Raw genomic sequence first — 114,689 nt, 5'->3', positions numbered from 1 at the left:
ACAGTGCTGACACTAAACAGATATGAACCGTCCTCTCCCCAGCCAGTGTGTGGGCACGAAGTGTTATTCTTCAGTGGGGATATAACGACACTCACTGCATCACTGTTAGCCGGGGAGACGAGCCATGTGGGCTGGTCCAATAGATAACAGCACGAGTGAGTACAGTGGGAGACAGATCTGCTCCTGTGTGTTGCTATGTCGGGCGGGATATGTTTCTTTCTCACAACATCGTGCCTAACATAACATGAGTGAGCTCAGTACTGACTTTTTCCAGCTAGCACAGCCTGCAGCTGAATTAGGCTGCGCGCCGTCTGCTTCCCTAACTGAAGGAAGCGAGGCAGGGGCACCAGCTGAGTGAGTACTTTCTGCATTATGCAGCCTCTGTGACCAGCTGGCCGCTATCATCACAGCATTGTGGAGGGCCGGAGGGGGGGGGAATTTAGCTCTTTCGTGGAAGATGTAACAGCAGAACACATGAACATGACCAGTGAACTCTGCCAGCACATCCGGGGGAAGGGGCTGTTAAACTTAGCCTGCGCCGATGTGACACTCTCGCCCACTGACAGTCATTTCAGTGCCGCAGACTCTCCCCATGTGCAGAGCTTCTGTAGGGGTCTGTTGGTGCTTTGCGTCCTGGCAAGGGCCACTTTGTGGTTGCAGGAGGGCCGGTGCTGCAGTGTCTCTGACGAGATGGTCTTGGAGTGGGCTGACACAGTAGGGGCTGATGGTGTCCCGATCCTGCACCAGTGGAGGTAGTGGTTTCGTGCTCGCTGACCAGCCAGCTGCATGAGAAGTCAGGAGGGCTGTGAGGGTGTCTTCCAATGGGGGCACACCGGCACAACCTGTCTCCGTGTGGCTCTGCACTCTCAGGAAGGAAATCAGTCCTGCGACTGGTGACTTTGTTTTCAGTGGCTCCTTCCCAGACGCTTCGACACACTGCCAAATGTCTGAGAGAGGAGGCAAAACAAAGCCTGGTTGAGCCAGATGAGCAAGGCTGTAAAAGCCTTAACATGGCTAGCTAACCGGTTTGGGTAGGATAGAGGGGGCAGTGTGAGCCTTACACTCTCCACTGCCATAGCCATAACCTCTGGGAAATCACTGTAAACTGAAGTCGGTGGTGGATTTCCGAAGGTCAGCGATATTGCAGACAAAGACGAGAGCATGACGTCATCATCCATCTGCAAAGCCGATGGGACAGTCTCAGCCGAGGTGTCCGGCAGCAGCAGTGGGGTACCAGACAAAGCAGGGCACTCATCGTCACTGTAATCTTGAGCTCTTGGTCACTCTTGTTGCAGCGGAGGGAGACATCACACAGCCAGAAATGGTTTCGCTGTTGCCAGAATTGAAACGGAGGAGGTCCTCGGAGAAGGATGTGAGCAGCAGTGAGACACTGACTTTCATACTGTGTGAGGCACACGTAATCGGTAGGTGCATCCTTATTTGCCAGCTACATACATGCAAATTTCAGTGGGCGATTGTGTGCATGTGATTGGAGGAGAGTATAGAGTCCAGTAGAGGATTGAGCCTGTGTGAGATAGAACTACTGCTGGTACTGCAGCAGCAGGATTTATTTTTTTCTGTTCAAATGTTAATCCACCGAAATCAGACAAAGGAAAACTTGACCTTCCCTGCAACAGAGGACCACCAGCTGCTTTTTCAGTGGCCATCACATCACCTTTTGAACAAATAGGGACTGCTAGTGCTAGCAAAACTTCAAGCTGTCCTGACTGGGCCCTTAAAGTGGTCCATGTAGCCTCCTTATGACCCTGTTTAGGAAGATCTACTTCATAATGTTCTGCAATTTTCAGCAACTGGTCTTAAGTACACTTATCCAATAATTCCACACATGGACACTGTACAAAATCCTCCACAGTAGCCATCCTTTCAACAGGACCAAACCAGATAATAACTCTTTAACCAATGGAGGCAAAAGAACCAACTAAATCTGATACCAAGTAACCACACTACTACCATCATGCTCAACCCAGACAGACCTGTTATGGCACGCAGCCATCAAACTACCATTCAATCACCATGAATAAGCCAGGCTAAACACAAAACCCTTACCATTTGAACCTGGTGTACAGACATTTTAAGGTCTTTAAACCTCTGGAGTACCTTTCCCCTGGCTAACTACTTATCCAACACAACCTTCCCTGTCTCAACCCTAGTCTTTGTGTATGCCACGACAAGTGTTTTAAACACAAAACCCAATGACTCGGTAAAGTCCCAGCACTGCTGTTACTCATTTAGACGGCCATGGACATGTACCCAAGACATAATGTCTAATCGTGTTATGCATAAAAACAATAAATTAAAATAACAAATCAACAAGCCCCCATGGGGACAATGTTCCTTATTCCTATTGGGAAAGGTAACTCCAAAGGTAACCATCCTCTATGCCTCACAGGAACAAACTGTTTAGTTAACCACAGACTTCAAAAAGAGCCTGGCTTTCCCACCCTGGGACACTCAAATTCCCTAACAACCAACACTCCAGCTACTACAACTGACAACCAATGCCCAATACTAGATATCTATAATTGCTGAAAACCCAACTTTAAACCACTCACATAACCATCTCAAGAGTTGAAATGAGGTTTGAAATAGAAGGCAACAAAACCAACATTAACTTGTCCAAGAAATACCATACTAGAGGTCCACAAAACTTACTCAAGGAAGACGAGAAAATGAAAAACAAACTTGATCTTGGATGAGCCTCCATTTGTTACAAGTTGGCTCCTTCTTGTAATGTAATGGATGCGTGTATCATGAGGTGTGTGTGTGTGTGTGTGTGTGTGTGTGTGTGTGTGTGTGTGTGTGTGTGTGTGTAAAAGTTAAGAATCAAAAAATAGTGAAAATGTGGAGAGCTGGAGTGCCCATGGTGTGGCATGGTGAGAGTTTCAAAGCATCTTAAATACAGGTGAGCCAGGTTGTACAGGCTGTTTTTTCTGATAAATAGAGTGAAAAATAAATCATGTAAGTAATACACTGTATGCTGTCAAAATAGTTTTATAAACTCTTTATTGTTTTAATTAAAAGCAAAAGTTGAGCTGTTTATCTTAAGTAATGCATCATCTTATTAATGGCTGTTCCCATTTGTAACTTTTCTTTTGCATCTTCAGTCTAGATCACATCCCATCTTGTCTTGTCTTGTCAGATTGTATGTGTGTTCTTCTAATATAAGGGATATCAGAAATTATTTTCTCTTGAAATACTAGCCTTTCTATTAGTCTGCATCAGTATAAAACAGTTTTTTTATTCATCTTGATGAGCTCATATTGAACTTTTTAATGATAGGGCTGGAAATTTCAAGTAACAACCTCAAGAAAATTGCACTAACCAAATTCAGAGGGTTGTCTTAAAATACAAGGTCTCTGTGCAGTGTCATTCGGTGTCTTTCTTCACTGTCATGTGATGAAGCAAAAAAAAAAAAAGGTTTGTAGATTTTAGGGAATTGTGTGTACAGTTGGACTTTTTGTGTTTTACGGCTGTCTTATCTATGAGAAATGTAAATTTGCTCTATATGTTGCCTGTTGGACCTCCATCCAAAGTGCCTCTCTCTGTGACTCCATTTGAGCTCTGAAAAGGTGCTAGAGTGCATTCTTGTGGCCAGATGAGGGAGTGCACTAAAACAGCTCATCAGTGGCAGCTCCTTCACCTAGAATAAACTGTATTTAAAGGGACATAGTCACAAAAATATTCAGTTCAATAGTGTGAATGACAGTTTTAGGAAGTGTTATTACCACAGTATTTCTTCAGTTTCCCCTTTAAAGTGCATAGGTGCTCTTACTACTCTGACAAAACCTCCAACCTAAAAGAAATGCATCGACTGTCATGTGATCAAGTGCTGTACAGTATTTAATAGTGAATTCTTTCTTTTGTTTATTCATGACGTAATTGATAGCTTTTACCAACATCACTCAGAAAACAGAAGCTCTGTAAGATAATCACCCACTCTAAATGATTGTAATTTGAGTTGAACATTACTAATTGGTGTCACTAAATGTAAAGATTTTCATTAGCCTTTGTGTAATTACCCATTTTGAATGATCTGGCCTCTTTTTTTATTGACATGTAGCACAATACATGAGAATCCTGAATATCAACCTAATAGATCTTATTAGCCATGTCCTCCAGACCAAGGTGAATTAATCAAAGCAGACTTGATTTATATACCCCACCCCTTCCTTTCTTCCTCCACCTCTTTTCCTCTCTCTCTCTTTTTCTTGCACTCTCTCACACTGAGGCAGCAGGGGATTCATTTGTCTTGCTGATTAATGATGAGAACCATATCCTCCACAACACCAGTAAATTAAAAGAGATTGGGGACAGAGAGAAAGAACATCAAGGTCCATTCATCCCAATCAAATTTCACAGTAGGTCCAATTCATCCTAAGCTTTATTTGTATTGTCTTCTATACAAACATAAGAAAGAGCCAGTCATTCACTTTCTCCTCCCAGTCCCTCTCTGGCAGTCTGGGGATTTCAACTGGCAACTTTCCAGGTGCATGCTCATTTTTCCAGCCTTCAGGGCACAACCATACTCATTGCTTCACTGCTATGAAAGCAGCATGTCTGTTTCAGATGGTAATTGTTCATCAGCTGCAGCCACAGTGGCTCAGTGGTTAGCACTGCTGCCTCTATGTGTCTGGTTCGATGTCCTCCCAGGCTAAAGAAATACATGTAAGGTCACTGGAGACTAGATTGCAAAACATACAAAACATATTCGCTGTTGCAATTTGTTCATATATGAATGTAACTTCTAGCAGACGGTTGGTTTAGCAGGTAGATCAGCCTACCATGGTTGCCATCTCAGTTTAGCATGCTAACATTTTCCAACAAACATGAAATTGTGCTTTATTCTAACTTTAACTGGTCGACTTGAGAGGGGGGACCAAAAAAAAATACTGCGATAGTGCCTTCTAAGATGCCCACACAGTATGATAAAGTGCCCTCTAAGGTGCCTGTACAAAGGAGAAAACATACCAAAGTTCTGTAATGACTGTGTAGTTATGGGTAAATCAGGATGAAACGTCCTGTAGAGCGCCTCTATATGTGACAATCTGGAATAAAGTGCCTTCATGGGTGCCCTTTCAGTGGAGGAAAATATGATAGTGCCCTACAAAGGAGAGAACATACCAAAGTTCTGTAATGACTGTGTAGTTATGGGTAAATCAGGACGAAATGCCCTGTAGAGCACCTCTGTATGTGACAATCTGCAATGAAGTGCCTTCATGGGTGCCCTTTCAGTGGAGGAAAATATGATAGTGCCATGTAAATGAAGAGGATGTAATGCAGTGCCCTATGATGCTGTTGTAATCACGTAAGCTGGAAGTTGTCTGGGTGCCCTTCTAGTGAACAAAAAAAAAAGGAAATACTGAAGTGCAGAGTTGGGTGCCCTCTCTATAAAAAAGCTGGCCTATAGGGAGCACTGTATGGGAAAAAAATATTGTGAAGTGTGGGCCCATTGAGTGTATCAGGTGCCCTTTATATTTTTTCGCCCATGCCCTGAGACAGCCTGAGTCTGCCACTGTAACCTCTATCTGAATTTAAGTATCCTCTCTCCAGCTTATAGGCAACAGTAACATTGTCTAAAACAGAAAATCAGTCAGGTCAATCAATTTTAATAAACATTCCATAAAAGAAATCTGTTGAGATTTTCAGGTTGTGAATTTAGTAAGACAATATAATGTCCACCAGCTGCCAGAAACAAAAATGTGTATAATGTGTTTTCATACAAAATATGGTATATTTTCAGAATAAGATACAATACTAAAGCTACCTAGAAGTCTTTGATAGGGAACCATGACAGTATCAACATTGTGGTATAATTTGTAAATACAACATGTTCTTATACATCTAGCATTAGACAGTCTTGACATCTATGCTGTGTTCTGCAACCATGATTATGGACATGATGTAGGTCAAAGTTGCAAATATAGGAAATTACATTTCCTGGAACACAATAGAAGAGTGGCTCACAAACATTCTTTGACAATAAACCTGCCTAGATTATCAGCTGCTACCCAAAAAAATCAAGCATTGCTGGCACATATTACATATATCATATTTAGCACCGACTGTATGCACATTATCCATATTAATACATAATAACAGAATTTTTGTAAGCAGTCAGTTATTATCAACTGTTTATAATCTGTTTTTGTTGTCATTGATACCATTTCTTTTAATAGTGACGTTTCCAAACAGCTTTTATATCCTGTCATTTTCTGCTGCATCACATTACTGTAGCTGTTGCAACAAACCATTTCCCCACATGAGGAATCGATAGCTTTTCATCTTATCGCATTTGTTGGAGGTACCAACTGCTTGACTATCAGCAGGACAGTGCAGAGTGTGGAAGGTATTTGTACATTGGGCAGGGACTCAATCAGGCCCTAAATTTTTCAATTATCCCCACAGCGTTTGGCAGCTTCCCAAAGGACATGAGACATCCCAAGTGACTGACGTCCAGAGGAAATAGAGAGGAGTTCTGAGAAGCACTCAGGTCACATCTCCCTAATTAATGCCACTTTCCTCTGCTGTTTTAAAATCAACTGTAGTTTCCATCTTTTTTTGTCTGTGATGCTTTCATTTATACCCTCTGTTTTATCTGCTACTGCCTTCAAAGTCACTCAGACCTCATGTTGGATAAAAAGACAAGAAGTTACACGGAGGAGTTGACAGTTTGAAAATGTGTACCTCTGCTAGGGGAAGCAGCAAGAATGAGTATTAGATGGTCTGTGAGGTTAGTAACCAGCTGACATTCACCGATCATTATCTCTGTCAGAACTACGCAGTAATTAAGAAAGGCAGGGATGTGAAAAATATTAAATCAGTAGCAAACAGACTCAAACACTCGTGAACAACCTTTGGAACAACCTTAGCACAAAGGCTTCCAGCAAACAGTCATTTGAGGGCATGTGCAAACAATTTGACACCATCATGCGGAGGAAGTAGAGTTAACTTTGAAAATAAGTGTTCAGAGCAGGCTGAAGCCCTGGCTTTTGACTTTCAGGCAGCATTTTTATATACATTCACCTTGAGTTTTGGAACTTTAACTTTGTTTAACATAGACATCCAACATCAAAACAGTATACAAATAACAGAAAATAACAAAAATCATGGTATATCCCCTTTATAACATTTTTAAACAAGAGTAGGGTACAGCCATGCTATAGGGACTCCAGTACTTTGCACTGTGCTAACATCAGCATGCTTACATGCTCACAATGATATTTACCTTAAGCAGGTATAATGTTTAGCATGTTCACTGTCTTAGTAAAGTCTAGCTGAGGCCAAATGGGAATATCATTAGTTTTGCAGGTATTTATTCATAAACCAATGTATTGGCCTAGAGGAAAAGTCAGGGGACCAACTGGACCAAATTTCATGGCAATCCATCCATTGGTTGTCATTTCACTCAAAGTCACAAATGTCAACATCATGGTGGCACTAGAGTAAAGGTCAGGGCATCAACAAAGTCATCAGGATTCAACCACTAGTCACCATGGATATCTGTACCAAATTTCATGGCAATCCATCCAGTAGTTGTGAAGACATTTTCCAAAAGGCCAACCTGCTGGTGCCGGAAGAAACATCAGGGGATCACCAAAGTCTACTGACTGATTCATCCTCTGAGGATCAATAATGAGTGTGCCAAATTTTGTGCCAATCAGTCCCATTAGTTGTTGAAATACTGTATTTCAGTTTTGAACAACCGACAGACCTACATTGCCACCCATAGAGAGGTGCAACTTACATGGCAAGAAATTGTATTAATTCATTCATTTACTGATTCATTGTATTCCAAAAAAATCCAGACATTAGAATGGCTCAATAAATCTTGAAGGACCACTCAGCAAATTTAATCTGTCTGTATTTGTCATATTATAATATTCATGACCCTCTAACAGTCACAGGCCAACCAGTAGCAAAAAGCCACAAAAACGTTATTTATTTTCTTTATCAAATAAAGCAGCTTTGATACCGGGAATGTGACTTGACCCGTGACAGTAGCAACAGATGAAGGGATAGTGGCAGTTTGAGTTTTGAATACATTTAGTAGCACTCTCAGTCAATAAACGCCTAAATGCATTTTAAATCCACTGATAATATGAAAACTGGATAAAAATCTGTAACATTTTCCTGCATATGTCAACTTTGAAATCAAAACATCATCTCTCTGGATACTTACAATATCTTTTTGTCTCTTTATTTTGTTTTTTTGACCCACATTTTTATCCATTTTGGCAGTATACTATTCAGTATTTTTTCTTTAATGCTAGCTACTTTGTCCTCTTATTGCTAGTTTTGGACTCTTGTATACTTCATACGTTTGTTGTTTAGATGTTGATTTGACCTCATCCAGCCTCTATTTTTTTTTTTTTTTTTGGTGGAAGTAATCAGCAAGATTTCAAGGAGGAAAAATGAAACATTTTATTTCAACAGCTTTGAATAAGAAGACTGCCCTCTCAGTTATGGCCTTAGGAAGTCCTCCTAGTGTGAAGGGCATCTCTGCTGCACTTCCTGCTAACCCAGAGTCATTGTGAGAACGCAACACAAAGTCATAGTCCTCGTCACATTTTCTGAAAATGCCAGTTTGGTCTTAGAGTTAGATTTCCCAAAAGTGAGAACAGTGCACCAAGAAATATATGAAGTAAAATGTTCAACTTCTAACTAGGAAGCAATAAACATCTAGTTTGCATAATACTTATCCAGTGTTTTCTAGTGTTGCAGACATGTTGAACAGAGTATACACCTGCATTTACACCTTGCAGTGGCCTTTTAATTATCTTGAGAGTAACTAATTGGAAATCATCAGTTTTTACAACTGAGGCCAATCAGATCATGACCTACTAGAAGCACCTGCCCTCTGATTGGCTTAGACAATTTTAATTTTAACTAATCAAACAGTATATGGGTTTTTTTGTGTGTATTTACATTTTTTTTTTTTTTTTTATGTACGCATTTCTTTGTTTGTTCCTAATTTGCTGAAACAATCATACCAGGTGTGATGACATACAGTACATTAGATACATCACCCACTATCCCTGCATGTGATGCCAACTTCCACATCAACAGCTTGCTCCATCTCTGAGTCAGTGTGAGTTTCCATCCCTGAGTCACTCAGCTCACACTGATAACACATCATCTTCCACAAATGTGTGTGACCACTTACTTTCTGTGGAGCTGATAATTGTGTGTGGGCATAAGATGTGTGTGGTCTGCACAAGTCTTGTAATGTATTCCTACCCCCAACCACATCATGACATGTTGCTTACTTTATAAAAACCTGGTCTATTTGTACTAATCTGCAGTGAGTATATACAAATATCTCACCACAATGTGTCTATGCTAACATATTTTTCTGGTAAAGTTATTTTTTGATGACTCTGTCCTTTGAAATTAGGAACTTTTACTCATTTAAGGGCCAGTTACCCTAAAGCAAACACTAGCCAGCCTTATAATTAGGGGTGTGCCTGAATACAAATACGTTATTCGGCAAAGCACAAATAGTGGGGGTTTTTTTTACGAATATTTGTTTCATACAAATATTTTAAAAATTATTTGTTTTCGGGAAGAAAAAAAAACATATTAAATACCAACGCACAGGTCGGTTACATCACTATCTCAGTCTCTGTCCTCTGCTCCACTGTTACGTTTATCAGCAGGTCTCAACAAGGGGAGTCACATCCACCTGCTATATGACACACATTTCCTAATTTGGACATCACTCCCGGAGTTGGGGATGTTCCCCAGGGATAAAGCTGAACTACTGTCACAAATGAAGTGCTCCGAAGGGAAAACTTCATGAACACTTATTGTAACACTTTAATTTTCTAAAATTAAAAGCGTAATAAAAACAAAAACAGGATTTTTAAACCTCTTTCCACTTTTATTCAAATACAAATACAAATAATTTTGTTGCCTCAACAAATACAGATACAAATACAAATACTGGGATCTCTGCACATCCCTACTTATAATAGCGAGCAGGCACGCTGCAGCCACAGGTGTTAAGGTGATGTGGCGCCCGCACTTTCACAGAAACAAGATTCCATCCCCCCACTTTTTCCTGACGTGGCCACTGATGAAACGAAACTGAGTTCCCCATACATGAAAACTCATTGGTCAAGTTAGATTGATTGAATGCCCATCCACCCAGTCACAGCCATTTGACCAGCCCACCAGGTCAGGGAAGAGTAAACAGTTGAAGGTACAGTTATGTGCGCGCATTCAGAAACGGTTCCTCTGTTACTCGCCACTAGCTGTGATAACAGATTAGAGAATAACAGCTCAGCTCAGCTAACATTAGTTACTGAACATAAAATTCAAATTCAAGTCAGGTGGCAAAGTTGGTTTGTAAAGTCACTTCTATTGTGGTTTTTAAATGATCATAGACAAAGGTGAGCAAGGTGAAACATTGTCTGTCTTATGATAATGTCTTGCCTGTCTTATGGTAAAGTTTTAACAAACAAATTAATTTTTATTAGCATGCCTATCACTAATCGTGAGTTAAGCTAAGTGCTAATTAGCCACCATGCTAGGTGGACTTTGGCAAGACTTTTGTACAAGTTACTCTGTGTCCAGAATGTAAACTCACAGGGTTTATGCTGTTTTAAACTAAATGCCAAAGGAATATGTTGCTTTAGATGGCATAGTTTTACTCCTTATTTTAGGGAGTAATGTATGTTTTGCATTTAATATAAGATACTGTGAGTTATAGTTTGTATTGTGTATTAAAGCATACAGTAATGGTAATTATTGAGTTTAAAAAGGGCTCAGATGGTTGTAGCTGTTGCAGAGCTAGAGGCTCACTCTCTGCACTCACTAGCCTTAAATCACCTGCTTATGTGATTTTCTCATTAGCTTTGAGTTGGACTTTAGATGAAGAGGGACAGCTTGTTCCCTGTAGCTGTTGGAGAGGAACTGACGCCTGCTGATAGACAACCACCTGGACAACTTTTGGTTTTTCATTTCCTAATTAAATACAGTTAAAGGACCCCTTTGGATTGGAAGACACCCTTTTTTCCCAGTTGAAGACTGTCTCAGCTCTACTAGCACATGGACTCAGAAAGGACTCTTTAAGTTTAAAGGCAACATAATACATTTCCAGGTTGAACCTGTAATTGTTAATGTTCTTTAACCAGTTATTTGAAGATATTGATTTTTTACCAAACCAGGGTTCAATTTGTTTTGCATTTATATGTATCCATTTCATTTTAATGGAAGTATAAGTTTCCTTTAATCTCATGTCTATAAGGTATGTAAGGAAGTAGGATAAGGATACTGTGATTACCCAAAGTATAATAAGGATAGCTATGCTCTAGTAAAGCAATTCATACAAATAACTGGATATAGGTAGTAAACTGCTACCAGACCCTAAATAAATTCTCCTGGGTTGTTACAGTTGTATGGTCTCAGTAATTAGTTTATAGTAAGCTGAAGCAGTGGTTACAATCATAGTAGTAAAAAAATGTATAAATGTAGAAACGCATGGCATTTATTTTGATTTGGCATGTTGTGGAGAGTGGAACGGGGGCCAAAGGCTGGGGGTTGCAATGCTCATGTCTCACCCCTAGAACCCCCACACTTTCAAAGTCGATGTTGAATCACCTAACCGTTTAGCCAATCAAAAGTTTCTGAGAAGATTGGAAGAGGGCAAATTTAGCTAATAGTTTTTACTTCTGTCAATCATGACAGTGATTAAAGTGACCGAACATAGTGACAAAACACTATCAGTTTGGGAAGAAGTTCTCACAGTAAAGGAGTACTTAAATTTATTTATGTGTATACCCTTATTTGCATTCTTGCCGAGAGAAGTGTCCTTTAAGATAGATGAAATGGCCTTTCCTTTCCACTGCACTGCATTATCCTCAGTGTCAATCTAATTCCTGTTTCTGCTCCTGTCTCCTGTACTCCATCCTTTAAAGATGATATTGTGCTCATTTCATTACATTTTTTGGACATATCCTCTGCCGAGCAACTGGTGTCTGGCTCATGTTGCCACAGCAGTATACTAGCAATTCATACCAAGAGTAGAAATGTAAGGAGTGAAGGGAGTGAATCACTCATTATCAGATGTGTTCTCATTTGGTATCTGTTTCAAGCTTGCTATCACAGCCAGAAACACTAATAACGCAGATGATGGTGCAGCACTCAAAGCTCAGCGGTACAACAACAGGGTGTCAGGGTTGCAAGCTCTACAAACATTGGCTTCTTTCTACACACAGAAACACATACACCCCTCCACCACCGCCACTGCTGCCTCCAGCATGTGCTATTTTGCCAACTGCAACCCTGGGCAAGATAATAAGATGGCTAGCAGACATTTTGTCAATATTTCTGTCTTGGCTCAGAGTGCGCCTGGCGAGATGGTCTCACTAATGCAAAGCAGTTCATTAAAATCAGGCACAAAGCATCTATCAGGGGGGAGGGATGCTGCTAATCAGTGCCTGTGGTTAGTCCAGCAATATGTAAAATGGAGATGGTACACTTCTCAACTGTGATCTTGTCTGGGGAGCAGCAGAGTTGGTTGATGCTGAGGAGGCCGTGCAGATGATTGGTTTTCCAGAAGGATGCTTTGAGACTGTGCTCTTGGTCTGCCATCTGATTAACATACACAGCATTATTCATTTCATGAATATACAAGGAGACACAGAACAAATAAATACTGACATGCATCCAGGAGTTGATAAATATTAAATGGAGCACACATGGCTTCAGATTTTACCATTTCATAATTTGAACATTCATGCTGTGAGGCCCCTGGCCAAGGTCTAATCTTGGGTTTAAACAGGTTGAGCAGCCATGTGAGGAGATGAAAACTTCTTCACAAACATCATATTTATGCTTCAGTTAGGTGTCATGCATACTGGAATGCTGTTTCTGGTATAATCATTAGAGGTGTGCAGTGTTATTCTGACAATTTACACCTGGAGCACTGAAAGTCTTAGAGGTTCACTTGTAAGGTTTCCACCACATCAAAGGTCCAGAAGGGTTTCTGTATTAATGGGAGACATGACACCTTTGTAAAAAGGTGTTATGGGTAGGTGAAGACATTGGTATGAGTGTGCATTAGTGAGTTCTTTGCTATATAACTATTGTTGAAAATGTTTGATTTTACGATTATTCTGCTGGAGTTTTAATATCATAGTAGGTAGATATATAGTTTTGTTCAAAAACTATCCCAAACTATTGTTCATATTTGGTGTCGTAGTGGTGTTTTGTGTTTCATTGCAAATCAAAATGATCTCATACTTCCCTTGGGCAAAATGAACATGTATGTCTCAGTCCAGTCATCCTTAAATGCATGCTTTTCACTATCAACCTTTCTTTTTTTGTATCAGCTAGTTTTCTTAACGTTTTGACATTTTACTCATTCCACATCAGCTCACTAACTGTGGTGGCTGGCAGATGGCTGAATAATGACAGCTGAGGTGACATGATAGCGATGTGTTATTCAGAAGTGGTCGAGGTCAGGTTGCGGATAAATTTTGTTCCCTATTGGTTATGTCCTCCTATTTATTATGCATGGTTTATAAAGTACCATAGAACTGAATGACAGTGCCTCATTTGCTCCCAAATGTGACTCTTCTTCACATTTCATACAGGAATTCTAACACTTTAATGCTTATATTTTTATTGAGAAAAAAGCTCATCTTACATTTTTTATTATTTCTTTTGATAGTTGGGTCATGTAGCAACATGTAAATGTTTGCATCTGACTACCAGTACTGTTCTGCTTTCAGAGAAGCTGATCAAATGGGTCTAAAATGTCTTTTTTATGTAAATGAATTCCAGCTAATTGGGTGGCATATAAATTATTGTATAAATTCACTATAAGTTAATGGTCATTAAATGATGAAGTGTATGTACAGCTGAGGAGAATGGCATTAGTTTTGCAGGTATTGGACAAATTGATATTTAGGCCCGATGATAGCACTTGAGAAAAACTCACAAAAGTTATTATAATACATCCCTGAGGGGAACGTGAATGTCTGCACTAAATTTCATGGCAATTGTCGAGACATTTCACTCAGAGCCAAAAATGTTAACCTGCTTTTAGCACTAGAAGAGAGTTCAGGGGATCACCAAAGTGCGGGGAAGTCAGTGTGCTGACAACTTTTTCTTCTCCAAGGCAAACAATAAAAACTGTGTGTACAAATTCACTAAAACTCCTTATTAATAACTTACTGCTGTCTGTATACAAATATATAATTATGATAATAATAATAAACTTTATTTATACAGCACTTTTCAAAACAAAGTTCAAAGTGCTTTACATTGTTGCACCAGGATAAAAATATTTCAGGACTGAGGCAAGTATTATTTATTATTATCTTTAATTTTTTTGCAAGTCACATCAAGGAATTAAAATAACACAAAAATAAAATGGAGTAAAATGCAAAAAAGATACCACTGATCATGCAAGCCTCAGATTCTCGGGCAAGGAGTTCCAGAGCTGAGGGGCCCTGACTGCAAAAGCCCTGTCAAGGTGACAGCCAGCAGGAGCAGTTAGCAGAGCCCTGCCCAAGGATCCGAGGCTACGCTCTGCTCATAGGGGCAGTGATTCAGCAATGTAGCTGGGAACTGAACCATGAAGTGCTACAAATGTGATCAGTAAAATTTTAAAATCAATTCTGAAACTTACTGGTGACCAGTGAAGAGAGGCTAAGACAGGGCTGATGTGATCATGTCTTCTAGTATTTGTTAAAAGCTGAGCAGCTACGTTTTCTACCAGCTGAAGGTGTGAGATTGTTTTTTGGTTGAACCCTGAATACAATGAATTACAGTATTCTAAACGAGATGAAATAAAAGCATGGATGACCCTCTCGATATCAGTCTGAGAGAGAAAAGACCTGATTTTTGAGATGCTCCTTAATTGACAAAATGTGACATGATTGAACGTTTGTAATTTGTTTTTCAAATTAAAGGTCACGGTCTAATATTACACCCCAGACAGGGATCCAAGATGTTTCTGTAAAATAGGGATTTGACTTTGGGGGACTGAAGAGAATTATTTCTGGTTTGTTTTCGTTTACCTGGAGACAGTTTTGGGACATCCTGCACTTTATTTCTGCCAGACTTTGCTGGTTTTTAAAGGGAAATAAATTTATTTCATCTGCATAACAATGGTACCAGATTTTGTGTTTATGTAAGATATCTCCTAGTGGCAGCATATATGTATACAGAACAACCAAGGCCAAGGATGGAGCCTTGTGGAACACCACAGGTCAGAGGGACCACAAAAGAGAAGGCATTTCTCATGACTACTCGTGGGAAAAGTTATGTTTGATAAATAGGATTTAAACCAGTTTAGAGCAGTGTCCCTGATGCCAACCCACTTTTCAAGACAATTCAATAGGATAGAGTGATCCACAGTGTCAAATGCAGAGCTCAAATCAAGAATTGAAATCGATGACCAGCATCAACTGTAAGTAAAAGGTTCTTTGTCACTTTGAATAGTGCAGTTTCAGTGCTATGCTGTGCACAGAAACCTGAAATGTGTCAAAAATATCATAGTTACTCATAAAAGAAATCAACTCTAAGTGGACAATCTTCTCTAAAAAAATGATAAAAATGGTCATTTAGAAATGGTTCTAAAAATGTTTTAAATCGGTGGGGGCGAGGTTAGTTTTCTTGGATAGTGAGTGCACTTCTGTGTGCTTGAGATAGAAGGGAACACAGCCAGTAGGCAGAGAGCTATTTACAATGGATAAAATAGTGGGACCAACACTGTTAAAAACCTCTTTGGTAAATCTGGCAGGCATAAGATCTGATGGACTCGATGAAGGCTTTAATTTGGCCATTGTGTCCTTTAAAGTGCACACTGAAAGGTCCTCATCAAAGTTATTGAATAAGGCAGAGAGGTTGCAATGAGGAGAAGGATAAGGGTCACCAATGATATGACCAATCTTGAGTTGTATTTTGTTTATGAAGAGGGATAAAAAATTGCTCACAGATCATGGGGGTGGCTTCAGTTTGTTGGCTAGGAGGGATAATTACAGATTTGATGGTTTTGAAAAGAATTCTAGGGTTATTATGGTTTGTTGTAATGATGTTGTAGAAATAGGAGGATCTGACACAAAATTATGGATTTTTGTTAGGTAGACATTAGTTCTTTTATAATTTGATATGACACCACGAGGCTGTCCTTTTTCCATTTCCATTCAGCTTTTCTGCATTTTCTCTTTATTTCTCTGGTTTTATTTAGCCAAGGCGTGCTGCAAGTTGTTTTGACTTTCCGGATTTTTACAGGTGCTGTGGAGTCAAGTACAGCGTTACATGTATTGTTGAAGTTGTTTAATAATTCTTCTTATTCTCCTTATGAAATCTGTTAGCAGAGTTTGTATTGAGGAAACATGAGGAAACATAAGTAGCCACTGTGAGAGCAGGAGGTGGAAAGAAGGACTTTAAAATAAGAGCTTTGTGGTAAAGAGAGATGTTGTTAGGGTCTTGAAACATTGGGGGATTTCAAGAAGATAAATTTTCACCTGATACTTTCACAATTTTCATGTTATTTCAGAGTAAAATTAATATAAGATGTGAGACACTGTGCTCTTCTAAAAGGTCAGGAAACAAAATGAGTGCAATCTGAGTTCTCATTCAACTTTGTTATTATTTTTATTTTCAGCAGCAGGAGCAAAACACTAAGAAAAAATCTTAATGTTGATGAAGCAGTCATATGCTAGATTGTATGTTGCCAATGCTTTGTTCACTTTTGAAAATTGACCAACCCTGGTCTCCTGCTTCCATTGTGTGACAAGGGCTCCCTTCGAACTGTGACAAATTTGAACCGCGACAAGCTGTGTTAACTCTGTGTCTTATTTTTCAATCACATACTCTCCTCTTCTTCACCTCTCCAGTAGCTTGTTTTGTGTCTCATCTGTCTGTCGCACTCCTCATCTCCTCTGCTCTCTCCTCCTGTTCTCTTCCTTGCTCTCCTGTCCTGGCCATAAAAAGGAAGCAATCAGTATATGCCAACCAATATCTAACGAAATCTCCCCCTTTATAAATGTATGTTATACATAGCCTTAACCAATTATTTAAACAAACACCAACCAATATCAGATTATACAAAAGCAAACCATTAATGCACTATTCCATCCCATAGCAGACAAATACACATCAATGCACATTATTCCATATGGGCTGACAGTCACAGAACACAGCAACACCACTGGATGTCAGCTACAGGCCAATAGTCAATGCAGCAACAGATGCACATCAATCAGCATTCTACTGCTATTTATTATTCACTGCGGTGTAATCAGTGGATTATGTGCCCTTTCCATCTGATAACATCTTCAGGGCCTCAGCCCTTCCTCTGTTGCTCTTTCAAGTTCTCTCTTTCTCTCTGTCATATTGTATCCGTTAACATTGTTAACATCTCTGTATCTTTCCACTGCATACCACTCCTTTGTTATCTGTGGGTGTCTCTGCCCTTTTATGTCATATCTTTCTATCGGAAAAATCTTTATTCTTCTATTGTGCTGTATCTCCTCTCCTGGCTTTTGCACTGTTGTGTGCAAATATATTCTATTTTTTTCTGGGGAGGAAGCATCAGGCTGTCTTTATTTCAGTTAAGCAAATGTGTCAATCACTTTGTCATCATCAAGGCCTTCAACCAACTCTCTCTCAATTGAAAACACTGCCAGATCATTGAACCTCTTCTGGCCCATGGTGCACCTCAGTCAAGGATGTAGTCGGCAAAAAGCACAAAATGATCTCTCACAGCTGCAGCTACTGACTGGGATGGTAAGGGCCACCTGAAGGATCGCATTCAATGATGGGAAAATCATGGGATGAAAGAGCATGAACACACTCAGAATGTCTGTGATGGCTTCTAGCCCCTTCCTACTCAAAAAGCTTTTCGCCACCAAGACCTCCTCTGGGACTAGTTGGATGTTGTAATGCGAGGCTAGTTTCTCTAGGGACTGCCTGCACAGGAAGGTTTCAGAGGCTGGGTAACATGCTTGGATGCCAATCATGACCTCTCTCCCAACACTAGAAAAATGATTTTCCAGCTCATTGGTCATTTGATCGATGCAGGGTTAGAAAAGCCACTGCTTGAGATGTTCTGAATCATTGAATAGGTCTGAGCTGGACCCACAGGACACCTCCACAACAAAGTCTGCCATCCTATTCTGTTTCCTTCTCAGAGCAAGAGAGGGCCCCTGGATGTTGTTCCCCTCACATGTTATCTTTGTCATGGCACAGATGTCTTTAGCCACCGATGCAGTTCGCTGGCTGACCAAGGTGACCATGGACAGCACTTTTGTAGTGAACTGCCTGTGCCAAGTCGACAATTTCTTTCCGAAGAACCTTGTGAAAACCTTCAGTGATGTCAAGCAACTTTTTGAACACAACCAACAGGTAAACCACTGGGAGTTTGGATAATTTCAAATGCAGACTTAGTGCTGTTGATGCTTTGATCATCTGAAGAGATTTCAATTAACATGACCATCGGGGATTTGATATTTATACAAGCTCTCCCTGCTCAATGTAAAGCTCTTTCTGAATGGCAGCAAACTGGTCGTGGTTGACTATAGACACACTAAAAAATGAATAGAGGTTCTCAAGGAGATCAAAAAAATCACTGACTTCAGGAATGGCCTCACAGGTGTGGCACCTGTGGCACCAGGTTTAGGTCATGTTCATAGTAATGTACATAGACAGCTTCTAAATGTTTTTCCCAGAAACAAGCTTGCACCCCTTGAACATATCCACTCATCACTGCTGCGCTGTCATACATTTGGTCCACAACTTTCAGTTCAGCAATGTTGTCGGACATAAGAACCTGCTCGACTGCATGTGATCGCTTCTGCACCGTAGCCATCCAGTTGTTTCAAACAAAGGAAACTTTCCTTGATGTTACCTTCTGGTGGAACAAAACGCACACATACAACAAGGTGTTCTGTGTGCCCATCCTTGGCTTTGTCTGCCATTACAGCATACATCTTTGATTCCTTTACTTCTTGAATTATCTGCACCTCTGTGGAGCAACATCTGATTAATTCATTTTGAAAAGAAGGTGAGAGGTATGTAGTATTGGCAGTATGTAGTATTGTCGTAGTAGCAGGAAAGAGTCAAACTTTTGCAGCAGCTGCATACATTCAAGGACGTTCCCTTGGTTAGGGCAATCATCCATTTCACTGTGGACATGAAAAGAAATGCCCTGTTTGGCCAGAAAAGCGGCAACCGAAACAATGCAGCAGAGATACTCCCCTCTTTCACTGATCTCAGCTACACTAGCAGTTTGTAGCTGCTCAGCTATGTCACAATGGACTTTGCTTGCTTTATAGCTCATCCATGCCACCATGGAGGCTTTATGTAATGTAGTCTTTTCATGCTCCCTAAATGAATCCAGAGCCCTCTTCCAGTAGATCTAGCCAGAGGCTAGACCATCTTTGTTGTGAATACATTGCCACTTGCTGAACAGTCTGCAGCAGAAGCAGAAGGAGGAATTTTTGCTGACTGACTATTCTAGCCAGTTAACAACTCCTCTGAAAGGACCTCCTCTGAAGTACAAAATGTTTTGGAAGGAAACTGGATATCTTTTACCTGCTTTGGACTTGTGTCTGGGCTTCCTAAATCTGTATCATTAGAGCCCTCTCTTGTATTTCCTTGTCTCTCCTACCTGGCTCATCTGTGAAACAGCAGGAAACAACAAGTTTTAGCTCTGTACCCTTATCTACCCACAACAAAACTCACAACTCCATCAACTGTCTCATTTGCTCTATGTTTTATCTAGTTAACATAATTTTTCCTTTTGTTTTTACATATTTTACTACTCATTCTCTTTTTACACTGTATTTTTGTTTTATTGTCCTAAATTAGTCTACATTTGATTTATTTCACACATTATGCCATGTGTCCAATTTTATCATCACCTTGTCTTTTACGCCTTCCATTTCACTCGCTCTTCTTTAACTCCTATATGAAGTGTCTTGAGCTACATTTTATTTATTAAATGTGATTCGAATCAAGGTATTATCATTATTATTATTATTATTAATTGCTTGCACACACACACACACACACACACATTAACCTGACTGTGTAGTGTCTTCAAATATCCACTAGATGTCATTAATACACAATGAACAAGGAACATAACATGGTACTTTAACCTCCTTGAATGGCACACAAATGTGTAAGGGGAAATTACACAAAACCCAGATAGCATACGGAAGTGGGCCTTTTCAGGCAATGATGCAGCACTGCTGGCCTTCTTCTGGCCTTAAAATAGCAAATATAGCCCAAATATCCCAAATCAAATGTGGGCCTTTTCCGATAAAGATGTGGTGCTCTTAGGTATGTGTATTCTGGATGTGGGCCAGTTCTGGTTTATCTGGTTCGCTCTTGGTTGACATACGGCATTGCTATGGCTTGCTTGTGGCCTAGATCTGGGAAACAGGAGCGGACCACCCTAATGCCATCAGTCCACACGGTATGTGGGTCAGATGAAAGTGCCAAAAGTGGTGGGTGTGAGCCAGATCTGGGCCACAGCAATTTTTCTATCTGGGAACACACTCAAATAATGAGTCGGTTTTTTTTCTTCCTCTAAATAATTTAAAGTGACACTGACTGAGTAGACACATTTTTTTCCTGTAGGATGATGGAGTAATTGACTTTGTAAATAATATTAATATAATAATAATACTAATAATAATAGTAATAATTATCATAATCATAAGTGATTATAAGCAGCCTATCTTGCTGTCGGCGATGGAAGCATGTAATGACCTGTTGATAGCTAGACATTTCTGCTTGCTATTGAAAGTGAACCATGGTAGCCTGGTAGCTACCCGTCTGAGTGGAATACATGTTTCAATCACCAAATCACTTGCAGAGATATGGTTCAGGGGACACAAATTATGGTTTGAAGACTTATCAATTGGATTTTACAAAGGCAAAGTAAGGTCATCCCACTTTCTTTTAATGCTTAACCGATGTGTGCTGCTGCACACTGGTGTGCCTTGGGAGCCAGCCAAGTGTGCCTTGGAATTAGTCTTATTTATGATGATTTACATAGCTATGTGTAATCATATATAAAGGTGTGCCTTGGAAATACTTGTTTTCATAAATGGTGTGTGCCTTGTGACAAACCATCTGAGAACCACTGAGCTAGACTAGCTAGCCAGCTAAAGAGCCCTCTTCTTCATCAACCTGAGCTTGTAGATGAAGCACTCTCACGTCCTGAAAAAATGTGAGCATGCCAAGTAATGTGAAGTAGATCTGCTGCTTGACTGACGTGCAGAGGGTCCAAAACATACTTGCATTTTTGATCAACAATATCATATTATTTTCCAGGGCTTTAATGCTTGATCGAAATAACAGATAAATAGAACCAGAGCTATTTTATTATTATTATTATTATTATGAAAGCTTTTTTGTTTTTTGTTTTGTTTTTGGGATCTTGGGCTATTCATAAAGCATTCCAGGCTTTAGCCTTGAATGCCACTGGGGGTCAGACACATATAAGCTAGCCTCACAGAGGCAGAGACAATACTATCAAGAATAAAATCAGGGGACAGAACAATGTTCAGCATGTGTCCCTGTGTCCCTTCCAGAGCAAGATTAAAAGAATGCACAATGTCTATAAAATCTATAGTAAAAGAGGAACCTGGGAGGCAGCATACATGTAAGTTAAAATCACCTAAAATCAAGGCTCTGTCAAAGTGAGGCATAATAAAAGCTAAAAGATCAGAGAAATCCTGAATAAAACCAGTTAGATTTTGGGGGTCAGATTAAAACACAAATAGTGGGGCCTTGCTATTTCTCATAAAACTAAGTGATTCAAATGAGGAAAAGTTCACAAGTGAGTAAGGGGAACATTTAAAATTCTGTCTGTGAATCACAGCTAGTCCACTTCCATGATGTGAAATCCTAGGCTGCTGAAAATAATTAAAATCAGGAGGACACGCTTCATTCAGTGACACACAGTCACCTGGACTTAACCAAGTGTCAGTAAGTATACAAAGATCTAACTGCTTTGATACTATGAAATCATTGCAGAAAAATTATTCATTTGCCAGTGATCTGACATTCAACAACTCAAACACTACTGAGTTGGGAGATGGAGATGGAAAAGGACAGGCCAAGGAGACATGAGGTGAGGCAGCAAGGTTGACTGGGACCAGATTATTAGCATTCACTGTACGTCTAGTGGGGTCCTCTGTTACTGGGAGCGACAGGAATAGCCCTAACAGGGTGAAGTCACAATTGGAGACTATTACTAATGTTTGTAGAAAGCATTTGGGCCCCTAGTCTACTTGGGCACAAACCACCAGGACAGTAGTAGGCACAGTTCTGAACATATCCAAAGCTGTTGAAGTTGGACTATTCACACAGCCAAGTGTCCAGGGTTTACAGGCAAGTGAAAATCTCCGAACCTCACCAACAGAGATATGGTATGGGACCAGAGGAAACAACATTGCGTTTCAGCGCCACTAAAGACTGAGCAATTGTGCTGAATTGTTCCTTTATTAACTCAGTTCCTTCTTGAACATCGTTGATGCCAGCATGAACAACAACAGTACTCAACAGTACTATCAAGGTAAGGATCTGATCACAGTCGCTGACCACAATTAAAATATGTGTCTAACAATTAGATAAAGGTTCAAATCTGTAAAATCTGGTAAAAGTGCAGATAAACTCAGAATTAAGATGATAAGAACTAAGGCCAAACTGAGAGAAAAACCAGATTACAGTCTGTTTTTGGCGCAATAGAAGTGCAAAAAAAAGGTTTTGTTAGGTTTAGGTTTATAGTTTGGTTAGATGTATAGGTTTGTTATACATATGTGGATCCTTGTAAAATAGTTTATTTTCACATGCAGAGGGTATTGTTTCACATTATGTTTTGTCATGCTGGAGGATGTGACTAAAAACTAACAGTGGTAACTGTGCTCTCACTGTTTGGACATCACGTTATCTGTGCAAACACACACACTCTACACAAATATAAGCTGTGGCAGCTCGGAGCTGGCAGATAATCCAGCTGTTCCTCTGTTATTGATTTAGATAATCATGTCTCATTCTCTAAACATCCTTTGCTTTTCTTGCATCTGTTTTGGCATCTTCTCAATTAAGACACAAGAAAGAGGAAAGAAAGAAGACGAGAAAGACAAATTAGATGCAACAAAGTGTTTAATTTACCCAAACTTTGTATCAAATTAGTCTTACCAAGGGTAATTCTACATTATTATATTATATGATGAAATGAAATGATCCTACTTACAAGTGTTGTATGTGTATTCAAAGCCTGATGTATCTTCTACCTCTGTGCCACAGATTTCCATTTTTGTCTAAAAACTATTAAAAACATGTTTGTGAGCCACACCATTGCACTGGGTGACATGTTCCTTCATCACAAAGATTACGATCATGTTACTTTGTTTAATTTAACCATCATGTTTTCAGTCTGGTTGTAGTAGAGTAGAGTAGTTCTTGTAAAGCACTGTTAATGGAACTGCTTTACTGTGCATGTGCAGTGGCGTCTGCGAGATGCAGATAATTGTAGGTAGGATCAGTTCATTGTTGGTTTGGCTCTGCACATGAGATTTGTTGACAATAAGACAATGTAGAAAATATCCAGCTATATCCTGTAATACATGAATTGTATCCAGTATGGAGAAAAGACTAAAATATATAGGCCACAGGGAGAAAATATATATATCCTTGTATAGTATATCCTTTGAGTTCATTGGAATATAAAGTAGAGTCAGAATTTAATTGAGACCAAGACAAGTCTGAACCAAAGTAGATTTGAAAACGAGAAAGTTCTAAGACACCAGAAAAGTTTCATCCAAGACCGACCACAATCCTACAAACTCAGGAGAGAAACTAAAGGTAAAAGTATTTTCCGCACTTGTCTAGGTGACTTGTGTATGCATCACAGAGCCCAAAGTCTGAGGTTGTTACGTTTGAATCATTAAGTAAAGGGTGCGTGTTTGAAGCTCCTTGATATAATGATCCTTGGCAACTCTGAGAGTTCAAAGTAAATTGGTAAGGGTAAAAAAGGCTTTTCTGCCACTGAACAAAATAGAGAAATCAGCCAGCTATGTTTAATAGAATTTTCATCAGTGCTCAACCAGTCTCTCAAATGGGTTATCTAAGATAATGGCTGCATGGGTTCATTACCTCCTTGTCAAATTAAATTTCTTTTTCTCCTCAGGGCAGATTGGATAGTGATTACAGATCTAGCCAAAAGAAGGCTCCAACTTTCACTCTGTAAAACAGGGAAAGGGCCACAATGACAGCAAAATGAGTCTATTTCATTTTAGGACCTTTGTTGTAAGCTGACCCTGTTTCACATCACAAAGAGAGTAGGTGTTTAACATGGTAGCACTGTGGATTGTCTTTGTTTGCCTTTTTTTTCTCTCTTTGTGTGACTCTTGTGCCTTTTAAGTAAAGTGTCCGTTGTGAGAATGGAGGTGATGCATAAGGAAACAAGTGACATTTACTTAAATAAAACAAAATCAGCAGATGAGACATTGCTGGAGGACTTAATGGATTCTTATTTAGTTATTTTTAAAAAAAGGAAATTAAAATGTTAAATGGTGCACAGAGAACACAGAGACACTAAACTCAACAGAAAATATATCTGGAAAGTATAACTGTTATCAACCAGTCAGAAGAGTTATGGCTCAGTAATTTTAAATTATGTAATCTATAATTTAAGATTTCAATTAAGGCAGATTTGGCAACCCCTGTGGTTACTAATGGTAATGGTTAGTGCATTTTAAACAAGCAGCAACTACCATGGCTTGAAGCTAAAGCCAATGTGGAAGTACCTCAAAGTGCAATGCCACTGACAGCTGCTAGATGCTGCTCCAACTGACACTGACTCAAAAAGCGTCAACTTCTCTCTAGAAATACTAAGACAATAATTTCTTTCAACAAGTCATCATGGTCTCAGTCGCTAAATTCAGGCCCTTTAATAAGTGTGAAGGTGGTCATTTTAGAAATTATTGCTCCATCAATAGGATTTGAAGACTTTGATATAGCTTTGATGTCTGCCATGTGACCGCTGATTGACAGCTGTGATTGACAGTTGGTTCACCCGCTGCTCCCTCCTGCTCTGGGACTTGCACTGAGTCAGACTATTGTCGCAATATTTCACTAATTTAATGTTACTTGATTATGATACCTGCCCTGTTAGTGCAATTTAGGTAAAGTAGCTAACTGTAGCCCAGGTGTGCACCGCTCAGTGCTCCCGGTAAGCTAGTGTTCACTCCAAGGAGGTCTTAGAAGGTCTTGGCTCCAAACAAAAAAGAAAGCACCGACCATAAGCTATGTGAACCAGTGGGTGACGTCACACCTTGCTACATCCATCTTTATATACAGTCCATGCATAAAATGCACACATATACCAGCTTTTTATATCTGCACTGTGGATCAAGAGGACATCGCAGGGTTGGTGGTTCAATCTTCAGCTCCATATCCGCAGATCAAAGTGTCCGTAAGAAAGAACTGCAGTTTTCCTCAATGGTTAAACTAGTGCCTTGAATGGTACCATTATATATACTCAGCACGTGGGTGAATAAAAGGCACTTTAGGTAAAAGCACAATGCAGTCCATTTACCATTTACTTTGTGTGTGGGTACACAGTAGAGGCAGACTCCACCAGTAACATTGAAATGACTATTACGAGGCAATTAAGGTAAATGGCTATTACTGAAAAAATAGTAAAACTAGTAACTAGTAAAAAAAAAATAAAAAAGTAAAAGTATACTGTCTTTGCAGTTAGGATACAAGAAATCAACATACGTTTTATACAAACAGGAAATTATATAATGCTTTTTTTCCAAAAGTTTAGGTGTTCCTGGAGCTGTTCCTGGAGCTGTTTCACCATCATCCACAATTAGTTTGAATGTTTTCCAAATGTGACATTTGTAGGATAATAGTGTACATCAACAGCATGCTCATAAATCAGGTTTTTTTTTTTTATTATGCATACTGACTGTTATAAGTGTATGTTATTCTGTGTGAACACACCAAATACTCAAAACCTGCTGGAGTTAGTGTGTAGTAGTATGGCTTTGGGACACAGTTTATGAGTTTACAACCACACTGGTTTAAGACTCACAAGGTTTTGTCAAGCAGGTAGTTACAGTTTGCTTTGAGCAAAATGTTAATTTTACCATACTTTTTTTTTTCTTGCCACACTGATAATGTAACTAAAATCAGGGTTTAATTTATTAAAAATCTTAGGGAATTTCAAGTATTGCTACAGGATTCTGAGTTTTGAAATTAAATGTGCATAATAAACAAATTTGATACTACATTAAAGAGACCACAGTAAGTAGAAGATGTCATTTTGTGAGTGTGGACTACTGTATGGTAACATGGTTCTTTCACTTTCACTAAAATTTAAACAGGTATTTTGTTGGCAACACATACAAAAAGCAATAAAAAGACTGAAGTCTGAGGCATCTTCCTGTCAAAGGGAAAGGAAAAACTTTTTATTGTATCACAAGTTCAAATTAGAGTGAAAATAAAAGCCAATAAACATGTTTTGGCCACAGACTAGCCTTCAACAGTGGAGAAGTACAAAGCAAAATGAATGGAGTAGCTAACAAGCTCAAGAGAACCTCTCCAAAAAGCATTTTCTTTTACCCCTCTGTGAGGAAGAATTACATCAGGCTGTACCTCTCAGGATGTGCAGGATCTACAAATACACAGCTTCAAAGAGATGGAAGTGCCACCTGTGTGATGAGTGAACTTTAATCATCAAAGTGGAACGGTGGAGCATGTTGTGTCCAGAAGGCAATTTGCATTTAATGTGTTAGTTGTTTGATTCAACGGCATGTGGATATTTTGAGGAGCCAAATCTCATCACAGCAAATACTGGCTGTCTGAAGGGTTCACCAACTGATAATACTCTACAAAACATTCAGAAACACTGCAGAGATCTTACAGCACCTTCAAGTGGGGTCGCATTTAGTCCATTTGATGTGGTATTCATGATGTCATATACAGAAATGTGTCAGATCTGACATTTTTTTAAATGCGGGAGCCTGTGAAAATGATATTTTCGTAATAATTACTTTTGTCATTAAAACTTTTTTATTTCCAACTATGACATTAACCCATAAGAACCCATGGTGACACAGGTGTCACCAACCCTTTCAGTGTTCTGGAAAATTCCTTATACAGCTTTATCCTTGATTTTAACTCATGAAGTCCCTAAGTGACATCTACTGAACATCCTGGTGCAGTCATGTGACAATGTGTGAATCTGTGTACCCATGAAATCACTTCCAAAATGGCAGTGTGCCTGGTCAGCAAATGTGACAGAACTAGCTAATTTTAAATAGCTTGTTTTCAACCCATTTATCTATTCTGATGCTTTAAAAAGACGTCCTGTATTACATTTAATCTGTTCTGACCACATTTCCAGAACTAATTGATATAAAACAAGTTAGAGAAATATCGTTATGACATATATGTTACATTACAGACCTTTGACACTGAAGGTAGAATTGCAAAAAAAAAAAATCAGAAATGTGTTCCTTGTGGTGCATTTGGTCTGTTTTATATTCCCCATAATTTTCCTTTATGGAGAAATGGGTCCAGGTTCTTATGGGTTAAAATGCAGGAGACCTCAAACTATTCACCATTTTTGAGAAGGTGACGCCCATTTCAATTGTTGGTCACCTAGCAACAGTGATCTCAAAACTTAAACCACTTATGTCAAGTATATTGTGCTCTTGACTTCTCATGTTGAAAATACGAACCCACGAGTTTCATTTGGTGACAATACTGACAAAAACAAAATCCTGAATCTCCTCATTTTACTGTATTATAGCTGTCTGTCAGTGACCGTGACTAGTTTGAATTCCTCATGGCCTGAAACAGCAGACATCTCTTCATGGAAAGACAATAAAAAGATGTGCTTTTGGTTTAACAAAGTACATTAGTTTAATGTTTGTGTTATTTTTTAAATATTTTATGTCTGAACTTCCAGTCCAACAGGTGGTTAAAAACAGTTTCCTGCAATAGAAAGTATGGATTTTCACATGGTCCTCAATGAAAATAAATAACATGTCTGAAATAAGAATAACATGAATCAGGAAAGAAGAACAGAAATGGAGATGAGAAATGAAAAATTTGACTTAAAGTACTTTGCAATTTAGTCTTTTTTTCTCTTATTATCCTCACTATTATTTTTGTTATATTTCAGAATTTGAATATTCTTGCCTGTCATGGCAAGAAACTTCTTATCAGTAACTTGGGCATAACCATTACTGTTACTCTGCTGCCATTTTGTTTTGTTTTTTCTTTCTTTTTTCACCAGAAATAGATTGAGATACTTTATGTAAATTGAATTGAACAGGGTCATGGCTACAAAGGCCCAAGACCCTCAGTCAAGTACCAAATAGCACTACTAGTAATGGTTAGTTTAGTCAATTTACAGAAAAAATGAATTCTTTTTAAAAATTCGTATGTATTACTTTGATCATAAGAGTTTTTGTATATGAGGGGGGACCCGAAATTTCCTGGACACCACTGACAGTGCGGGATTTAGGGTGTAGTTTTCAGATTTTTCATTAAGTAGCATGTGTCTACAGTTTGATGAAACTAAAATTGGGCCTGAAAGGGAGAAGATTCACCACTATAGAAGAAGCCCAGGAAGACACAGGAGGTTCTGGACACTGTGACAAAAGAAGATTACGGGAAATGTTTCCAGGAATGGTGAAAAGCGCTGTATCGCATATCAAGGAGAGTACTTTGAAGGGGATTAGAAAGGTACCAGTAAAAGATTTATAATGACCCTCATATATAGATTTGACTTAATACGCTTCACACTGTTTTATAACATAGTTTTTCAACTTAGGGCTCAGAGAGGATATCAAGTCATTCCAGGTCTAAAGGTTAAAGTGTCACTGGTGTTACAGGTCTGTTTTTATCAAGGCAAGTCTAAAGTCATTAGATTTATGACTCAACTCTCACTCAAGTACAAGTCATGTGACCTCTTGTTCAGAGCCACCTCATGTGCAAAGCATTCATAATTCCTGGGCTTGTTTACCTGGTGTACAAAATCCTTGGGCTCCCAACAGTTTGTGGAATGAAACCCTGAGTTTCAAATATGTGCAGGAATATTATACATGCAGCATTAATTTGTTTTCTGACCAGAGAATAAACAGTTTAACATTTGCAATTATCAGTTCAATTTTCCATATAAAAAGTAAATTACAGAAAATTGTAAAAATTTAATACAACTTTCTAAAATTGTATTTTTCATTTGTCAGATCAATAAATAACTGAACAAGGCAGAGAGCTTGTTATTTTCCACAAAAGTTGGCAGACCAAACCACAGCTAAATCACCAGTTAATGTTGGATGACGGGGGCTCCAGTGTAGAGGTGGAAAATATAAATCCCTTTGTTTTGTTCAATTCAGGTCAAAGATTAGTGTTAATTGACTATGTAACAGTTCATAACTCTGTGATGTTTATTCAGTTTACGAGTGTCCCCAGTTCAGCTGCAAAATCAAAGGCCTAGAGAGCTGAAATGAAACCGAAACTTACAAATACCATCGTGAGTTAAATATCAAAGCTCGAGTTAAACATCAAGGCTCGACAACTGATCCAAGAGCGAGCTGAAGGGTCGCCGCTAGAGAAGACAGAGAGGACTGAACAGTGAAGAAGTTTTTATACAGCAGTGATTACAACTAAAATGGTGGGAAAATGACATTACAAGAGAGTTTTGGTGAAGGGAGCTGTATTTTTATGTATTCTCAAAAAAAAACCGTTGTTTGCCACAAATATTACAGTTAATACAGCTTTAAACCAAAGTCGTAAGATTATGAACTGCTTTCTGAACTTCTCATATGACGACAGAAAATTGCCATCCAATGTGCTTTTGTCACGTAAATCCACTCATGGTCATGGAAAATATGTTTGCAGCATTTACACAACATAATCTGCATTTCAGACTTAATTCTCATTTCATGAAATTTTATGAGCCTGTCTTATTTATGAGCAGATGCAGCCCCGGTCCCAAACTGACAAAACAGCAGCAGCTGTGTCCTACACCATCCAAAAACCAAAGAGGAGGTGAAGTGGTTCTCATGGCTGGCTGGCTTATACGCAGGACCAGGACGACCAAGATCCTGCCCGATTGAACGCAGGATTTTGAATTATCTTGTTTACAAGTGCAGTGTCTTCCGATCTCCTTGCCAATTAACTGTGAATGGTATGATGTGCATGTGTTGGCCTGGATCTCATACTTAGTGGTGCTGCTGAGAAAGTATGACTCTAATGTGTCAATATGAAATATGTGGATGTCAATTAGTTTGTGCTCAGCAGCACCCAGGTGTGCATGAGCAAAGACTATCAATATGAAACTGGGAGCTGCAGAAAAAGTGAGTGTAAGTAATCTTTCTGGGTAAAATTAAAGGATTGAAGTAAGGTTTATTATTATTAACTTTGGTCTTATTTTTGTACTTTGTTCATCGTTTCTGTCAGTTATGGTAACATTGTACTCATCAAAGTGATTGCTAAGATCTGGGAACAGTCCACGAGGCAAGAGGTCAGATGATCCGACATGTTGTATGCAAACCAACAATTTAGCCAGATTAGCTAAACAAGAAATGTCTGTAATAATTCCTCATTTTACTGCAAAGGTGTGTGCGTACACAACTGCGGCAGGTATGGCAGAAGGAAAGTCGGTTTACACTGTGACAGATGATGGAAACTATCTGATTGATGGAGTGACCACTCATCTTTCTTGCCTTGTTGCATTTCTTCTTAGCGTGGCTGCATTTCCAGATTTCAGCAGTTAACTTGGTGAGTGCAATGTTTTTTTTACTTATAGTAATTATGACAATTATATATTAATATAACTGGGACATTTTGTATTGACATCCATGGATTAGTGAGATGAAATCCTTACTTTGTATGATTGATTCCCTTTTTATTTTCCAAAATAGATTACAGTGTAATACTCATGGTGCCCAGAAGCAAATTGTTCCTGATGTACACAGAAAGATAGTCTGTTGATGTTTGATACAAACCTAAATTAAGAGCATATTTTCCGATGGAAAACAACTACAGTGTGAAGCCTTATGTGAAGCAGAATTTATCCAAAAGTCAAAGATGTCACTGTGTGACATTCAGATACATTAGTGTTAGCTATAGAAAAAAAGCCCATGCTTTTCATCGACATTCAACGAGATGCAGCCACATCTTTTAATAGAAAGGTTGCTATGTGACTTTAATTTATCTCACCAGCTTGTATTATGGACATCTTGGACAGAGAGCGGAGGGTTTCTGTAAATGGCTATTTCTTAGACTCTGTAGGTAAGGTTGTGCCCTTTCACCATTACTCTTTATTATCTACACTGACAGATGCAGGAGCACTCAGGAGGGCATCTTTTTGGTCACATTTTCTGTCACATTTCTTCGCTGCGTTGTTGTCCCTTCTCAGAGGTTCAGAATCAGACCACAAGAATGCTCTCAGTGATTTTATTTCTTGGTGTGACAACAACTACTTAGACTTAAATGTATCTTAAACCAAGGAACTGATTATCGATTTTAGACTGAACAGAGCTGCAGTCGATGAGTGCATCATACATAATGAAAGTGTGGACATTGTCACATCATACAAATATTTAGGTATTATTTTTGATGACCATCTTAAATTACATGTGAACACTGAGGCTATGGTGAAGCGGGGGCAACAGAGAATTCACCCTCTCCACAAACTAAATTCCTTTTCTGTCTGGCCCGTCAACCTTTGTCGTTTTTATCAATCTTTTGAGTCATCTGAGTTTTTCTTTTATCTGCTGGTTTGACAGCCTCACAGTAAAGGACAGACAAAATCTGTTCTAATATCATCGGACTGAAACAAAAAGACCTAAATTCTTTCTGCAACCAACAAATCCTCCAGAAAGCAACAAGTATTTTGGCTTCCTCTGGACATGTTCTTGCAAGTGGTGTCGTTATGTTTTACCTTGCAAAACTAACCGCTAGGGGTGTGCCCGAATACAAATACATTATTCGGCAAAGCACAAATGGTGGGTTTTATATGAATATTTATTTCATACAAATATTTTAAAAATTATTTGTTGGGGGTGTTCCCCAGAGATAAAGCTGAGCTACTGACACAAGCAAAGTGCTCTTAAAGACTCCCCCTAACCTGTTGTTCCCCTTCTCCTTTCCACAAAGTTAGGTTTTCTAAAAGATAGGCAATAAATGAAAAGTGCAAAGCAAGAATCACCTTTGAAGTTCCTCCTTACACGTTACACGGTGTGCTGTCTCTGTGTTATAGGTGTATAAATAGGTAGAGGTCTGTCTGCAACGAGGTGATGAGTAAAGTTTTAGCTCAGTAATCATAATAATTTTCTAAAATTAAAAGTGCAATAAAAACAAAAACAGGATTTTTAAGCCTCTTTCCACTTTTATTCAAATACAGATACAAATAATTTTTACTGACTCAACAAATACAAATACAAATACAGATACTGGGATCTCTGCACATCCCTACTAACCGCCATTCAAAATCATTTATCCCTTCTGCAATCTGACTTCTGCAATCTGACTTTTAAATGCTGATCTTTTATTGTGTTTATCAAGTTTTTTTATTAACATCATTTATATTTTTTATTTCCACATTTTAGCTCCTTGGTGTATGTGTTTGTTTGTATGTTGTTGTATATTATTGTTTTTTTTTTTCTGTGTACAAAAAGCTGCTTGTAACTAATTGCCCCTAGTGAAATTAATAAAGTTGTTTTGAGTTTGAAACAGGCAGCTTTACTGCTCTCCCTGTAGATAAAAGACTTTGTTTTCTGCCTGATTTTGGTGAGAATGAAGACGAACACCATTTTATGGAATAAGGGATAAACTATTTGTCCTTAATTTCTTATGAGATTGGATGTTTGATGAATGAATGATACAGTGGTACAGAAGGCAAAGTTCTTTGTTTGCATTATAATGTAAGAACTTTTGGTCTGTCTTACAACTCCATGTTGGCTATGCATTTGCATATGCATGACACGATAAGTAACCACCTATACACATATGCATTGTAACTCGAGAAGTGTGAATCAAAAAGGTCATATCAAGTCACATCAACCCAGTGACACAATAATAAAATATATGATGATTTAAAAAGATGAACAGTGGCTGCGTCTCCAGTTGCGACAAGTTTCTCCAGATTTTGATTACATCTCCCAAAGCGACACATCCACAATTGCTGCCTACTGAGGAGATGACGAGCAGCAGGTTATCTGGGGCTCAGCGTGAGGGTTGCCTCTCTGCAGATACCTTGATTGGTTGATGTGTTTCTGCACACAGAGGGAGATGCCTCCACAGACTCTTAGACAGCTCCTGCTCTATTCAAACACCAACTTTCTTCTAAAGTAGAGGCGGTTCCAGTCAAGCTTCCACAAACAATCTCTGTTGAAAGAACAGGGTTTCTGTATCCATACAGACAAGATTTTTAACAACTGTTGTATTCAGTATATGAATAAAACAGTATTCTAAATATTAAAGTACAAGCAGGAAATACCCACTGAAAAACAAATAGATCTTATAGATTATGTGTGGTTTCAACACTGACTATGCTATACCCATTTCATCTATTTTGCTATTTATTCAGGTGGATTGGTTTGGGATCATAATGGAATGGTGGCTTTTTCTATTTATTTTTCAGAGCTTAAAGGTTATACAAATCTTCTTTTATCATTTTATTTGCACAGACAAAAATTTTGTAGTTGAGTAATTTTTACATTTATGGTCATTAAATCACTTCAGACTCAACACATAAGGATACCAAATGTCAGGCATATTGCATGAACAGAGGGAGTCATATTTATGACATAAAACAGCTTACAGCTTTGTATCAAAAAACACAAAGTGTGGCCATCTGCTGTCCTTCCAGGACCAAAACCAGAGCAGCTGAGAAGAGTGTGACGCTAAAAGGGCAGCAGGCTTGTTGCATGTCATGCTAATGGAAGGACATCTTGACACTGCCAGTGGCAAGCTAACATCTCTCAAAGTTTGTGTAGAGGTGGCACCAAGCCATGTTAAAAAAAAAACTTTTCATTTAGTGCAGCAATGGAGGAAAAATGCATTAGAAGCCTTATGTTATGTCATTTTCTGTGAGTCTCTGAGAAAGTTTTGGTTTCTTCTGTACATTTTGTGACCATAACCTTGGTATTGTGTGTTTTCCGCTAAGTAAAGTACATATAATTGTAGAACCTTTGAAAATAATGACTCCACAAAATATGAATAAGTGAAAACACTGGATACATTCTGAAACCCATGTTAACAAACTAAAATAGCAGATAGAAAGGAGGCAAAAAAGAATATAAAGTGATGTCCAGAGCTATTGTGTGGAGAATCATGCTTACAATAGTTCTATTGTCAGTCACTTTTGCAACATTAGTTTTGCTTACCTCTCAATGACCTCTCAATCCATTAAAAATAAACATAAAACTGTCCCGAGTGTCTAAAGGTGCCTCTTCGAAAATGGGAATAAATTATAATGCCAGTTGGCATTAATCCTGACATTCTCCAAGGACGCAACTTTTGAAAGTGAATAGAAGATCAAAACCTTTTTATTTACAGGGCTTAAAGTTGATTGAGAGCCCTCTGTGGCAATTTAAGGGCTGTGGCTGGAGAGGAAGATTAATTTAAAATCTTTGGCAGTCCCTGGTGGTAATATATGCACGATAATGAAAATTGATCAGTAGGAAAATTGGCAATGGCTTCTATTTAAGAGTAAAGAATGAAACTGGAGGGGAAAAAACAACTAGATAAAGAAAGAAAGGAACAAGAGCAGAAAAACAAGACCCACTCTTAGAAACAATAATAAAATCACATCCTACAGAAAGGCCAAATGATTTAAAAGCCTCTTTATGTGGCCCATTGACATGTAGATATATAGAAAAAGTGCACCGCACTACTGGACAAAGCAGAGTGTACTCGCTCTTAATTAGGAGCATATGAAGATTATAAAACCAATGCCTGCCCTTATTATGGAAATGAGCCAATTGTCTTTGTATTATATTAAATGAGCTTATCTCCAGAGTTATCAATATAATATTCCTATACATTCCAACTATGTCCCATCACCTAATGCAGTGTACCAAATGCTGATGCTGCTATTTCTAGTCCCTTAGAGCACTGGCGACATCTTCTGGCTGGATGGGTGTTAGTTAAACAGCAGGATGTAAGCAGTTTGCCATCTCTCCCATTAAAATAAAAACTAAATTAAAATATCCACCCAAGATTACTGGCAGTGAAAGACTGGCAGGAGAGCATAAATGTTAATGATGGCAGAATCTCACAACTGAAATAGTCTAATAATACGGGCCTACTGGTTAACTGTATTGCATATTTGGGCAGCAAAAATAGTACTTTCAGTAATACATTTGTGCTGAACCAGTCATTACCAGTCATCCTCCACACCAATCATTTTAAGAATATTGCAAAAATATTTGTGCCTTGCTAATTTGCTGTAATACATCATTTACAGAACTCTGTTTTGATTAAGTATTGTGTTCTGTGAAGTTCAGCATTAATTGAGAATAGGTTAATTTCAAAATTTCGCTTTGCTATAATACATTATGTAATTGTTATGGTATGAAGCAAAGTTTATTGTGTAAATAATGCCAAAGATTAGTGTGACCTGTGACGTTATTTTCTGCTATGTCAATACATGTAGTTGAGAAGCAGACAATTTTAAATTCATATGTTTTTAAAGGGAGTTTAGTGTCATGGTCTCTGTACAAGTAAGAATGTCTGTTTGTATCTGTTTGTCCCACTGCAGTAGGTATTAAGACTTGCTGATTTGACTGGTCTGGACTGGTATGTACTTTTACTCAAGTACTGTACTTCACTACAATTTACAAGTACTTGTACTTTACTTGGGTATTTCCATTTGATGCTGCTTTATACTTCCACTCCACTACATTTCAGAGGGAAATATTGTACTTTCTACTCCACTACATTTATTTGACAGCTTTAGTTACTCTTCATATGAAGATTTGACACAATGGATAATATAACAAGCTTTTAAAATACAACACATTGTTGAAGATGAAACCAGTGGTTTCCAACCTTTTTGGCTTTTGACATCTTACAAAAAGCAGTGTGTAGTCGGGGTCACATTTCACATGTCTATGAGTTGTTAACAGCTCCACCAAATAGTGATTTTTCCCTCTAAACTTCTCACATGGTTTCATTTCAATAAATGTTCAAATTATCCAATATTTCAGCAAAAATCAAAGATTAGAGAAAAAGTCCAAAAACTGAAAACAGATTTGTGTATCAGAACTTTGTTTTTTCTTCTTTCCTCTCCCATTAATCATCTCACGACCCCTCAGATATATCTGCTGACCCTTTAGAGGGGCCCGACCCCTAGGTTTGGGAACCACTGGACTAAACTAGCTAACTGTATATAAAGTAGTTCAAACTAGCTCCACCTCCAGCAGCTACAACAGTAACATGCTGCTCTAACACTGATGATTCACTATTAATAATCTAATGATGTCATATATAATAATATATCAGTCAGAGGGACCAAACCACTACTTTTACTGCAATACTTTAACTACATCAAGCTCATAATACTTATGTACTTTTACTGCAATACTTTAACTACATCAAGCTGAGAATACTTATGTACTTTTACTGTGGTAGGATTTTTCATGCAGGACTTATTTGTAATGGAGTATTTTTTTTACATTTCTTTATTGGTACTTTTACTGAAGTGAAGGATCTGAATACTTCTGGCGCTGATTATGAAGCATCCATCTGGATATGTAGCAACATTTGGGGGCGTTTCAACAGCTGCACCCTCTATAGCCACAGTAACGCTGTTCCTCTAGCCCCATGATCAGATCCTCCAATTGGCCAATAGGATATCATAACAAACGTACCGTGATGAGAAACTACGCGCTCATTGGATGCGCTTTGTATGACATAACAGGTAAGTCAGCGCTGATTGGTTGCTCGCCTGCCTTTAGTTTAGTACAGATCCCTCCACTGTTGTTCCGGAAGGCGAACAACATACGAAAGGTAAAGTGCCTTTTAAAATTAGAGATAACTTTATGTGACTAATATGATGTTGCTCTCTAATATAACCTTGTAATGCAGCTTTTTGTGTCTGTTAATGCAACAAAATATGGACTTTTTTGCGACGTTGTTACACATAACGGTGTGTTAGAAAGTAACAGTTACATAAAAGTGTACACCTCATTTCCTACGTGTTTACGCAGAATTAATGAATTAAATGTATGGTTTGAAAAAAAAAAACCTTCAGATTATCTAATGTGCATACAAGATGTGTCACCTCATGTTTAATTTGATGTAATTATATTTAAAAAAAAAAAAATGCAGAAATCTAATGTAGCGTGATAGAAATCAGTCAGAATGTGGATCAGAGATCTGGGTCAGAGGTCCAGATCCAGAGGTCCAGTCAAGGTCCATCATCTCATTAATTTAAAAAAACAGCATACTTAAAACATACAATACACAAACCTCCATTCACTGTCTGGGGAAACAAAAAACGCAACATATGTTAAAGGAGGGTCACTACTCGTAGTCATATTGGATAGAGAAATCGTGAATATGAATGTTCAGAGTAATATGTAAATACTTTGTGTGTGTATGTGTCTATACATAACAACTACTATCAAATATTAACAACAAGAAAAAGACATGTTACTACTAAGAGTTTTATGATTGGCCTATTGAAAGTGTTAGGATTTTAGATATACAGTGATCAAAGTCCCCCAATGTTGTTTCCTAGCCGCCTCAGAAATTTTTGATCAGAAAAAACCCAAAAGAAGATATTAACTTTAATTTAACTATTAATTTTTATTTGGATTTTTGATAATGGTGAAAGGCAAATATGGACACCTTTTTATTTGGATTTATTGCTGGCCTATAACTATTGAAAGATACTGAGTTTAAAATACTGGAATCAGCTCATAAAATACCTGCAACATGCTGTCCCACTCTGAGGGCGTGTCAGTAGTTTATTATTTGATTATAAATTGTTGAATTGTAGTTGTTTTAAGGTTTGAAGTGTGAGACGTTGACCTTCATAGTGGATGTAAACTGCTTAATGCTGAGGCCAGCCGCGATACATATACCATATCAATGCCACTACTTTTTGCTGTTTGCAACCGATATTCGTATTGAATGTGAACAAAGACACACTTTACAGCAACACATCACTTCAAAAAAGGGCTGCAACTAACAATGATCTTCCTAATTGATTGATATATTGATTATTTTTTGATTAATCAATTAATCAGTCAATCTATAAAACGTCTGAAAACTTTAAAAAATGCCAGTCACAATTTAATGTCATCACATGTCTTGTTTTGTCTATCCGACAGTCCAAAACTCAGAAAGATTCAGTTTACTATAAAGTAAAAAAAAATGAAAAGAAGCAATTTATCACACATGAGATGCTTGAACCATCCAATGTTTGCTTAAAAAATGACTCAAAATGATTAATCAATAATCAAAATAGTTGCTGATTAATTTTTCTTTCAGTCAACTAATCGATTAATTATTGCAGCTCTACTTCAATGCTTATTAAAATTGTTAGAATGGAATAATAAAATATCCATAAAATATTAATTAAATGTTTTGTAAACTAATAATAATAAGAACAATGAATTGCACCTATTTCATAGAAGTTTCCAGTTTGCTCTGTCTCATGAAGCAGGAAAACCAGAAACAGCTCTTTTTACTGTAGTGGCAAAGGGGCTTCTGGGAAATGTAGTGTACATAGTATCTTTTTATAATGTGTCCTACTGTGATGTTCGAATGTCAGATTAGTTTCTCTCTCTGTCCGACACTCTACAGATTTAACCATGGATCTTGTGCTGAACGTTGCTGACTATTACGTCCTCACGCCATATGTGTACCCCGCGTCGTGGCCTGAGGACGGGGCACTGCGGCAGATTATCAGCCTGCTGGTGCTGACGAACCTCGGGGCTGCGGTCCTGTACTTGGGCCTGGGAGCCATCAGCTACTTCTTCATCTTCGACCACAATCTGATGAAACACCCGCACTTCTTAGAGGTATAAGGCCTATATCTTCTATCTTCTATTCTATGATCGCTGCAGTAATAAACTGTGTATCTATCTAAATGTTTATATTTCTTCTCTCCTATTTAGAATCAGGTTCAGAGGGAGATCAAATATGCGATGACCTCGTTGCCCTGGATCAGCATCCCCACAGTGGCCTTGTTTTTCGCTGAAGTTAGAGGATACAGCAAACTGTATGACAGGGTCGATGAATCTCCGCTGGGTGAGTTAAAGAATGTCCTCAGCAGCTCTCAGTTGCTCTGTCATGTTAGACTCTTGTCATGTGTCATCAGGCTTAGACCTGAACATGCAAATTTCTTAGTGGTGACATGGCATGTGTGCTTGCAGGTTGGCCTGGGCTCTTCTTGAGTATGATCTCCTTCCTGTTTTTCACTGACATGTGTATCTACTGGATTCATCGCTTCCTACATCATAAGCTTATTTATAAGGTGAGTTCAACCGTGGTTTTTCATTATAAGTCATGAGGTGGCTTTCTAATGCATTTTAACACTTCATTAATTTGATACAGTAATTGCTGAAAAATAGACATGGCTCTAAACCACTTATCTCCCAATACAATAGTATCAGTCTGATACTATTTTTCTCTCTTTTAATATCATAATATCTACAATAAGCTATTCCTAATGTGTAAAGGATCAGTTCACCCAATTTTCAAAAAGTATTTTCTCACAAACCTCCTTTTCCAGGTTTTCATTTCTGCAATTTCTTGTTTTCAGTGCTCAGCTGACATATTTGCCAATACCAATAAATCTGTATTAAAATAATAGCAGACAATAATATTAGCCCAGTTGATGTATCAGTGCTACTCTCCCCTATTTAACCCTGTTTTTGATGACATTAGCTTTACTTCCTCCTTGTTTGGGCCCCCACAAACACCACTGCTGTATGTGTAAAAATAATATTTATTGCAAAATCAACTATTTTTTTACCTTAAATGTTTTTTTTCTTTTCTTCCAAGATTATTAAAAACCCAAAATGTAGAAATGTGTTGAGGCAGTAAGACTTTCCTTCGCCACAAACAGGGCTTCCACATTTGAATAAAGCCAGTTTGAGTATATTTTGAGTAAATATTTCACATTTTACATGTTATTTTTTTCTATGTATGGACAAATACTGTATATATTTCTTTACTTTGCTGAAAAATTCCTCACAGACATATAAATCAACGGTTTGTTATCCTACATAGTTACTTATGTTTGATCTCAGTTAGACAATTACACCTCAATTAGAGGTAAAATTCTTATGAACAAACCAGTCTGAGTACCCAACCCTAAAGTAATCCAAATAGACTTTTTTGGGATTTGGGAGGGTTAATGCTGTTTAAAAAGTAGTGTCAAATCACAGATATAGAGCATATAAAATGTGTCATTTTCTGTTTTCTTTTTTTCTATTCACTTGTCTCCAACAGCTGTTTCACAAACCACACCACTTATGGAAGATCCCCACCCCCTTTGCCAGCCATGCCTTTCATCCAGTAGATGGCTTCATGCAGGGACTCCCATACCACATCTACCCCTTCCTCTTCCCCCTCCACAAGGTGCTCTACTTGGCCCTGTACATTTTCGTCAACATCTGGACTATTTCTATCCACGACGGCGACTACCGTGTCCCCAGCGGTCTGACAAGTGTCATCAATGGCTCAGCTCACCACACTGACCACCACCTCTTCTTCGACTTCAATTATGGCCAATACTTCACTCTGTGGGACCGCCTGGGAGGCTCCTACAGGCACCCGTCAGCTCTGATGGGGAAGGGTCCCCACGATCTGATCCGGAAACTTCAAGCAGAGGGAAAGTTAGGAGATGACAGAGTGAAGGCTAAAGGGCAAGTGAACAGACATGCTCAGAGATTAGTCACATGTAAGGAGGAGTAAAAGTAGGGGAAATTACCATTAATCAGCGCTTTCTGAAAGTGATCACTATTTTTGTAAAGACAATGTGAGACACCCATATTTAACTGGAAGACATATTGGAGAATAATTTGAGTTCCTGTTCTTGCCAAATAAGCCGTTGTGAGATTTAAAATTCTAGTGAAATAGGTACATGTAAAATGGCTGCCCCTGGATTGACATCACTGTAGGCAAGCTTTGGGATCACTACATTCTCTGACATACCAATCATGCCAATAGGCAAGGAGCAGATTATTATCAGGAGCTGGGTCTGTCGTCTGGCAGGGCTTGTTATTGAAGCAGGGAGTGATAAAGTGACCCCTTTTGCGTATGCCACAGAAGAGTTTAGAGGAAAAAGCTTTTTGAAAATCATGAAATGACAGAGCCAAGAGACATGAGGAGCAACAAAAGGCTGGAGCTACTTGAGCTTCTACACTGCACTACACTTCTACAGTGAAAGACTAACTTTGAATGGAAGTTTGGCTTTATGATCAAGAACAAGGTCTGGTTTCACAAGAAATGACCTTGACTTAAACTTAGATTCAACGTGTAGTTCATCATTGTAACTTAAGACTGAAACACATGGCAAACCAACAAGTGCTTGAAAGAAAAATGATGGTATTTTCCAACAGTTCTCATAATTATGGCCATTCTGACTAATGGCTATGGCTAACTTTGCACTTGACTCCTCAGTTACAAACATACAACTCAAGCAAAACTGCGTACAGTATATTGAAGCAAGCAGTACGGACCTCCTAAAGCTTTCCAAAATAAACTTAAATTTTACAGAAATAATTTCAGTTTAAATTCAACTGAAAGACAAGACAAAATTAGCCCCCTGGATTAGCTATAGCCTGCATAGGGTTTTACTTATGGGGCAACCAGCAGCAAGACTCAGTTGAGAAATACCAGAATTTTCCTTTAAGGTACTCCACTCTCTTCCCTTCTGCAGAATTTTTTTCCCTTCTTGTACAGTTTAGCAGTTACAAGTCCACTTTACCAGACAATGAACTGTGGCAATAGCAGCAATAATTTATTAGAAGTAGCTATCACAGTCAAGTGTTTAAATGATGTATAGTCAACACAATTGTCAAAGGTAATCAGAAAAGCTTTTAAAAGACATCAGAAATTGTTCCAACATATGGTGGGCAGGCTCATTGTTTTGAGGGATGTAAAGAAAGTTTTATGGGATAAACAATGGTGCCACAGTAATTTTTACCTTAGAAACACAGAGCTTCTGAGATATTACTGTAATAGGGCTGCTGACGTATTCATCTTAAAATTACTTTGTCTGTTCTCTATCATATCGGGACTATCTCTCCACTCCGTTACATATTCCATATATACGGCGATGATCCCCCTGCTGTCAAGGTACGTGGATACTTCTTTAAAACACACCAGGTGGCCCAGTCAAGCCCCACAGTTCACCTATAAAGCACCTGTGCTGGCGTGTAATCACTTATTGTTTGATCTCCACCTGTGTCAAGGTGTAGTGTGTGACAGTCTGTTTTCTGAAAGTGCGTGAGAAGTGAAGGACAGTGTGCGAGTTGCAGCTTGTCATCCGCTTACCTACATAAATTGTAGCTAGGCATCTGTCTACGGGCAGCCTCCCTGCCGCTTCAGGGAACGGGTGCTGGGTCTGCTTCCTCTGTAGCCAGCTGGGCCTCTTTTGTTTGTCTCCCTACGTCAGCTTTGCGTCTTGCGGGCTGATTTGAGTGGCTGCTATGTCCACATGTTTGGCCTCTGCGTCTTGTGGGGCCTTGACGTGGTTGGTGTGTGAATAGTGTACATTTGTAAATAGTTCGTTTGTCACATATCGGTGTTTTGGGCTTGTGGGCTGCACTGTCTCCTCACAGGGTGTCTTAAAGAGTTACCCTGTACATATGGAATATGTAACAGAGTGGAGAGATAGTCTCGATACGATAGAGAACGTTTGGTTATGTTGTAACCTTTGTTCTCTTAGTGAGAGACTATGTCTCCAGCTTGAGGCCGCTCGGAGACACGTTTCGATCAAACTATCAGTGATTACACGCCAGCACAGGTGCTTTATAGGTAAACTGTGGGGCGTGACCGGGCAAGCTGGTGCCTTAAAGAAGTATCCATGTACCTTGACAGCAGGGGGATCATCCCCGTACATATGCAATATGTAACGGAGTGGAGAGATAGTCTCTTACTCAGAGAACCAAGGTTACAATGTAACCAAACGTTCTCAAGCTGTTTCACTCACATTAGACTAGTCTAAAGCAAAACTTTACACTGGCTTATCTCAACAGACCAGTGATCCCCTAATGGCGTCAACTTGGTATGATGAGGCTACGAATCCTTTTTTTTTATATAAGAAAAGAATGAAGTTTCCTGTTTCCTTGGTTTCAGGTTCTGCAAGAGTTGTTCAGTAATACTGGTTATAAGGGACAGCTAGGATATGCTTCCTTAAATTACATTAATTTAAGTTACTGTAGTTTCAGTTTTTCTTAACCATTACACAAAATTATACACTGGATCATGCAAATAATGTAAGATAACATTTTTCACAGTTCATGTCTTCTCTGTCTCTTGAGGTGATTTCGAGGTGATTGCATCATCATTAGTATGAGAAGAAAACACCTTTGCTACTAATCAGAACACGCTGGTACAGAGTTGACATACTTTTTGGATATAAACGACTAATAAAAACAAAAATGCAGCTTATTCACTGTATTTCCACTTTCAAATGTCTCTGTGGTTTGGTTCTGTATTAATACAAAAAGGTCATTGTCACCTTGGAAAAAGCAGTTTGACAAAAAACAATTTTTTAATGTCTATTTACTAGCTTTTTCTGTATCTTTTGACCCCAACTCATGGTCTTTATCAGTGGATGGAGCTTGCTTGGTTACCATGGAGATGGATCTGTTTAAACTGAGCTTTGTAGCTGTTTTCATCTAAGCATTATTTATAACTTATAGTCTGGGTAGGCTTAAACCTTAACCACCAAAGTTCATTCTTCGTCTCGGAAATAATAGTTTGACATAACAGCTCCATCTCAAGGTACACTTACTAGCTTTTTCTTGAGCTTCATGCCATATGACATGATCTTTATCAGCAGAGGGAGCTTGTTTTGCATGATTAACTTTTAAGTTAACATGGATGAGAGGTCCTCAAAGTGCTATGGATGAAATCGTAACAGCTATTGAGTTTGCACGTCAACAGATCCATCTCTGTGACAACAGAGCAAGCTCTGTAACATGGTTGAAAGCTCCAGAAAAGGATTTTTTTGTTCAAACTAGAGCAATGTAGTTAAAAAATTGGTATGGTTTGTTTGTATACAACCAGACAATAACTTAAGATCACCCTTAATTATATTTTAATACATCCATTTATTATCTAGTACTGACTACATACTTTACAAACTACAACATTTCTTAAGCTTTGTAATGTGTAAAATTCAGGCAGCAGATAAAAGAACATTCAGATACAAAATTGACCTCCTGTTGCAAATGCTCATGAGTAAACCGAGTGTGTTGTAAGCAGGAAGAACATAACAGATTTGTACATTTTATGTGCAAAATTGCACATATGAAAAAAAACTGAACAACCAAAAGAGCAGCTGCTTGTTACAGCAGATAAGAAAACAGATGATACAAAAGATGAGGGGGTTTTGGGAGGCTGACCTAGAGAAAGCCATTCTACACATGCTCGTCTGGTGTCGTGCTCCCTGTCTGTGGGGACAGACAGTGTGCAGTGTTGTAATGTCAGTTATGATCATCTCAGCAGAAAAAGAAGGGCATCCAGAGGAAGGATCGCATGGCTGCCCCTGCTGCCAAGCCTGTCAGTAATCCCAGTGCTAGATGTTCTGCCACTGTATCATACGGGTCCCTTTGAACAACCACCTGGTGGGTACCTTAGAGAAAACACAGAGGAGAGACACATTTAATGTTCACGGTCAACTTGTTGGCTGATCCACGTTTGACAAATTACACAGGAGGAACTCAAAGTTGTCAACACTGAATACCAGAGGGCAGCAAAATGCTACTCTGAAACAGTCTCCTCCACCTTTGAGTCCTACATCAAATGTGGTGGACTGTACACTGAGTATAAACTGAAATTATAAAGTGGCTCCTGTGTTTTTATTAATCTATAAATCCTGTTATCCTGTCTTATAGAGGGATCCTGTGTCAAGATCTAGCTTCAATGTGCTTACATGACACATATTTGCATATTATAATACAATTACCACAAACCAATTAAACACAGCAAACCTGGGAACCAGGAAGTCGATAGGGGCCCAAAGCTAGACTTTGCCCCTAAATGGTCATGGTAATAGGGCCATGCCGCAAATCCATTACATAATACTTCTCAGGCAGTTAAACATTCACATACAGCAGATGAACATCATAAATAAGGTTCTAAAATGCAGTTTTGAAAATCTGTGTCATGCTGCACAATTTAAATTGTTGACAAAGATGCGTAATATTTACACCATCATCCAGGTTTTATTTCCACAAAGATGCCTTAAAGCATTTTAGATTTTTAAAAGTACAGTATTTTCTGGACATTTTGTACATTTGTTAGATATTACAGTTGAGTCCAGAGAAAAAACAAGAAGAGAGAAAGAGAAGGGGGGCATGACAAGTAACAAAGGTCCCCAGCTGGACTTGTAAACCTACTGTGAACATTATTGACTATAGGTCACCAGGCAGCTCAGAAATCCTCCAGATCTTGTTTCACACAAAACAGGTTGAAATGTCACACAGAAATGTTTTCAGTTGTTTTCATATGTACAAATCAGACTATAGTAGGCCTCTCACATTTAACTTGGACTGAATTGCTGCTATGGGGCTCATTTGCAGAGAAGGTTTATCAACTTGTTCCTGCCACAGGTGACTCAATACAAATAAATTAAACTATGATACAGATTACTATTATTGTTGTACCTTAGAATAGTAAAAAAAAAAAGGTTGCTCAATTTAGGATGAGCAGGCCAAGTGCCCCAAATCGACCACTCCCACAATCTAATTAAGCTACACATCCAGCAGGTGAGTTAAAAATGAGTGGAAAGAAAGAGGAATGTTTGTCAAACATGCCGCATAAGAAAATGTAAATGTGGTGGTCTGAGGAGGAAAAAAATTTTTTCCATTGCATTCGACTGGATTATTACATTATGCATGCCTGCATCGTCACATTATCAGTAAGGTATACTGGGAGATAACATAAGATCTGGCAGCAAGAGGCGAGGGGCCTACACACTTTCTCCCTCATTAATGTTCTATTAATTGCATTTCATTAATGTATTTATGCATGTAGCATCTGCCGTGGTGTCTTGGTTGTTGGTCATTGCCTATTTGTTTAATGGCATGAGTTTCTGCATATTTGATTAGCTCTAATACCATTGAGGTAGACGATTGTTGTATCCAGATTTTCTGTTGTTTGCAAAAGCTTTCAAAAAGTTTCCTTGTAATAGAACTGCCAGACTGTAGTCTACTCACTACCAGGGTTGTAGCCAGGAATTTGGAAATACTGATGTTATGAATAAGTCCAAGTTCCTCCGAAGCAGATAAATTGAATAAAAAATCTCTAAAATGATTTAAATATTTGGATTTTTCATATTTTATTTGTGCAGTTGTACTTTTTTCCCAACATGAAGGTCTGAATGCTGCTTATAAGCCCACACTATCTGGTGAGGAAAAACACTGAATCCTTTACTTATGTAGTAGTCAACTTTAAATATATTGAGTGTAAAGATACTGGATCAGCCTATAAAATGATATAATAGTATAATAATAATGCTAGAAACCTGTGTGAAAGCAGAATCTGGTCAGAACAGTACCGAATCAGTTCAAGTGCAGGCTCCAACATCACTATACATACCTGGTCCTGCTCCATGTGTGATGTAGACAGTCTGATAGCTGTTAAGGGGGATGGCCTGGTAGGAGTCATCATATGGGTCATATGTGAACACCTACAGTACAGAAAGAAAGCCTTGAGCACCAGAGCGGAAATGCCACATACAACTGAGAATGAACTGACTGTGTGTCAGCTCTTAGTGTGTCAGTATGGATCACTCACCGGGTTTCTCCTGGTCTCTAGCAGAGTCATTTTCCACACTCTGACAAAGAAATGAAAAGGAAAGAAGAATTGATGGACAGCTAGCGAAGGGAGGCTGAGCAGCCACAAGTGAAGGGAGAATACCTACATAGATTCATCCTCACTGTTGGCACACAGGTTGACTGTTGAGCCGTCTGCAAGCTGAACCACAATGAGATTCTCCCTTGGATTGCTCTCTGGTGGAGTCACACCTGCAGCCAAGTTAAAAGAGTTGAACATGTTACAGTACAGTACAAGTTTTTCACTACATGGAAGTACTCTAAATGTTCTGAACATCATTCTTTATCATTTTGTAAAATCAGGTGGACATTTTTGAACTGTTTGAAAACTTTATTAGAATTTAAAGTTGTATTAATTGGGTTTTTTTGCCATTTGGAGCAAGTAGAGTCATGTTTTTGGCCACCTCACAAATACAAGTCCAATAGTTCCTCTCCTTTAAGCTCTGTTTTGGTGTCCACCAACTTCTGAGAAAAATGTCTGGCTCTTAAGCTGCTAAGCTAAATGTCTGGCTCTTAAGCAAGTTTCTAACTTTGGCTGTTTGGTACTGGGCAGGTAGCGTTCAGTGACTTCATCAGAGCCTTTTCTCTCCAGCCTACTGCTGCTGAAAACAGGTTTGATAAGGGTTTGCAGGCCAGAACACCAAAACAATGAGCTGAAAGAGGCTAAAACACTCTGTAGATCTGAGAGGAATTATAGAATTGGTGATAACTTTCTTTGGATTCATCACTACCAGGGACATCCTGCACATTAGGACATTGTCATTTGATCTATTATTGATATAAAAACATTGTTTAGTGCAGATGAAAGTCTGTGGGTTTGAGTGATCCCTGCTCCCTATAAATGGACCCAGCAAAAAGGCTAAATGGCACTGTGCTGTACCTCCACATTCCAGGCCAGACCGCACATCTATACATGTTGTCTTGAGGCTGACGCGGTGCTCCAACTCTCGCCTGCTGTCAGTCTTGTAGAAGCAAAGACTCCCGTCTATCCAAAGGTCACACCAATTTAACTTCCAGCGTTTTAGGACACAAGCTAGAGAAAAGGTATATGTTACAGTTATCAGTCATTTAGGTGTGAGGGTTACAGGACAAAGGGACAAGTTAAATTGCATTGCGTCACCCTATTTCAATAAGCTAAGCTAAAAGCAATCTCAAAGAGTGTTCATTAATTAAACATCCTTCTACAGTAAGCCCATTATCAGTTTGAACTTTTTGTGTTTCTTTTGTAGTTGTGTTTCAGTCAGTTGGTCCAAACTGAAATATCTTTGTGTTATCTGCAAATGTTGGCATGGTGAGCGTGGCAAACATTACACAACATCAACATGCTAGCATTGTCATTGTCAGCATGTTAGCATGCTGATGTTAGCATTTCACTCACAGCACAACCACACAGAGCTGCTAGCATCGCTGTAGACTTTTCCAGTAGATACATCCCCATTGACTAGCCTTCATAAGCCACTTAAAGACCTGGCCATGGACAATTAATGGGATTATAAGGTTAGAGTTTCATAACAGGTACAGTTTTCACTTTCTAGAAAATGTTCATGATTGAAAACAAATCATGTTTGTCCTCAGAAGACAAAACCCCCTCTCAATGTATATTTAATGATGGTCTTCTGGTGAGGATTGTATGTTAGATTAAAATAATATACTGCGTGAGGAAACATCTTAAAATGACACAAAGAGTAGCACATTTCAGAGCTAGACTGATAAATTGGTTGGGCTAATATATCAGCCGTTATGATCTTAAAAGAAGTCACAGTACAGAAATGCTAAATATGTGTTTAAGATAATTTGATCCATACATTTTAACTTTACAAAAAATCCCAGAAACCATTGAAAAGTTTATTTTGGTGACATGCTTTCATCTCCTAGACAAAAAAATATAATTCCTATCATTTATTTGTGTTGTATTTAATGTATTGTTTCAGTTAAAGGTAGTGTTCAGGCTTTTTTTTTATCAGTTCAGATTAAAGCTTAGATACTATGATTATTTACATCCTCAATCAATCTATTGTTTTTTGGCTTTCTTAAGTCTGCAAAATGTCAGAAAATAAGGACAAATGTCCTTCACAAATTCCCAGAGCCCAAGGTTTTCACCTTCCGATTGCTTATTTTAAAATCTAAGTCAATAATGATAGACAAATGCTTTTGGTCATTAAGAATAATTGATGATAAACATTGTTACCACTAACTTTTCTGTTGGTCAGCTAATCAATTCATCATTTGAGCACAAGTTCAAGTAAATCAGAACTTGAGTTTATGCTTCTTATCATAACAAACCTATTATTCCCCCCTTTATGCTGTAAAAAAAACTCACTCTGTCTCCACAACCAGCCTGACCTCAGGAGCGCCATGTCGCCAGCTGTTGTCCAATTTTTGATAATCCAATAGACGCAAAAGGAGAAATTAACTTTTGTTATTTACAAGACTTAAGTATCCAACAGCTTGTTTTGGACTCCTCTGCTTCTGTTTATGTTCTTTCTGTCCTACAGGCAGTGAAGAAGTGGTAGTTTAATCTGGCTCTGGTCTGAGGCTGACTCACAGGATCACTCTGGATTAGGAGTGTTTGGCAACGCCCCCCCCCCCTAGTCCCTTCTCATTTTGCTCGTTCTTTCGGGAATGATTTCCTTTTCTGACTCTCACACCACGTGCCACACCATGTTTATATTGTTGAATACCCTTAGTACATGCTTGTAAACTTAACTCTTAATTTATGAATTTCAACTTCCCACTAATTTATGCAGCATATGTAGCATGATTTCACGTGTTAGGCTAATCCAAGCACCGAAATAACAACATGAGATTAGCCTAACTGTAACAGTTACCAGGTCAGTTATGAGAGTCCTCTCAAGATGTCTGCAGGCTGGTGACATAATTTCCTTTTATAGCTTGTAGAAAAAACGCTGGTCTCTTCTGTGACAGCTGGTTCACCTGATTATTGCTTGAAATTCTTAATTTGAATCTGTATTTTCTTACATTTATGGTCATTGTCTGTAGGGGTATAGTGGTCAAACTCATCTGAGAGCCACTGAAGTGATCATGCACCAGCTCTGACATGTTTGAACTTCTCTTCCAAGCACTGTGACAAACTGTGAAACAGGTCAAAGACACCCCCCGCTTAACCCTCCTCTGCCATAGTTTCATGTTTTCCATGACAGTGGCAAGTTATGTCAGACTGGTAGGCCTATATAGCATGTGATTTGTCTTGATTTACAACTTTGATCAGATCACTCAGTACGCTGTTAAGGCTGGATGACAACTTACAACTGGCAAGCATTTCCCTGTGAATAAAGCAGTGAGTGAAAAGTTTAAATTGCCCCTCATGTAATCATTTAAAGCACTGAAAATCTCTGCCCCTGTTTTGTGAGTTGGCAATAACACAAATACACTGCAACAGATTTTCATGACAGACTTCTTGAAAACCATATCATACAGAGACGGTAAATAGAGGCTCAGTGACCACAAACTGGCAATCGAAAAAAGGACGGCACAAAAAAATCATGGCAACTGAAAGAAAACAGAATAATTGGTCACCGGTCGACAGGTGAGGTTGAGACAGAGATGCACTTCCTCCTACAATGTAAAACATTCAATAAGGTGACGTAAAACATTAAATATAAAGACATAGATAGATAGAGAGATACATATATATAATATATACATAATTAATATATGTAAACCTTAATGTTATGTTAATGCTATTTTGTTTCAGTTACTCTTTATGCTTTAGCAATATTGTTGTTGTGACATTTATGCCAATAAAGCAAATTTGAATTTGAATTTGAAATTTGAGTCTCCACATATAAGGTAATCTATTACATTTTTGCCATAGTAATAAAAGAGAGGACAATCAACTGATCCCGCTGGCTGCACACAACTGAAAACTGGTCTTGTTAAATGTAGAGTTAATAAGAACACAAAAAGTGATGCAGACCATAGTATATGTTTGACTGCCATCTGGTGGCATTATGTGGTAGGCCTGTTCTACTCCATTAAAACCACTGTCAAATATTTCTGTTGCATATCATATTCTAAATTAAGAAGAACCTTTGACTAATTAAGATTAACAGAAGAACACAAATACAAATAAATATCTTTCTGTGTTTGATCAAATTATGGAATATGTTTATCCAACTTCTTCTCTTCTCATGTTGTATGCCAGTTTAAAAATCAATGTAAAAGCCTTATAGCTTCCATTTACAGGTCCCCTTCGTACTTCATGCAAAATCAAATAAATAAAATTCAGATTTATGCTATTTGGAATTATTTATTTAGTTATTTATTGCTACTTTCAGTGACTGGATTTGGCCTGTTTGTTTGAATTTGTGTTTTAAGCAGAAATGTATTTCCAATGCAAACATAAACAATGATACAGTTTGCTGACTTTCTTGTGTTGGATGAAAGTGCACAAATGTCTATTGTACATCTGCAAATGTTAAAGTTATCTTGTTATGCTGCATTGTCAGGCATTGTCATTCTGTCATACCCTCCTTTGAAAAATAAAATCCTACTACCCATCCTAACCTCTCCCAACTATTTATAATACTGGAGAAATGAATAGTACCAAGACAAGTCAAGCTGAATGTTATTTTATTGAAATTACATTATCAAGAACAGAAGTTACTTTTGTGCAAATGAAAACTTATAAACCCAGCAGATCCCACCAGTCACAGAAGGCAGTTTTTCTACAGATTTCCAGAATTCAGTATATCAATATCTATCTATCTATCTATCTATCTATCTATCTATCTATCTATCTATCTATCTATCATAGATAGGTAGATAGATAGATAGATAGATCACGTTTTAGGTCATATTTATGCAGAAATAGAGCAAATTCTAAAGGGTTCACAAACTTTCAAGCAGCATTGTATATATATTATATTATATTATATTATATTATATTATATTATATTATATTATATTATATTATATTATATTATATTATATTATATTATTTAAAGACCGAAGATAATATACACAATAAAGAAGAAAGAAGACGAAAAAAAACACTCTAAGACATTTAAACAACGTCACTTCCGGGGAAGTAGGCGTGTCTTAAACTGTCAACTAACCGAAGAACAACAAAAACAAACACCGAGGGGGTTCCGGGGACGGTGAGTGCAACGGTCTTAAACTATACCGTATCAGTTACAAAACACAATATGATTACATGCGGTTGTTTGCTCGGGAGGTCCTGACAATGTCTCGAGTCTATCAGCCTCCGAAATCTCATCACCTTTTTCCTTTATCTATGAAGGTAAAGTTAGCTACAGCGACCACGACCTGGTCCTACTTCAAACATGTTGCACACACTTTTCCCCAGGTTGACAGTGCTATTGTAGGCTTGTATGGCCGTGAAATTAATCAGTGTATCATCCGCTACTGTCAAAATGTCGACTTTCAGTTTGTTATTTAGTATGTTGGTTTTTGCACGACCGATATTGCGCAAGCAGGCCTCGGTCTTTCGCAGCGTGCCGTGCTCTCTGAAGACTGTCGTTGAACCCGGTTGAAAAATCAGTTAGTTAAATGTGTCCATGCTTATTAACCAAGAGTAGATAAAAAGTACACTAAGACCTATGATCTCTGATGAATCAATGTGGATCGCTATGCAATTCGGCATCAAAACATCGATCAACACCATTTGTTATTTTCTGTAAAACTGGATCTCTTTATCTGATCAGTTTGGCATTGATGCTTTAACTAGACACACCACGGAGGGCAGTAGCGAGCAGAGTTTTAACAGGCAAGGCAAGTTTATTTATATAGCACCTTTCAACAACGAGGCAATTCAAAGTGCATTACATAAAACGTTAAAAGCATCGAGACAAAAGGCAAAAGGAACACACCACAAATGGACACCAAAATACAACTAAAAACAGTCATTAAAGATCCAAGAGAACAGAAAACAGAAGTTGAACTTTTAAAGAAAAATAACTTACTGCTTGATGTGTTTGGTGAATTTAAAAGGCTGAAAAAAAAAGTATTCAAACAGCCAATTTATATAAAAGATATTTCACAAAAATTGTAACATTATATGGACTGGTTTTTAATGGGTGGTTTTCTCTCCAGAAGTCTGACATATGTTCACCAGACCATTTTAAAAGACTAGAAAGATGTCTACGTTGACTCTGCCTGAAACCCAGCTGTCACTCCACTTTTCTTTTGTCAGCCTTATAATGAACAAAGGCAGTATTTCATGGTAGTTTTCACCCCTTCATATACCATAAAGCTGTCTTGGACATTTTATATTTGCATGCATATAAATGAGTTTCCACTGATTTTTTTTTTTTTTCGAGTCTCCTCTTCTTGTTTCATCAAAGTTCTCATCAACATTTTCTCTCGCAGGGGGAAGAAAGCATGTGATCTGATGTGTCGTTGAAAACAAGCTTTCCTTTGGTCTCTGCTACATCAGAGGTAAGAATCAAAAGGATCTATGAAATTAGAAACTATGATAGAAACATCAGACGGAGTCCGGACGCAACGATAAGTCGTTTGGCAAACACACCACCTCAGGTGGGCTGAGTTTAAGATGATCAGGCCCCGTTTGTCTGAAACTGATAGGGCTGATCAGGGCTGAAGAGAGACTGTGAGTCCCGGCACCTGGATGCTGTGCGCGGACAGACACGGTTGAGGTTATAGCTATGTCCCGATAAGAATGATGTCATCACATAACGATACTACTGCAGTTATAATAGTCATCTTCATATACTAATTGATTAATGCAACATGCATAAAAGCAGGACAAAATAGTTTGTTTTTTGGCCTGAGAAGCAGCAAAACATACTGAACTTAAACTGCGTACAGTAATAATGATACTTTTGTTACCACCACCTTCATTTCTACTGTTTTTTCCACTGCTGCTGCTGTTTCTACTGCAGGGCTTTAGTACGCTTTAGATTTGGTTGCCAAGCTGGCAACAAGCCATCAGCTGTTAGCTGCCAAAGTTGACTGAATGGTCTGTGTATTTTAATTATTTATAGCTGCAATGATAATAGTTGTTAGTGTTGTTTTTTTTTATTATTCCACAGTCAGTATGTCGTTAACGGAAAATGACAAAAAGAATAGTTAAAACACGTTGTACTACACAAATTGTAGTCTGGTTTTCTCTGTTTGTGTGTGTCAAACGTACATTTGTGGGCTGCAGCTGTTTATGTGACTAAACAATTAATTGTTAATGAATTGTTTAGTCTATAAAATGCATGTGTAAATGTAAAAAAAATCCCAAAGATATTTGTGTTACAATTCCATAAAATAGAAAAAAAAGCAGGAAATCCACACATTTGAGAAGCTCACTCATGGCATTTTTGCTTAAAAGATAGATCATGTATCAAAATTGTTTGTGATTAATTTTGTGTTGATTAGAGCTTAAAGGATCTGTCAATTAATCGATAAGTAGATCAACAGAATATTTATCGGCAAGATAATCAAATAATCGTTTTAGTCTTTTGTTTTTAAGCAAAAATTAAAAAAAAAAAAAAGTGTTTTCAACTTCTTAAATGTGAAGATGTAATGCGGTAATGCTCTGTGAAATTGTAACATCATTTTTCACTATTATCTGACATTTTATAGACCGAACAATTAATCGGAAAAAAAAAAATCTGCAGATTAATTGATAATAAAAATAATAATTGATTGCAGACCTAGTGTTGATTAACTGTTGCTTAGTCAACTAATCATTTATTTCAGAACTACACAAAATGGATTTCAGTAAGAACAGGTGTCCCAGCTTCGTTAAGAAGTATACTGGTGTCAGCTCTGCACCTGCTCTTGTCAGTGCTGCCGCGGCTCTCACGTTTCTGCGTCTCTTGTCTTGTCAGTTATTCTGCGATGTTGATGGGGTTATTTTTAGAGCTTTTTTTTATCCGGCACATACACACCAGCACAACACAGAACACAGAAGAAAAATGTCGAGAATCCAGACCGAGTGAAGTGATTTTGAAGTGAGAAGATTTGAAGTGCTTGACAGTGATCTAAATCTGGCTGCTCCTCTATAACGTCTGTCTTGTCCCTGTTAAATTATCAGGTAAATGAATACAGTTGCTCTTACTGCAGCTACCACCACCACCACTACTGCTGTTTCTACTACATTATTCTTATATTTTTTATTGGGTTATTTAAAAAGGGACAGTACAGATTAATATACATTGACATTGTGGTTATCTAAACAGCTTGTTTTTGCCAGTTAATCAAACAAACACTACTATTATTACTACTACTACTACTATTTTGGTATTGTAGTATTCGTGCTATTAAATCTACGTCTAACCGGTATTAGCAGCAGTGATAATCCTTCTCAGCCAGTTTAAATCCTTTGTCTGGCTGGGAAAATAAGGGTGGATGGTGTGACTTTATGTTGTTATAATTTTTTTGGAGCGCACACTCAAAAAAGAATTCCAGTTTTTATTTATTATTTGATTAAAAAGCGCTTGGAAATGCAGGTAAAATTGAAAAAAAAAAAAAAAAAGACTTTACTATTACCTAAGAAGTGCATTTAACCCCTAAAATGCTTCAGTGAACCAGTTATACTGGTTAAACTGGTTACACTGCTTCCACTGTCACTGTGTTACTTTATATGATCATGCAAGGTTGTTTTTTTTGCATGTTTGGGCTTTTTAACTACAAATGTGTATCACTTAACATTTTCCAAAGTAGATGTCAGTTCATACTCTCTGTGCAACTTTATTCAGTGCAGTTTAATAAGTCTTTAGATTTTTCTTAATGCAAATGAACTGATCAATATATTTATGGTGGGCCACTCTGAGCTGTGCATAAATCTCCCAAAATGCTAAAGTCATTTTTAGCAGGAACACGAGCAGCCGTTAGCAGAGGCCGGTCTGAGTTTCCTTTGAGCAACAGGGTGTACTGTAAGTGTGTGTGTGACCCTTTACCTCGTAGGAGATCAGCAGGCAGAACGAGACCGAAGGTCTCCTGAAGGAGAAAACACAAAACATGCTAACAAACAGAAGAGTTGCTCCCATGTTTGACTGATACAAATCTCCTAAATAGATGCAGCTGTGTGGATATTAATCATTAAGACTGTCACTGTTAATCCTCAGGCTGTTACAGTGGGCACATTAAATTTACTGCTACTGTCACCTTTTATTGCAGCTTTACATGTAAATCAATATCTCTAAAAAAATATATATATATTTTCTTTTCACTTAAAGTAGAGCTGCAATGATCAGTTAATTGACAGAAAATTAATTTCCAACTATTTTGAGTCAAAAATACTAAAATTCTCTTGTTCCAGCTTGTAGGTTGTGATAAAGCTTATTCACACTGTCGTACTGGGTCACGTGTTCCTTCATTACCATGAACACGCAAACTGTAGTTTATTTTTAGTTAATCTTTGTGCCATAAATACTCACTAGAGCACCACAGCTGAAAATAGTCCCTAACAAATTCACTATTTATTTGCTGCATACCCATCAAACAGTGAAACAGAACCATACTGAACTGATATATTTGATATATTTGTTGCAATAAACCCACAGTTAGTAAATAAGTAGTTTTTTGCCAATATTGGAAAACCCTGCAGGGCTAAAAAAAAAAAAAAAAAAGAAAAAACCAACTGTTGTTTGCTCCCTCTGTTTCTTTGTCTCTCCCTGGGATTCCTGCTCAGGACTGGTACAATGGAGTCCTCTGATGAAGAGGAGGTGCACACCTTCGTCCGAGTCCTCAGTGAGAAGTACAACCCGGAGAATTTCCCCTACGGCCAGGGAGTTGTGGTTCTGCCCAGCCCTCCAGGATCCCCGGTCAAAGGTGAGAGATGATGCTGGGGGATGATTTCATGGTTATAACCAGGCAGACTCCAGGAGCCGCTCGCACCAGCTGTTCAGAAGTTCAAACTTAGCCTAATTATAACTTAAGTGTTTACTAAATGGAGATTTACACATCACTAAATTAAAACCAGTTGCACCACACCAATTACGTAGAGATTAGTTGTTGCTAAATATTTCCACCTTCTACCTGCCAGGTGGAACTGTTGTGAAAGCTAGTTGAATGACCCAACTGACAAAGCTAACATTAGCATGCTAATTTCTGACCCGTTTAGACAGAAGAGTAAAAGAGGTAAAATAGAATATGGTTGACATGTTTCACATAAAAAACACACTAAGGGCCCTATTTAAGTGTGCAAGTGCAACAACAAGTGCAAGGTGGTAGATCTTAGGCAAATGGACTGCGTGTGGCATCTTGTGAAGCCACTTATATGATTATATCAGACTGCTATTTCAGCAGTAATTCTAATATATCTCACCTGACACATGGTCACATAGTTTAGTAATTATTGTCACACAACAGTGTGCAGTGTGTTTCAAGGATAAAATATGAGACGCTACTTTTGTTCAAAAGGAAGTTGGGAAAAGGCTGATGAGCCCCGCTAACCCAACGTCTCCTTCATAAAAAAGCAGAATATCGAGTTATAACCGACCAGTTTGATGTGTGTAGAGGTGTGTGTGGTTATAATGTCGCAGCCCGGTGTTGTTTTCAGGTGATTTAATGAAGGTAAATACAGCGAACGGCCGTGCATACCAGCACTCTGCCCTGGCCTGGCACTTCTCAGAGGCTGCGGATGTATCAACATATCAGTCCTGTTGCCTTCAGATGCTGCAGGGATTTAATGAACTGAAGGAGAAGCTTTTTTATAGAATAGCTCTGGACAGCAGATACTGTAAGAGTAAAAAACTTTCCTGCTTTAACCACATTAAACATTATTTTCTGTGCCAATTTTGGTGTTTAATTGAAATAAATTGTTCATATTTTAAGCATTAATCCTGTTGATAAATTCACCAAAGCAGCAGTGGATTGACGTTGCGCCACAAATAAACGTTGTACTGAAACATCTGTGTTCAGGGCAACATGTGGGCCCAAATTTCAACCAAAGTACAACAAATGTCTTTGAGCTGCTTCATTTGAATGAATCTCACACCTGTCTGCACCTCTCCTTCCACCTGTGCACCGTGCGCTCTGCGCTGGTCCGCAAAATACCACACAGGCAAGCAGTGAGTTTCAAGGTCGGAGCGCTGCTTGCACTGGTCATTGCGCCTCCAAGAGAATATGTCCCTTAACCTCAAATTACAAAACTTAATGCCAACAACTAGAATAACTAGCTAGACCAAATGACCAAATAAGTTCGTTAGTTTAGCCTATCAGATATTTCCCTCTTCCTACAATGCTACTAATTCTCAAACATGCATATTTCTCCAGTTATACAAATAGATTTAAAAAAAGTTGTGCCCATATTTGTCTATATACAAAGGATTTGTAGTTAGTTTTATTTTATTTTTTGGCCCCTAAGTGTATACTAGCTAAGGCTTTTCTTAAAGAGGACCTATTATGCTCTTCCTTAGTTTCAGTAATAAATATAATGTTGCAATGCTGGATGTTCACATTAAATGTGGCCAAAGTGTCAAATAATGATCAAAGAGCTTCAAATATCTTCATATGTAGTTGTGTTGACCTGTTTTTAGCACCACTAATGAAGCTCTGTGCATTTTGTGAGGAACATGTTTCATTTCCTGTACATTCTTCACAATAAAAGTCCCTCGTTATTAAGTCATTTAAAAGCTTTTAATGGGTTTTCATCAGTGGTAATTTAACACAAATCTGATATGGCTGCCCTTCAGCAGGCTACTGGAAAGCTGGCCAATCAGAACAGAGTGGGCTCACCAGGAGGCGGGGCCTTAAAGAGACAGGAGCTAAAACGGTCTGTTTCAGACAGAGGCTGAACTGAGGGGCTGCTTAAAGGGCCAGTATGAGATAAATAAGGAGTTTTTTTAACTGCGAATCATGCAAAGCTACTCTAGTGGTGTCCCAGAATAAAAATATAGAGCCAGAAATGAGCATAATAGGTTCTCTTTAAGCTTTAATGGTGCAACCTAATTTTGTAAATCAAGATTACGGTTAGCTGGTGCAACCCAGTCCAGATTTAAAGATGTAATTCAATTAATTGATCATGCTAAGTGAGCACTGCCATGACTAGTCAAAAGTACAACCCTACATCATCACATTTTTTTTCTGTCCTCGACAAAATCCCTGAAAGTAGCGCACACCTCCTGCATGTCTTTTCTGTTTGCAGATCGCCTGTTCTTGCCCAGCATACTGGTTCTGAATGACTGTGGAATCACTAAAGCCGGTGACAGGTCGGACATTGCAGCTTTCTGTGCCCATGTGATAGAACTGGACCTGTCCTACAATCAACTGAATGACTGGGGAGAGGTGGGTGTCACATCAGAGACAGACTCATCGATCTCATTTATTTGTTTGTGGGGGATAACATTATTTGAATACCAGCTTTTATTTGATTTTGTACTATGAGTTATTAACTGTGGAATTTAAAACTAGATGATTATGAGTCATTCAGTTGTCGTTCTTCATATTAGCTGCTGGGGAGGCAGTTCGTGTCTGGTGACTCCCCTCTGCAAATGTCGAGACAAATAAGCCTGTGTGACTTATTTGTCTATCCCCAAAAGTGGGACAGGGAATAAACATGCGCATGGAGGCATGTTAGTTTTTCCATAATGAATTCTTCAGTGGCTGGTATCTGTAGCTGCTCTGAAAAATTACGAAACAGTGCTGCCAAGATTCATTTTTGTGCTTCAAAGGTTTGGAATAAATTGTAATGGAAAATTCAGTTTGACTACAGGTGTTTCTAATAACGATGGCTCTATTCAATTCGAGTGTCCCAGTAAGCCATGACAGTGTCACAGTGAGCCAGTATGCACAATATCAAGACCCTGAAATTGAAGCATTATTATTTACACCTTGGCTTTCCTACTGTGACTCGTCTAAAGTGAAAAAAGGTCTTTTGTATCTGTGTTTTCTTCTATGCCTGCATGTTGTTGATACAGGTTTACACAAATACAGATATATCATTTGAATGTAAACAGATAATCCTTTCAAAAAAAAAAAAAAACATCCACATTGGAGCAGGCCCTTGTCATCCTACATGAATTATACCATTATGCTATTAAACAGTACATGTAACAGCTTTGTGGTGAGAGCTGGCTGGAGGCTGAGAGGGACTGAGTTCCCTCCCGCTGTGCCACTTGTTCCCACTCAGGTTAATTGATCTGTGGTTGGATATTTCCATTTGGTGGCTTTTGCAGTTGTTAATCAAATAAAAGCAAAACTATAGCCTTTAATCACTAAATCCAAAACTAAACCAGATAATACTTAAATTGAATGAAACAAATAAACATTTTTCTTACTTTTCAGGACTAAAATGGAAGTAAAAAAAATAGCACAGTATAAGAAGCATTTAAAGGGGATATACATTTCTCTCTCTTTTGATTATAAAGCAAGTCTAGCTGCTATATAAATATTGTGAAAGTATCAAAATGCTTAGGAACTGTACCTTTAAATGAGCATCTATAAGCTCCTTTAAAGGACTTCTGTAAGATTATGATGGCACAACTATATGCTCAGCATTTCTTCTACCATTGCCTTGAAGCGGCAGCCCGCCCCTCCTGAAAGAAGCAAAATATTTTTATTTATGTTATTTACCTAATTTATGTGCACTCGTTTCATGTCAGCTCAGTGTAAGAGTCTCTACTGCGTTAGGCTGTCAGTTATGGTCGTGCTAGTATCTCTGCTCTCTTCTGCTCTCCGCGTGCTACGGTGTGTTATCTGTGGTTGGCCCTGGGCGTGTTTCAAAACAGTCAGCCAATCAGAAGCGAGGGGCACTGAGCAGACACCGTTTCAGGCTGAGTGAGACAGAGGGGCTGCATCTACGGCTTGTACAGCTGTAACTAGGTGCTTTTTGACCATAAAAACATGCAAATGTTTGTAAACAGACCACAAAAATGAGAATATGAAACTGAAAAAGGGGCATAATATGACCTCTTTAAAAAAGTGTGCATGTTTGACCCAAAATTTAAAAATGCCCTGTGAAGTTATACTGAAATATCTTTCTTTTTTTTTACTAATGTCCCTATAAATAAAGCTTGTGATTTACTATATTTTCCATGTAAATATAAGAGAGAAGCAAACAGACCTCATTCACAGCAGACAGTTGAACTTGTAGAACACAAGTGTTACTAATAACATTAACGATGACTACGTTACTGGGGGTCTTCCAGTCCCCTGGTATTGCTCATACTGGCACATCTAAATGGAACATAGGCATTATTAATGTTATTGGTTACACCTGTGCTTTGCTTGCAGACAGGTCAAAATACACGTAGTGAGGCAGGTCTGTATTAGCTTAATGTTTATATATCTATGGCGTTGTTTAACACTTGAGAAGAAGACGCCTCATCAAAACCTGCTGGTCGCCATGATGATGAAAAAACACAGTTTTCCGTAAACTTAAGTAAAGGAGTAAAGGCACATGCAATTAATTAATTTGGGCTGCTGTTGATGACACGATTTTAATACATCTTCCAAAACGCCAAATGCTGTTAAGAGTTGTGTATTAGTTTTTGATTTGGTTTAATAATTTATAAAAATTTCTAAGATTTCTTCTTTTTTTTTTATATTAACACTTGTGTTTCTTAGATCTGCACCATCATTTCCAACATCCCCCATCTGGACTTCCTGAACCTGAGCATGAACCCTCTGAGCAGCGTAGAGCTGGAGCCCAGCATGGCCGAGGTTTTCTCCCGAGTCCGACGTCTTGTCCTCAATAATACACAAGTCAGCTGGGACACCGTGCACACGCTCACACAAAACACACCAGAGTAAGTGACGAAACATGTAAATGTTGTCCGTAGTTGTGATGTCGATAGAATCACTGAACAATGAAGCAAACCCACATACACCGTCGTCCTGCCACTGTGAATACTCATCAGAGTACAAAATGCACATTAATCATCTGCAGCTAAAAATAGTCCCCAACAACTGCATCTGCTCCTTAAGTAATGTTTGCATAAAACTACAGTGCCCAGCTGTTCTTGGAAATTATTTAGCCAACCACAAAGAGCCAGGAGATGCTCAGAATTGTCCAGAAAACATATTCAATGAAAAATGTTTTATATTATACTTATTGCATGTTTCTCAAACTTTAGCAATTTACTGTTCCTGTTCATCCAGGCTGGAGGAGCTTTTCCTGTGCCTGAATGGATACAACACTGTGTCAGAATCCAAGACGTCTTGTCCGTCGCTACGCCTGCTGCAGATCACAGACAACCAGCTGCAGGAATGGGCAGAAGTGAGGAAGTTTGGGCAGATGTACCCAAGTCTGAGCACACTGGTCCTGGCCAATAACAGTGTGGCTTGCGTGGGTGACACTCAGGAAACATTGAAGCGCCTCTTCCCCAACCTGCGAAGCATCAACCTCAACAACTCAGGTCTTGAGAGAGATAATGAAGGCTGTGCACATTTTCATCTGTCAGTGTATGGTGTAAACAAGTATTCACTGTGACCCTAAAACTCTATGATGTTCTGTCGTTCAAGGGCTCAGTAAGTGGGAGGACATTGAAAGGCTGAATTTTTTCCCTAAGCTGGAAGAAGTCAAAGCAAAGGGGATTCCTTTATTGCAGCCTTACACCACCCACGAGAGACGTAGCCTCCTTTTAGCACAGTATGTTTGAACTTACAAACACATACACATCAAATCTTTATTGACCTTTGATTGAACTTCATACTTACAAATGAACTTTTATCATATTCTTGCACTGCTGTTGCCTGCAGGCTGCCATCTGTCGTGGTGTTGAATGGGGGTGCAGTGTCTGGTGGAGAGAGAGAGGATGCTGAGAGGTTCTTCATCAGGTACTACCAGGACTGCCCAGAACAGGAGCTTCCTGAGAGGTACTCAAACATAAGCATGTATTATACACATACACATATTTATCACTTTTCACCTCATTTCAAGGTGGGTGTCTTTAGTGATGGGTGGGCTGTTATTTTATGACTTTTACACTCTTGGATGATACTTGTTCACAGAAAAAAGGGCAGTGAGTGTGGTGCTTTAATACCTCCAGAAGTAGAAGAATAATACACAGTAGGGATGTTTCTTGAATTTTTAGAACCAATACCAGTCACCTAGGGCTAAATATCGAACTGGAATGGTTTCCAAATTTATAAGGACTGAAGATTTGTTAAAAACCTTGCTTTTTTATTATTGATATCCCCAGTAGCGCTGCGACTAACGACTGTTTTCATTATCAATTAATCTGTTGATAATCAATTAATTAATTAGTTGTTTGGTCCATAAAATGTTAGAAAATGGTGAAAAATGTTGATCACTATTTCCCAAAGCTTAAGATGTCTTCCTTTTGTCCTGACCAACAGTCCACAACCCAAAGATATTAAGTTTATTATCATAGAAAGAGTTAAGAAACCAGAAAATATTCACATTTGAGAAGTGAGAATCAGAGAATTTGGACTTTTTTCTTCTTAAAAAACGACTCAAATCAATGAATCGACTAAATCGTTGCAGCTCTTTGTCATAATGCCACAAGAAGCAGCTGATGTTGCATGTCGAATTCAAGTATAAAACAAACAGTTAACATTCAACTCGTGCATGGTAAAATAGAGAATCTTTATATTGCATATTAAATTAATTATTTTACCGTGTAGCCAAGACTTTTTATGGCAAAAAAAATCTGCTTTTATATTAATGAGGAGACTAAATATATTGTATAACACAATATAATTCAACAGCATCACAAACTACAGCCTCTAAAATGATGAAAAACTGAACAGTATAACCTTTATGAAGGTTGGATCAGACTGCATTTAGCTCAGACAGCTGACTGTTAAACCTGGCTTGTTATAAATGATACAATAGCTCAGGAATGCCCCTAATATTCATTTTGTAAAATATACAGAAAAGTTAATGAAGTATTTGATATGTTTTTGTTAGGAATGTCTATCAATATCCATACAATCATTTACAATTTATCCTCCATTTTTGACATCTCAACAGACGTAGAATAGACTTGATCGACCTCGAGACATGCAGGTATTTAACGCCATGATACATTTTGATTCATCGTAATCTCTTCTATCAAAGGGTTTGATGGGGAGATTTAGATTCCAGCATCTCAAATCCATAAATATTTCAGTCAGTCTTTAATAACCCACATCAGCGAAAAGCTAAAATGTTAAGCACCAAGTGTGGAAACGTTCTCCCACGTGGAGGATTCTTACCCGAACACCTGCAAAGTTGTAACAATAGCAACAACCCACTCTTTGTGTTCAATATATTTACAGTATGTGATATGATTTTTTGGGAAAGCCCTCCTCAGGGACCGACAGCGGTCAAATAATTGCCCACGCTCCTCACTGACTGCATTCCACTTAACCTCAGCAGAATGTTGGGGAGGGATTTGTTGAAGGAAGGTGTAGTCCCTGACTGGGGGAAACTAACCTTTGGGAGACAATGCCACCAGTCTCTCCCTGTTCAATGAGTCCTTTGTGCTGCAAATTCTCTGATTGGAAAACTGATACACAAGGTAGCAGGTTGATTTTTTTTTTTTTTTTTTTTTTAAATATATACACCTTCTCTGTCAACCTCAAACCTTAAGTCAGGAGATTGATTTGTTCTCTGATGTCACTGGAGCTTGCAAGATCCAAGATGCATTTCGTGATTATGCTATGCGCCTTTGAAGCTCACTTGTGCCATCATGTCCATCATACATCACTGCAACCATCAAAAAGGCCTACAGACATTTTACTAAACTTCATCAAATCCTTGTTTCCATTTCTTTCCCTCCTGTCAATGAGCGACATAGTCGTAGTCTTGGTTCGAATCCAGGTTCTCAGTGTAGGCTTCGAGGTCGGGGATCACCGTGACTGCATGCGGGTGTTATGGGGTTGTCGGACACACTGAGTAAGCATGCGAACGCAAAGCTATCCCCTTTCCTTTCAGATGAGGCTGTGGCCTTGCTACCCCCAGAGATCAGAGCCTGTAGGGTGGGTCACAGCCTCTCAGGTGAACGGATCTGACATGGTCTGGCTTTGAGTAACCATAAACGCAGCCTCAAACCATAAATCCGACTGATAGAGAATGATATACCTAAACAAATTCTTTAAAAAAAAAGGATAATCTGGGAGTGCAGTAAAGGTTCAGCAGTGCTAAAAATCTCGTGGGACTAGTTCCACATGTTTCGATTAAAAAACAGACATAAAAAGAAAGAAATGTGTTGGCTGGAGAGGAAGGATTAGTTGCAAGGAAAGAGAGAAATCTGAGAGTATCCAGTAGAATAAGTAGAGAGGGAATGAAAGGCAACTTAAAGGAGACTGGACCCGGAACAGAGGATATTGAGGGTCAGTCGGGGGGGGAAAGTGGGGAAATCAACATTTTAACTTTTGAAGCAGGTCATCTTTCAACAAGAGGTCTGTAGAAATGAGAAAATCAGGTAGGATAAAACGCCAAATGAGAAGGCAACTAAGAACTGGGCTAGATAGTATCTGTATTAGTTCCAAAAGCTTTTATTTCTGTTGCTACTTTACTGTCCATTATTGGAGAATGCTGGAAAAGACAATTGGAATGCTGGCTTGTTATCACCTGCAGCACTATTTGTCCCATTATACCGTGCTTACCACCTTAAATGAAGCCTTTTAGCTTAAATGGCTTCTCTCAGAATGGCACTTTGTGCACTGCGGCCTAAGAGGAGAATTCCCAGGGCGGACCACAAGTTTTGGCCAGAAACCCCAGGCCAGGGGATTGGCTTTGTGAGGAAGTTTTGGAAAGGCAAGGGAAATTGCTTTGATTGGCCCAGCTGTTACAGTAGCTTTGAAAGCGCAGGTCTTTTTCTCCTGGATTTTATTTAATCGTTCCTGGGTCCTTATCTCGAACACGCATTCCCCGGAGGTGGTTGAGAGCTTTCTCACGGCAAGCGAGAGGCAGAGAAATCAGTGTTTCTCTGCCTCTGAATCACTACACGAGGTACGTTTAAATACACCGGTTTCTCATTTTTAATTTGCACATAAAATAACCTGAGTGGAAACAGAAGAAATTCAATGAAAAAGCTGAGATACAAAAAACGCTTTTGACTGAGGCTGAGAGGTCAGCATGTCGAAAAAGGGAAAATCGGAAATAGATTTTTCAAAAATACCTTTACATGGTTTCTGCTTCTTTTAGGGTAGACAAAACATGTAATGCCTCCACTCACAGTTTAAGGCCTCCACTCCACCAGAAAGATGAAAAATATAGAATGAATGAAGGGGAGATGTCAGGGGTGTACGTAAACCTCAATGACCCAGGTTTGAGTCCAGATAGGGTCCCTTGTTACATGTAACTGTCCTCTGTATTACCATTATGGCAGGATGGATGAAAAAATTAATATAAAAAACACACACACACACAAATGTAATCTTAGGTGGGAAACATTAGTTAAATGCCATTATGCTTCATTAGTTATCAGTTATCAGCGAGTGTTCTCCATAAATTAAGTTGTATTGTCATGTCCTTTTAAAAAGTGAGAAAACTTCGATTCATATTTTATATTAGGGAATTTTCCGAAATTTAAAAAAAAAAAAAAGAATAGTTGAACATTTTGGGAGATAATACTTATTTGCTGTATGTAAAAATGAGGAGTTACACAATGGAATCATTTCTTGATGTTGATCTTCTGTGCAGCATCTTTAGCTATAGCATGATTGCCAGACACAGTTGGTGATCACAGTTTTCACTAGAGGTCTCTATGCAGACACAATGGTGCTAAATCTGGCAACCTTCCTGTTGCTGTCACTGACTCTAGAAAGTCACTGCGTCTGGATATTGTGTGCTACAAAATAATTACACTGTAAATCACGCTAAAGCCAAGATTGTCATTTTTACTTTGAGCTTCTATACAGATTAAATTAACGGTGTGCAGCATTTTAATCTGTATGCTTTACAGGTGTTGGTTCATATATTTTATGACTTTTATTTTTTGAGCTTTGAACGCACAGACACGAAACTGATATTGATGTCTCATCTCACTCATGGAGAGAAAGCAAAGCACATTTCCTCAAATGTTGAACTATTTCTTTAAAATGTATTAAACATTTTAATGGGAACATAACTACACTTGCACACATATACATAAGCAGTACATACTCTTCCCTCAAATGAACAGATATGTTAAGAATTTTTCACATCTTCACTGAGATCTTCTCACTTACATGTCACTCACTAGTCTTTACAGCAAAACCCTTCAGTGATCTGACTTGAGCCCTACATTCTCCCAGGTACCACATCCTTGTATCCAAGTATGGTCAGCTGGCCCCGCTGGCAGAGGTGGACCTGAGCCCCCGCTCCACCATGGTCGATGTTCGCTGGGGCGAGAGGGTTGAGGCAGTCAGCCTGCGTCTGGAGCAGACGGTGGGAGACCTGAAGAAACACCTTAAAGCTCTGCTGCAGCTGCCAACCAACGGGATCAGGCTCTTCTACATTAACCGGGAGATGTGTTCAGTCGTGGGACCAGAGGAGTTGAAGTGCGGCTGCCGAGCCCTCCACTCCTACAGCATTCGGGATGGGGATGAGATATTAGTAGTGCCCAAAGTCAAAAGCCGCTGCAGCTCCTCAGATCTTTGAGTCAAGAGGCTCTCTGGTTTTTTGATTGATGGGACTTCAGGAATTTTAGATAATGAACACTGACTGGATATTAAGCTTTGACTTGAGCCTTTTTTTTTTTTTTTTTTTGAGTAAAAAAGGTATTTTGCAGCCTTGAATGTAAAGGTGTTTGCTGTCCACCATATTGAACAAATTTATACAATAGTATATTTGCACATAGGTGTTCCACATTCACAGATAAGATTTTATCTTAAGTGTGCAAGTCGCACATTTTTGATTGAGTTGCTTGAGCTAAGACTTCAGTTTACATCTCATTTATGATAAGTTTTATATAAAACACAAACATGGTGCGAATCGTCCCTTGAAAGAGAAAAAACAGCTGCCATTGTTACCAGTTGAAAGCAAAAATTGCACATCGATTTTTAAAACTAAAACCACTTTATAATTAGAGTATTTGATTAGATCTGAGATTTTAGGATTAAAAATATTCCCTTGTCTGACTTGCTGGTGACACTGCTGCACCATGCATAAAGAATCTAGAAATGTATTAGTATTTATATGCAGAAGTGAAAATTGTTGAAATTGGGTGAAAGAAAATACACACCATCAGATGAAGATTGGATTTGGAAAAATACGAGCAGCTGTGTTTACGTTCTGTAGTTTCATTATTAATTGCATTTTCGTAATGACTTTGCTGGCTTTTCTGCAGCAGCAGCAGCAGCAGCTCTTATATGTTCTCTTAGACCAGATCATAGCAAGCCGTGTGAATAGTGTTTTCTGCCCGAGACTATGCAATTCGGGTGAAATTTTATAGGTGTTGGTACTGCCAAGTGTTTGCCTTGCATAAAAACAACTCTTCATGTAGGAAAAATAATGAATAATTTGCATTTTATTTACATTTTTATGATCGTGACAGGCTCAAAAAGGCTCTATTTTCCGAACCATTATTTGACCAGAGTAGATTTGCTGATGTTGTTTTCCAAGAACACACGTCTTTTCCTGTTTCTCCCCCGTCACTCAAATCCCTCTCTTTTCACATGACTCTTGATAGCAGTGAAATATCCTGGGATAACCCTTGAGCTGAAATCACAAGGATAACAGAATACGTGGCTGCAGTTCAGTCAAGATGCCCTGGCAGAAAGACGAGACAAGTCTTAGGTGAGCTCGGGTCTGTGACAGAGAAAAGAACGAGTGTTGATGCTCAAGTTACTGCAGGTCTTCTAGCTGTCCAGCCCATGAATGGAGCAGCTCTCTCTCCCTGCAGAGGCAGTTGAGAAACGTTGAGGCCCAGTCTGTATGGTAACCACACACCAGCTGCTGTGTCATGGACACTTCCGCTGCATTTATGTTAGAATGGGTTTACCCAACAGGCTCTCGCCCCTCACCTATTCACCTCAATCTCTCCTTCACATCCGTCTCACAAACCCGACACTTCTAGTGTCTGCTGTTTCACGGTATTGGGGGGGTCATGAACTTTTCCATTGGCTCACATTGGCATTGATTTTCAAAATCAAAGATACAGTACTGAGAGAAAAACACTTTCCCACCTACTGGAATTTTACACACCTTTTTATTGACATGGGGAGAATTTGGAAACACCACACAGGATCACTTTGCTGTAGTCTGCACTCACCACAAACGTTGGATTGTAGTGTGCAATTTGTTGTGATGACCAGATCCGAACTTAAGCCGAGGTTAAAGAGCTGGAGTATATTGCTCGATGTCTTTATACACGTAAACTCCCCATCTTTTGCAAGGAGAAGTTTCATGTTTGATGGCAAATTCTAAGCCAACCCTGAGCCTTTTCAAGAGAACTATATAGCTTCATACAAAGAATCACTCTGGTTTTCTCCCCTTATCCAAAGACAGGCAAGTCAGGTTGATTGGAGACTCCAAATTAAACTTGAATGTGATTGTTTGGATCTTTTTCTGCCTGTTGCTCAATGTTTGCTGGGATAAATTCCAGCACCCTTGACCCTTAACAGCTCAAACATGTGGACACGTGTTGCAGCTGTATACAGTGTACAGTAAATAGGTCAATAGCAACTGCGTTTTATCATATAACAAAAAATAAAAATCAGGAAGGTCTTTTAGATGTTTGAATGCTGTGAGACCTTAAATACAAAAGAGTTTATGTTCGGAAGCATGCTAGGTGAAGTGCTTGTGTCAAAGATGTGATGATGATATAGTCAGTAATTAGAGCTGCCTGTGTAAAATGTTACTCTCAAACACGTCTTTACCAGTTATACCTTCCAGTGAAGTTTAGCTTTTTGTCACCGAAAGTGTGTGAAAATGTGTTGAGGTGCCGTCGTCCTGTAGGAGCCTTGCAGTGCGGTCTGGATTGCTCCTCTTACACAGACTTGCTTTGTGTAGTAGATAACTGGAGATCTCTTTTGGGGGTTTTTTCTGTCTTGATCACTTGCATTATACTATGTTATGATTGAGTGCTTACTTGGGAAGTAATGGGATGATTGTGAAGTGGATTGCCGTAAGGTTTTGGTTTGCTTATTCTGAATTTTTCTTGATATGTTTAATTTAAAATGTCAGTGTGTATGAGATGTGTCATTTCAGGGAAACTGTGTCATTTATGGGCATTTGTAATTTTGACATTTTAAAATATCACTTGTGCTCCTGTCCTCCTCACCTCTTTCTTCCAGTAATACCAAATGCAGAGATTATTTACAGATGTAAACATCAAGAAGATAACTGCTAATCTGTAATACACTTTGCCTTGCGCTGTTAAGAATATGGTATTTAATTTATATCACGTCTGCTTTCTGTAGTTTATGTGTATCTTAATATTTTTAATGGTATATTCTAGTTTTCTTTCTTGAAATCATAATGCCATTTCCATACCTGTACTGTATAGTGGTGCTTTCACTTATATTAAAGAAATAAATTATAATTATTCCATCTTAGTGCAGTGTTTTTAAAATGTTTTTAAATGAAGCAAAGCTGTCAGCTTGTTCAAACATACAACTAACAGTTATACTCACATGATGTGCTCTACTCCAACATACTGTGCATCAAACTCACCCTTTGCGATATGTCTTTCCTGCCCACTCTTGTGGTTTGCCATACCCACTACTGCAATTGGTGAAATATAGCTTACATTTTTATTAAAAATCTTGTTAGTCTCTTGGCTGTACTTGAGCACAACAGTGCTGAGCTAATGCCACGTTCACGCTGTATCAGATGGATGGGAAGGATCGGAAAGATTCCCATGTTAAGGACTTACAAGCGTCATCTGACAACTCAGGAAGGTTGTATGATAATGGAGTTTGTCATATGAGGGTTTACAATACTATGCATTGGCAAAATTACATTATTAAATTTAAGTTTAATTACATTGAATGAAGGACTTTAGCTGACATGAGGCATCCATTTTTGTTTGGTTTTCAGGTACTAATGTATTATTAAGTGCCAAGTTGACTATATCGGAGCTTTCAGAAAAATCTCAGTTTCCCAGTTGTAAATGCAACTTAGAGGCTATTTGCAAGTTTTTATAATTACAGTAACTCCGATATGATATAAACACAGCATTAATGCCAATGTCAGCATGCTAACATGATTACATGACAATGCTCATGCTGATGTTATGCAGGTATAATGTTTACCATGTCCGCATCTTAGTGTAGGGTGTTAGCATGCTAACATTTACTAATTAGAGCTAAAAGGATTGCCAAAGTTATCACATTTCACTCAAATTCACTAATATCAGCCTCATGGTATCGAGCAGCAGCTACCACAGCTTGAGGCTAAAGCAATGCAGAAGTATGTAGCCATGCTAACTGCTAGCATGGATGAAAATGATTCCGACTAAATCAGTACAAGCACAAAACACATTGTATAAATGAATTGGCTTGCTTACAAATTAACTACTGTATTCCATTTCAAAGTCCTGATTCAAAGACAAGCTATGGAGTGTGCCAACTCTTGACAAAATCACTCATGTTACAAGCAGAATGTACACGTGATCAGCATGCACAGCTCTGTTTCACAGGCTGAATGCTTGGCTGTGGAGAAGATGGGATTCTGCAGATCTTCTCTCTTTCTGGCAGGCATGTTTTAGCCGAGCAGCAAGAGTCCATTCCATACGTGTCAGGCGGTGTTGTGTTTCTGGGGCATTCCCTCTATTTTCCCCCTCCTCTTCTTCCAACTACATGGCTCTAATCCTGTTTGGGATATCTATGCCACCCACCACCACCCACCCCTCAACACCCCGTCACCGACAGGACCCCCCTCTAAGAGTTTGGGAGCTAAGGAGCCACTAAGCCATTCAGACCTTCTACTAGCCATAGGTTTAGTGGCAACAAACACGTTGCGGTTAACTACCAGCAAGTAACACGATAACATATCAAAATAATAAATTATCTGTCTTACTGGTTTGCCTTTTCCGAAGATTAGCTACATGGCTTGTAAACTCAAAACACTTTTTCCAGTTCAACTTGACAACAGTCCAAACAGTTTTAATCCAGAACAGAACTTTGTAGAGGTGATTGCAATGCTCTTGAAGAGTACGAATTTTGGAGGAGAGTTGGAGGTTTTTATCTGTTCTCACAACATGGTCATAATGTTCCCATGATGTAATAGCCTTCCCCAAATCACATTTGAAAATACTCCAACCGAAGCCCAAACCGTAGGTGAAAACATGGCCAAGGTCAGGATGCTGAGCTCTAGTTCCACATGGAAATAGACCCAAATGGATATTGAGTGTCTAGATTGAATTAACACCATTGTTAACAAATATGCTGCATTAGTCTTAACGTGTTGGTTTCTTGACTATTGAGGCATAAAGGAGAATTTCTCAAAGGTCACTGCAGTTTCACTAATAATGCATCAATCCAAGAATGTGGCCGTAACCATCTGGTGCGGTTGAGCTTGGAGATGTTCACTAATGCAAGATGAGACTGGGGTTTGAGGATGGATGTGGTTGCACTGTATCGATCACACCTAGCACCTTGTTGCATAAACAGGACCTGGCTGTGCAGCTGGTATTCTGATCTGCCCCTGATCTGCCCCATTGCATTATGAAGTGGGATTGAGGGCAGGGGGGTGAACAGGGCCTATTGTGCACTGAGGTGAAGGAGTCTTTGGGGTAAGAAGGTTTGGGTTACTGGAAGGAGGTTCACCATTGTGAATGGGAAGGAAGGAGAGGAGGACAGGGCAGGGCAGAGCCAACTGCTGGGCATAGGGGTTGAATTAGAGTGGCCCACTCCACGGATTAGGTGACTGCCGAACAGAGCTCAGCGGGTATCCAGTCCAGGACCTTCTTTGTGAAGGTCAGGCTTGATGGATTCTCCAGAACTTGTGATGCTGGATACTTTGACCCTGTTCCCACACAGTACCCTCCTTCTGCTTAAAAATCATTGATGCGATTCCTGTTAAACAAATCTTTTCAAACAATTTTAAAGGCAGTTTTAGAAAATCTACCATCTACACCCATATTAATGATCAAGTACAGTCCCATTAAAATCAGAGCTGCATCACTCTACAGTACATAGACATGTTTCTTGTCTTTGGCTATGACTGCCCCTGCTGTTACCTCTTCTCTAGGGATCAAAGCCCTTGGGGTAACTTTATTTGGAGTTGATTTCTTGAACTATTGCAGCATCACTGACATTCCTCTGCATCTCCATTCAGTGGAGCTTCTTGATGTTGAACTCTGTACTCAGACATTGCAGTGCTAAAAGAGTTAATGCTCTTATCTCTGCTTTGGACAATCTTTCAGTATTAAAGATGACATTAATTCCTGTCGTTAAGAGCTTTTAGTCTCCATCATCCCATCCAACAACCTGTCATATACTAAACAAAAAACACAGACTGTCATCGACATGAAGAAACTTATGGTTAAGCAGTACTGCAGAGAATCAGAATCAGATTTATTGCTCACATACAAGAAATTTGTCTTGGTGTAGTGGTGCATAACAATCAAAAAATAGAAGGTAAAGGAAAAAACAAGTATCTATATAAAGTGAGAAAAATACAAATACCACAGAAGACAGGTGGTATAAATATATAAATAAAATTTTCCGATAAAGAATAAGTAAAAAATATGTTCTATGTGAAGTGAGCTGTAGAGTTTAAAAAAATATAATGTTCACGATATTGACTGGGAATGTGCAAATGTTCACATTATAAATAGTATGTGTAATATGCAAGTGTAATAATACAAAGAATACAAAGAATTGTGTTAATGTAATGTGTGCACCATGTTAGATGTGATGAGTTCACAGATGTGCAATACAAGATTATAGATTTCACATCAATATGACGTGTAGTGACTATGAGTGGGATAGAGTCCATGTCAGTGGGGGTCCCAGGCCTTGTTGATGAGGCAAGCTGCAGGTGGGAAGAAACTGTTCTTGTGGGATTAGGTTTTGGTCAAGATAGACCTCAGCCTCTTTGCAGAGGGGAGTGTTCGAAAAAGTTTATGTACAGGATGGTAGGGATCAGCCATAATCTTATCTGCTTACTTCAGTGACCTGGAGGCATGCAGGTCCTGGAGGGATGGTAGGTTGCAGACAAACATGCTCTCAGCAGAGTGAATGATATGCTGCAGTCTGCCGTTGTCCTTGGCAGTAGCAGCAGCATACCAGATGGTGATGGAGGAGGTGAGGATGGACTCAATGATGATGGTGTAGAAGTATACCATTATTGGCTTTGGTGGGTTGAACTTCTTCAGCTGCCACAGGAAATACATCCTCTGCCATGTCTACCTTGCTAGGGAGCCGATGTTCTGCTCAGATGGTGTCTGGCTGCAACTTTCTGCTTCCCTGATCTCTCTCCAAGAAATATTTTTGTCTTTTGTATCTCTTTGAAGTATTTTTTGGAAGATCACCACTTGAAAGCACTCATGAAGTTGCACTCAGTTGTACACATCAAAAGGTGTGGAAGTAGCTGTGTGAAGAAGTGAGAAGATGAAGTCAATTCAGGACAAATCATAAATATCAGGATGCAGATTGAATTGAATGTTCTGTTGATGGTCACTGTTGCCCTACAATATATAGTGCAAGGGACAGGGAGGACCACAAAATTGAAAAAAAAGAAATAGAGGACTATTGTAAGAGCTCTAGAAACATCTTGGAAAGCAAAAGTATCAAATCTATCAAACATTTTGCTTTTTCATTGTTAAGTTTCCAAATTCAGAATTGGCTGTAGCTTTCCAAATTCCTGGTTTGACTGATATCTATTGGTGCACAACATTTATTATAAAAGGAACTGTCCTTTTAATACAAACAGTACAACACCATCTTGTATATTAACTGCCAAAACAGTATACTATTAAAATTATTATAGTATGTAATGTATTAGTATATAATGTGGGACACAGCAACTTTCTGCATCCACAGATTTTAATGCCAAATGTTGATGGTTTTAATGCTGAAATATGACTTTAAAGCTACATAAATAGATATTTTATATATATATAACAAACACACAACACACAACATTGATATATTATAACCTCAAAAAGTTGTAAATAATTGCTTTTTTACGCATCCAACAGAATCATTCAACTTTTGCATTCACATGGCCTCATATATCTTGCCACCTGCCAAATCCAAATCCAACATTTCTTCCCCTTTTAGCTCTGTTTTGGTATCCAACAACTCCTGAGGGAAAATATCTGTCTCTTAAGCTGTTATATTCACCAGCTAGTCGCTAACTTTGTCTGTCTGCTGTCTGGTGCTGGGCAGGTAGCGTACAGAGTTTTTGGGCTGTAGAAACCAAAACAGTGAGCTGAACGACACTAAAACAGTCTGGTATCAATTCTCTGTGGGTTTGTCACGACAAGCAGCCTTTTCACATGGTAATATAAAAATATTGATTAGTTGAGCTTTAAATCAACCACCCAAGTATAGAGAAGAAAAAATGAGGGTTATCATTTCCTATCATGTTTTCTTCCTAATGAATTGTTTTTCATGCCAGTGAACGGGAAAGGAAGAGTGCAAGTGCGAGATATCAGGTGTATCAGTATCTCGATCTTTCCCACTTTACCATCCTTTACCAGCCATTTCCCAAAACACAAACCCTATCGTGAATTCCCCAGGCCCAGTGGGTCATCTGTAACTGCTGATTTTTTTTGTTCCTCTTTGTGCGATGCTCTCTTTCACAGGTTGGTTAAGAGTATGTGTCCATTTACACAACAGGACTTGGGAGGTATAAAAGAAGCCTCCGCAGAGAGTCTCGGTGCTGCTTAATGGGAGTCCGGGGCCTGCCCTCAGTCCTGGAGCCTTTCACACATCTTGCTCCCTACCTCTCCAATTACTTCCACTGTCCTCCTGCAACAAAGACCCAACTGACTGCCCTCTCCTTCCCAGACCCTATCAGTGTGGATCCACCTGAGATTTCCCCTCGCTATCTCTCCAACATCTATGGAAATGAAGTGTCTTGTATAACCTTGTAAATGAGGCTGTTCCTAATTAAAAAAGGGGTTACACAGAGTATTCAAAGTGACTCATGTTAATGCTGTAACTCTACCTACCACAGAGCTTGAAAAGCAAGGTTTCAGACTGTGTGTGTGTTTCTGTTTTTTGTCCATAAATGCCCCAGAGTGAGACTGTACTACTTTGGTTAGTTTGTGTGCTCAGGTACCCTGAGTTTTAACTGTACCGAGTGAACTCTGGAAACGTCTATACCGCAATTGAGGCCTACTCCAAAGGCAGAGTCCAAAGTCGACCATATTTTTCACCTGCCGAGGACATAAGGACAAATAATGAGGACAAATAATACTATCACTCATATGTGAGTGAAAGGTTCAATAATAAGACCTCGGTATTCAACTGTCATTGCCCCAAAAAGATAAAAGCCACAGTGTTTCCACCATAGACATATTTTATCATCATTTGGCCCTTTGCAGGTGTCAATGACAGATCCTACCCAAGAAAGGCTTCCTGTATCAGAGCCTCTCTTTGTACAAAACATTCCTTTCCTCTCACATTTAATAATGTGAGCAAGCAGTAATTCTGTTTGGTTTTTCCACTTCTCTCCATCATTTCCAGATCTTTGACCTTCCCTTTTCTCCTTCTTACATATTGCTCTGTTTCCACTCCCTCTCTTCCTCAGATTCCTGTGCTGTCCCTCCCCTCAACTTCCCTCTCCTCCCCCACCCCCCCTCACCCCTTCCCCAAACACTCAGATTAAGTTGAACACTATCCCAGGTAAAGTTTGCACCTGCTTCTTTAGGCAAAGTTTCCTCCACAGCTTTCACAGAGGCGTTTCTTTTTTCAATCTCCTGTAAGAACATCACCAATTTAAACTTCCCCTTTACACTTTTTTGGACTATTGTTGCTTCTGCTGATAATTCTTTGGCGTTGGAATTGGACAAGAAGTACTTTTCTATCTGGACATCCAGCTTAACTATACTCCCTCTTCAGCAAGTATCACATCCACTGCCTCGTTTTACTCCCTCCATCACCACCTCCACCCCTCTGTGGATGGTCCTCTGCTGGATGGGACTCTGCTGTGTGGAGGTTGCCAGGTTAGACTAGTGAAGTGCTAGATGTCCATCTTTTGAAGGCAGGTGAGTGCATCATTTCCTCCTCTACTCCATTTCATCAATTGTTTTACTTAATTATGACCGGACTGTGTGAGGGCAAAGGAACCTGAACTCTCCTTATTTGCCATATCACTTTTTGATATGTCAAAGATAGCATTTTTCATAACCTTCTCTGTGGTATAGGCTACTGTTGGTGATATCATTATTGCTTTATTATGTCTAATACAGTGGTTCTCTCCTCCCTTGTCAGCATTATTTTAAGGGGTCATAAACTCCTTAAAATGAAGTCAAGCCTACTTGTGACCCCTCATCACATCATCATTACTCATGGTCATGAGGGTCATGAGGGGGACCTAAACAGTTTCAAGTATCCAGTATTTTGCAGAAAAAAAAGGAAAAACAGAAAAATCATAAATACAAACAGAACTTTATGCGTTTCTTTCCACTTTAATCATCTTGTGACCTCTTCTAATGATCTTAGGACCACTTGTGGGGTTCAAAACTCCAGATTTGGAACCACTGGTCTAATATTTTTACTCTTGTCAGCAGGTTAATTTCCACTTGTATTAGTATCAAGACTATAAAAATAGACAATTTAGATGTATGTCATTTCTAAACTTGTATAATTGTGACTGTAATTGTTTCACCACAGCACACATTTTAAGCCTCAAATGCTAAAAAATAAATAAATAAATTGTGCTTCAGTGAGTGAATGAATTTGTGAGGAACCATTCGGTTCACAAAATACAGTTGTAAGAGTTGTCTCTCTTTTAACATAACCCCATCTTGTCCATCTTTTAAGTCCCAGGGGCTTTATCTTAATTGCCCCGCTAAAAGGCTCAGAGTGAATGTCAGTCAGATAAGATGGTGAGCAACAAGAGTCAAAAGAGCAATTGTGGTAATCTTTCTGTTGGCAATGTATGATGAGAGGCTGATGACATTACACCAGACCTCTCTCAGCAGTGCCCACTCAATTTGGCACACCTGAACATAATTTAGCACCAAGCTGAATAGTATTCACACATTACAGAGATGACAGAGATTTGAGAGAAGTATTCAATTGATCTCACATAACTCTTATATCAACAGTTACACATTAACAGTATTGTCTTGTCCTTAGGATAGTAAAGGTTTAGGTTGTGGGTATTTACCACCTTTGATTTTGCTTTAAAGAGTACGGTCTTGATTTAGAGAGTATGGTCTGGACCTGCTCTATGTGAAAAGTGCTCTGAGATGACTTTTGTTGTGATTTGGCGCTATATAAATAAAATTGAATTGAATTGAAATGAATTAAGTTTCCTGAATTACTTTGGTAAATTATTAAATCAAAGATGGCTGGATCACTATAGTCATTACATGAACTCTAATAGGCCTTCAATACAGAGTACGCAAAGTTGGAACTTGGCGAGTTGAATTTGGGAGTCCAAACTGATGATATTTGCTGACATCACCAACTCGGCCCGATCCCACTTCAGCATTATGGGGGCCCAATAGGGACACAGGTAATAAATTCATTAATTAATGAATTTATTTAATAAATTCATTAATTCATTCATTCATTAATTAATGAATTTATTGCCTGTAAAGAACACAATTAATTAAAAATAAATCAATATTAATTTTGCCAAAAAAGTTTGCAGTAAATAAATAAAAGATACCTGTCGGGTGATAAAATAATCTCAACTCAAAGATCCACTTACTAGCTTTTTCTGAGCTTTCAATGGCATCCACCATAAAATGAGCTTAATAGTTACACCTCTGATCCTGACTTTAATGTCTATGTATAATAAAAATTAAATCTAAAATCATGCACATGCATGCATGCACACATTTTTATTGATGTATATCATGATTTGTACATGTAAGGAGCCAAAGCTACTCAGAGGCAGCTCTACTGTACAACATTAACTGCCCAATAAAAGACATGAACCTTAACTTTACCTTTGGCCAAACCAACTTGACTATGACAAATATTAGATTTTGCATCTGAAACCAAAGTTTATCTTCCAAAAGGAATTGTATCTTCTCTTTAAAATGCCACAGAGACATCAGTTCTACTTGTGCAGTAAATTACCAAAGGACTGCTGAGACAGGACAGTTCTCATGGGGATGACCATGTGTACTGACTTGCCGGGAGTTGGCCTGCTAGCTAGATGACCTATGACACATCTACAAAATGTCGGAATACATTTTCACGTAGGGTTTTCAAATAGGCATAGTTTTGATGAACTGAACACATACTGTATTTCCAATCTAAACAGTTTGGTGACAACCAACTGTTGTTTATAAAGGTAATAGCAGTTTAGTAGATTTAGCTGTCTGTCCTCCACCATTACTGCTGGTTGATGGAAAATGCATGGTGGGATACTTATCTACACCAAGTCTGACCAAGGTCAATGGTATTCAGAAGTGACCAATTTCAACTCATGGCTGTGTTGAGAAAGTTGGCAATGTTGTTTAGGTCGATTTATGTGTAAATTCACTGAATGTGCAGACAATAGCTTTTGAAGTTTCAATCTATTTCATTAAACAATTAGTAAACAGCAATATGGTGACTGTAAAATCTTGGCTGTACACTTTGCCAATGGGAAGCTTGCCAAGCCAGGCACTGAACAGCCCCAAAGGGCCACTGCAATGACCTTGGCAATTCAAACCTACTCACTTAAAGCCATTAGTGCCCCAGTGTTTACGCTCCTTTCCCTTTAGCCAACAAGGCATGGATGGCTCCCAAACAGAAGTGGTAATGAGGTCCTAAGCAGCCTTGCGGCTTCAGACACAGAGACGCTGGAGCAGTGCGGGCCAGTTTGGTCAGCTGCAGGGAACCGAGGCAAGAGAGGCCCGAAGTCCACTGTTTCCTGCTCACATGGGACTGTAAGGCAAATGTGATCCTGACACATTGTTCTGGCATGCATAATAGGGCCTTTTCAGGGCTCCTCAGGGGAGACCTGGGAGCCTGATCTTAAAGAAGTAACGTGATGTTGGTTTGATGGTTCTCCCTCCTCTTTACTTTTTAGAAGTTGCCTTATGACTCATGTCCACCTACATTTCCATGACCTTTAAGGAAAATGTAAGACAGGTAAAGTAACAATAGTTCAATGTGATCTCTCTTGTCATTCGCTTCCTTTTCAGAATGGTCAGGCCAAGCTGTCCAGTTATTCTGCTCCACGTCTTCAGCATCTTTGCACACATAGGTGGTATGACACATAAATATTGGTATTCCCAAATACCCTGAACATGTTAATAGCCATCTTTCACAATAATTCCTTCATATTTAAGGGTTGTTAGTAGCACCATTTAACAAGCTCTCACGCATTATTCTCGTTTTAGCTAGTGCTCAGGACATCCTGTATCCATATGGACCGGGCCATAACGATTTAGAGACACCCAAGATGGATGACGGGAGCTCTCCGGAAATCACTATACTCATCCCCTTCATTTTCTTTAATGTCCCCTACCGTTCCATCTACGTAAGCCTTGAACAAAACTCTCATTTCACCATCAATTAAATTACTATTGAACAGGAAGCTGTAATCCATCATCCTCTTAAATTGTTGCAATCATAATGTACTATTTATATTACAGTTTATGATGCTAAAAAAAACCCTGTCCTCTCTGCACACAGGTCAACAACAATGGTGTGATTTCCTTCAACGTGCAGGTTAGCCAGTTCACACCAGAGGCTTTTCCCCTAAGTGACAGCAGATCATTCATTGCCCCACTTTGGGCAGATGTGCACAACGGCATCCGTGGGGATGTATACTACAGAGAGTCCACCGAACCAGAAATACTGGAGAGGGCAACACAAGATGTTCGGAAGTACTTCAAAAACATGCCCACCTTCACAGCCACCTGGACCTTTATTGCAACATGGCACCAAGTCACCTTCTATGGAGGAAGCCAGACAACCCCGGTATAGTCCAAACCCTGCTTTGGCACATAAAATTATCACATTTCTACATGGTTACAGTAAGTAGAAAGGAATTGGAACATAAAAAAGGTTTTCTGTGTTAAAACTTGTAGGTATAACTTAATTTTGCAGGTCAGCAACAGTTGCAAAAGGTAGTGACTACTCACTCCTGAAGGAACAGTTTATTGTTTCTATTTTACCCAGCATCAGATGAGAAGGCCAAAACCATTTTAAACTCTGTGCATCCAGTATAGAGACAGCCTCAGCTTATTTAGCCTAGCGGAACACAAAGTCTAAGCGGGGGAAACTGCTAGCCTAACTCGATCAAAAAGGAGAAATAAAACATGCTGTAGATGTCTTCCAACATTTCTAAAGTTGTCTTATTTCTGCCTTGTCCAGATTGTGTACTTTAATGTTTTATATTATATTTCCATTCTACACTTATGTCATCATCTATGGTGAAAACAGTTATTATCTATGTATGTCATAAACAAATTTAGTTTGTATCAAAATTATAAACTTTATTAACAAATTTATTTGGTGATTTGCTTATCAAAAGACAATGAGTTGTCAAGCTCAAAACTGAGATACATATTTAAAAAAAGTTTTTTTAGATATCTAAGTGACTGTATATAGAGTTGTAATCTACATCTTTTGATCTTCAAATCACCAAATCCACACTTAGTGGGGACACTACATCATCTGACAGGGTTTGATAGAAAACCATAATTCCCAAAATGTTAGACTTTTGCCCCCAGTTTCCCCACTACTTAAGCAAATAATGGAGAATTGAGAAGAAGAATTATTGAGTTCAATCCATTTAAATTAATATGTTTTGTCTGTGAGTGGGACATTTGTTGAACGTTGAAAGTATTTTTCTCCATTGTATTATTCATTTTTGTTTCTTATGTTTTATGTATACAGTATGTCTGTTTTTTGTCTTTGTAAAACTATTTTATTCCTCTTCTTTGATTAATAGGTGAACACATTCCAAAGTGTACTAATCACAGATGGCGTGGCATTCTTCAGTATGTTCAACTATGGAGAAATCACATGGAGCACAGGCACAGCCAGTGGTGGAGATCCTTTAACAGGACTGGGTGGGACAACAGCTCAGGTATTTTCACAATGGCCACAAGATAACTTCAAATAAAGAATAATCCTTTTTTGTTGTATAAAAAAAAAACATGAAAAACATTTCACCTCACATCCCTCACACCTTTCCCCTTTTCAGTCAGGTTTTAATGGTGGAGACATCGGTCACTTCTTCAACTTGCCAGGATCACGGTCAAATGATGTAGTGAACATTGAACAGACAACCAATGTAAATATTCCCGGGCGCTGGTTCTTCCGTGTAGACACTGAACTTATAGATCCTGCCAATGGCTGCAGCTACAATGGCAAGTTCAAACATTTGTGTAATGTCCACACAGGTTTCTGTTTTTCTTATCAGTTAATGAAATTTCTGAATGACATGCTTCAGTGGCTTGCAGAACTGTGTTTTTTTAAATACCTCTGTCTGTGTTTCCCACATCCTCTACAGGGCGTTATTACAGACGAGGAGAAATCTTCTGGCTGTCTGATCAGTGTTCACAGAGATGCCGCTGCCTTGATATTGACAACGAGGTGCAGTGCCAAGAGGCTCCATGTGGGCAATTGGAGACCTGCGAACAGCAGGAAGGGGCCTTTTACTGTCAGCCTATCCGCACCAGCACTTGTGTGGTATTTGGCGACCCTCATTACCACACCTTCGATGGCTTCCTCTACCACTTCCAGGGAACCTGTTCCTACCTGCTTGCTCGGCCCTGCTGGGAGGTGGCGGGGCTGCCCTTCTTCAGTGTGGAGGCCAAAAATGAGAACCGGGGGGTCGCCTCAGTTTCCTGGCTTAGAGATGTCACAGTGGAGGTGTATGATCACCGAGTCATGTTACCCAAAGGCAGTTTTGGTACAGTCCAGGTGAGAATCTGTTGACCCCTTTGTACTAGGAGTCACCAGTAGTTTGGGCAGTAAACAGATCACTAATTATCTCTTGGATGCAAGTACAAGACGAAGATCTAGGACATATGTTTTGAGAATTTAGTCTTGATAAATAGCAAGAGTGAGAGCATTCAAAACTGGCCATTGTTCCCATTCAGAATTGTCTTCTGTTCCTCTCTCTAGGTGGATGGTTTGATGAAGACTTTACCAGTCCAACTCCAGCTTGGTGCTATCAGGGTGTACCAGTCTGGGGTTGCCGTTGCTTTAGAAACAGACTTTGGACTCTTGGTAACCTATGACGGCCAACACTATGCATCCATCTCCTTACCCAGCTCCTACTTCAACAACACTTGTGGCCTTTGTGGTAACTATAACGATGACCCCGCTGATGACCCTGTGCTTCCTGATGGCTCCCTGGCAGAAAGCGTGGTGGAGTTAGGGGGCAGCTGGCGAGCGGAGGACCCAGACTGGAGGTGTACAGATGGCTGCGCCCAGAACTGCAGTGTGTGTGACCCACAAACAGAAGCCTTTTACTTTCGCTCAGACTACTGTGGGCTCATCAACAAAACCGATGGACCTTTTAGGGACTGCAGAGCTGTAGTGGACCCTACAGCCTTTGTGTACAGCTGTGTATATGACATGTGTAGCAACAGGGATAACATCACCACACTCTGCCAGGCCATCCAGGCCTACGCTCTGGCCTGTCAGGCCCTGGGTGTCACGGTGCGACCATGGAGATCTCGAACCTTCTGCGGTGAGATTCAGTTTACACAGATTCTTCAACTTACATTAATTCACTTAGTTTTCATGTGTCATCTCACCTAATTTCTTCTCTCTTACTGGCTCTCAGCTTTGTCATGTCCTGAGTTCAGCCATTACCAGGTGTGCACAAGCGCCTGCCCAGCTTCCTGCTCAGACCTCACCGCTCCCCTATATTGTGCTCACCCTTGCACTGAGGGCTGCCAGTGTGACGCAGGCTATGTTCTCAGTGGCAGCCGCTGCGTACGGCGTGAAGACTGTGGCTGTGAGCATAACGGCCTTTATTACCCCCGTAATGACACTTTCTGGGCCGGCCCCAGCGGCGAAGAAGGTGAATGTACCCTCCGCTGCACCTGCGGGGCTGCAGGGGAAGTCTCCTGCTTCAACGAGTCTTGTAAGGAGGGTGAGGTGTGTGTGGCAGAGGTGGGCTTGCTGGGTTGCTATCCTCGGAGGGAGGGAGTGTGTTCAATCACCCAGAACTCTGTGACATCCTCCTTTGATGGCGCCTTACTGCTGTTCCCAGATGACAGCTCCTACTACCTGCTGAAGCTGTGTGCTGCTGTACCAGCAAATGGCTCATTGGTTGAAGTGAAGATGGGCAGACGGCTGGTGAACAAAGGCCCTGCTTGGAAAAGACCTGTGGTAGTTACTGTGGCTAACGTTGAGGCTCAGATAGGAGGGATAGATCTTGAAACAGTAAAGGTTAGTACTTTCTCTACAGAGCAAAATACTTATTTTTGCTGTTGAATATTTGGCTGATACCCTTTTGTGCTGCAGGTGAATGGTGAGCCAGTGGCACTCCCATATGTACATCCAATGGAGACAATGATGATCTACAGAGCGCCAGGCAATGCTACAGTGGTGGAGTCCCACGGTCTTCTTCGTGTCCACTACACACGCCAGGGATTCCTCAACATCTCCCTCTCTACCCTCTTCTACAATATTACTTGTGGTCTATGTGGCGTCTTCAACAGCAATGCCACTGATGACTTTCGCCTCCCTAATGGACGCCTGGCGGAGTCTACTGAACAGTTCACAGAGAGCTGGCGGGCCATTGCTGATGACCTTACTTGTAATGGTGACTGTGATGACCTGTATCGAATGTGCACAGACTTGCGCCTCTACCAGAGTCCGTGGATGTGTGGCAACATCAATGATCCGGGGAATAGTTCCTTTCTGGCATGTCATGCAGTGGTCAACCCATCACCATTCTTCAGGAACTGCTTGTATAACATGTGTGTAAAGGAAGGGAACCGTTCAGCCCTGTGTTCTTCACTGCACGCTTATGCCACTGCCTGTCAGGATGCTCAAGTAGGCCTTGCTTCCTGGAGGAGCGCCACCAACTGCCGTGAGTAGATATAGCTTTACTTCATTTGGCTGTGAAGCATTGTGGTTGTTTGGCATGTGAGATAAAAGATAAACTCTGTGTGTCCAGAACAGAAATAAACAGCAAGCCAAGCTATGCCAAAAACAAAAAGATATACCTTCAGCAAATCCAAATCTGTCTTACTTACATGTTGTGTCTCGTTAGCAATCAAGCTACTCCCTCACTGTGACATGAACCAAGACTGCTTTTAGGCATATTTTTTCAACAAAACTTGGCTAGCAATTTGTGGCTGTGATACATAAGGAAAGATGATTTTTTACATTTTTTAAAATTCCTCTACAGAAGCGGTCCCCAAACTATTACTTTCATATCTCCTCTGGAAGCCAGAAATATATATATTTTCATCCCTGACAAAACTCTGTCCATTTCAATCTTAACCTGAATCTTGATAGTCTCGCTAACATCCAAGCACTCCTTATTGTTCTCAAATGAATCAGATTCATAGACCTTTTTCACGGCAGAAATTTTGACTTGTCATAGCAAGATAACCACAGGTGTAACTAATAACAACATCAATGATGGCTCTGTTTTAGCTATTATTACAATGCAGTATAGCAGTTTGTCTTATTAGTTACACTTGTGTTTGACAAGTTAAAAAGTCTGCTGTGAAAAAGTTCTACTAAGACCTTCTTTAAGTTTCACTCCAACACTGCTCTATAGTGATGAATTAATATTTACCTCTCCTTTAAGGGAATATGACACTGCTCACTCATTGTAGGCTTGAAAGGTGGCTCTGAAAGCTTGCTCCTTGACAAACAGCAGCCATAGTCAGCTTGGATTCATACTCAGATTCCAACAGCAACCCAGTTTCAAAATGTCAGTTGAAACTTCTCAGACGACCCCGTCAGTATAATCCACTTTTCTGCTGATTGTTAGTAAGTAAGTAAGCGCCCCAAAAACAGATTTTTGCTAAATACACAGCATTTAGCAGTTAGTTTAGTAATCTCAAGTTTGTCCTTAGCATTCAATATATCTAACTAATCACACTAGCGACAAACAAAAACTTATATATAAACGTATGTAACATGTTTGTATGTTGACAAATATTGGGACGTACTGAGCCTATGGAGCCTATAGACAGTGGAGTGGTGAATTATGCCACGGGATTGATATTTTTACTATTTTTGTGCCATATACTACCTCAATATTGGGATCCATTATAACTGTGGGGAGTCCAAGCTGACTGGAGATAAAAACTTTTCAAAGCCACCAATCCTACAGGGGGATGAGTGTTTGATACAAAAAATTAAGCTTTTTGGTAGACTATTCTTTTAATATTGAGCACTGCCTCTCTTTTGCTTTCTCCTCTGTCTCAGCTCTTCCCTGTCCGGAGAACAGTCATTTTGATGAGTGCACCAGCGCTTGCCCTCTGACCTGCTCCAACTTGGATGAACCCGAGGAACCGTGCCCTCTGCCATGCCAGGAAGGATGTCAGTGTGAGGATGGCTTTGCGCTGCGGGATGGCCTGTGTGTGGCACGTAGCGACTGTGGCTGCATGAGCCACGGGCGCCAGCTGGCCACTAATCAGACTTTCTGGACTGACTGGGAGTGCCAGGAACGCTGCTACTGCAATGGCTCTGACAACAGCGTATACTGTCAGCTCGCACCCTGCCACCCTGAGGAGTACTGCCAGGAGACTGATGGCCTATATTTCTGCCAGCCACGCACTGAGGCCTTGTGTGTGGTGGCTGGTTATGGACATTTTCTGCCATTTGGTGGCGTTCCATTTGAGCTGCAGAGCTCTTGTACTCTTAGGATGGCCACCACCAGCTGTGGAAGAGACAGCAGGGACCCGCCGACCATCAGTGGAGCCTTTCCTCAATTTAAATTGGCAGCTCGTAATGAGGAAAGGGACACAGGTCAGGCAATTTGGGTGAGGGGCTTTGTACTGGAGGTCTATGAATACGAGATTGAAGTGTCTCGAAGCTACAAAAACACTGTCACGGTAAGTGCATGAACAGAGATAACAGTAAATGAATCAAGAGCTATAATTATGTATGTATATTGTGTTCATGTAAGAGAATAACTTGTTATAAGGCCTGGTTCATACTATGAATATTTATATCTTAAGACCAATTTTTTGCATGACCCATGAAGGTCGCAGTTGTTGTATTTGTGAGGAAATGTTATTTCTAATCAAGCCGATAGAATAACCAGGCAGAGAGTGAATTCCTCTTTGACTGGCTTAAGGTGGATCTAATTTCAATGGGCATCTTTTATCAGGCTGGATTTGGCTCAGACAAAACCCTGACCCTGAGCGACATTTGGACTGGGTTCACAAACCGCCTCAAAGATCTGAGAAACAGAAATGACACACACTTACACACATAACCAAACACACACACACACACACACACACACACACACGCGTTTTCTCTCATTTTCTGTGTCGCTCTCTGTGTCTTTCTCTCTTATACAATTAGATTATATGAGAAACACTCTTTCACTGAGTCTTAACATTATCCAGTGGTCATCTGGATTTCCCCACATACTTTGGAAACAGGAAGGTCAGCTGGATTCGAAACTATAAATTGGTGTTAAAATGCTTCTGTAGATTTATGTGAGTGTGTCAACTGAGAGATCCTAGAGTTAATTAAACCTGTTCCAACTAGACACACTTTTACTGAATCTCTCTTCATGCAGGTGAATAAGGAGCGTTTGTACCTTCCTCTGAAGCTGGGACCAGGAAAGGTCAACATCTTCACTTTAGGCTTGCAGCTCATCCTGGAGACAGACTTCGGCCTGAAAGTAGCATTTGACTGGAACACTCTCCTCGTGTTGACCTTACCCCGTGACTTCTACAACACCTCCTGCGGCCTCTGCCAGGGCATGCCCTTATCCCCACCCACCCTCACTACCACTGACTGGGGTATGGCCTGGGCAGAGAGGGACATCTTCTGCCAAGTGGGCTGCGGAGACTCCTGCCCACGCTGTGGCCTGGGAGAGAAAAGTGCGCTAAACGATGCCCCTCTCATGGTAGCTGATGCCAACATGAACGTAGGCACCGATGATGGGGCGAACGAAGTCAACACGGGCATACGTTTCCACGTTGGAGATGGACTGTATGTGTTTGTGGATGCTGAGGCTGTGAGGCTGTGTGGGCTGATTGTGGATCGAGGAGGTTTGTTTGCACGCTGTCACAGCAAGGTGGCGCCAGCGTTCTTTTATCAAAGCTGCCTGCAGGACACCTGTTTGGACCAGGGAGCTCAGGATACAATCTGTAACTGGCTGCAGATCTATGCCAGCACCTGTCAGACCCAAGGAGTGCCTGTTACTGGCTGGAGGAGTGATACACCATGTGGTGAGTACAAGTCTGGGCTGACCTGAATTTTGGTGGTCCAATGGTCTCCTCTTGTACAATAAAAAGCATATTTTCTTACTTAACTCTAATGGTATCTACCCATGCAGATAATCCTTTATTTGAGCAGGTTTTAAGATATCTGTCTCTGAGATTCCTGCATCCATCCCAACACAATGGAAGTGAATGGAATCTCATTTGTGGTGCTCAAATTACATTAAAAATCATTAGCATCATGTCTTTTTTCACTGGAACAACTTTCTGTCAAAGAAATAGTGCCTATGACATATTACTGTTGAATTACTTGATGTAATTTTTCAGTGCTAGGAGCACTACAAACACAATTCTATTCAACTCCACTGTTTTAAAGGATGTGGCTGGCGATTTTCTATATTTTTCTTAGTTTTTACTCTCAGGGAAAAAAGCGAATATGCATATAACCCAAAATGTTGAACTATTCCTTGGAACAGCTGCTGTAAAGCTACATAAGCGCTAAAAATGGACAAACTCTCCAGTCAACACTTTTCCACAAATAATTACCCCTGAGAAATCAACACTCTATTAACACTAGAAATTTTCCTGTGTGTACAATGTAGTCAGTACAATCCTTAGCTAATTTCTTTGCCAACCTGCCTACTCCCAGTCCAGAGCTGTCCACCTAACAGCCATTACTCCAGTTGCATGTCGGTTTGCCCGCCCCAGTGCGCCCCAGCCCGTGGCCAGAGGGACTGCAGCCAGGACTGTGTAGAGGGCTGCCAGTGTGACCAGGGCTATGTGCTCAATGGCAAGAGCTGCATCCTGCCTCAAAATTGTGGCTGCTACACTGATGGCAAGTACTATGAGGTCAGTCTAACATCTAGCACTACATGGAATAAACTATATCTAACTATTAAATATATGCAGCCAAAACAGGCTTTTTATTAAAGGTCTTTTATGATGATGGTGATACCAACATTTTGTAAATGCTAACTCAGGCTGGTATTACAAATCTGCAATAAAACGCTGAACTGAAAAGTTTTGTTAAATGTCAGTTGGGAGACATTTCACATGAGTATATCATGACTGGATTGTTAAATCAGTTTTGTTGCAAGGTTGCACCAGAATTATGGTATCAAGATATAGAGATTTAGATTTTAACGGAAGAAATCTCTCTTTATTTTAGCCCAAACAGCTGTTTTGGAACAGCGACTGTACCAAACGCTGCCAGTGCATCGGACGAAACCTGATCCAGTGCGACCCAAGGCGCTGTAAGGCAGAAGAAGAGTGCACCCTGCGGTATGGAGTGCGGGGTTGCTTTGCACGGCGCTCCCAACACTGTGTGGCGTCTGGCGGTGGAGTCTTCAGGACTTTCGATGGGGCATCGCTGCGGCTCCCAGCCTCCTGCTCCTTCGTCTTGTCCACAAACTGTCACAAGCTGCCCGACCTCTCCTTCCAGCTCATCGCTAACTTTGATAAATGGAGCACGCCCAACCTCACCACCATCTCTCATGTTTACCTTTACATCAATGAGGAGAATATACTCATCTCTGGCAGCACTGTCAAGGTGAGAGAAGCACTGGACCATTTGAGTTTGACAGTATATCAGCCAAATATTGGAAATTACTGACTGACCTTGCTATAACTTTTACTAAAGAGTTTGACTACATAGCATTCATTCTAAAATTAGATCAATACTACAGTAGATGTTACAGGAAACAGCTAACCACACTCTTCACCTGACTTCTTATTTAAATTCTTATGTGAACTTTATTGCTCTAAAGCTAATTTACCTGTCAGACCTCTTGCCAAACTTTTAAAGCTGTCCTAATCATTTTTTTCATTTTACCAATGGATCAAATTCCACAGAGTAATATGAAAGATGTTGCACGTAGTGACAAAGCCACAGAGAACTTCCCCACAGCTACAGTGCCCTCAGTGTTTTGGTTTCATGGCTCGCAACTTCACTGTTTGGTTCAGTCTCTCATCAACCTCATTTTCAGCCACAGCAGGTGGATATTTCTAGCCAAAAAAATCTTAGATTAACCAACTGTACACTACATTGTCCAGTACCACCAAATGGCAGACAAAGTGACTAGCTGGTAAACCTGGTGGAGCATTTAGCAGCCAGAGACATAGATATTTTTCTCAGGAGTTGGTGGAGACAAAAACAAAGCTAGAACAAGAATGAATAATAGTTTTAAATTCATTACTTGACCAAAAACATGACTCCAACTTAATGCTAACATTGATCTGTGTCTGCTGGATGTATAACCAGACAATGGTTTTCTAGCATGTCAGCCATATCAACTTTAAAAGGCCAGACTAGTTTTAAAGCACTTCTGCTTAATTTTGTAATTTAACAGCAACAACTGTGGTGAGAATTATAGGACAATAGTAAATAGTAAAGGCTAAAACGCAGTTTAAGAGTGCCATGAGTAAAGAAGTAAAGTTAGCTAATATTATAAGCTACGGGTCAATTGAGGTAAATTTTCATTTGTAAGGGTACGTTTTATGTCTTATTTCAAATGCCAAATAGTCTCACTTTAATTGAACTGTTATCTCTATTAGGAGATGTTTTTGTTTACCTGATAATCTCCTCACTTTCTTCTGGCTGTGTGCCATCTGTCATCAAAGACACCATTATCCAACCTCTTCTCAAAAAACTAAACAAACAGATCCATTTCAAATCTCCCTTTCCTTTCCAAAATACTTGAAAGAGTTCTTGCAGTCCAATTTACCAATTACCTTGGCACTGATAGTCTTTTAGAGCTCCTCCAGTTCTGGCTTTAGACAATATAATTCCACTGAAAGTGCACTCACAGAGGTAGTTAATGACCTGCTGATTGCCTCTAACTGTGGTTCCCAATGAATCTTAATCCTGCTCAATCTGTGCGAGTCACTGACCGCATTTCTCTAAATTGCCTGAAGAAGACCAAATTATGTTGGCATCAATGAGAATGCATTGAAGTAGTTCACGCTGTAATTACCAGAACACAGAGTAATTACAGCACCATCTCAGATTGTCACAGTCTTTGCAGTCTTTGCTTTTCGCTACTGTCTTTGTTTTCTGTTATACAGTACGCTGCTCAGCTATATCTTTTGAGAATATGAAATCAGTTCATGCAGATGACAAAGACCTTTCCTTTGTTGTTACATCTCAGCCAGAAGTTGAAACATACAGTATATCTCTATATTGTCCAAAAAAAAACCATGTCACCCTGGTAATTGCAATAGCTTTCAGAAATTTAGGTGACATATTTGATTCCTTCCTCACTTTTAACAAACATACTGTAAAGTTTTTCCCTCTCCACAGTGTTTGCCTATTTTAAACACTGCCGCATGTCATAACCACTATTCATGCATTGGTATACTTTAGATTAAATTACTGTAATGTCTTGTTTTCAGACTTACATTTCTTAACTACAGAACAAAAGAACATAACTTGCTAAATACACATTCTTAAAACACAAAAAAGATATTTGAGTATATGACACTATTTACATCCTCACTTCACTGACTCCCTAATAGATTTGTAATATATATTGTATACAATATATAATAGAGCCATATATAGTTTTAAGTTGTTGCTTGTGACACAACGCTGCATGGGTTACTTAAAAACATCCCATGCAGAGTTTTTGTACTGTACTCAACTGTACTAGACTGCAACTTGAGTAATAGATAAGTCGTTTGGTCTATAAAATGTCCAAAAATTGTGAAAATATTGATCACTGTTTCCCAAAGCCCAAAGTAACAGTCCAAAACCCAAACTGTCATAGAAGACTTGATAAACCAGAAAATATTTACATTAAAGAAGCTGGAATCAGACAATATGGACATTTTTTTCTTGAAAAATAACTCATGATGATTAATTGATTTTCAAACAAGTTGCTGATAAATTTTATATGTCAATCAAATCTGCAAACAGAACTCAGACTATCCTACACTGGACAAACCTTAGGTGAGAGTAGAGAAATGTCTGAATTTAGCATGTAATGACATGTTATGCTGTTTACTCAAATGAATGAAATAATAGTACTTTGTGAGTGTGTGTCTCCTATCTTAAAAATACCTAAAAAATATCTGTTTCCTCTGTCTTCACAGGTCAATGGTACACCAGTATCAGTACCGTTTCTGACAGGGCTGATGACACGTCTGTCCACATCCGAAGGCTTTATTGTCATCGACACGCCCCAGGACATCCAGGTTCGATACAACAGTTTCAACACCCTCAGCATCACAATGGGTCAGCGGCTTCAGAACAAGGTGTGTGGCCTCTGTGGCAATTTCAATGGAGACCCCAGTGATGACTACATAACCTCCAGGGGCAAGCCAGCTGTCAGCGCCCTAGAGCTGGCCCAGAGCTGGAAGACCAACGGTATGCAGAACAGGTGGGTGAGGCTTGGCACAGACATGTACAGTGCACTATTTACTCTACAGATGTACAAATCTTGTAAAACCAACTGAAAATCATCCCTGAAATATATTTAAAAGAACACTAAAGCTCCACTAACGTTAATGTTGCTCTGTGTTGCCTAATGCATAAATAGGCCATTGTATGCTAACAAACTCACCATATCTCACTATAACAAGGCGATGATATATATCCATTGTTGTGTTGTGTTTTCATCTTTTTCCTTTGACCCAAAGTTGCAAAAAAAAAAAAAAAAAAGTAAATGCAACTTTCAAAGCAATGATAGTAGTGTTTGTTTTTGGCACAGAGCTAAATATCTCAATAAATACAAGCCAGATTGCCATTAAATTTGATGCTGATATTCATGGTCCCCAGAAGATACTTCCTAACAGTCTGGTGACCCCCCCCCCCCACCCAACACAACATCAGGGAGATATGGTATTTGGGCACTGATTGGGTCTTTTGTGAACATAAATGACAAAAAAGGCAGGAGAACTGTAATAAGTAACATTTGTGATAATGAAATTTATAGATGGTTTTGAAATGCAACATGTGATTACTGTAAGTGTATTCTTCTAATAGTTTTTTAAATCTGTGATCCAAATTTTGGTAGCCCACATATGATTTTGAGTATATTTTTTCATCTTCTTATAAACATAAAACATAAAAGCCACATCTGGATAATTAGTTCTCCTCATTTCTGCCACTTATACCTTTGAATCGGTTGAGTCCATGTATTCTGTGCCTTCATTCAGCAAGTATTTGCAGGAAATAATAACAGATAATAAATGAAATATTAACTTTGATGGTGGGATGTCTTTCTTCTCTAGTTGTGATGAGACCCAGTATGTGGCTCTGGCCCAGTCCTGTGACAACACAGCAGTGCTGGCGCTGCAGGGTGAAGACGCCTGCCAGAAGTTAACTCAGCTGAAGGGCTTCTTCCAGCCATGCCACGGCCTTCTGGATCCCCGACCCTTCTACCAGTCCTGCTACCTGGACGGCTGCTATAATCACCGTAAGGCTCAGGTCTGTGGCTCGCTGGCAGCCTACGCCGAGGCCTGCCGCTCTATGGGCACCCTCACCACCAAGTGGATCACCCAGGAGAACTGCTGTAAGGGCACCGCGAGGCACCAGCCTCTCAGACACATGACATACACACATGGCACTGCAAGACTCTGTAGGGGAGAATGGGGTAACATGAGCCAGTTTTTACATTTGATGATTTTACTGCAAAATGAAAGTGTATTTGTTTCAAATAATAGTTACTATATATACCTCAGGTTGTTGTGTGCACATGGGAATTAAAACAAGTTATCTAATTATTATGGTTTTAGAACAATGACTCATCAAAAAAAGTTAGTCCTATGGCACAGTTTACCCCCAAGGTAGGGGTAAAATGAGCATGGGGATGGGGTAAATTTAGCGCTCTATGGGTAAATAGTGTTACCATTAAATACTGATATAAAAGTGACACAAAATCAAACAAATTTGAGATAATTTTGTACTTTATTAATGCCATCAATTTAACAAAGGCAAAAACTCATACTTTTCAGTAAAATTAAACTGTGATCTTTGTGTGTTAGCCACAGAAAGAATGTGTGTGTAAATGCGCTTTTGTGTGTACAGACAGTGATAAATTAAAGGAAAAACTGGTCCAGGTCTGAATGCTTGACCCCTACAGTGAGGGGATCTGGTGGCTCTGTTATGCTGTGGTGGGCATTTTGCTGGCATGGTTTGGGTCCACTTGTCCCCTTAGAGGGAAGGATCACTGTTAATCAATACAAAGTTGTTGTGAGTGATCACCTTTATCCCATGATCAAACATTTCTACCTTGATGGAAGTTTTTTCTTCCAGGATGACATTTAAGATGAATTCACAGAGAGCAAGTTGTCTTTCAGAGTTTTATTGCAATATCCAGAATACATATTTGCAAGTCCAGATCTCCCAGTTTGCTAGGCTGAAGAGATATTGAATGAAGTTCAGTGTCGGTACTTGCATATACAGCCACATGCATCACAATCATCCCATATTCATCACCCTAACAGTTATTTCTAATTAATTCACCGTATCTCTAGGGAGTTTCTTTCGGTCTCTGCTGAGAATTAACAGTTGAACGCCAAATCCTTATCTGCCTTTCCTCACTGGATATTCCCTCTAAAGTAACAGTGGCCGAGTCCCACACCACACCTTTGATAGTACCTGTTAGGAATATTTTCACACGGGAAGCAGAGATCATAAAGTCTTACAATGAGCTTTTGACTATAAGGCAGTGTAACATGATCTCAAGACAATAACATAAGTGTATATGTTTCCAATTCAATGACAATGCCCCCATTCACAGGGCACGAGGGGTCACTGAATGGTTTGATGAGTATGAAAATGATGTGAATCATATGTTATGACCTTCACAGTCACCAGATCTCAACCTATTTGAACACCTATGGGAGATTTTGAACCTATGTGTTAGACAGCGTTCTCCACCACCATCATCAAAACACCAAATGAGGGAATATCTTTTGGATGAATGGTGTTCATCCCCCTAGAAGAGTTCAGAGACTTGTAGAATCAATGCCAAGGTGTATTGACCTTTCTAAGACACTTTGTCGGCTATTCCTTTAATTTGCCACCCGTCTTAACATCAGTCAACATTTAGGTATTTATTCATCAACATTGTAATACTTGTGTAGCACGTATTGCTGCTACTGTGGGTTCCCTCGGCATATAACACCAATACGACAGGTCCTTTTATTTTCGGCTGTTTGCACACATTTCCACATAAACAATAAACATAAAGCCACCATGCGCCTGTGGTCGCCGGGCTTCCTCTGGCGCATGCGGTTTGGTCCCTGGAGTCCCTCAGGCTCCCCAAATAATAGTTCCGGCTTTCGCCAACCAAATCCTGACAGCTGGCCTGTGTGTCTCGTGTGTGTGCAGCCATCTGCGCTCCAGCATGCTACTGCATTTGAAAGGGAGAGTACAATTAGTTAGCCAGCATCAGCTGTGCTAATCAACTCATCTGGCACTGCTCTCCTGCACCATCTCCACACCTCTCTCTCCTGCAGCTAAACACCGACCATGCCCACCTCCGCAACTTGTAACAGTGATCAAACATTAACATGAACAGGGTCTCTAGTCTCTAGAATATCAGAAAATAATTTTTGGGGGGTAAATTTAGCCATTGACTCAACTTGCCCCAACATCACTGGCATGTTTTACCCCACAACCTCCATTTTGACAAAACTGTTTCACACAGTGGCTCGGAAGTTTATGACCTTGTTTTGTAGCTCACACTGATTTAAATTAACATGTAATAATGTCCAAAACGTATCTATTTTAATTAAGATACAAGACTGATAACTTTAGTAACATGATGAATGCACTTGGCATGACCATTGGCTGACCACTTTCTCCATGTGCTTGAATCCAAGATAGATTGAGTGATGTGAACTATACTTTCTTAATTTGTGATCACATGATTACTTTTGCTTATGGTTACCTAGATAAAGGGAGTGGCTCATTTTACCCACTGGCTCTTTTTATCCCGTTCTCCCCTACAGTAAATCACATTTTTAAAACTACAACTGAAAAGGTGACTGATTTCAATGCCCTCTGTTCAGGAATCTAACACTGCAATGTGTGTAATGTAGTTAACACTTCATTCATTCTTTTGTGTGCTGTAATGCAATACAACCAAACAATAAGACCAATAGAAGAACACATATATTTTTATTTTTGCAGCAGCATCACAAATTTCACAAAATTTGTGCAATTTAGGTAACTGACTCAGTTAACTGTCTTGTTTTTAGCCCCAAACTCTCAGCTTAGCTGAAGTTAACCTGAACAGTCTGTAGGTGTTCAGCTTTGCTCGCTAGCTTCCTAGCAACAGGCTAATTTAGCTGCAGGTAACATATGAATATTCCACTCTATTAATGTTACCACTTTCCCTTTTATTGTTGTATTATATTATATTCTGTATTATCTAAATACAGAATTGAACTGATTTACTAGAGGTGAAATCATTGGATCTTATTAAAGTTAATTAATAATTAATCTATAAAGATTAAGACTGTGTTGAGTTTTTAAGGGTGCCATGTTGGCCTCTACTGTGGCCACCAGATTGTGCTTCCTCAACAAGTTCTCCAAACACTTGGTTATGTTATTTTTTAGTTTTGGCATAAGATTTAAAATAAGGGTTAGGCCTATTGTGTTTTTGGACAAACTCTAATTTTTACTTCAAATAACAGACAAACTACTTCACTTTCTTTTAGCATTTTTTTCTTTCTTACAATAAGCAACACTTTCACAAAAGTTAACTGCAATTTTAAACAATGTTTTTGCATCAGACACAGTTTGACCGGTTATTTAGCGTACCCTATGTACTGTATGTTTAATGAAGCCTTGTGTGTGACAGCTAACATTGTGTGTGGACCTGTCTTTAGCAGAATGGATCTATGACCCCTGTGCAGGAGAGATCTGCACAAACTTCACCTGTGAGCTGGAGAACGGAGGCGACCTCTGTGGCTGTCCTGAGTTACCCACCAGCACTGGAGGTAAGTGCTTCGTATTGCACCAACGTCATATCATCCACCCCCAGCTTTAATCCTGTCTGTTTCAATATGCTGTAAATGATACTTTGACATTAACAAACTCTGAAATATATTATTGTTGGCATACCTGTTGGCCTGATTTTAATGGAAATGAGTAGAGGGTAATATTGAATATTTTAAGCATTACCTTACCTAGCATCTGTTGCATTTTCCTGGGCTTTGTTTTTCATATGTAGCCTGGCTCCAGACCAGGTCTATTAAAAATGCAGACAGACGGTGCATCCTGGTAGCCTGCTGGTTGGGACGTGTGCCACATATTCACAGTGACCGAAGTTCAATTCCAACCCTGTATCTTTGTTGCAAAAAATAAAATAGCAGCTGTGCAAGTTGTTGTAAGTCGACTTATGGAAGTAACTCTTGAACATCCATCATCATGAAAAATGTTAAGTATAACGTCTCCTAGCAACTGCTATCATATCCGCAGGATGGATACATCACTCAATACTGATACCGGGGGCAAAAGTGAAAACAAAATACTCAACCTCCTAAAAAATTTGGCTAACATGAAGATGATTTCAGGCTGAATGTATTCAGTGAAACAAAACGGCAATTCAGCCAGATTATTGATGATAGCTGAGCAATTCTTTTTTCATTTCCCTTTAAATTATTCTCAGCAATAACCATATTAAACATTATAAGCTTCTAAAAATCTCAAATGATCTAAAATTTAGAGTCATCTGTCTCAAATGATCTTCTATAGGTTTTTGGTAATTGATCAGTTACTTCTAATTCTAAAACCCATTAACACTGTGTCACTTGTTTTTACTGAATCCATGCTTGTGAACTTGTTTGTACATGTTAAAATTTGCAAAATGATGCTTTTCCATAATATTTCATATTAAAATCACACTGCTGTTGTAATTTGCACACATATTGTTTAAACTCTCCCAGTTTTTAAAAATAAAATCCCGCCATACTTCTACAAATTATTCAGCAGTTAAATGTAAAGGCTAAATATGTATAATAAGTTTAACCGTTTTGATAGAAAAATCCAAATACATGTATTCAGTGTTGATGTCTGTCTGTTTCTGGCAGGTGATGATGACATTATCCAGGCGGAGGTGACCTGTAAACATGCTCAGATGGAGGTTTCTATCTCCAAGTGTAAGCTCTTCCAGTTGGGCTTTGAACGGGAAGACGTCAGGATCAACGACGAGCATTGCAACGGCATCGAGGGAGAGGACTTCATCTCCTTCCACATCAACAACACTAAAGGACACTGCGGCTCCATCGTACAGGTCAGTGAACTCAAGTGCACTCAACGCAGAGACATGAGACTGATATCAACCTTCTCATCTAACTCTCAGAAAGAAAGTAAATAAATGTATTTAACTTTAAGTGTACTATCAAATTATAATTGTTTGCATATTTGTTTCCTGTTGGTCAATGCTCTGAATATCCCTTTATCTCTGTGACAGTCGAATGGCACACACATTATGTACAAAAACACTGTGTGGATAGAGAGTGTGAACAACACCGGGAATGTCATCACCAGAGACAGAACCATCAATGTGGAGTTTTCCTGCGCCTACGAACTGGACCTGAAGATCTCACTGGAGACTGTCCTCAAACCCATGCTCAGGTCAGACATCCACCTCTGTTTTATTACTCAGAGAAAAAAAAAAGGATTAACTGTAGTATGTTACCTTTAAATAAATCAAAATGCTATGGCTCAACACAACAACTGGCTACTTTTCTCATCCTCCTTTTCATGTTGCCCTAATTTTTCTACCATCCTCTAGTGTGATTAACCTCACCCTACCAACCCAGGAAGGAAACTTCATCACCAAGATGGCTCTTTATAAGAACTCCTCGTACCGGCATCCGTACAGGGAGGGGGAGGTGGTGCTCAGTACGCGGGACATTCTCTTTGTGGGCGTCTTTGTAGAAGGGGCAGATGAAAACCAGCTCATCCTCATAGTAAATATGTGCTGGGCCACGCCGTCCCGTCACAGCAGTGACCGACTCCGTTATATCATCATAGAAAGAGGGTAGGCTGGAGGATTTTTCTGTCTTGGACCAACACACACACATCAACACCCATCACACATGCAGACTTTTCTGCTGCTGCAACTAACAATCATTTAAATGATTGATTAATCTGTCTGGTTTTTTTTAACATAATTGTTAAGCCTATAAAATCTATAGAAAATAGTGAAAACTGCAGAGCCCAAGTTGACGTCTTCAGATTGCTTGTTTTGTCTTAACCAACAATCCAAAAGCCAAAGATATTTGACTTTAGAGCTAATTAGTCAATTAATCGAGTAGTTTCCAACTATAAAATTAATTGCCAACTATTTTGATAATCGATTAGTATTTTTTTAATAAAAATGTGTCCAAATTCTTTGATTTCAACTTCTCAAATGTGAATATTTTCTAGTTTCTTTAATCTTCTATGACAGTAAATTGAATATCTTTGGGTTGTGGACCCCATTTGAGAACGTCACCTTGGGTTTTGAGAAACAGTGATCGACGTTTTCCACCATTTTCTGACATTTTATAAACCAAACCACTAATTGATTATTAATGAAGAAAATTATCCAAAGATTAATTGATAATGAAAATACTTGTTAGTTGCAGCCTTATTTGACTTGCAATTATATAAAACATATTGTACTACACAAAAAGTTTATTTTTCAGACTTTTCTATAATTATTGCTATTTTCTAGTGAAAATAAAACATCTTTGGGATTCACTTGTTGGTTAATATATGCAGCTTTAAACCAGGGAGTGGTTCACAAGTGGACACTGCTTCGCTCAAAAAGGTAGAGGTAGAGTGGTGAATTTGGATTTTGACCACTTAATCATCATTATTTTTTGCCATAGGTGCAGTGTCACACAACTGTAATTTACATCTATTAAATGCATCTTTTCATTTTAAACTATCAATAAACAAAGCTAAGGCTCAGAATGTCTAATCAACACTATACTATTAAATCCCTGGAACATTGACACTCTCTTTTACCCATTCATATACAGATATTTATGTTGAAAACAGATGAACATACAGTACAGGCAAAAAAATCAATAAAATTGCTTAAAACTTCTTTTTTTATATATATAAACAGTTCTGCAGCATGTATAGTACCACTCACATGCCACATCATGGCATTTCTGAGTAGTGTAACTTATTCTTGTATGTAAATGTAAATAAAGAGAGTGAAAACAGAGCAGAGCAGCTACAGGTTAAAAGAAAACACAAAGTTTGTGTATTTTTAGATTTCCTATCAAGTGATGAGAATATAGACAATAAATTTCTGTTTGTCATTTTTGGCTCCAGTGCTCTTTGTTAACAGTCTAGTTATGTCTGTGGTGATTAAAACAATCCAGTGACATTGACAAAAAGTTAAACAATGAGAATGTTTTGCAGCTGCATTTTTAACAACACGCCTGGAAGTTGCAGGGACTATTTTTTGCAATAGGAGGTGAAAGTGGTGGCTGATAAAGGCCTACACTCAACAGTACTTTCTTTTTCTTTGATATTTGAATCTCTCCAGGTGTCCAAACATTAAGGACAACACCATCGGAATGGCAGAGAATGGTGTATCACTCACCTGTCGCTTCCATGTGACCGTCTTCAAGTTCATCGGGGATTACGATGAGGTCCACCTCCACTGTGACGTTTCCCTGTGTGACTCAGAAACAAACGCCTGCAAAGTGGTGAGAAATTAAAAACAAACAAAAAAAAAAACCTGCATCGTAAATCAAAGTGGTGATGAAACATGTCTGCTGTGTTATAATGCATGTGTGTTGTACATCCAGAACTGTCCACACAAGAGAAGAATGTACTCTGAGGACGGTGACCATAAAGAGCACATATTGAGTGTGGGACCCATCAGAAGAAGAGGTAAGTATGGTCTCACTTAACAAATCGGGTTCTGCTTTAACGAGCTGACCAAATAGTTTTTTGCACTTCTCACAGGTTTTAGCTTTAGATAGAGAAGTGAGTTTTAGTGGCTCATTGTTTCTATTAAATACATGTGACAGGCAAATCTGAATTTTTTTCATTGCCATAGAAAGTACTCGTTTCAAATTCTCAGGCATTAAAATTGTATATGAGGACACCTGAAAGTTGCAGTCGACAGTTAATCACCTTATTAAATCAGTGTGCAAGTGATATTGAACTACAGGTAACTACAGTAAAATATGCTTTGTGTAACATTACCAGTTAACTCTCACTGGTGGAACAGACTCAAGCCTTAGTCAAACCAATCACAAAAAAAACTAAATGATAAAACTAATGATAATTCAACAACAGCTTCTCTTTTAGCCTGTAATACTGTAAGTGGCAAGTGGTGAAAGTGTGAAAATACTGTTTTACATTGTAGCGTTCTTTGGCTTTGCCTTACTCATTGTTTTACATTGTACATGTATCAATAGTTGTTCGTCAAAACATGACACGAACATTTGTTAATTTATGATGAATGGATGAATGAATTCTTGACATCATCCAGTTTGGGTTTGAAAGGTTTCCTAAGCTGAACTCACAGAAGTGAAGGAAATCTGTCGGCTTGTGTTAAAACATCCAAATCACCTAAAAAGGAGTTGCAGTGTTATATGGATATTACATTAAATTTTAGCTCCTTGTGTGATTGGTTTAGACAAAAAAACAGTCAAATTACTGCTCTGAGGTAGATTTGTATGTGGCACTTGTCCTCGCATTTCCAAAAAGGTTTACTACAACCAACATTTTGAACTGTCAGCTCTGGTTCGCTAATATGACGCAAAAAATCCCAGTGAAAAACATTGTCATTGAGACATTTGTCATTTGTTGCTCACTGATGCAATAAGCAACTAGAGGAAACAAACCACACAGGGGGTTTCCTTTGACATCTGCAGCAGATATATTATATCATATCAGAAAGTCATAATTTAATTTCTCATATTACAACTCATTCTGATTAGAAATGTGTAAAAAAAAAATAATCTCCCCCTGGCTGATTCATCCCAGAAGGAGACCAACATTTGGAAGACAGATATGAAGCTGTCTATGTTCACTGTAAACTTAATAGAAATTTCAACTTTCAAAGTTATTCAGTCATATTCCACAGCTTCTCTGGGATTTTCATGACTCGCCACTCTGATGTGTCCTCAGAAGCAGACTGGTGTGAGGAGAAGAATGGAGGGTGTGAGCAGATCTGCACCAGTAAGGGGACTGGTCCAGTCTGCAGCTGTGTGACTGGGATGTTGCAACGAGACAGGAAAAGCTGCCGGAGTGAGTTCACGCATACATATATAACACACACAGGTGTACAGACAAGGGATTTTAAGGGTCTGTATGTAGCACATCGGGTTTAACTAGTGTTATAATTAACTGTCCAGACCGAACACACAGCGTTTTCTCCAAAGTTCTACACAGTTCCCAGTATCCAGTAAAGATGTTAATATGTCGTCAGTGGTCAGAGAATTGATTGGCAGCTATTTTGATACCTGAATAAGCGTTTTAGTCATTTTTTGAAGCAGAAGTGCCAAAAAATTACTGGTTTTCAGCTTCTCAAATGGGATGAATTAATGCTTTTCTTTGTCATACATGATGGTAAACTAAATATCTTTGGGTTTTGGACTGTTGGTTGGACAAAACAAGACATTTGAAGACGTCAACTTTGACTCTGGGGAATTATAACAATCACTTTTCGCTATTCCCCAATATTTTTTAGACCAAACAATTAATCAAGAAAACAATCGGCAGATTAATTGATAATTTAAAAAATCATTAGTTGCAGCCCTAATACATTCTAAGCAGTATTACATTTTGTAACACAAGAAAAACTGCATCCTTAGTAATTATTTCTTCTTTTCCCAGCTGTGAGCTCGAGCTGCAGCCTTACACCTGTGGTTCCTCTGCTGAGCATCAGCGCCGTGATCTCCGTGTTCCTGGCTTGTGTTCATACTCCTTTCCTCTCCTAACACCCAGTGAGCAAACATCAAACACAGAAAAGACTTGAAGATGCACAAAGTATCAGCATTGATTAGCCATTAGATCAGCTGTGTTCCAGTCAGAAAATCTAGACAGAATATATTTTACATCCACAAATCTTTGAGTCCACATATTACTGATGCAAACTGAAGGTACGTCACTCAACAACAAAAATGTAAGTCAGCTTCTTTGTGTAGCAGCTGTCAAGATATACGGTTTAAAAGTTACTCTAATTCACAATTTGTATCAAAATTGGTTATTAATTGGCTTGAGATGATGCTTAGGTGTTTACAGACAGCCCTGATGCTCCACTTCACATCATATTACTCTTCATCTCCACCTCCTTCATTATTTACATACAGCAGAACACCTCCTCTTGTGATTCATGTGATTATAACATCTTTTGAAATATTCTGATGGTATCTCTTTGTAGAAAAATGAGTACATTACCACAGTGTCTTTTTTTATATCACCACTGGATGGCGCCAAAAAAAAAATGTTGTTATCTACACAAAGTGGGTTTCAGCTATGGTAAAGAGGATAAGTTCACAAATTTCAGTTTACATTGAAACAGGTTTGGCTTGCTGTAATCATTCCTCCTGTTCATACTGGCCATTAAGAGATCCCTTTTAAGGAAACTAAAACCATGTGGTTAAGGTTAAGGAAAGAAGATGGTTTACTGCAAGTAAAAAAACAATATATGAACCCAGATAACCATTCAACTTTTCAACCTCCACAGCCTTAAACTGGAATTATTCCTCTCTGGAGAGTCACCTGGAGACATTTGCATGGTTTATTGTTTTATAATCTGATGTGTTGTGGACATGGAAGGTGTTCGCATCAGTTAGCTTCACAGAGACATCTTTGGAGAAGCATAATTCCAGCTTGACTTTACACCTCTATGAACAACACATTACATTCTGGATTTCAACTGAACGTTGCCACCAAATCTAAATCACTAACACAGAATAATGAACATAAAGGAGACAGGGTAACATTATCCATATAATGACACCTGGTATTAATAAACATTCTAGTTCTCTAAGCACTGCCACCATTGTGGTTGGATCTCAATATGCAAATTACATGGGTGGAGCTGGTGTATTTCAGGATAGTCTTGAGAGGCTGGAGGATGAAGGTCACATGGCAGCTAAAGACATCTGTGTGCTGCTTCTTTTCAGTGGGCTACTTTGCTTACTAGGCTAACGTTACGTATACAATAAGAAGGATCAGAGCCAGTGGAGAGGCTTGCGAGCACTATTGCTAGCTCAGGTACACCCATTGGTCATGTGACCCTCATATTGCACATTGTAGCGGTACCTCAAGAGTCTCCTGAAGTGATGCTGCTGTATGGGCTTTTTGCAGAGGGAGGGGTGTGTCTGTAGTTTTTTATTTGACTTTTTTTTTGATAATTTAAAGGCCTTTTTTCTATTGGACATGTTGACAGCACTTTAACTTTTTGATGGGAAGCTAAAAAAAGCGGGAAAAGGCACAGTTAGGTGACCTTTCAACTATTTAATTTGCCCAAAATGTAATATTTGGTAGATTCTTTTCTTAGGATTTATTTTACTTAAAAGTGAAGTGTGTAGGATTTAGTGGCATCTAGCAGTGAGGTTGCAGATTGCAACCAACTGAATACCCTTCCCCTCAACCTCTCCCTTTCAAGCATGTAGGAGAACCTACAGTAGCTACGAAACTCACGAAAAACAAGAAAGGCCCTCTCTAGAGCCAGTGTTTGGTTTGTCCATTCTGGCCTACTGTAGAAACATGGCGGGCTCTGTGGAAGAGGACCTTCTCCCTATGTAGATATAAAGGGCTCATTCTAAGGTAACGAAAACACAATGATTGTTAGTTTCAGGTGTTAATACACTAATGGAAAATTACTTATGAATATTATATTCCATTTCTGACAATAGATCCCCCTAAATCTTACACACTGGTCCACGTGGCTGAGGTCCAATCACAATGCGAGCTGGAACAACTCCAGATCTGAACTGGTTAGTTTTATAGAATTCCTATTACAACCTGCATTTACTCCTTCATTTACATGTTTTTCCTTATCCAGCTGAGATATTCAGTAACAGATTGCATGCTAATACCAGGTGTCTTGCTCTGAAAGTGTCTGGAATTAAAATATTAATTCCCCTGACTGTCTGTTTGTCGGCTTTAACCAGTGCAAAGCTGATCTATTTACTTCCTGTTTGATCACCAGACCAACTGCTGTAATTACAGTGTTTATTACACTAAACCAACAAACTCGACATCAACCTGTGGCAATAAAGACGCTAAAACTCTGATTACAAATCAAAATGCAAATAATGGGTGGCCTACATTTATCCTGGATATCAAAGTGGGGTTTATGAATTGAGTGAGTATTTATGTGTGAGAAGCTTGTGAAATGAATACTCTTTTATTTTAAACTAAATTTTTGGTGCAATAGATTACTGCCCATGATGTGTAAAATCAGCTGTGCCATTAAAATTACATTCCAGTCGTTTCTATATAAATCAGTTATGATGTTCTCATGTCATTGCATTTACTTCTAACACTCCTGCCATGAATATTGATTGATTCTGAACACCAGTTTGGGATGGATATGTGAGGACATAATGATGAGTAGGTGGTCCCTGGTCAATGTTTTCTATTTGGCACCCTATAAATGTTGATATATGTCACCAAACCTCTTGTGTAAACCTTAAGTTGTTTTACTGAAGCCAGCTGAAATTCTCAGTTTTGGATTAGTCATTCAGTAACTAGCCGTTTTTCATAGGGAGGCCTATTTGGCTGCCTTCTATGTACAAATGTACAGTCCTTGTCAATTTGGTGGTTTATGTGATGACTTTTATTTTCAGATAATCAGTATCTTTTTTTTTCTTTTTTTTTTAATGTTTTAAAACGTGACCAAAAGATTTTTTATTCTTTGAGAGCAGCACCTCCCTACCTTTAATAAATGAAGAAGTTCTCAAAGTCAGTGTGAGTCAAGTTTATTTGATGCTTTATTTTACATGGGAAACATATTTTATTATCATAAATTATTTTAAATACCACATTGTCAATTGTATCACAACACACCAAACAGAGCACTTTTTGTATGAAATATATTTCAAAAATGAAATGAGTCCTAACTTATGTCCTGTTGCCATGTTTTAGTAGCTGACAAGAAGTAAACTTTGCTGTCTCCTAGCAACGCAGCTTGGTGTCATTCAGACCACACCTTGTGGTTACTTGAAAGTTGCAAACATCAATATAAATTAAAGCTGCAAGCAGCGTTGGTCGGGACCTCGCACTCTGGCCCATTGGGATCAGATCATTTTGCTTTTTAAAAATGAGGGATATTTCTTACAAGTGTGGTGTGCTTTTATTTTGAAAATTTGATTGACAGGATGAGAATATTCTGCAGGGTGAGACATGACTGTCTTGCTCACACCTGTGTCATCAAAATCATGCAAGTTTTGGGCCCATTCACTTGAATTTCAATTAGTAAATTGAAAACTCTTGATGAGTTTGTGTGTAAAACAAAGCATTTTCCTAATTTTCATCGAGTCTATTTTTAGAAAAGTAAAGACTTTTAACCCACATGACCTGGTCAAAGTTTGATTTGAATGGAGAGTGTGAGCGAACCCACACCGTTTTGAACATTTACTGCTTCCACATAGTTTTAGATACAGACTTCATTTGAACTTAAAATGAGTCATGAGACTTTGACCTACAAATCTTGAATTTACATGTTTTTTCGATCTTTTACTGTTTTTGAGATATTAGAGTGTGAGTTATAAAGTCTTTTCTTGCTCCTCCTGTGATTTTATAATGAGTGTGTATTGCGGAATGTTTCACAGCACTGAGGGAGTGACATCACCAGGAGCATTTGGAGAGGAGGATTTTAGAGTACACTTCTTGTGAAATATCCAATCCACCAATCCATTGGTTTACATTGTAAGGGTGATGTGGCACTGCAACTTTCAGGGCTTATTAGATCCAAACCGTTCGAGTTATTACAAAGTTTTTAACAACTTTTTTTCAGCACAGTGTCATAAGTCATTTTGAAGCCGATACCATTAACGCCCTTGGAGGAGATAGCGTTTGTTCGGGGTCCAAAATTGGGGCAAAGTCTTATTTTGAAAGGCTGATTGCGGACTTCCTGTTGGATTTAGGTCAGGGGTGTCAGCATTAAGATTTGTAGGTCTTGATGAGACAAATAATTGAGTTTTGGTTTGATCTCTCTACGACATTCCTACGGGCCGTGGCCATTTTGTTACATAGGTGGCGCTAGAGAGCACATTTTGGCACTTTAGGGGTTAATTTTTACATTTTATCAAATTTTTCACCAGACCTGATGTGCGTGCCAAATTTGGTGAGTTTTTGAGCATGTTTAGGGGGTCAAATTTAGCGTTTAAATGGCATAATAATAAAGAAAGAAAGAAAGAAAAAGAAAGAAAGAAAGAAAGAAAGAAAGAAACACATGAAAAACAATAGGGTCCTCGCCTTTAGGCTACTACTACTGTTTTACAGTAGTCCTCTGCCTTTTGGGCTCGGTCCCTAATAAATTCTTTCCACGCTTACACATGAGGTGAGTGTGTGCCGTGCCTTCCAGGTATTTACATTATGAACACTGTCATCATCCATCAGCTATTAGTGACAGTAGCTGAATGATGAATGAAAGAGTAAGTGAAAGAAAGTAGGTTGGGCTGCAATGTTCAAACAAAGTGAGTAAATATATTACGCAATGACTTATAAAACTTTATATGTAATTATTTACTTTGAAAGTGTTCCAGTTTTCAGGCCTGCTTTATAAGTCAATACCTTTTACAGAGTAAATGTGGCCACTTCTAAACTTCTTCACAAGGACTAATACCCCAATATATGAAATAACAATGGGTGCATTTTTTCTTTCACTATTTATTTATTCTTTTTTACAAATCTACAATTTATAAACACCTGGAATTTATGTTATATCTTATTCATTGTCCAAATTTCACAGATGTTTAACCCTTACATACTTCATTTTTGACCCACCTCAAGTATCTCTTTATAATTAGTCGTTATACCAAATTTTTAATCACAAATGTATTTGTCATCCATATTTATCTTATTAGTCATTAATAACATGTGATTTATCCTGCATTAGTATTTCAGAAAGCGAGTGTTTTCTTTAGGTTTGACACTATTCATTTATAGAGAAAATACATTCACAATTACACTACATTATGATCTCATGTTATCTAAAACAGGAGAATATAACATAATATAATTATTTCTATTAATTTTATTGAAAGTGAATAATACAACATTTTTGGATGGTAGGTTTCATTATAACCATTAAAACCATCAATCAACACTGCCCGCAAACCATATGTCCCCCCTTTTCTGTCAACTGTACACGTTGAACTCTGCATTGAGTGTATTAGTCATAAAACAAAACAACTGGTTTACAAATTTCAAACAAAACTGCAAAAAAAAACCCTTATTTTTATAGTCCTTTTTGCTGTGCAGAAGTTGCATCTCCCTCTCCTTTGTCCCCTTGTGGCAACTGACTGTAGGACTGCAGATCGATGAGTGTAACGGGTATAGAATGGACCCAATAGCAGCACAAATGACACTGGTATAAATTTTGCAGTCTTTATTTCACACAATGTCAAGGCAATAGTAGCACGGTCGGAGAAACACAGTTCTGATGAGTATGGCTCCATCGGAAATTGAACCCCGATCTTCCACTCCCACAGCAGACAAAGACCAGGGAACAGGCAGGCAGAACTCAGAGTCAGGGACAGAAGGCTGGTAGGTTTACCGGGGCAGAGACGGGGAGCGATGGTCGAAGACAAGCTGATCAGGAACCAGGAAGGCAGTCCAGTGATGAAGGCAAGATGACTTAGCATAGTAGCATAGACAATCTGACAAAGAGGGAGTGGGCCGAGGCAGCTTATATACTGGCTTGATTGCAGATGATGAGCAGGTGGGAGCGCCAGGTGAAAGTGGTTGAACTAATGAGGGGTGTGGCAGAGCAGAGAGTGAGACTGAATGATTGGATAATTCCCACAGCAACAGGTGAGGGGGAGAGCAGACTCTGACAGATGAGGGCATGATTCGGACTACTGTGCTGCTGTGGCTGGCGTGTGGGGAAGGTGGCCTTTCCTCCATTTTCTCTATGTTTGTCCTCCTCTTCTAATACTTTCTCTTCAACTCACCGTCTCCCGTCATCTTGGAATAACAGATCCACCAAATCACTCCTTCCACTCCACTAAATCAGTGAAACAGGGTCTCAGGTACTTTTTATAGTCCTATGAAAGCTGCAATCCACTAAAGGGAGGACCATGTTGGGCAACCACTATGCTGGTTGCCTGGGAATTGATGGATTTGATTCGTTGCCTTGTACAGGCTTATTTGCAGGTACAGATGCCCACTTGGGTGCAGTTCTCGATGACAGAAATACACAAACATCCCAATTTATAATTTCACCATTTTAAGATTCCACATAACCACTCTTTACCTTGATTTGACTGCCGCCAGTGACTTTAAAATCTCTTTGAATAAATACAGGTCGAATTTGACCTGGAATGCCTTCTGTGTACAAACATTCATACCAGCTGCCACTTTGGGAAAAGTCATAAAATTTCAGGCTTAAAGAATGTTGTTTAGGGTATTTCTACTGCTTTCAAATGTCAAAATGGGTCAAATTGGACCCGAACAGTATGTAAGGGTTAAGAACCTTGCACAGTGTCTTAAATTAACTTGTGCGACTGAGTCATAAAGAGACTTTGACCCAGTTTAGTTACAGGCCATATTAACAACTACACACACCATGTGATTTTCACTGCAATACACACAACAAACTGAATACAAATTAAAATTTTCAGCCTTAAAACTAGAGGGCTTCCGCCAAGACAAAGACAGAGTTGTAAGTTTTAACAATTAAGAAATCTGAATTTCTTTTGATTCTATTGCACAGAAATAAAATGTTCTGAATGTTTAGTTTCATTTTTGATGTTTAAAATATTGAAGATTAACAATACAACTTATTAATAGGAAAATCACATACAATAATAAATGAACTATTAATTTAATTAATATAAAATGGAAAGACAACCACACAAAATAAAAAGCACCTGCCAAGGGCAGGTTGACCGAGTAAACACTGAAGGTGAACCGTCCAACTGATAAGACTTTATATAGATAAATGTAGTGGAAGGTGAGTGGGGCATTTAAAATTGAATGTTTAAATATGAAAAATCTCTTTTTCAGCTGAGTTACATTCAGCAACAATGTAGAATTGTACCTTTAGAGAAGCAGATCATGCTGGGACATGTTTGACAGTACAGTTAAAATCATTTCAACCCATTCAGGCATGTTCTGTCATGTGTGGAGCAGCCAGGACGCCTGATTATTTAAATGCCATTCAAATGTGTTCTGTTGACATGTTGGTACTGAAAACACTGCTCAAGTACAAGATGGCCTCTTGTCCTCGTTTGCTCTCCCTTTATCGTGAATGTTTAGCCTGTTATGTATCTGTGGTTACATAAGTTTGAAGGAGTGTGTATTTATGGGTGTGTGTGTGTGTGTGTGTGTCAGACTGTCCTTTGTATATCTAATGGTTTTCTTTCGACTTGTTGCACATTTTTGTGTTTAGCCACTGCAATCTGGTTCCTTTTTTTAGTATAATATTTCAAAAGATCATCAAATAAATACATTTTATTGTAATGTTTATCTATATTGACACCTGTAACATTTGGCTCTTGTCTAATTTTTTCTGCAAGCGGCTCTATTGCCAGTGCAAAAAAAAAAAAAAGTGCAGAATGAAAGTGGGCAACTGTGTTTTGGACCCCTCCACAAAAATAAATTCCCCGTTCAGACTCCCTTTTGTTGTCACCGGCAGACCAGTTAACACTAAATACTAATAACCTTTTTTTGAAAAATACCAAAGCATGTTGTTTATAATAAAACTTCACCAACTTGATCAGAAATTATAACATTAGTTGCTGTTCTGCTCGGACCACACTAAAGATAGGTTTCCATGACTATCTTGTAACTTATTGTATCATGGTGATGATGATGATGATTCACTTCTCTTTGTAAAGGAAGCTAATTGAGTGACTCACTATAAACTAAAGGGAGTTTATAGAAAAGGATTCCCTGAGTTTGCTGAGTACAGCCATAGGTATTCCCTCATTGACGTAAAGCTATTGCCTGGGGATGAAGTGCATGTTTGCATGTGTCTGAATGAAGGGATGGGCTTTGTTGAAGTGGAGGGTGTGTATTTGAAGTTGTAATTCTTGTAATTATTTGGGAGAGATAGAAATAGAAATTTTCTCACTGGCTGAAGACAGTAGCAACCTCAAACATGTATGTCTGTGATATAATTCATTTTTATTGCATGCATGTTCTCTGTTTTTGTTGCATAACAGGACATTGAGAGGTGATTATTAACAGTAGTTCTTATCATGGAGCGTACTGTACATGGCTGCTATCTGGATCATATCTCTAATATTCTATTTTTATATGGGTGAATGTCATTTTTGATATCAGTGGTTCAATAAAGTCTGTCCTCATGGTTGTATTAAAACAAAAAGCCATGGGGGGCAATGGGTCTGTCACCCTGGGAACAGGGAACATGAGTGAGTGAATCGATGACAATCTGTCTATGTGAGATATTGTGTGTGGAGTGTTGACATTTTAGCATTAATACAAGAAAGCTAATTGAGTGTCCAAATTGTCAGGGGTAGCAAGAATGTGCTGACTAGATTTGATACTAATCTGCCCATTACAAGTTAAAGCCCCATGTGTAGAATTTGTACGTAATTCTAGCATCTTTCAGATTATTCTGGCGATGTAAATCTGGACAATGGACAATTAAAAAAAGGTGCAGTCTGTGTGTTGCTTTCATCCCTTTATTCTCAGTTTTCTGCAATTTTCAAATATTATACTGTAGTAGTAGCTTTACTATTTCAGTATAGTATAAGTAGAATTCTTGGCCTGATGGTGGTGCTTCAAGAAAGGTCAGGGGGTCATCAAAATTACACTGGAGTAGGAACACTGCTTGAATGTCCAAAATGAAGTGGGTTCATCCTGTGGGGATGATGGATATCAAGAATGAATTTTACAAAAAGCCATTAGTTTTTTCTCTGTTGGAAGGTCAGAAGGTCCACCATTTTGGTCCCCAGAGGACGAAACACACTCATTCTGATGAACCGCTGACTTTACTTCTAGACCACCAAGCCACCAAGTTGTCATTTTTTGTTTTTAGTTAAATATCTCGACAAATATTGGAAAAAACTATTACCATGATATTTGGTAATGATCCACATAGGATGAATTGTAATAACTAACCTTTCATCTAGCGCCATCATCAAGTCAAAATTTCAATTTGACAAGGACTGTACTTTGGTTTATGACCAAATACCTGCAAAACTGATGACATTTTCATCAGCCTCTCAGATATACTTCGTGCTAAGTGCTAATTAGCAAATGTTAGCATGCTTACAAACCAAAGTAAGATGGTGAACATGGTAAACGTTATACCTGGTAAACATCAACATGTAAGCATTGTCATTGTCAAGTAATTTTAATTTAATCTTGTTTTCAGATACCTTGTCATGTTCAAGGAGACATTTTGACATGATTGCGGCAGTACAAGTAAGGTCATGGGGTTATCAAAAATCTTAGGCTGTCAATCTGGCCAGTAGTTGACTAGTGACCCAAGTAACAAATTCTTGACTGACCATCCTTAGCCTCACTGCTATTGATAGCTTACATGGTTGAACATAGGAAGAAAAAGTCAAACAGAGTCAAAAGGAGATTCATTTCTCACAATATTCCCCCATACTAAAAATTTTCAAACTTAAACAACATATCTTGTTTTGTCTTTTAGGCTAGCCACAGCATACATTTAATGTAAAACACTCAAATCAATGTCCAATGTCTGAAAGAGTTGCCAAGATTGAAGGAAACCAAATATCTTACAGACCAACCTCAAGGCAGTCACATAAATAAGCTCCTTCTGACGCAATCAACCTGGAATGAGATCTCATTAAAAGTCTGTCTTGTTGAACTTGCAGTGAGAGTCAGCCATGACTGGAATGCGATAAAGTTAGCAAGTCACATTCTTCTTCTGTGCATGTGAGTGGTAATTATAGGGTTTGTAGAGAGGGATTCCCTCACTCAATGTTGAGATATGACTACCGTTTGAAATATTCCCTTGCTGACGCATTGTATGCACATGAATTGTTTCCATTAATTATTAAGATTAATTGTTTCCATGGTGTAGCAGCCAAGTGTGAATGGGATTGCATTTTTAAATGTAATGTCCCGCTAGCCTGTTACTATTGAGACTGGCATAAAATTTTTAAATTTAAATTTTTGAATAGATCTGTTTACAGATATTGTGTGTGTATCCAAAGCCTAATATATCTTATTCCTCTGTGCTGTAGCTTGTCCAAAAACTATTAAAAACACATCAGTGAGCCACGCCGTTGCACCATGACGAGTTTGGTCACATTAGTTTGTTTAGAAATGACTCCATAGACTAATAACAGTGATCACGTTTTTAGTCTCCAGAGAGTAGTCCTTTGTAATGTAGATGTCACTGGACATGACTGAAAATGTGATCACCCACCTGACCTTTCTTCCACAATCAGGCCACAAGTTCCCCTTGTAGAATAGAAATATTTAAATATAATGGATTGACTGCCTTGAGTTTTAATCAATAAAGTAATGTTCCCGAGGGAATGAACACTTTTGATTTTATCATGTTTAATTTTTTAGCTCCATATGTTGTTCACTTCCTTCAACAGATGCTAGGGCCTTTAGTTGTGACATACTGTCTGTGATAAAAAAAAAAACCCCAGTTTCACCCTCCTCATATGCAATTATTGGTATAATATAAAACTTGATTCATCTGCTGATTATGATGTTTTACGTGAGTCTGAAAGACTTTGCTCAGTGATTCTCTGTTATAGCAAGAAGATGAAGGTGAATGTAGATGGTTGAAGGTTTACGAGGCAGCAATCAAGCTTCTTATCAGTCTGTGAGCTCTTTCTGTGTCAAGTTAATAAGTAAGAACCACAGTCAAAGATCAAAGTCAAAGTAAGAAACTTCCTCAAGTAGGAGTTGAGGTTTTAAAAAAAAAAAAGGAATAAAGCTGATGAAAGATTTATATTCTGCCAACATATGAAATCTTTTGTGCCTTTTTTAAGAAGTAAAAAAAACTGTAAAGGTTGCACCACATTCTTAAGACCATCTTATCAACCAAATGTGAAAATTGTAGAAGTTTTAGTGGAATTACTGATTTTAAAAAAACCCAAACATGAACAGCGATACCTTTATTTCTGCCTGATTTGATGCAGTCGCTTGAGAATTTAACGTATTCTTGAAACACAACGATGATCCTGCTCAAATAGTGCCTCAGTTTCTTGTGCTACTTCTCCATTATCAGTACTGATTTGC

At 39.0% G+C, this 114,689-nt stretch overlaps 3 protein-coding genes across 3 annotated transcripts; 2 read left to right on the top strand and 1 right to left on the bottom strand.

Annotated features, from left to right (window-relative positions):
* Positions 1–36,994: 36,994 nt before the first annotated feature.
* Positions 36,995–43,688, top strand: LOC122995981 (lathosterol oxidase-like). The gene is made up of 5 exons (XM_044371458.1): positions 36,995–37,041; positions 38,845–39,062; positions 39,159–39,291; positions 39,417–39,517; positions 40,498–43,688. Exons 2-5 carry the CDS (start codon positions 38,853–38,855, stop codon positions 40,960–40,962), a joined length of 909 nt encoding a protein of 302 aa, XP_044227393.1. The 5' UTR covers positions 36,995–37,041; positions 38,845–38,852; the 3' UTR covers positions 40,963–43,688.
* Positions 43,689–44,300: 612 nt separating this feature from the next.
* plekhb1 (pleckstrin homology domain containing B1) lies at positions 44,301–49,908 on the bottom strand. The gene is made up of 6 exons (XM_044371459.1): positions 49,378–49,908; positions 47,938–48,090; positions 47,147–47,249; positions 47,020–47,059; positions 46,822–46,912; positions 44,301–44,854 (listed from the first exon to the last, which is right to left on the bottom strand). The coding sequence occupies exons 1-6, from the start codon at positions 49,412–49,414 to the stop codon at positions 44,721–44,723; spliced, it is 558 nt and encodes a 185-aa protein (XP_044227394.1). The 5' UTR covers positions 49,415–49,908; the 3' UTR covers positions 44,301–44,720.
* Positions 49,909–52,092: 2,184 nt separating this feature from the next.
* On the top strand, positions 52,093–104,868 carry tecta (tectorin alpha). Its single transcript, XM_044371197.1, has 35 exons — positions 52,093–52,177; positions 53,409–53,477; positions 56,686–56,825; positions 59,143–59,282; positions 61,563–61,744; positions 62,097–62,353; positions 62,460–62,586; positions 62,697–62,813; positions 67,185–67,526; positions 76,579–76,673; positions 76,890–76,993; positions 79,718–79,882; positions 80,141–80,144; positions 80,339–80,478; positions 80,634–80,921; positions 81,898–82,035; positions 82,153–82,318; positions 82,462–82,874; positions 83,079–83,649; positions 83,740–84,356; positions 84,432–85,002; positions 86,358–86,986; positions 87,685–88,342; positions 88,983–89,182; positions 89,502–89,882; positions 92,423–92,709; positions 93,563–93,843; positions 97,172–97,282; positions 98,375–98,577; positions 98,758–98,921; positions 99,082–99,330; positions 100,837–100,999; positions 101,102–101,186; positions 102,435–102,554; positions 103,143–104,868. The coding sequence occupies exons 3-35, from the start codon at positions 56,696–56,698 to the stop codon at positions 103,244–103,246; spliced, it is 8,202 nt and encodes a 2,733-aa protein (XP_044227132.1). The 5' UTR covers positions 52,093–52,177; positions 53,409–53,477; positions 56,686–56,695; the 3' UTR covers positions 103,247–104,868.
* The last annotated feature ends 9,821 nt before the right edge of the window (positions 104,869–114,689 follow it).

The sequence above is a fragment of the Thunnus albacares genome, chromosome 13 (genome assembly GCF_914725855.1).
Source record: "Thunnus albacares chromosome 13, fThuAlb1.1, whole genome shotgun sequence".
Lineage (NCBI taxonomy): Eukaryota > Metazoa > Chordata > Actinopteri > Scombriformes > Scombridae > Thunnus > Thunnus albacares.
Note: the sequence above shows the minus strand (reverse complement) of the source record. Positions and strands in the feature narration are given on the sequence as shown.

What these genes read in the sequence shown, in the direction of transcription:
- tecta (XM_044371197.1), top strand. Translation starts at nt 56,696, where the DNA reads ATGGAGTCCTCTGATGAAGAGGAGGTGCACACCTTCGTCCGAGTCCTC. An exon ending in TAAGTTGAACACTATCCCAG is followed by an intron (nt 76,674 to 76,889) that starts GTAAAGTTTGCA and finishes CTCCCTCTTCAG; the next exon opens with CAAGTATCACATCCACTGCC. An exon ending in ACCAACGGTATGCAGAACAG is followed by an intron (nt 92,710 to 93,562) that starts GTGGGTGAGGCT and finishes TTTCTTCTCTAG; the next exon opens with TTGTGATGAGACCCAGTATG.
- LOC122995981 (XM_044371458.1), top strand. Translation starts at nt 38,853, where the DNA reads ATGGATCTTGTGCTGAACGTTGCTGACTATTACGTCCTCACGCCATAT. An exon ending in AACACCCGCACTTCTTAGAG is followed by an intron (nt 39,063 to 39,158) that starts GTATAAGGCCTA and finishes TCTCCTATTTAG; the next exon opens with AATCAGGTTCAGAGGGAGAT. An exon ending in ATCATAAGCTTATTTATAAG is followed by an intron (nt 39,518 to 40,497) that starts GTGAGTTCAACC and finishes TGTCTCCAACAG; the next exon opens with CTGTTTCACAAACCACACCA.
- plekhb1 (XM_044371459.1), bottom strand. Translation starts at nt 49,414, where the DNA reads ATGGCGCTCCTGAGGTCAGGCTGGTTGTGGAGACAGA. An exon ending in AACAGTGAGGATGAATCTAT is followed by an intron (nt 47,060 to 47,146) that starts GTAGGTATTCTC and finishes TTTCTTTGTCAG; the next exon opens with AGTGTGGAAAATGACTCTGC. An exon ending in TAGAGACCAGGAGAAACCCG is followed by an intron (nt 46,913 to 47,019) that starts GTGAGTGATCCA and finishes TCTGTACTGTAG; the next exon opens with GTGTTCACATATGACCCATA.